This window comes from Adiantum capillus-veneris, chromosome 18 (assembly GCF_014529385.1).
Source record: "Adiantum capillus-veneris isolate H3 chromosome 18, ASM1452938v2, whole genome shotgun sequence".
In the NCBI taxonomy this organism is placed as follows: domain Eukaryota; kingdom Viridiplantae; phylum Streptophyta; class Polypodiopsida; order Polypodiales; family Pteridaceae; genus Adiantum; species Adiantum capillus-veneris.
In genome coordinates this window covers 4,522,396-4,666,574 of record NC_140948.1, presented here as the reverse complement: position 1 = coordinate 4,666,574, position 144,179 = coordinate 4,522,396, and the positions used below count along the sequence as shown (strand labels likewise).

The 144,179-nt window shown below is 42.7% G+C and overlaps 2 protein-coding genes across 4 annotated transcripts; both read right to left on the bottom strand.

The window, feature by feature from the left end:
* Window positions 1–57,361: 57,361 nt before the first annotated feature.
* Window positions 57,362–106,245, bottom strand: LOC147435164 (ferrochelatase-2, chloroplastic-like). 3 transcript variants are annotated; one of them, XM_086488270.1, is made up of 11 exons: window positions 106,006–106,245; window positions 105,790–105,921; window positions 105,400–105,694; window positions 105,169–105,312; window positions 60,249–60,350; window positions 59,599–59,702; window positions 59,376–59,502; window positions 58,591–58,743; window positions 58,410–58,510; window positions 58,047–58,248; window positions 57,362–57,962 (listed from the first exon to the last, which is right to left on the bottom strand). In XM_086488270.1, the coding sequence occupies exons 2-11, from the start codon at window positions 105,873–105,875 to the stop codon at window positions 57,738–57,740; spliced, it is 1,539 nt and encodes a 512-aa protein (XP_086344396.1). In that variant the 5' UTR covers window positions 105,876–105,921; window positions 106,006–106,245; the 3' UTR covers window positions 57,362–57,737. The 3 variants fall into 3 exon arrangements, with proteins under 3 accessions (XP_086344396.1, XP_086344398.1, XP_086344399.1); XM_086488272.1 differs by having other exon boundaries at window positions 105,790–105,876; XM_086488273.1 differs by lacking the exons at window positions 59,376–59,502; window positions 59,599–59,702.
* Window positions 60,380–63,632, bottom strand: LOC147435165 (uncharacterized). Its single transcript, XM_086488787.1, has 4 exons — window positions 62,977–63,632; window positions 62,476–62,821; window positions 62,213–62,374; window positions 60,380–62,102 (listed from the first exon to the last, which is right to left on the bottom strand). The coding sequence occupies exons 1-4, from the start codon at window positions 63,630–63,632 to the stop codon at window positions 61,680–61,682; spliced, it is 1,587 nt and encodes a 528-aa protein (XP_086344913.1). The 3' UTR covers window positions 60,380–61,679.
* Window positions 106,246–144,179: the final 37,934 nt, after the last annotated feature.

Here is a 144,179-nt window from a genome sequence, read left to right as displayed (position 1 = left end):
AATGTAGCATTTGTAGAGCATGTAGAGAGTAGAAGAAGATCACTCACTCTCTCACACAAAACTCACAACACACTTAGCTGAGCTCAAAAGTTGATTAATTCAAAAATTTGTCATTAGGGTTACAAAAATTGGCTTTTATACCTCACCCTTGGAGGTTCTAACTTCTCAAAATCATCTCCTACTTTCTCCCATGGGTGTGGCTAATTTGTATACTTAGTATATTACAATTTGGAAATTTAATCGAGTCCCAAAAAATAATCGCGTTGAGTTTGACGGAGTAAATAATACAAAAATTGGGCTCTTCTTGTGTTAAGTGGTTAACACCCCCCCCCCCCCTCCGCGTCCATGTTATCCTTGACATGACGGGTCTTTGTCTTTTTGGCTCTTGTGTCCAGTTGATGTAGCAGACTTTGAGGCATTGGTGTCAATGGAACCCTTGAGGCTTTAATAGCTTTAAGTATGACTCATACATTATGTTGCCCAAGGTGACCATTGAGGCTCAAGATCCCGCTGTCATAAGTGAAGAAGCCGGTGTAGAAGGCTTCCTCAAAGGCTTGCATATGATAGCTTGGTAGGAACATTAGCCTTTGGTAAGACACCTATAGAACCTACAGGGCTCGGGGGGCGCACTATGTAATCATGTTAAAGTATAACGTGAGTTCAATAGGAGGGGTTTTAAAAATCATAAATTTTAGGGAATTTAACAGAGATACATTTAAATAAGGAGTTTTCATATTCAATCCTGGAAAATATTCCTAAAATAAGGGGTCATTTTATTCATTTTGAAATGTTAAAAGAGGAATTTTTTAAATACCCCACGAACGCACGTTATATAGGGGTTATTGAATGGTGAACACTCGAGCTCCAGGGATGGCTGCTTTGACAAGTCATATGTCGCTCGTCGATAGTAATGTGGAATTCGTTGCTTTTGATGGGGAAAACACTTCAAGGCAAGCCAGGAGGGTCTTGCATATCTTCCAAATCATCATGCACGTTAAGTTCGGAGAGCTAGTGAAAGTCTTAATGGTGTCGTTTAGGGTTTTCAACATATAAGAAACACCTATTCTCTCTCCTTCATTAGGTGGTGGCATTGATGGGTAATTGAGCCAGGTAGGGTTTTTCTTTGGTAGCCTAGCATGATTTCCCCAGGTGGGTATGCGAGGTACCAGGAAAAATAAAGTGTCATCTACCAGGAAAAATAAAGTGTCATCCCATATGTTCTTTGGGGCTTCCACCAAGTATTGACAAAATATTGAGTACTTGAGGATCCACCCTTTTCTCCATTTTGGTTGGCAGTCCACTATTTTCTTGGTAACCTTTCGGTCCTTTATATCCCCTTCATATACTGGCTCTATTGCTTCTGCTTCCACTCTCTTCTTTATTGCCATAACTTCATATTTTAGGAGAGGGTAGGGGAGGGATGGCTGCATCCACTCTTCCCTAAGTACATATGTGGCAAGACCTTGGTTTCCCACGGAGTGAATCATTCTCCTTTCTTATTCCAAGACCACCTTATGGTCTTCTTCTGTGGCTTGCTCAATTAAAGTTTGGATGCGCGCCTCCTCTTCTACCGTCAATGGTTGTTCTCCTTCTCCTTGTGTGTGTAACTATTCTTTTAGGTTCTATAAGTTTTTTGCTCCTTCGAGGATCTCCATGGGCTCAATTTGTGCGTTGATGCCCAGATTTTAGGCCCTTGCTTTGTCTCTTGTTCTCTTGTCTCTTCTTTTTCTTGTTGGAGCCGCAACAATTGTTGCTGTGCATTGCTATCCCTTCTTGTGGCCTCCTCTGCTTGATCAACTAACAGCTCTTGCAGATGCTCTAGTTGGAGTTGGAGCTTTTTGTTTTCTTTTTGTAGGTCTTATTTACAAGCCATCAATCTCTCTTCCGTGGCGGCTAGGGAACCTTTTGCCATGTGTAGTCTTTGACATTGTTCTACTCGTAATTTCCTTGGAAGTCCTACAACTTGTGCCTCCAAGGCTTGTATTGCCTCGCTGTCTGCTCTTGCAAGTTTTCTCGTGCAACCTTTGGGGTTGCTCTAAGCCTTTGGATTAACACATCTTGGAGCTCTAATTTGGCATTTAGCTCCATTACCTCATCTTTGGCTTCCTCCATCTCATCCTCCATCTTTTCCTTCCCTTCATGCAAACTCCTCACTTTGCCTAAGACTTCTGCCATCTGCAGGGTATGAGTGTCTCATTTTCTCTCAGTATCTTTTATTGTTTTAATGCGAGTTTCATGCTCTCTTTCTACCATCTCAGCTCTTTGACTTGTTCTCTGTGCAACCTGGTCCCTGATTTTTTCTTCATATCTCTCTTTGTCTTTTGCATCCCATGGTGGAATAGATGTGCCATATAGAGCCTCAGACGCATCCTCACCCAGATTCAAAGGAGGTATTTATAGGTGCATCATTGTGCTCTTTCTTTTTCTTTTGGTGTCAACTCAACCTCTACTTTCTTCTTTTGTAAGTCCTTCTATTGAGATGCCACGGGTTGAGGGCTTGGAGGTAGAGAGGTAGCTTCTGGGGAAGGTTTAGGTGGTGAGGTATTTGCTCCTTAATCACTATTTTCATCTTCCTTCTCTCACAATTGTTGCATATGATGTCTAGGTTGTCAGAATGAATTTTTCTTAATATCCTAGGTGTCCCTTGATGCATACAGCATGCACAAGTGCTTACAACAAAGTTTGGATTTCAGAAGTGCACCTTACCACCACTTTTTATCAAGAAGTTTCCTGGAAAGAGTAAAACTCCCTCAATACTTAGTTCATATGCCCAAATGAGATGAAACTTGATGTATGCCCTCTATATAATATGTAGACTAGGGGTGTCGAGTAAAATGCCCATTTTTGTTGCTTGATCTACTCTTGAGACATCATACATGTATGATGTCTATTGGGGAGATATGGTCCAAAACTCAAGCATAGGTTTTCCAAGTCTTCCGCACTACCCACAAGGAACTCTTATAAAATTTTAATGCAAAAATGTGCATTGAACCATAAGTTTCCTATTTTTTTTGTTTCCACACTCGGATTTTGTCTTTTGAGGATCAAATGTTTGGTCAAAACCTTAGTCCCAAGGTGTAATTAGGGTATAACACCCCTTTAGAACACTCTGGTGTAATCTGTTTTGTCAAATTTAATCTACTACTAGGCCCTAAGACATCATACGCGTATGATGTCTGTAGATGAAAAATTGTAGATTTCTCATCCAGATCTCTTGCATATGTGTCCTTTTATGCCCAACCTCACTCAACCATGCATAAATGTCTACTGAAGCTTGTTTATTACAAGTAATTTTTAGAGATTACTTATGCAAGAAAGATTACAAGAAAATAACATCAATGATGGATAGCTCTAGATCACAATCACATGTCCTATCTACAACTACTCCTACTCATCATGTGGGGTTTTGCAATCGTGAGTAGAAGCACACTTTACTGCCACACACGGAGTAGTAAGAACTTTCACTCCACCACAACCAATCAAACACCAACAATCACAACTATACCAAACTAACTAAAATCTCTACCGCGAAAGACCCAGGTGAGACACACGCTCCTTAGAACCTCTTTAAAACCTCGAGAGTCCTACCTAGAGTAAAATAAAAAGGCTCCAACAAACCAAAGGAACTTTCACCTCGTAGGACTAGTCAAAGGTCACCTACCTAGGGCTCTCGTCCCCGACAACAATGCCAATGTTGTCGAACAGATTCGCTGCTCGTAGTTGCTAGCAAAGTGAGAACTAGTCTAACAAACAAGATGTCAACCAAGGATGGAGTTAGACATGTAGATGCATGGAAACAAATAGATGGTTTTCAATCACCTACTCCACTTTCTATTGACCATCACTAACAAGGAAAACCAACTCAAAGCACAATATGTATGCATGCACGTATCTACAACGGCTACACTCTCTAAACGAAGAAATAATGTTATTGAATCGTTGCAAAACTCAAGGGGTGATCTCTACACACCTAAAGTACACTACCCTAAAGTTTCTAACCCTATCTATAAACATTTGGTGCAAAAATCGCGTATGAAGATATACTAAAAATTACAAGTCACCGATTCTAGACATATGTAGGCCTAAAGTGTAGTTCTACTCACCTGAACACAATGAAATATAGGAATATCTATTTGGATGCACGATTAGAGAGAAAACTCACTCACTCTCTCAAACAAAACTCACGACACACTTAGTTGAGCTCAAAAATTGATTAATTCAAAAAGTTGTCATTAGGGTTACAAAAATTGGCTTTAATACCTCAGGCTTGGAGGTTCTATCTTCTCAACATCATCTCCTACTTTCTCCCATGGGTTTGACTAACCCGCGTATTTAGTATATTACAATCTGGAAATTCAATCGAGTCCCAAAAATAATTACATTGAGTTTGACAGAGTAAATAATACAAAAATTGGGCTTTTCTTGTGTTCAATGGTTAATAGGGTGATCTTGTTGGAGATCTTGGAAAAGACTCTCTCCACAACAACAAAATAAGATCAAAATAGACAATTATTCAACCAAAAGTCTTCACTCTGGTATTCTCTGTGACATGTACTCCTATAATACTATGACATGTAACCTGTTCACTTGAAATCCTGCAATTTGTAACTAGTTTACCTGTAAGCATAAAAATGTTAAACATTGCGTATCTCCACAACAAGAAAACCAAAAATTGCAAGAAGTGTTGTACTTTAAGTTTGCAGTAAAAGATGATATAGCTTGTATAGAACTTGCCCGGCCCAGATGAGATCAAAATGAGCTCAAATCAAAATTATGAACTCATCAAGTTTTACTTTCTCAAAGTCTATGTCACCTTATTTGCATATACCAAACCACAGAACAATAAGAGAAGATATTCGTAGCCGGTGAGGAAACCCTTGCTTTGATACCAATTGATGAGAGAGAGAGAGAGAGAGAGAGAGAGGATCATAGAGCATGGAGAAGAACATGAGCATGACACAATGTGTGGAATCATTGTCACAGTATGTGATTAGGGTTTCAGAGGCCTTATTAGTGAGACTACCAAGAGTGAATGGTGTTTGGTCACCCACATACTTAGGGCTGGTGCATTGGGCTTTACCACTTTAATAAAACAATGGTTTTTGGCCTCATCCTATTCACTTGTTGCAAAGAAATTGGATGCATCCATGTATCGAGTATGGGTCACACCGATAAGCATAGTCATCAAGTACAACAAGACTATGATTGGTTTACTTTCCTTGAGAGTCTAGTCCTCCCTTACGACATGACTAATCCCGTTGTCACCCAAGACGATGTTGCATGGTTTCTGTCACAAATACCCAAATTGTGTAAATAGTATCAATATGTGTGTGTATGTGTCAATATGGGTGTGCTTATGAGTAGCCCCAAGTAGGTTCTTGCATAGTCACATGTACATGCATAGGAAGTTGATTGCCATGATGATGGATATCTCATTTACTCATTCAATTACATTTTCAAACCCTACACATGTGTTTAGGCCATGCACTTTAAAACAATGAGCCATTTCATTCCAAGTTATGAATAAATTACCTGTAGCTATACATTTTATTTCTCTGATTTTGGTCATTGAGAGCCCCATCTCACATGTTTCTTGCATGGTTTGCTGTAAAACAATCTCATTTATGCATACCTTGCCATGATAGCTCCGGCTTGGTGGTGTTTTTGTGTATGATGGTGAGAAAATCAGCTCTTGGTGTAAGCAAATATTTGATTGGTTGTCTTTTGAGGATTTAATCAAGTCTTAGAGTGTATTTATTAGAGCTATAGTCTATGAGGTGCTATAGTTTTACGACAATGCTTAGTATGTGGTAGCTTGCTAGGTTTGTACTATGGGGGACAAGCGATGGGATTTCAAGTGGTTTTAACATGTGTGATGAGATTTGTGTTATTTGGCATATTCTATGGTTGAAGAGAAAGATGCATTGTCTTTGTTAGCACTAGTCATTGTGTGTTATAAAGTCATGCATGGACAAGTTCTTCCTTCTTGTTGTCGTGCTCTTTTGTGTGGTTGTCAACCTATTGGAGTGAAAGGTTTTGGTGTTGTGGGCTATGTGAAGGTGGTTGATCTACTTTCCGGTGCCAATGTTGAAGTGTGAGAGATATTGGGCAACATTGCTATAGAGGTTCCCTAGATTTTGTCTAATTTCCAACAGTGTTTTGGTGCCCCTACCGAGGAGTATTGGCTGAATTATCTACAGTCTTGGTGGTTTTTACATAGAAGTGTAGCCATGGTTAAGCTCAATAATGTCTTGTTGGGGATGAACAATGTGATGAAAAAGTCAAAGCAAAGTAGCATCGCAGGCTTGTACATGCATTACATGAGGTTTTTCCTCTAAAGTAGGAGTCAAAGGTCCTTGAGGATTTGATTTTTCATGCAAAGAAAGAGAAATTTTATTTATTCCAAGATGCTTGGGCATTGAGATTGATTGCATTGACTTATTGCGTGTGAGGAGCATTGTTGATTTCTTGAAGCAAGACAAATGTCTAAAGATGTAAACTAGTTTTGTGCTTTTTCATGGGCTTCATGAGAGGTCCTCTGTCACCAACAATGGTTGTAGCACTGATGTTGAGGTTGAGTCAGATGTTGAAAATGATTTTTTATCTCCTAAGGATGTATTTCAATGAGTAGTTCTATGCAAGAAGTATTTGAAAGAGAAAACCTTGGAGTGCATGCATGAAAAAAAGGGCAATGACATGGCTGAGTGTGGTTTCTTCTTTAGATGCTTGTAAAGATGAGGTATTTTCCTAGTTCTGGGTATGTGGATTGAATTCTTTGGTTTCTCTCACATGTGATGTAAATGAGGCGCGTGTTGAAATAATGGTTGACATTTTCTCTCCTCCATCATATGGGTCGATATGGTAACCAAACAACTTATGAAAGTGTGGACCCATTTGAGATGATGAGGTTGATGTTGACAATGTGGGTGGTGGTATTAACCTGCATGTTATTTATGCTCTTGATTGCCATGTAGTGAAGGTGGTATTGATGAGTTCTTTATGGATTTTGATAGTGATTCCAATTTGGGTTTTTTTGATCCCCAAGTGGAGATGGATGAAATGATGCAAGTCTATGTGTGCCATGCATTCCCAGGGGTAGAAAAGCTTAGAGAAACATCACATGCATGTGTGGCTATTTACAAAGAGCGGGACTTACATAGCCATGATGGCATGGGATAAAATGGATTTGATTTCTTGGTTGGCCAAATTCAGGAAAATCATGGATGCATTGGAATGGTCATTTGAAATGACCAATTGGCCTACTCCCTTTCTTTATGGGGTTTGATATCTATTAGATGCATCATGCTACATAGTATTTTCTTTTTTGAAGGAAATATTCATCTCAAATGGTTCTGCATGGAGAATTCCAAACCCATATGCTCCATTGAATCTCAAGGAAAACATGTCCATGCATGACCCATCACCTCATGTTGATCAAGGATCTTACTCCAATGTGGTGGACTTCCTTGTGTGGCTCACTAATTACCCCCACCTAGACATAGTTATATAAATCTCCTAATGGATTCAAAAAAAATAAAAGGATTTCCTAATATCTCTTAAAAAAATAAAAGGCTTTCCTAATGGCTCTAATGGCTTGAAAATGCTAGAGGAAATAAAATCAAGAAGTAAAACACACGTATAAGGTGCATTTGACTATCTCTATTTATATCCACACAAAAAGTTTTTTGACTTTCCACCTTCATGGTCTTTTCATTTCCTAAACTCACCCTTCACTTATGCACTCATCGCAAGGATTTTTAGTTTTCCAAGATTGGGGAGACCTAATGGTTGCAAAAAAATATTATTCACCACTTAGTCTATCTAGATGGACACAAAAAGTCTTTTGACTTCCATGGGTCTTCTCATTTCTCAAACTCACCCTCACTTATTCACTTAACTTATTCACTTAAGATGTTTTGAAAGGCTTTTTACTTCCATGGGTCTTCTCATTTCTCAAACTCACCCTCACTTATTCACTTAAGATGTTTTGAAAGGCTTTTTAATTTTGTGAGATTGGGAGATCTAATCCCACCCAAACATTTGCTATGCAATTTGTACATTTAATTCTTACTTCACCAAACTTTTCCAATGACATATGTTTTTAGTGCGGCGTACTTCACAGTAGATAGCTGGCACTTTGAATCATGGCATCTTCAGTGAGATGAGGATATTTTATGGCCATGGAAACAAGTGCACACTTATACAAGGATGGTGCAATTTGGACTAGGTTAATAACCTTGATACTAGAATACCTACTATGGGAGTAGGGTTTACCCTTGGCTTAGCTAGGGCCAATACCTTGAAGCAACAACCACCAATTTGATCACTGTTGTGCTTTCTTTGACCGTATGTAGAGTACTAGGCATCTTGATATGCTTCTTGTGAGGCCATTTGGCTATAGAGATTAGTTGTGGAGCTTATGTTTTCTTAATTAGCATCTACATTTTTCTAGTGAAATAACCAAAATTGCATTGTATTCAGTGTTTCACGCTTGGATGGATCCTATTGAGCTTAGTATTGCTACATCCAAGAGTGGGTGCTAATTGTAGGAGGAGACCTTTCACTTGAGTACTATTTGACCAAGGAAAATGCCATTGACATTTTAACAAAGTCAATTTCTCAGTAGATTTTGGTTTCTCACCTTTAGCTCCTCTTTGTGTGTTCAACATCAAGTGCCGAGAGGGGTGCTAGCAGGGACACTACTTCCACATGGATAGTACATGGCTACAACTTGCGCACGTGCACACACACACACACACTTGCCCATGCTAATGACCCTGGCCACATTTTGATGCCCATCACTACATATACACACACTCATAGTGATAGCTTACAATATGCCCATGTATCATCAACAATCAAACTAGTGTTGTATTGTGTGAGCGGTCAAGTGCTATTTTGGGCATCTCTCTCTCTCTCTCTCTCTCTCTCTCTCTCTCTCTCTCTCTCTCTCTCTCTCTCTCTCTCTCTCTCTGCACCTAAGTCAAGGAGTTGAAGAACGAGAACAACAAACTCAAAACATGGCTTGCCAATGTGGAGGCATGCCTCCAATCGCTCAAATCTAAGAAACTAGTAGAGATTGACCACCTCCTAGTGAAGGCCAAAGACGTAGAGCACACATTTACCCAAAATGTGGCCTCACTAGCCACCCAAATCCAAGAGATTAATGTTGCCACTGAGAAGCACAAGTGCAAAACAACCCCAAAGACCGTACACATCGAACTCATCACGGGGAGTGAACAGGGGGCACCACCTAGCTTTGAGCGGCTAGGACGCAGAAAATAGCGATTGAATTAAACACTAACACATCACAAAGTAGAGAGAGAGAGAGAGAGAGAGAGAGTAGACGTAGATGATGAAAACCCCTCGAGATATGAGTGCAAACTTGATTCAAGGTGGTATTTACGGAAACCTTCGTTTTTGTAAATACCACCTTGAATCAAGTTTGGCCTCACATAAAGAGAGAGAGAGAGAGAGAGAGAGAGAGAGAGAGAGAGTGTGTAGACGTAGATGATGAAAACCCCTTGGGATGTGAGGGCAAACTTGATTCAAGGTGGTATTTACAGAAACTCCTCGGGATGTGAGGGAAACCTTGATTCAAGGTGGTATTTACAAAAAACCTTTGTTTCGGCGAGATGGAGACCGTGGAGAGAGAGAGAGAGAGAGAGAGAGAGAGATCCTATAGTGTGTTCTCTAAGGAAAATTCACTTATGTGGAGGTCTTAATCCTGTGCTAGCGACCCTTGGAGTCAATGTGTGTGCATGGCTTCCCTCTCAAGCATTGACCCCAGATAGTGACCTCTCAGTGCTCTTTTATAGGTGCACACTGCATTAGTTTAACATAAATTGATTAGGTTTAGGGAACTAAGCTGGAGAGATAAAGCAAGCAGCCGAGTCTTGGATGTTTGACTGGTGCTTTGTTTTGGGAGTAATTAGAAAATGATACACTCCTAGGTGGGCCTTTGTGACCATCACCTAGAGAGAGGTGGAATATACAAATGATTTTTATAAGGTTTGGCTTGAAAATGGAAAATAGATTACCCTAGGAATGTTTACTGAGGAAGTGTGCGTGGACAAGATGCCGATGAATCATAGGTTTTACTGGTGCTTCGGTGTAACGCACTTGTCAACTTTGAGTGTCTTTCTTTGAATCGATGTTGGTGCATATGGTGTATGTGCTCATGTGCGTAGTGTATGTATGTGGGTGTATATGTACATGCTTATGAGTGTGTGTGTGTGTGTATGGAAAGAGAGAGAGACAACTTATTTTCTAAACGAGAGAGAGAGAGAGAGAGATGGAGTGCGAGAGGTAGAGAGAGAGCTGAGGGCAAGAGTGTGTGTGTGTGTATGTGTGTAGGTAAGTGTGTATGTGCTTATCAATGTGTGTGTGTGTGTGTGTGTGTGTGTGTGTTTATGGTAAGAGAGAGAGAGGGCTAAATTTCTACAGAACGAGAGAGAGAGAGAGAGAGAGAGAGAGAGAGAAAGAGATCATGGATTTTGAACGAGGGTGAGAGAGAGCAAGAGTATGGAGTTGTGAGAGGGTGAGTGTGTGTGTGTGGGTGTATGTAGGTGTTTGTGTGTGTGTGTGTGTGTGTAGAGAGAGATATTTTGTGCTACTTGCTGCCGACACACACACACACACACACACACAGAGAGATCATGGATCCAAGCAAGAGAGAGAGTTGTCCTCTTTTGATAATGGAGAGGAGAGAGTGACGGCCCCCCCTTTGTGAGCGCTAAGACAAGGGGGGGGGGTGGTAACAGCAGCTGCAACAACAACAAAAAGTGTTTTTTTGGTATTATAAGGCTCCTTGATTGGGGTTGGTTGCCACGGCAATTATTTTCAAAAGCATGCCATCATTAGCCCTCTACTTCTGGCTAGAGGCATTCATGCCTCTAGATCTGCTTCTGATTCTCTAGCAGCGAAGTTGGAGGGTTCTCCCTCCTCTAGAATAACTACCCCATGAACTCCGGATCAAACCTTAAGAAGTACCTTTTTAGCCTCCATCCATTGACTTTGGTCTTTTGAATTTGACCATCTGCCTCCATCAATTTGTAGCTACCATTGGCGTATTTCCTTTTGATGATGAATGGCCCTTCCCATCTGGGCTGAAACTTCTTATCTTTCCTAGTGTCGAATCTGTTGTCGTATCTCAATACTAACATGTCTTTCTTCAGACCCTTTTCCTTAAGCCCTTGATGATTGTGAGTTAGCGTCATTCTACTTGCATCGGATAGTAGTTGATTGCATTTTCCCTGTCTAATTGAATCCTTTCTAGATCTAAGATGTGGTTACGGAGATGGGCAATTGGGCACTGTAAGTGACTAGCCATGACTTGCAAGCTGGCTATCTGTACCTTGATGGGTAGAATGACCTCTTTTCCATATACCAGATGGAAAGGGGTGAAACCTAGTGATGTTTGGAATGTCGTGTGGTAAGACCAAAGAGTGTCCATGAGATGCTTATCCCAGTCACTTGTGTGGTTATTCACATGCTTTGTGATGATCTTACAGATCATGCCGTTTACCTTTTCTACTAGACCATTGCACTATAGATAGTATGGAGTGGAGTGTGAGCGTGTGATACCCAGCTTCTTCATCAGCTCTCCCACCAATTGCCTCTGAAATCTGGCCCTCTATCAAATATTATCTCCAGAGGTGTACCAAAGCGGCAACATATGTGCTCAAATATGAACTTCGCCACTTCTTGGGTTGTAATGCATGTGATGGCCATTGCTTCCGCCCATTGGGTCTGTTAGGAAATAAGACGTAGCTAAATAGATAATTGAGTAGATTACTTAATGGAGAGAGATAGATTTATATACACGAGATTATAGAGTAGAGAGAGAGAGAGAGTACACACGATATACGTGGTTCACCCAATGTGGGCTACGTCCATGGGAAAGCAGCCACTCAATGGCTTTAGTACTTCAAAACAAGAAGTAGTTTACAAAGGGATTATACCCTTAATGGAGCTCCCGCCTTGCTTCACTCTCACCACCTCACACTCACCTTGTTGCATCAACTTCACACTATGAAATGTGTGTAGAAATGGCCTCCTTTTATAGGCCAAAAGGGCTGCCCTCTCTTATGAGAGACAGCCATGTGTAGCCGCCCTTGTACGAATAATTCCAAATCGGACCCTCCAATCCGCCCATGTGTGGCCGCCCTTGAGAAGACAAGTCCGCTTTTGAATTCGGCCACCGGCCATTGGATTCGGCCACCGGCCACCGGCCATTGACTTTCGACCACCGGCCACTGGCCATTGACTTCCGACCACCGGCCATCGGCCATTGACTACGAGCCACCGGCCAACCGACCGGTTGTTTTCCGACCACTTTCCGGCCGCCGTCCGGCCATAATATTCCGGCGAAAAAGAATATTCCGACGAAATTGCCCCTGATTCTCGTCCGTGAAAATTTTGGTTTCCGGTGACTGATTTTCCTTCACGCACGATAGCTTCTCCTCATAATGGGGGCCTTACAAATGTGCGCTTTTACCACAGAAAATTACAAGGGTAAATCAAGTTCCATACTTAACAGGGTCATGTAGTCTACACCAACTAGAATGTATAATTTACCCAATTGGGCCCTTGGTAAAGGACCAATTGCATCTATTTTCCACTTCTCAAATGGACCATATGAGATAATAGAAATCTGTGGCTCATACATTAGTGTTCGATCACTAGATACTTGGCAATCTCTGCACGTTTTACACCAATGATGCACATCCCTATTCAGAATAGGCCAAGAGATCCTGCCTGTAGAATCTTCCTACTAGTAATATCTAGAGAAAAGTGGCCACCGCAAACACCATCATGGCAACTTGAGATCACCTCCGTGATTTCACTAGAGATTGACACTCGCCTGAGGATTTGGTCTTTGCCCTTGCAATACAAGGTGCTTTTATAAGGCAGTATCTTGTTGCCTTTCGGACAAGCCATTGTTTCTAGCCCTTGGTATACCCTTCAGGACATTCTCCTATATCTAAGAAGCTAATGATATCAGGCATGGCATCGCTACCCTGAAAGAGGGGTAGCTTCAGGTTGATTGCTCCTATGGGGACATCTTGTATTCTTTCCTTGGCTAGAGCATCTGCTTCTTGATTTTCTACCCTAGGGACATAAAATAGCTGCACCACTTCAAAAAAATTTAAAAGTTCCTTAACTTGGCGTAATTGACCAAGCAAAACCTGATTCTTACAAACCCAAGTGCCATTTATCTACTGAATCAAGAGCATGGAATTGCCAAACACATTTAAGCGTTGAACCCCTTGCACAACACATTGTTCTAATCCAAGAATTAGAGCCGCGTACTCTGCTTCATTGTTGGAGTGGGAGTGTAGCAGCTGCCCAATAGAGAATACCTTTTCCTTTTGCTCATAGAAAATGACGATGCTAGTTGCAGCCTCGTCCACTGCTCTTTTGTAAGCTCCATCAAATAAAAGAGAGTGAGCTCCTTCTAGCTTAGGAACTTCTACCATTGGTGTCACTCCTTTGCCTCCTATGTTGACCTTTATCTTCTTCTTATAGTGAAAATGAGTAAGAATACCTGCTAGACTAGCTTTGGTGGAGTTTTCCACTTGCATAGTGTAATCGAACTCTTGTAATCTAACAAGCCACTTGGAGATTCTAGATGAGACATCCATGTGTTGCATCACATACGGAAGGAAAGACTTCTTCCACTGTTATAATTACAAAGGGTCTAGGCAATAGATAAGAGTGGAACTTTGTAGTGGCAAACATCAATGCAAGCACCATGTGCTCTACCATGGTGAATCCTTTTTCTGATGGGGTCATGACACGAATAGATAAGTAGATAGGATGCATGAAAGAGGTTTGGGAGTCCTTCTGCATTAGTACGGCCCCAAGTGTATCACTTCCTACATTGGGGTTAACATAAAATGGCTTGTCTCATCTAGGGGGTGCAATGGTGGGAAGTGAAGCCAGAATCTGTTTCACTTTGCTAAATTGTTGCTCATTTTCTTCACTCCATAGGAAGACATCTCTATGGGTGACTTGTTGTAAAGGGAGAATCATTTGAGAGATCAAGTAAATGAACCTGCTCAAATACCTTCCCTTCTAAAGGAAAGAGACCAATTGCTTAGCTATTGTGGTTGATGATAAAGACACTAAAGCTTGAACCTTGCTTGGGTCAGCCTCAATTCCTTTGGCTGAAATTACATGGCCGAGAAGTCTGACGTTGCTTTCACAATGTGACACTTATCTACATTAAGTTGGCCACCCAAGGCTTGCAGCCTAGCCAGAACACCATAAACCTTGCTCAAATGGAGAGAGTGAGAGATATAGATGTAGAAATCATCTACAAAAACCCGTATTGACTTACCAAAGTATGGGTGGAAAACAAAAGTTACATAACATTGGAATGTGGCCGGAGCGTTGGTGAGGCCAAAAGGCATCACTCAGTAAGCAAAACATCCCCATGGTGTTATGAAGGTTGTCTTTTTTTGGTCTTGATAGGCTCGGGGAACTGCCATGCATGGATTCACCACCCAACCTCCCTTATATAACCCGTGGCTACAGAATCCCCTGTTCCACATTGGCAGTCGGCCATCTACTGGCCCGGGTCTGTGACCTCCCTCGAGTATGCCCTTGGCATGACATTACTCTCCCCCCTGGAGAAGTGTTTTCGTCCTCAAAAAGAAAAGTGGGAAACTTCTTCTTAAGAACACTAATGTTTTTCCAAGTGGCGCCTTCTTCATGTCGATCTTTCCACTTGATTAAAGCTTGGCTATGTACATGATGACGCATACATAAATCATGATAGTCAAGAATTTTCTAAGGTTCATGCGGTGGGGTAGGAGGTTCAACGAAATCTACCAGAATCTGTTGGTCAATGACATTGTTGTCCCCATGTAATCGTTTATGTGAACGACTTACATGAAACACCGGATGGACATGAGAGTGTGTCGATAACAAGAGTTTGTAGGCACGATCACCAACTCGCTTGAGTATCTTGAAAGGCCCAGTCTTTCGACTTTCCGAATACTCTAGCACATGCAAAAAACCTTCTTCCCTTCCTCAAAGGTAACATGCCGATGTTTCTCATCAGCATACTTCTTATACCAATTATGTGCTTGTCGGACGTTCTAATGAGCGTGTTTCAGCATATCCATATGGTCTTCCAGAAAGTCCTTAACCTGTTGGAGTTTTTCGGTAGCCAACCCCACCGTGATGGGTGACCTAGATTGAAAACCATACATGAACATGAAAGGACTATATCTAGTCGTGACATGCTTAGCTCTATTTTAAGCAAACTCAAGAAGAGGTAGATACTCTTCCCAGTTTTTTTGTTTCTTGCTAACATATGCGCATAGCATATCTTCTAGACCTTTGTTAACAGGTTCAGTTTGACCATCCGTTTCTGGATGATGTGTTGTATTGAGGTTAAGTTGTGTGCCCAAGCGTTTAAACACAGCCCTCCAAAAATGATTGTTAAACTTGGGATCACGATCACTCACAATGCTACTTGGCAAACCATACAGCTTGTATAGATTCACAAATAATTTAGCTAATTTTGGAGTCTTTATGGTCAATTTGGTTGGAATAAACTTGCAGAGTTTAGTCAGCTGGCGGTCTATGACCACCCATACTGAGTCATGACCGCGTATAGTGGTTCGTAAACCCACAATAAAATCCATAGAGATACTTTCCCATTTCCCGTTGGGAATCTCAAAAGGATGTAAGAGTCCTCCCGCCTTCAGGCGCTTTGCTTTGTTGACTTGACATTTTTGGCAATGCAAGACATAGTTTTGAACAAAGCCAGTAAACCTAGCCAGTAAAACTATTTTCATACAAGAGCATAAGTCTTTTTAATACCCGAGTGCCCTGCACTTGGACTATCATGACATTCATAAAGAACTTGGTGCCAAATGTCTCTGTCCGTCAGTACACAAACTCTCCCCTTGAGGAGTAGTTACCCATTATCGATGGAAAAATTCTTCCATTGCTATAGTTCATCACCCGATGGAGGAGAACTGTGTGTGTGGAGGTTAACAATGCACTACCAGCATTGGACTGAGAAGGATCCCTCACTTTGCACATGGCTCCACACTTTGGAGTATGCATCATCATGCTCATATTTTCCCTGCAGAGAATCCAGAAATTCACTGCTAAGTTCTGTGAACAAAAGGGAATTGATCTTAGACATACGACTAAGAGCATGAGCCACCACATTGTATCGTCCTTTATAATACTGGAGCTTTGCGTCATACTCCTGAAGGATCTCAGTCCACCTGGCCTTTCGACCATTCAAGTATGTCTGTTGTGTAAACCATTTTATGCTTTCATGGTCAAACACAATCGCAAACTGAGCTCCATACAAATAATGTCGCCATGTCTTTAAGACAAACACTATTGCGTAGATTTCACATTAATAAGCATAATCATTTTTTTGTGCGGAATCAAGCTTCTTACTTTCAAATGAAATTGGCCTCCCCTCTTGTAGAAGAACCATCACACTTGGATTCTTTCGCATATAATTTATTCGTTCATAACAATTCAAACACCTGCCTCAGATGTTGCAAGTGCTCTTCCTCAAAACACTATATACGAGAATGTCATCGAGAAAAACGATAACAAATTTGCCCAAGTACGTTCTCAAGACCATTAGGAAATAAATAAACCCTCTAGGGACCCTTTGGGATTAAGGTTAATTAGAGGCCAGCCAATAGGAAGAGGGTGTTAAAAACACTCTATACCCTAAAAAAAGTAGGGCGACAAGGTAGCCTTACACCTCTTAATGGCCTCTTACCTAGTGAGAAGGTAAGATAGGTGGCTAGGGGAAAGGGATAGAGTGGGGGGGGACGGGGGAGGGGGACCACTTTGACCTCTTTTCCCTCACTTTTTGGCCCAGATTTAAAAATACAATAAAAAATTCAAATTTTCCAGAAATTTTAAATTTCAAGTTTTCCCTCCTTAGAAGGTCCCCAAACTTATTTCATGGTCAAAAAAGTATTTTTGACCTCCAAAAGTAAAAAACGTGCACTAAAAAATCCAAACAATTGAATTTTTCCAAAAAAGTTCAAAACGTCATTTTCCACCCTCCAAAGCCTTTCCAAACCTATTCTATAGCTAAAAAGTGATTTTCTCTCTCTACAAACTCTTTTCTAAGCTCTCCATTGCTGCAACAACCACATGCACCCCCTATAGTCCAGCACTATCTCTCTGCTAACTTTCTTCCACTTCCATTGTAGCACCAAGCAAGCTCTCACCCCATCTCTTCCCCTTGCCCACCACATAGTTTCACACCAAGCTAGCTCCTCTTCCTTCTCTCACCTCCATTACACCATGAAACAAGATTCTACTCTTTCTACTTTTATTCACTCACACTATATGAAAACCTCTATTCCGAAAGATGGCAAAAGTATGAGCTCACATGACTTGCATACCACAACAATAGAAGGTGTGAATAGTGTGTGGGCATTGCAAGGGTTCAACTCCAACATAAAGATAGAATGGTGAGAAAACTACCCTTGTAGCTTACATTTAGAGCTTAACATCATCTCCATCTTTAAGTTTATCATGCTGGAGAGGATAAACCTCTTTATGGCTTTCAATCTTTAGGCTTCACACCTCATAACACTAGGTGGTGCTATTTTGTTGATGGATGTGGTGTGCAATCTATAGTTGTGTAGCATGTGATTGAGTCTCACAATGCAAGTAAGGTGCAAGTAAGTTGTGTTATCTATGGAGAGTCATCAAAGATTTTTCTTATAATTTATTCTTTGTATATTTGTCATTAGATTATTAGAATGATATCATTTTGTACTTTATAACTTTGTACTCACATAATCTGTTGTTTACTTACAGAGTCAACTTCTTTTCAGAGGACATGAGCAAGCAACCATGTGCAGAGATGAAAATCACTCTATTTTTGTTCCGTGAGGAACCTTTCACTACAATGTTTAAGAATTTTGATAAGAATAGTAGAATTTTTGTATAATCTTGAACCAATAGGTACCCTCTAGGAGCTCTTAGAAAAGTCATCATATAGTACTATTATCTTCCCTAGTGTCATAGACACACAAATACTCAAGTGTATATGAATCTCTAGATGAGGAAGACAAATACTTGTAAGAGAAGCTTAACAACAACAACATTGTCTCCGTTTGTAATTATTTTCATGAGGCTGAATTCCTCTATAAATGCAATATAAATATGTTTTTTTGTTAGATGGTGTCGCATTGAGTGAGAGTATTTAATTTAGATTATAGAAACATGTGTAGATAAGGTCTATAACGGGGTACTTTTAATCCATTCTGCTGAACACACATGTATAGGAAAATTTAACATAGTGAATGTTCCAGACCTTCGAACACAGAGAAAAAGGGGCGGGGCGGGGGGGGGGGTTGCGTTGATTACATCAAACACTACACCTCTATCTCATTGCCATGCATTAAAAAAAGCCCCTATTTGTCATTATAAGGCCCCAGGTGGGGAGCTCTTACTCTCTGTACATCTAACTTACATCCTTATCTCATGCTCATACACAATAATTTTGTAAATTTTTGCCATGTAAAGGCCCCTAGGGCCCTCACCAAGAGTGGCCACAAGGGCACTCAAAATGCCCATCCAAAAGTCTCGGATGGGCATTTCGCGTGTCCTTGTGGCTACTTTTTTTAAAATTTTAATTTTAGTGTTGAAATTTTAGGCTGTGATGCAAAAAAATCAGACCTTGTTCGGATTCTCCAAAAATCAACATGCAAGTTGGAAATTTCTAAAAAAATGATGTAAAACAGACATTTCTTACTTTTTCCTTAATCTACGAGCTCTAACAAGCATTAAAACCATGGAATCTGAAAATACTCAAAGAACCAATGTTTTTTATTGTGTTAAGGAGTGTATTTCCTACATACAAAACTTTTCCAAAATCTCGCCCTAACACCTTCAAAAGTGGCTTCCAAGGAGTTCCCTCGATCAAATTTTTGCCATGTAAAGGCCCCCAGGGCCCTCACCAAGAGTGGCGACAAGGGCGCGCAAAATGCCCATCCAAAAGTCTCGGATGGGCATTTTGTGCGTCCTTGTGGCCACTTTCTTTTTTATATTATTATTATAATTTTAGTATGAAGTTTTAGCCTCTGATGCAAAAAAATCATATCTTACTCGGATTCTCCAAAAATCAACGTGCAAGTGGGCAATTTCTTAAAAAAATGATATAAAACAGACATTTCTTACTTTTTTCTTAATCTACGGGCTCCAACGAGCATTAAAACCAAGGAATCTGAAAATACTCAAAGAACCAATGTTTTTTTGTGTGTTAAGGATTGTATTTCCTACATACAAAACTTTTCTAAAATCTCGCCCTAACACCTTCAAAAGTGGCTTCCAAAGAGTGCCCTCAGTCAAAATTTGAAACTGAAGGAAAACAATCAAAATGAACTCCTAAACTGTGTACAAACTTTAAAATAACCAAAAATTCCTTCAAAAAAAAGTTATTGCTAAAAATTTGAAAATAGGTTTCCCTTGGACTCCCCACAACGATAGAAATCAAAGGGTTCAAGAAGAGGTGTGGCATCGAGGTTTATTCCGTCAAGATCTCTTGTACTTTATCATGTCTTCTCATGTACAATCTTACCAAACAAAAACAAATTTACACTTTAAATGACTACAAATCTTATTTACCTTACCAAACAATCTAAAATAGGGTAGACCTGGAGTGCTCTTACACATCAACAAACAAAAAACTCCAAATTTTTCTCATTAACTTTGATAAACATAAATTTATGAATAACTTCCAAGGGATAGTGCGGTCATATTTCTTACATCCATTCCATGACATGGTATGATCCTGGGGTGATCTATCACATAAAAATATCTTTGGTGGGGGTGCCCTCATGTTAGGAAAGGGTGTGTTGCTGATGAAAAGATATTGTATTGTCCTACTAGGGATCTCTCCATGTTAGCATATTGATTTTTGGTGTAATGGGAGCCACATTGCTTGAGGAGAGCTTTGTGCCATCGTAAAAGCTTTGTGTTATTCCATTTCCTTGAGCCATTCTTGCAAACAACGCCACTCAACTAGCATAGCAAGAGGTCACCTTGTATCATGACGCGTTAGGGACATGTTCTTCAAACAAAAACATGTATGAATTCAACATTTGCAAGCTGCATAATAAAGACACTTGTTAAGTATATGTTGTACAAATTTGAAAGTATTTCCATCCAATAATCCTAAAATATACATTAGGATGAGATTACCCACTTCTAATAAGCATGGATTTGAAGCACCTACGTGCAAGATGTAACAAAGAAGGTTGTTTTAGAGAAAAAGTGGTGACACTTGACCTCTCTAACCTGTAGCCTTTCACTATTTGTGCACAAAAGCAGCCTTAGGATGAGATTACCCACTTCTAATATACATTAGGATGAGATCACCCACTTCTAATAAGCATGGATTTGAAGCACCTACCTGCAAGATGTAACAAAGGAAGTTGTTTTAGAGAAAAAGTGGTGACACTTGACCTCTCTAACCTGCAGCCTTTCACTATTTGTGCACAAAAGCAGCCTTTGTGCCAAGCACTACAAAACAAGTAGAGGCAACACCTTAGACTTCAAAGTCTATGATAAGAAGAACACAACCAAAAGTAGGAAGTATATTGTTACCTTGCACCAAGGCGTATTTCTTTCAAATATGTGATGGTATTGGTAAGCTTCATAATATACACATTCTTTCTGGCAATTTTTGTTGGAGAGTTTCAACCTCCCTCTTTGAAGAAGCAATACTTTCTTAATGCCACTCTTTTGAGATGAAGAGCTTGACATTTGTGCATCCACGAATGCAAAGATGCACCTACACCCATACACAACCAATTGCAATAGCCTAACAAGCCTACTTCTTCCCTCCCAAGATATTGAAAAACTATCAACATTCGTCTCATCGACGGTACGACGTTTCTGAGACGACCTCTGCTCACCCTCACGTGCTGACTTTGGTGCAAACGTCACCGACAAGCAAATATGTACGCTTTTGTTGTGTGGAGTACATGGTGGTGGAGGCATGTGATGTCCATGAGCACCATGGTAGGTGTTGTGTGAGGAAGCAAAAGGATGAAAAGAGAGAGGAGGGAGGGAGAAGGTAGAACATGGGAGGAGAGAAGGGGGCAAGGGGGGAGAGGGAGAGAGGGGAGGAGGAGGAGGAGAGAAGGGGGCAGGGAGGGAGAGAAGAGGGAGAGAGAAGGGAGGAGGAGGAGGAGAGAACAAAGGGTTTTTTGTTTGGCGGGGGGGGGGGGGATTTTTTTTTAGAAAGTGGACTTTCAGTGTTTGTATGTATAAAAAAAGGTCAAAAAATGATTTTTTCATATGTATCTATATTGGGGAGGAGTTTTAAGTAAAAAATAAGTAAAAATAACTTTTTTGAAAAAAAGTCAAACTTTGGCTCTTAGTGACCCACGTTTTTGCTGATGTGGCCACACCCTTTTATTCCCTTCATTTTCAAAAAGCTAGAGAGAGAAAGTGATCTCTTAAGTACACATCCTACATGTATCTAAAAAAAAAGCTAGAAAAGTCTACTCAAAACTAGCTTCTTGAATGCCCTTGTTCCCTTAACCCTTCACAACATTAGCCTTAATAACTAAAAATTAGGATTCCTTACAAGGCCCATGCAAAGTCCATATTTCTCCTAATGTACTATCCATGAGTGTCATAAATGTTGCGGGCGCATTGGGTAACCCAAAATGCATAACCAAAAACTCGTAATGTCCAAACCTTGTTCAGAATGCAGTTTTGGGTATATCAGCAAATCAAATATGTACTTGGTGAGAACTCGAACGTAAGTCTATCTTCATAAAAATACGAGCATGATTGAGCTTGTCGAACAACTCATCCACGCATGGTAATGGATACTTGTTCTTAACATTGATCGCATTTAATCCACGGTAGTCTATGCACACATGCATACTACCATCCTTTTTCTTTACTGATAGGAAAGGAGAAGCCCATGGTGAAGAACTCGATTGAATAAACTCTCTGCTAAGATAGTCAGCAAGCTGATGTTCCACCTCAACAGCTTCAGAATAATTCATTTTGTTTTAGTGATTGGTTTACTACCTGCAACCACATCGATGCCATGTTGCACAAATTGTGTCGACGGTAACCCTGATGGCAAATCACTAGGAAAAACATCGTGAAATTCCTTTAATAAATTTCTTAACTCACTAGCAACCTTTGCTTGTTGATAAGTAACCATTGCTGGAAGAGATGGGAGAGAAGCATGCGGCGTTGAGGAATGTTCAACAGACTCAACATTGGAAAGAAAATGACAAAATGAGTAACACAAGAAACTTCTTCTATTTCATTATCAGAAATGAGCTTCATAATCTCTACTGTACATATCAGTGGTGAGGAAGGCACATCCTTCTCTCCTAACAACAACACATGTGCGCCATGGGATTCAAACGTCAGGTTGTTGTGCTTGTAGCTACACTTCAGTGATGGTCCTAGGCTATGCAACCATTCTCTACCGAGCACACATGTGCCCTCTCCATATTCATAACCTGGAAATCCAAGGATGTGGAATAGCCTTCTATTTCCAATGGTGCATCTCTGACTTGAGTATCCCATACTCCAGCATCATAACCATTCATCATTGCTACCTTGTAGCAGTTGGAACTCGGAGTTTGGGGCAATTTGAGTTTTTTCACTCATCCATAGTTAATGAAATTGTGAGTAGCACCATCATCTACCAAGATACACACCTAGTGCCCTTGAAGAGATACATACATACGCACTAACTCATGTGGACAAAAGGTCTGTTGCCACATGGAAACTGTGATACAACATTCATGCACCACCTCGGTTTGTGTTACCTCCACCGTGGAGAAGCGTGAGGAAGACTCAAGAGGTAGTAGCTGCATCGTGTGTACTGCTTTCTCCTTGCCGGGAGAGTAGCAGATTTCCCCTTGGGACAATCCTTTTTTCCATGGACGCTTCCCAAGCATTGAAAGCATAACTTCTCTTTTTTAGCCTTCTCCAATTCCTCAGGAGAGAGAGGACCGCAAGACCCCTTGGATTTTTTAGTTGCTTCAGAATTGGCTACTAGAAATTTCCTTTTATTGTACCCATATTATGTGCGTGTATTACCATGTGCATTAGTAGGCACGTGATTATTATGTGATTTCTTTTCATCTGGATCATCATGAATGTGTGCTTTCACTATGGCCTCCTCAAGTGTTTTAGGGTCCTGAGTCTCGATTTGCTTCTTAAGCTTTGGCATCGACCACAGGTAAACCCGCGTACTTGTTGAAAGGTGTCTAGCCCTTCCAGCTTGAGGATAACATTTTGATAGTGAGAGATATATTCAAGCAATGATGGATGTTGGCGCATGGACACATGTCCCAAGCCGTCCAATTTCTATCTGCCTCATTCGTGGGCAAAAACTCTTTTCTAAACATAGCCTCAAAGGCTTCCCAACTCTGTGGTGTGATATTCTTATCCTTGAGAGACATCCACCATTTGTAGGCCTTGCCTTCTAGAGTTAGACTTGTCTGTAGTGCTCTGACTACATCCGGAGTATGCCATAAGAAGGCGTGAATTCCATCCCACTTGCTGAGAAAGATATTCACTGCATCCTTATTGCGATCTTGGTCCTCTCCCTTAAAAATTGGTGGCTTGATGTTTTTCAACAACTCGTCCACCTCATTTGTAATGAGAGAGTGTAGACAATCTGGAGATGGACCTTGTCCATGACTAGAAGGGCCTTGCCCATGATAGGCAATGTGCTCATGCATGTGTGTGTCAACAGGGCCCCTTGGCCTGTTGCTGCATAAATTGTATCACTAAAGTGGATAATTTACTGACATTTTCATTAGGGAAGTAAAATTCGTTTCCATTACTAAGATGCGTGCTTGAAGTGCTCAAAAGTCTTGGATATCAAGCAATTCATAAGAGTCATCTCCTCCCGTAGTGTTGCGGGCACCCTCCGCGAGAGTATCCAGCCACGAGCCATCATGGGGAGGATCAAGTGTATTATGATCGAATCTAAGGTCATGTTGATATTTGAATCCATGGCAATTGTGTGTAGTGTGTGAGAGAGAAAGAAGAATACCTATTCCAAAAACAACCTCATAGCCATAGTATGCACCACTATGTCGGTAGGTGACCGGGCTAATGATACCTAAAACCATATGGTTGTCGCTCGAAAGTTACAAATCCGGGAGATTAAGCTTGTTGTGCAATCATCACATTTGATTTTCAATTCAAATGTGCTCCATCGATCTTTCTTGTAAACAAGATTGACGTTCAATTCGGAAATATTATCGTCGAAAATTCTACAACTTCAACGACTGGCGGCTTGTGGAAAGATGTGCCAAGCTGCGGCACCGTGCCGAGGTCGGGTGCTAAGCTTGCTTGGCTGCTGGGGTCGGGTGCTAGGTTTACTATCGTGGACACCTTCCCTAAGGAGAGGTTAATTTTCTTGAATTTTCCCTAAAGCCAAGGGCCTTTGGGCATCGGGTGTGAACGAAACGACAAGACACAGTAGCGATGGTGCAGCGCTCAGTCGATGGACAAAGATGCACACCATGTGCAGGGTATTGCTCCTCGGCTTGAGTGCCTGTCTTGAGTTTGCTTTCTCGTGGCCTCGCGCACCAGTCGATCTCCACAGTGCAGAGTCTTGGGTTGATTGACCCGCCACTTCCCTTCGTCTCAAGGGCCCTACACACGGGTCCCTCCTTCTTTGTCCTCACCTAGCAAGAGGAGAACTCCACGGTCCTTGCATGCACATACAAAAAAAAACGCAAACGACCACACCCTTCTTGGCTAACTTTAGCTATGATACGAATGATAGGCCCAGGGAATTGCCATGGCTGGGTTCACCACCCAACCTCCCTTATATAACCCCTGGCTACCGAATCCCCTGTTTCACAATGACAGTCGGCCATCTACTAGCTAGGGTCCGTGACCCTCCCTAGGTACGCCGTTGGCATGACAACTCTTCTTCTGCAATGCTAATCTGGAAGTAGCTTGAGTAGCCATCACATACTATGTAGCACTCATTGACCTGCTACCTCGTTGAGAATATCGTCTTGGAATGGGAGGGGAAAATGATCCTTGTTTGTTGCTGCATTGAGAGGTTTGTAGTCTACACAAACCCTCCACTTACAGTTCTTCTTTGGCGTGATCACCACTGGAGAGACCCCCTCTGAGTCTTCGTCTGGGTAAATGAAACCTGCATATAGAAAATTTCTTACCTCTTTGAGAAATGCCTCTTGTTGAACTGCCCCAAGCCTTCTGAGCTTTTGCACTACAGGCTTACTTCCTTCCTTGAGTCTTATGCGGTGCTGCACCACTGTGATGCCTGTGATCTTTTCATAACCATCAATGAAAAGTGTGGTGAAGTCACCCAGCATAGAGATGGACTCTTCTCTCTCTTCACTAGCTAACTCACAAGAGAGCATTCGATGTAACTTACTTGTATCCACCAAGGGTTGCATACCTGATGGTCCCTCTTGGTTATTCAATGGTGCTTCAGACTATGTCAATATTTTTGGATCTCTAAGGAGTCCGGATGACTCCCATCACTTCAATGCTATTGTCGGTCTCTTCAGTTGTTGTCGTCTCTTCTCTCGAGGTGGTCAAAGAGTCACTCGTGAATTCATCTTTTGATGCCTCCAAGATCATGTCGTGCTGCTTACTAGTCTTCATGTCGTAGAATATGGGCTTTCCCTTAGCATCCTTCATTTAGATCATTCCGGTACTCCAGCCTTGCTTAGCCTCCATAGCCATGAGCCATGGTCTTCCAAGAATGATAGGGTAGCCCTCCCCTTTGTGCAGCATGACAAAAATGCCTACCTCCACTTCTGTGTTGAATGCCTTCACCTTGACTGCATTCACAATGCCTATGCACTTCACTTTGGCGTTATTTGCCATTTTAGCTCGGTAGGGTCCCAGCCTACTTACCTCTAGGCCTAGATGGTGCATCATTTTCTCACTCATGATGCATATCTATGCCCCACCTGTAAAGAATGAGGATGCAAGAGAGATACACAAGACAAGCACAAAGCACACAGAGATGGAAAGCTTCTTCTTCTTCTTCACAGAAAAGAGAGTACAAAATGACTAAGTGCTAAAGCTGAAAAGTAGCACATATGTACATGCGGTCACTAAGTGTGAACTCGCTAGAAGCGTACTAGGCTGGCACTATAAGTGTAGTCCAGCTGTAGAATCACTCGCAGAGATCCTCCGTGTCGGTCACCTAACGTGCCAGTGAGTAAATGCCGTGAGCGGCCAAGACCCGTAGTGGATGCCAGCTCAAGGTGTTGAGCTCGACATCTCAACACTCCCCCTCGAGCTCTGCATGTCGCAGAGTCCAAGCATAGTCCGAAAACATCGAAGCTTCTCAGCTCCGAGGGCCTTGGTAAAGATATCCGCTATCTGCTCCTCTGTGCTGACATAGACCAAGTCGATGTCGCCCGCCAACACTCGCTCTCGAACGTAGTGGTAATGGACCTCTATGTGTTTGGTCCTGGCATGGAACACTGGGTTCCTAGCCAACTGCATGCTGCTGAGGTTGTCACAATGGATGAAAATCTCCTAGTCCACTTGCACTCCCAAGTCCTCAAGTAATGTGCGTAGCCAAGCTACCTCGCACGCCGCAACTGCTGCACCTCTGTACTCGGCCTCTGTGCTCAATAAAGCAACCGTAGGCTGCTTTTTGCTGCTCCAAGTAACAGCAGCACTCCCAAAAGAGAACATGAAGCCACTCATAGATCTCCTATCAACAATGCTACCTGCCCAATCTGCATCTGTATACCCATACAATGCTAATGGTGCATCTGCTGCATAGAACAATGCGTAGTCAAGAGTCCCTTGCACATACCAAAGTGTGCGTTGTACTCCATCCAAATGTGGCTTCCTCGGAAGCTACATGAACTGACTCTCCAAGCCTACTGTGTAGCTCAAGTCTGGCCTCATGATAGTCAAGTAGATTAGACTACCCACAATCTTCCTGTACATGTTGACATCCTCAACAACATCATCCTTCTCTACACTCAGCTTTGCATTCACATCCAAGGGAATAGAAATTGGCTTACAATCAGCCATACCATACTTTGACAACATGTCCAAAGCATATTGTCTCTGTGATAGCCATACACCCTCTGGAGTCCTGATCACCTCAATGCCAAGAAAGTAGCGCAACTCGCCTAAATCTTTCATTTCAAACTCCTGTTTGAGAAGACCCTTCACATGGTCAATCTCCATAGCATTGTCACCAACAATAATAAGGTCATCTACATATATGGTAATGACCACAATCCCCACATCACTCTCACGTACATAGAGTGAATGATCAGCATGAGCTCTCCTAAAACCAATACTGACAAGATACTTGGCAATCCTGTTATACCATGCTCTAGAGCCCTGCTTCAAACCATACAAAGCTTTGAGAAGTCTGCATACATAATCTGGGTAACCTGGATCGACATAACCAGGTGGCTGATCCATATACACTTCCTCTTGCAACTCACCATTCAAGAAGGCATTCTTTACATCCATTTGATGCATAATCCATCCTCTAGATGCAGCCACTGCTATGACGGCTCTCACACTCGTCATCTTTGCCACTGAAGCAAAGGTCTCCTCATAGTCTATGCCATACGTCTGTGCATAACCCTTTGCGACCAGCCTTGCCTTGTGACGCTCAATGTTACCATCAGCCTTATGCTTGGTTTTATACACCCATTTACAGCCAATAGCTTTCTTGCCACTTGGCAATGGCACCAACTCCCATGTGTCGTTTGCTTCCAATGCAGCCATCTCTTCATTCATTGCATCATCCCAATGCACATTTCCAACTGCATCCTCAAAACATGTGGGCTCCACATCCTGTATCACCTTAGCCATGTAGGCTTGGTGATGCGCTAGATACCCATCATAAGTCAATTTCTGAACTGGATTTCTGACTCGGTTAGATCTGCGCGGTCCTGGGTCACTCCTTTGCCCTCTAGCATCTTCTTGTACTTTCCTTACACCAGGTGTCCTGACAGCCGGAATTCCAAATTCCTCATCAAGACTTTGTTCAGAACCATCTGAATCCATGTCTACATGTGAAAAACTTGATGATGCATCAGCCATAAGATCAACCTTTTCCTTTCCTTTTCATAATACATTCCTTGTACCTGTTGGTGGAGTAACTTGCGTACGTAGTCTTGGTGGAGTAACTTGCCACGAGAAGAGGACTCTTGTGGTCCACTCAAAACCTGTGACTATGGCCTCACATTTTGTACAACCACATCATCTTTTACATCAGCCCCAATAGTGCCATGTGCATTACTGTACCAGCTGCTCATCTCATCAAAGACTACATCTCTGCTCACTCGTAATTCTTGTGTAGTAGGATTGTAGCACCTGCACCCCTTTTGTTCAAGGGAATATCCCACAAGAATACATTTCTCTGCTTTAGGATCCAATTTTCTACACAACTCATCTGGTACATGCACGTAAGCTATGCAGCCAAACACTTTCAAGTGTGCCAAATCAGGCTTTGTACCTATAAACTTTTCCTCAGGTGTTACATCATGCACCGCAGCTATAGGTATCCTGTTCATAATGTACACAGCTGTATTTACGGCTTCAGCCCAGAAATGATGAGGCATGTTCTTCTCATTCATCAATGCACGTGCAACCTCTGCAATGTGCCTGTTTTTCCTTTCTGCGACCCCATTCTGTTGTGGAGTATATCTGCATGTAAACTGCCTGCATATACCATGCATTCGCAGAAAATCTAAAAAATCATTGGAGAAGTACTCTCCCCCTCCATCTGACCTCAATGTCTTGATTTGCATATCTGTCTCCTTCTCAATCATGACTTTGAAGTCTTGAAATTGACCAAACACTTCACTTTTGTTACGCATGAAGTAGACCCATACTTTCCTTGTATGGTCATCAATGAAAGAGACATAATACCTGCAACCATGTATACTTGCAGTATCGGTTGGACCCCAAACATCTGTGTGCACCACCTCAAGTGGCTTTTTACATACATTGCGCTCATGTGGAAATGAGCCCTTTGACTGTTTTCCAAACTGGCATGCTGCACACACTTTATGCATACCATCCACCTTGAATTTGGGCAAACCTTTTACAATCTGTTTTGATTGCATGCTGCGCAATCTCTGCTCATTGACATGGCCAATACGTTTGTGCCAAATGTCAACATCAGCCACAACACATGTGCCCTGTGCAAATAATGTAGCTTTTACCTCAGGCATGTCTACATTCAACGTAAACATTCTGCCCACACATTTTCCCTCTGTGATCAGCTTACAGCCATTCTGGAAATCTTCTACATAACAGCCATTTGGATTGAAGCGAACCTGCAAACCCTGCTCAACCATTTTTCCAACAGAAACAAGATTCTTTGTAATGTTTGGGACATGAAGTACATCTGCTAAGTACTTTGATTTCCCACTCTTTGTATTTAGAGGTATGTCCCCTACATGAGCAATGGGGTGAGTTGTGTCATCTCCTGTCTGCACATAGCCTGACACATCTGGTTTGCGCATATCTCTAAACCACTCTCCACGAGACGTCATGTGATTAGAGGCACCTGAATCCACATACCAAACATCATCTTGGGTGGAATTCTCTGCAGTCATTGTATTCATTACATGCTGCATAACAAACATGCGCTCGTTTTTGCTGTCATCTGCATCTCTGCTAGTAGATTCATAGTTGCCCTATTCTCTCTTTCCACTTGCTTTTCCCTTTGGACAGTCACGTGACATGTGACCTCTTTCACCACAATTCCAACATTCTCTGCTATTTGGAGTATGTTGCTGTCTGCTTGATCCTGCACCACGACCTCTTTGACTCCCCCTGCCTTGAGACTGGTTTCCCCTGCCACCTGTATTGTTTTGATTTGATTGACCTTCCAGAAATTGGCCCCTACAACCCCTTAGGCCTCGACCACTACCTCTACCTCTACCTTTATTGGAGTTAGAATAGAAGGCCTATTCAGAATTATTTCTGCCATGAGAAGAAGATGTGTCAAGGTTCTTCTCCTCCAGAATAAGCATAGAAATCAAATCTTGGAACACGGGGATGTCGTCTCTTGTATTCATGGAAGACCTGAAATGTACATACTCATCTCCTAGACCATCCAAGCATGCACGGACAATGTCATCATCTTCCACTGAGACTTTAATAGATCCAAGAGCCTCAATGATACTTTTGATCTTCAAGGCATAATCATTGATTGAGATGTTGTTCCTCTTAACCTAATTTATCTCCGACTTTAGTTGAAGCTTCCTGGCCTTGGTGTTCACCTCGAACACTCTGCCTAAGTTTCTCCATGCAATGGCGGGGGTTTCAGCATCCTGTAGATATCCCATCATGCCATCTGTGATGCTCATAGAAAGCCAATACATCACTTTGCTCTGGCCTTGTTGCCAGTCCCTCAAAGCTTTCCTTTGTTCTGCTGTAGCATTTGCCTCGGGAATCTCTGGTTCCTTTTCATTGTCTCCTTCTACATAGTCCCAATAACCTTTTCCTTTTAGGAAATTTGTTATTCTGAACTTCCATGCAGGGTAGTTATTTTTCTCAAGCTTCTCAGTAACAATCTGACTGAAATCGTCAGACATCTTGAAGCACTAAGACAAAATAGCTGCAATCTGCAAAAACCTGCAAATCTGTTGAACCTGCTATCGTGGTACCTGTAACGCTTTCTACACTCAACGAGTGTCAACAATCAAGCGTACAAAACAACCACTGTACTTGTACAGTAAATCTCTGTATACTGCACTTTGGAGACCTGTTAAGAAACTTGTGCGAAAAACCCCTAAAAAAATTTCATTGTGCGAGGCGCCTTCGGCATCTGGTCGTGGATTGCAAACGAAGGGATTGTGATGCTCTTGCTCTCTTAGCCTCTCTTGCCTGCACCAGGCTCTGATACCATGTAAAGAATGAGGATGCAAGAGAGATACACAAGACAAGCACAAAGCACACAGAGATGGAAAGCTTCTTCTTCTTCTTCACAGAAAAGAGAGTACAAAATGACTAAGTGCTAAAGCTGAAAAGTAGCACATATGTACATGCGGTCACTAAGTGTGAACTCGCTAGAAGCGTACTAGGCTGGCACTATAAGTGTAGTCCAGCTGTAGAATCACTGGCAGAGATCCTCCGTGTCGGTCACCTAACGCGCCAGTGAGTAAATGCCGTGAGCGGCCAAGACCCGTAGTGGATGCCAGCTCAAGGTGTAGAGCTCGACATCTCAACACCACCATCTATGTAGATGTTTGAGATATGTTGTCCCTTTATGTGGGCATCCATGATGGCTAGGATGTCATCTAGATTCCTCTCAGAGATAGCCCTAGTTATCCTTGGTCTTGACTTTCTAGTACTTACCATCTTCGTCGATTGTCTCCTCATCCTTGGTGCAAGATGGAATAATTGGGGCCAGGTTATTTTTGGACCCTGCATCAAAACATCTTTAACTAGGTCATATGGTTTAGCATACTTGCCCAACAAAAAATCAACGATGTCGATCTTCCACTGAGGCTTCAACGCATGCTTGATAGACTCTCCTTTTCCTTTTATCTTTTCCTCCCTTTGAGAGGCCTCTTTGCGCGTGGCACGCTTCACTCCCATGGCATTCACTTCTTCTACTTTTCCTTTTCCTTTGTCCTTCTCTTTGACACACTCTTCTACCTTCGCTTTTCCCTTAGCTTCAAGACTGATGATACTCACTGCTTGGTTTCCAGCAGGTCGTGGAGGTAGCGGTGGAATGAGAGGTTGCGATGGTGGTGGTGGTTGTACGGGCGGTCGAAGAATTTGGACCGGTGGAATCGGCTCTGGTTGCCTGGGTGGTGGTGGCCTCACCAATCGGTGGAGAAATATGATTCTACCTTACGCCTCTATTGAAGTTCTGCCTTCTTGATGAGGACAGTAGTACATGCCATGACCATCCTCTCCACAGTTGTAACAATGGTAGTCCTAATTTTGTCTTTGCTACCCTCTTCGTTGCTCTAGATTTTTGGCAGGTGCATGCACTTGCTGCACCAGATGTACTGAAAGATTCTCTAACTAGTTCATGATTCGGTTGAGTAGGTCTTGTAGCCGGTTCCTATGGTTGATTCCTCTGGACGACTGTTGCATGTGCGATTAGGTGTGGTCGGTCCCTACCCGGTTCCTCTTCCTCAGTAGTTTTGGCTTGTAGATGCGATTTCTTATCTTTAAGGCGGGCTACTTCAAATGCTACTTCATAAGTAGCAGGAAACCTTCCCTTCACCTTATCTTTAAGAATTGGCCATAAACCAGCCACAAACTGGTCTTTCTAGGAAATCTGGTGCCCCTTTTCCCTCTCTCAGCGATGCAACTCATCATCCCCATAGATCCACGAACTTCGATTTGTATGCTGCATATTCAGCCATACTTCTTTGCTTCAACTCCATCAGCAATTGCCACAATATCTTCAATGTGGTGCCTTCTCCAAAGCGCCTTATAAATGTTGCTCTTAGCAGGTCCCACCTCTCCTTGGTGGCTTGTACCAAGGCATTGTACCATGATCTTGCTTCCAGAGACAACACATGCTATTTCAAGACTATCTAGGAAATCCAAAGCATTTTTCCCCACCTTACCAATGAAGGGGAAAAGAACGCTTGCCATTGCAAAACACAATTTTTTCAAACTTTTTATTTTTCTTAAACACAAGTGACTTAGCGGCTTATAGCGGCTTTCTTACAAGGTTGGGTGGATAGATCAAAACAAGATGAAAATTGAAACATTAAAGGAGTGATGGTAATCCAACACGGGGAGGATAATGGGGTTTGGGGAGCTAAGGATATCTCCTAGCACCTCAGCACCAAATAAGAACACAATTTTCTACCAATAGAAGATCTTCCTATCTACATATATATGTACGTGTATGTGTTGCAGAAACCTAAATGGAAAAGCGGTTGGTCCATTTTCCATGATGCACAGTGTAGAGTACTCACTTATACCCTTACCATGCCGGTGTTGACATGTCGGCACATCCATAGGAGCTCATCGCCCTTCATAGGCTCCACCTTCATTGCTCAGCACGTATGGAGTGATGGCAACATGTTTGACCACTCGTAGCCTTTTAGCTAGCAGTAGTTGCAGGTAGTTACCATAATCGGCTTATTGCATGAATTCCACACCATTTAATTGTAGCTCATCTCCGGCCCACTAGGTTTCATCTGTAGTAGACAGTTTCTTCAGGATGAGTTGTACGGGGAGAGGAGGAAGGCCCTCTACCCGCCCCCCAAAACAACGAGGACAGTAGCCAAACCACTCCTCTCTAGGGCATGGGAACCTCCTTATCACCCCCGCTTCGGGGTTGTCAAAGTGAACTGGGAGCACTCACATGCGCGTCGCAAATTGATAGGCGATCGTCCACCGCTTTATGTGGATGACCTTATTTTTGGCAGCCTAGGCACAATTCTACTTTTTAGAGCTGAACTCGAAGCACTCGCATGGCCAAGTGTTTCTTCTTCCATGGGGGTCATGTGATTTAGGATTGGCCTAGCCCTCCTTTTCTTTGGCACGAGTAGCCCCTTTGGGCCACTTAGGAGTAGAGGATACACTTTTATTTTCAGATTCCTCCGGGAAAAGAGGCTTCACATAGAGGATTTCTGCTTCTCCTTTACTTCTGTTGATGTCACTCATTGATGGAGTGCAATGGGTGACGGCAATGAGAGAAGCTTGCTACCCTCCCTCTGGTGGCTCCTGATTTACTGTTAGAATGAGAGCTGCAAGATGGAGAACTTACTTCCTGGATGTTGACAACGGTGTATTTCAGCAGCAGCAGTTTGATGAAGGCTATTAGTGCTTCTTCAATTTCTTCCTCCTCCGTTCTCCAATTGGAGAATTCCCGCATCCACTCGTCCATGGTCAACGACGTGCATCATTTTTAGCGTTGTAAACCGAAGGATTCTGAGAAGCCGTCCTCCATGGGGGAACCAAATGACAAGCACAAGTGCAAAACGGACCCCAACAGTCTCTACACCCAGACCGTGCACACCATACTCGTCATGAGGACTGAACAGGGGGCACCACCTAGCTTTGAGCGGTCTCTACGCTAGGACCGTGCACACCAAACTCTTCAGGGGAGTGAACACGGGGCACCACCTAGCTTTGAGCGGCTACGACACGGACAAGAGCGATTTAAATGAACACTAACACAGCATACCGCAGAGATAGATAGATAGATAGATAGATAGATAGATATATAGATAGAGAGAGAGAGAGAGAGAGAGCCTAAAGTGCATTCTCTAGGGAAAATTCACGTGTGTAGAGGTCTTACTTGTGTGCGTAGCAACCCTCTTGGAGGTAGTGTGTGTGCATGGCTTCTCTCTCAAGTGCTAACCCCCAATAGTGACCTCTTAGTGATCTTTTGTAGGTGTAGGCTGCATTAGTTTAGCATAAACTGATTAGGTTTAGGGCCCTAAGCTGGAGAGACAAAGCACGCAGCCGGGTCCCGGATGGTTGATTGGTGCTTGGTTTTGGGAGGAATTAGAGCGATTTAAATGAACACTAACACAGCATACCGCAGAGATAGATAGATAGATAGATAGATAGATATATAGATAGAGAGAGAGAGAGAGAGAGAGAGAGAGAGCCTAAAGTGCATTCTCTAGGGAAAATTCACGTGTGTAGAGGTCTTACTTGTGTGCGTAGCGACCCTCTTGGAGGTAGTGTGTGTGCATGGCTTCTCTCTCAAGTGCTAACCCCCGATAGTGACCTCTTAGTGATCTTTTGTAGGTGTAGGCTGCATTAGTTTAGCATAAACTGATTAGGTTTAGGGCCCTAAGCTGGAGAGACAAAGCACGCAGCCGGGTCCCGGATGGTTGATTGGTGCTTGGTTTTGGGAGGAATTAGAAAATGATACTCTCCTAGGTGGACCTTTGTGACCATCACCTAGAGAGAGGTGGAATATCAAAATGATTTTTACAAGATTTGGCTTGAAAACAAAAAATGGATTACCCTACGGATGTTTATTGAGGAAGTGCATCGTGGGGATGAGATGTCGACGTATCGCAGGTTTTACTGTTGCATTGGCATAGTGCACTCGTCAACTTCAATGCTGGCTGGGGCATGCCTTCAGTCTCTTTCTTTGAATCATTGTCACGGTCGCGTGATTTTTGTCCATTTGTTGATGCGTCGGCGTCTATTTTTGTTGCTTTTTCAATTTTCGTGCGTGCCGTATGTGTGCGTTGTTAGTGCCTATGGTGTATGTGCTCATGCGTGTAGTGTATGTATGTGGGTGTATATGTACATGCTCGTGAGTGTGTGTGTGTGTATGGAAAGAGAGAGAGACAATTTATTTTTTTGAACGACAGAGAGAGATGGAGTGTGAGAGGTAGAGAGAGAGCTGAGGGCGAGTGTGTGTGTGTGTGTGTGTGTGTGTGTGTGTGTGTGTGTGTGTGTGTGTGTGTGTTTATGGTAAGAGAGAGAGTAGGCTGAATTTTTACAGAAAGAGAGAGAGAGAGAGAGAGAGAGAGAGAGAGAGAGAGATCATGGATTTTGAACGAGTGTGAGAGAGAGCAAGAGTATGGAGTTGTGAGAGGGTGAGTGTGTGTTTGGGGGTGTATGTAGGTGTTTGTGAGTGTGTGTGTGTGGGGAGAGAGAGAGAGAGAGAGAGAGAGAGAGAGAGAGATATTGTGCTACTTTTTGCCGACACAGGAAGAGAAAGAGAGAGATCGCGAGATGGAGAGAGGAGAGTGTGGTGTGTGTGTGTGTGTGCGTGTGTGTGTGTGTGTGAAGAGATAGAAAGAGAGTTGCGCTTCAATAATGGATGAGAGAGAGAGAGAGCTGTCCTCTTCTTTTGATAATGGACGAGAGAGAGAGAGAGTGAGAGTGAGAGAGTGGCGGCCCCCTTTGTGAGCGCTGAGACAGGGGGGGGGGGGTGGCGGCAGCTACAGCAACAACAAAAAACGTTTTTTAAAATTCTTTTTTTGTATTATAAGGCTCCCAGATTGGGTTGGTTCCAACGGCCACTGTTTTCAAAAGCCGGCCATCAACACCATCCCCTCCAAAGTGGGGGTGTGCTTGCAAGAGTGGTGCCACCGTGAAGTTCTTGCATCAACCATATGCATGGCTGCCTTGCCCCCACTTGGTGGGAGGAGAGAGAAAATCTTCTCGTTACCCTAACCAAGCTCAATGAGACTATCCAACATGTCAAGTACATTCCCACGTACCATCAATTTTGTGGATCACAATCCTCGCACAAATCAAGGGAGCCTTGTTTTCAATTAGCTCAAAGAGGACATCATGACACTCTAAGCAAAAGTTTTAAAATCTACGAGTGTTAGTGGGTCGTTGTGATGGACGTCTGTAGCATAGCTATTTGACCCTAACATAATGTCAATACTCAGAGAAGTGACTCGGATAGGGCACAAAGACCCTTTGAGGTTGTCAATCTCAAAAAGTGAACCTAACAAGCAAATGCACCAACTCAACAAGAAAACCACAACTCAATGATCAATGAAATCTACCTATGTCCTTTCTCATCGCTCTAGGTCATCACGCCATTCTGGCACTCAAACGGATTCAAAATGCATTGAAACTTTAGGAGGAGGTCTAACACACCTAGGAACACTATCCTACCAAGTCTAGTTGCAATTCGACAAGGTACAAAAATCTCGATCCATCATGAAAAAGGTCCTGAAATTGCGACATAGCATACCAAAAATGTCACCCTATGGTCTAGGACTAGGAAAACTCTCCTATGCACAAAATGTCAAATAACAGTGATTTAAGCACTCAAATTTGATGATTAGGCTCACTAACGTGTAGTCACAAACCTCAACAAAAATGACAATGCTTACACTTGAATGAAAGAGCAAAGAGAGAGGAACACAATGCAAGTTTTAGAATTGAGAATGGATTACCAAATCATTAGAAAAGTTGATTACAAGTTAGAGCAACTTAGTAGCTTGAGTGTACATTTTGGAGAGCTCTTTCTTCTTCAAAAGATAAGCCTCCTCTCACATTGAAGTTATTGTCCTTTATACCCGGCTTTCTAAAAGGCCAATGGCCGACTCACATAGACTTTTACAAATGTCATGAAAGAATTACATCTCAGGGAATCTACCTATTACTCTGGAATCAAGATTTACATAGAGTATCACTAGAGTAGCTTGGAAAAATAATAGAGTACAAATGTGGTGTCCGACTCTGTGTCTCATGTCGTCTTATACATGTGTTGGACTTTAATTGTCGATGCAATTTTACATTTTGTTGCTCATTCTTCTTTTTGGTGCCACCTTTGGCTGTGAAGATTTCTTTTGATGTGTTTGCCTTTGTCATTGACTTGCAATACTTCACTAGATTCAGCATTGCTGAGCTTCCTATGTTTTGTTGTTGAGAGGTCTCTTGCTTTGAATGTAAGATTTTCTCTTGATAACTATGTTGGGATCTGCAGTTGTAGCTCCAAGTCATTGAAGATTGATTTGGGTAGCCATTTCCTTATTGCTTTGGTATATGCTCTTATTGGAGTCACAGTTGGACTTGAAGTACCTGTCATGCAAGGTGAGTACTTGGGAGAAACAAAAGAAGAGTGCCTAATGCAAAGTGCCAATTATGGGACACTCTATATCCATATGAGAAATTTGTCAAAGAAAAGCGTGTAGTGCTAAAGAGGGAGTTGATGGGTGATTCAAGGAACAAATCTAGCACATGTGACACCAAAGGACGTCTCAGTAAGCTTCTATGTTTTCAAGAAGGGTTTTTGATGTAGAAGCTTCTCCACTCATACCTCACTATGCTGAGTGTGTGAGTGTCTTTTTGGACTTCCTCCTTCACTTGTCTAAATGTAATATACATAGAATTTGACTCTTATGCTCACCTATACCAGCATGAGTGACACAATGTAAATATGCTCACATCTTATAGCTTGAGCAGTACCTAGACTAGCTAAGTCGCTTAGACCATAGAGAATATTACTTGAAGCTTCGGAAACAATGCTAGATAGGGGGAAAGAGGAACACACTCGACACACAAAAAACACGGAGAATATAGCCCAGGATAATCATTGCACCCCTAACCACTAGAATTCACCTTCTCAATAATCTTGTAGGAAAACCATCATTTTCACACAACTAAACATGTACACATTTGTTGTGATATCACAAACACCCTCAATCACCCTATGCAACCCGATTCACTACCTTCACCGCACACAGTCTCCCTCAGTTCCTTTGTGCACAACATACCATCGGAGGCGCATGACTGCCAACACACATCGAGAACACACACACACACACACAAATAGAGAAGAAAAGGGGGGAAGGGAAAGTCGACTATAGCTACACAGAAATGATGTTTTCATATCATCTATACAACACCATATACCGTGGGCTCCAAGCCAGAACACCCTTAGTGAGAAAAAAAACAATCAATATGCAGCCCTCCGGCTCCATGTCAACACCATAGCCGTACCTCCTATCTCGATGCTCTCTGGCCGAGCAAAAATATTGCCCCAAAGCTTTTTTCTCTCCCACTACCAAAAAGCTCTCCTTCAAACTCTCCTCTCTCCTTCAAAATGAGGAGCCCCATGGAAAAAGATGGGTACCCCCTTGGCGTGTGTGGCCACCCCTTCTATTTTCATCTCACACTTTGCATGTGATCCAATGCTTCCTATTTTTGGCAACCTTTTTCCCCAAGCCATTGCATGTGCACACCCTCTTAGGTCCAAGGCCTCAAGCCTCACAGTCATGGGGCCATCACTGTGGGCACCCCCTCTTATTAAAAACGTTGGGCACCATTATGGCACGCAGGAGCACCCATCGGATGGACTAAAATGTCATCGTCTACAACATACGAGAGTGCAATGCCCATGGCATCGGCAGACGCCAACAGATGCCCCCGCAGCGCCGCCCATAGTGTCTGCCATAGATCCCAAGCTCCCAAGATCCTCATTCCTTTGATGCTCCAAGTGGTGCTTCCCTTTGGCCCATGCACCCTCAATCACCAACGTGCGCTACCCCACGTGGATTCAACCCTACCATGTAGCACTCCTCTAAGCATTGAACCTCAAAGGTGCCAAAAACCCTTCAACACTTCAAATAATTTTCTTGAAATAATCTTTTTTTTTTCAAACTTTAGTGCATTGTCATTTTTTGCTCCCAAACCAGATCCACCTTCTATAAAGCCACCATCAAAGCTTGCATTCTCAACTCTAATCCCTGGGGATCCCACCACTTTTGGACTTTGCCAAGTTTGCAAAGCAACAACCCCAAAATTGCAAAAAACACCCGGCTTTGCACCACCATCATTTGATACCAACTTCAACTCTCTGTCCGGGCACTCATCTGACAAACAATCACTCTTTGCTCACTCCTCATACTAAGCACTAGCTCTCCAAACCTTTCTAGCTCTACAAACCTTTTTGGGCTTCAAAAACTTCCATATGGCGGCACGTCGATCGAGGTGGTCAACTGAGCACATAACTAGTCCCCCCCCCCCCCCCCCCCCCCCTTGGAAACTTTGATGGCTCGTATCTTTCACATCCGAGCTCCAATTGATGATATGAAAAGAAAATTGGGCTCCATAAATCAAGCACTATCCACTAAAATTGGCTCAGCCTACATGGCATTACGTGTCCTGTCCATCCCAGTTTTGCAAACGCCTCCAACTTCAAATTGCCATATCTTGCAATCTATAGCTCCGTTTGATGAGCTGTTTGAACCAACTGACTCAACACTTCAAGCTCTATGTATCCAAGCCAAAATCTATCACTTTGAACATCCTTGACTTGCTATCCTATCTGGCCCTTTATGGAGCCCTTTTGGTCTTAAAAAACACATCATGCATACATATCAGCTACTACTTGCCTGACCAGGCTCTTATACCTGCTCCATCTCTTTGCCATGCCCCTGCTAGCCCACATATACCTGCTTCTGCCATCTTCTATGGTTAACCTCCAGCTTTGGCTGCACCAACGCTTCGCTCATTTGGTGGCTTAGCTGCCACACTTTGACTATTATGCCATGTATTTTTAATGGAGACTTGGATGTATCTGTTCACAGCTAGAAACCAAATTCCATAAGTCTTGGCACACACTCAAAAATTAAGCACAAAAGTTCAAATTTGGCTCAATTGCCAATGCATTTAGGCTTACACCTAATGATTGCACACACTTTTTATGAACGTTTCACAATCAAAAATCATTTTGGTGCCCCAATTGACCATCAATCATTGAAAATCAAGTGGCCTTGGATGGGCACACACACTCAATCTTTGCCTAATTTTTTGGCAACTAGGCTTATCCAACGGTTGAGTTAGCCTAGCTTACACATCAATTACATGATTGCATACTCATATACCATCAATTCCATCACTTTATATATATGCACACATTCAAGATTAGATGTACACACACTTGGATTTTTTGATAGTTTTTTTCCTTCTTTGGTGCATTACACACACAATGATTTTATGCACACACGTGAAATTCTTGATGAGAATTAAGCATTATTTTGATACACAGAAAGTTTATTAGTCAAAATTTGACTATCAATTTCATTCCAAGTGAATCGAATTAGGTGCAAAGTGTAGGTCAATTGAGTTACACACCTAATTTTAGCAAATAATTAGCAACATTGAACCACATCAATCAATCAAGAATTGACATGAGCAAGTGAGTGCACTTACATTGTAATCACACTCCAAGCTATTCCTTTGCTCCACGCGAAGACGCATCATTGCACACACAAGTGTGTGCACCATCAAATTGGCTCCAAAATTGACCATTTGTAGGCCAAAAATCAAACACTCAAATCATCAAATTAGGCATAAATTAGCACAATTAACTTGATTAGAGTGATGATTCCACCTCTTACAAGGGGATTTAACATACATTACACTTCAATTGTTAGTAATTAGGTTAGCAAAGTTAGTCAAAATTAGTAGAAATTAGCATGAAATTAGTACAATTAGCATGGAAATGAAGCAAAACTAGCAAGGGTTAGTATGAAATTAGTGAAATTGGGGGTGGAATTGAGGGTTTGGGGTATTCATAACTCAACAATTAGCTTCAATTTCTTACATAAACATCATCAAATCAAACTAAAATTGAATTACACACACTCAAAAACCGAGAAATTAGTAATGAAATTACTCTATTCTAAAACATCCTACACTCACTAGCTTAGGTTATTGATCTCCGGCAAGGGTGTCAAATGTTGGGTGGCGTTGTAGCACGACCTAATCGCAACCCACACAAAATTATCAAATCCGTGGATCGGCAACCCGGCTAGGGCATGGAAGCATGAGCATCGGATGAATAGAAATAGAGGGAGTCAAGAGATCACCTCTCCAATGCAAGTAGAGATTAGCCATGGCAAGACTAAGTCTAAACCTAATCTAATCACTAATCAATCAACTCCTACACACATCAAGCCCACCGAAGTCCGACTTACCATAGACTAGAAACCCCAAGCACACTAATGATAATCACGCACTAATTACATTGGTGTTGGCCTCTCCAATCATTATATATCAATCACGGCACTTCAACAATAGCTACACCACACGAGGTGAATGGTGCTAGAGTTTCATAAAACCTATCTACACACAAGCAAACAATAGGGCACATACACTAATTACAAGATTAAGGCCCAACTTAATCAACCTAATTAGTGATGCTAAATATCACAAATGAAATGCTTATAGAAGAATAGGAGTGGTTAATAGCAAGATGTATATACCTCTCTCAAATCTAGAATAATGAGAGTGTAATACTACTTTATGACATTAAAAAATGTAGAGAATAAGTAGACTAATGAGAAAATAAGAATTAGATTAATCAAGGAGAGCTTACTCTAATTACAATGGATTAGCACTAGCCTCTTAAGCGTGGACATTAAGTCAAGGCTAGGCCACTGAGTGAACACTCAAGAGAGAGGGAGCCAAAAGTGGATCCTCAAGAGTGGATACTCAAGAATGAAGCCTCCTTACATAAAGGCTTCCTTTTAAAGGATTTCACCACAATCCCTTCTACTATGGGTTTAAGCTTAAGCCCTCTAACAAGCATATACAACTTTGAAACTCCAAGTGAGCCCAAGACTTATACAAAGTGTGGTGGAAATATTATGCACAACCATAGCATATCTTCCGCTTGATGCATATTCGGTGTAGCTTGTGTTAGCCGTTGCTAACAATGATGTCTCATCTTAGTGTAGAAGTACAGTGGTCATTTAAAGTGTATGTTCCATGAAATGAAAAGACCCTAGTATGTCAAGGACAAACATTTTCTTTAAGCAAAAAAAATTCCAAGAAAGGATAGAGTCCTCATCTGCATCCATCCAAACAAGACAACAAGCATGTTAGCCTTGAATACATTTTACATGTGTCAACAGACTATATCAGTTGTTATCCATGTCCAACTTACAATTTTTTTAACTTTAAAAAAATGTTCAAAGTGTATATGTATTTCAGTTTTGTAAAGTACAAGGTGTGTGTTGAGGAGTATAAAAACCCAATGTATTTCCGTCGTAAAAACGTCACAAGTGCACACAACCTCTTGTAGTGAAAAGAGGCAACAAAGTGTCATAAATGTCCTGTGAGCTTAGATTATTGTCTCAAGTACATGACAACAAGGACTGAGCAGAATCTTCCACAAACACTACATCCCGTGAAACCAGAATACGCTTTGTTTGCGGATGATCCAATCTGTAACCTTTGATTTCAGCACTATAACCAACAAAAATACATTTGACAGTCTTCTCGTCCAATTTTCTGCTTTGTTTTGCCGTTATCACCAGGATTGCCAGACAATGTGCTGCCAACAAAAGCATTGGGAACAAAAATTTGACCACTCACAGCAGAACCATAAGAAGTGGTTGCATTGTTGTTACCATCCTTTCTTTGAGAAGCAATAAAAGCCTGTTCAACTGCACGCTGTCTAGTCCTGTTTTTTTTTTTTAAGTGACTTTTGCAACAACAATGTGCACAATGCATCAAACTTGACAGCTTCAGGGTTTCCTTGGGTCATAAGTCTCCAAGTACTAGCAGAAGTCTGATAAAAATCTGGTAAGGCATCAAGAATAGTATGCACAAGGGAACTGTCTGAAATGACTTCACCTACAGAAATAAGTTGCTCATTGATATCCTTGACACTAGCAAGGAAAGTGTCCATATCATCTTCCTCGTGCATAATCTTCGACTCCAGCTCTTTACGTAGCAAAGCAATTTTAGCCTCATTGCAACTTGCATAAAGACCAGTCAAAATATCCCAAGCCTGTTTTGCAGATTTCGTTGAACGAATGTGAGGAACAATGGTGCGCTTCACAAACAACGCAATCAATGCATGATCCTACGTATCCTTTACATCCCAACGAGATTTTTCTGTCGTAGGCAAAACAACTCTAATAGCAGCAATCCTTGTAGTAAGACCTGCCGCATCCTCAACATCGCGTGCATCCTCAAAACCAGGATGTACATCAATGCCCTGCACAATATTCCGAACGCCCTTTGACACAAGAACATGTTGCATCATGTAAGCCCACATAGGGTAATTGTCCCCATCCAACCTGTCCTCAGCAGCAAACATCTTGAACACATCTGTCGTGTTGTCAACCATGGTAAATGTTGTACCTGATGTGAAAAATACCCGAAAAGAGGAGAAACAAAGCGGGAACAACATGTGCTATATAGCTTAAACCCTAGAAGACTATAAGGCACCTGTTATGCAAAAAACAGTACTGACCGAAATTTTGCACAAAATGATGAAATAGCATGTGTAGTACTGCCGGTAGTGGAAACGGAGGCCGAAATGAGCCCGAATCAGAAATCTGAGCAGACTGAGCTCTATGAGCCCGCCCAAAATTTATATCGACATGCGGGCGCTTGCCAAAGATCACTGAAATTGGAGAAAGTGAGCAAGCGTGTGCTAGAGCAGCTGGCGAGTAAGCCTGGGAGGATGCAACCTGCTTTGATATCACTTGTTGGAATTAGGGTTGCAGGAAAACACACACAGCTTGGAGAAGATGAAGGAAGCTCAAGGCACACAATAGAGAGCGTTTTACTTAGTGTGCAATAAAAAAAGATAGATAGCCCTAGAGTGATGGGCGTATATACAATGCACGGGGAAAAAAACTCCTAAAGAGGGAAAAAATGCCCCGGCGGTCCTAGTGTGTTAAAACACATCACTACCACATGTATATGGTAACAGAAAAGCAGGTCACTTACGGAAATGGCATGATGTATGGTCAAAATTCAAGCTTTGCTGCATTCTTTTTGGCTTGAGGCCATCATGTGTGCCACTTATGTACTTAACAGGTGTCCTACAAAAGCTTTCCAGTCTATTACTCCATATGAAGCATGGCATGATAGAAAGCCATCTATTGAGCACATGCATGTTTTTGGTTGTTTGGCATATGCTTTGGTGCCACAAACACAGCGTAAAAAATTGGATGATAATGCTGTCAAATGCACTTTTGTTGGTTATTGTGCTGAAAGCAAAGGTTATAGGTTGTATCATCCGCAAACAAAGTGTATTTTGGTTTCACGAGATGTAGCGTTTGTGGAAGATTTTGTTCAACCCTTTCTCTCATGTACTAAAGACAGTAATATAAGCTCACAAGAGATTTATGACGCTTTGTTGTCTCTTTTCAGTGGTGGAAGTTCAAATGTAAATTCCAATGAGGCAAATGTACAACCTATGGGGGTTTTTGAAAATGTTACAGATCAGCCTATTACTGATGCAGATGTACATGATGTACTTGATGAGGAAAGGGCTGAAAATGAGCAGGCTAGAGTTATGCCAAATTGGCTGGTGCATACATTGCGTGACAGTAAAAATTGGATGCACCTTTGTCTATCGTACTCGTTCAAGCTCTAGCCATGCATCTTATGCATCAGATTGTTATGCTTTGGGGTTTTCAAAAATGTTACAGATCAGCCTATTACTGATGCAGATGTACATGATGTACTTGATGAGGAAAGGGCTGAAAATGAGCAGGCTAGAGGTATGCCAAAATGGTTGGTGCATACATTGCGCGACAATAAATTGGATGCACCTTTGTCTAGTCGTACTCGTTCAAGCTCTGGCCATACATCTTATGCATCACATTTTTATGCTTTGGCTGTGTCTAGCTTACATGATATTGAGGAACCTCTATCTTTTGATAAAGCACAGAATTCAGAAAATTGAATGGCTGCCATGCAATCCGAATATGATGCACTTACAGAAAACGACACATGGACTTTATGTGATTTGCCTCTTAGCAAAAACGCCATTGGTACGAAGTGGGTTTACAAGTTGAAATGCAAGCCTGATGGTGAGATCGATCGCGATAAGGCTCGACTTGTTGCAAAGGGTTATGCACAACAAAAAGGCATAGATTATGAAGATACTTTTTCTCCCACTTGTCGTATGACTACTGTGTGTTTTCTATGTGCATTGGCATCTCATTTTGGTTGGGATGTACATCAATCATACATGGTTACTGCTTTCTTGAATGGTGACATATTTAAGGAAGTTTACGTAGCCTCGCGATTTTGTCGTGAAAGGACAAGAGGACAAAGTGTGCAGATGTAAGAATTCTTTGTATGGGTTGAAGCAATCTCCTTGTGCTTGGTATGAAAAAGCTGGCACTCATTTGGTCAAACGAGGCTTCTGCAACAATCCAACAAAAAACACATTGCATGTAAAGCTTGAGGGTGATGTACTTCTCATTGTGGTTCTTTATATAGATGATTTGTTGATCACTAGACCAAATGAGAGATACATTTATAAATTTAAGGCTGATTTGAATGTTACTTTTAAAATGAAATATTTGGGGTTGTTGCATTATTACTTGGGTATATAGTTTAAGCAGTGTGATGGTGGTATTGCCTTGTGTCAGAAAAGTTACATAGAGACATTGCCATGTAAATTTGGACTTGAGGATTGCAAACCTATTGCGACTCCCATGGAAGCAGGTTTGAAATTGAGTCTTCATGACACTGGTGATCCTGCTAATGTCACTCTTTACCAAACTGTTGCTGGATGCCTCATTTAAGTATGCACCATGAGGCCGGATATTCAGTTTTCAGTCTCACAGGTCAGCAGATTTATGCATAGCCTAGGGTCTAATCATTGGCAGACTGTCAAGAGTATTTTTTTCTACCTTAGTGCCACTTTACATCTTGGCTTGTTTTATCCCAAGGGGGAATCATTGCCGCTAGAGTTACATGCTTTTTCGAACTCGGATTGGGTTGTTTGTTTTGATACATGAGTGTCCACAAGTGGTTTTTGTTTCATGCTTGGCAGTTCATGTATATTATGGTTGAGCAAGAAGCAACCTACTGTGGCCCCTTCTAGTTGTGAGGCTGAGTACATGGTAGTCTTCACAGCTACGGCTGAGTGTGTATGGCTCAGATGCCTTATCGCTGATTTGGTTGTTGGACAAGACACTGCCAACACTATCTACACTCACAGTCAAAGCGTATTGGCAGTTGTGAGGAACCCAGTTTTTCATGCTCTCACAAATCACATTTAGGTGCATTACCACTATGTCAGGGAAAGGCTCTCATCAGGAGAGATCAGATTGGCTTATGTGCCAACACAGGACAACCTTACAGATCTTTTCACAAAGGCATTGTCTCGTGAGAAGCTCGAAGCTTTCCGCAAACCTTTGGGCTTACTCTTCTTTGTGGATTGATCATGTCCTCAGGGCTAGCACTTCCCTTTACTCATGTGCCAGCTCTTGTTCACCGCATCACTCCAGGGGGGATTTGTTACCCTATACATGTGGTAGTGATGTGTGTGAACACATTAGGACCGCCGAGGTATTTTTTCCCTCTTTAGGAGGCTTTTTCCCCCGTCGCTATATATATGTCCATCACTCTAGAGAAATCTATCTTTCCATTTCACACCAAGTATACACTCTTTGTTGTGTGCCTTGAGCTTCCTTCGTTTTCTCCAAGCTGTGTGCGTTTCTCTGCAACCCTAATTCCAGCACTCATACGATAAGGTGGTTTACTCACCGGTTTAGTGCCTACTAAGACATCTATGCCATGATGCACATTACGTGTAGGGGGTAAACCCGGTGGTAAATCACTTGAGAATACATCACTGTACTCTTTAAGTAAGTGAGTCAGCTTTTGTCATGCAAAAGGAGAAAGTAAACTAGAGTTATGCTAGGATGGAGAATCTTATAATTCCTATAATGTTTGTTTTACAACAGTTGCACGTTGCTCAATAGAATTAAAATTGAGAGCACTTTGCTCCTTAGATTTTTTAACACTTTTCTTATCATTAGAATTCATTGCACTTTGCATACCATTACTAGAATTCACAGCACTTTGCTCTTGAGAATTCACAAGACTTGGAGACAAGCAATAACACAAAAAGACTTTATCTATTAAATCTGCTTTCTGTAAAATAAAAAGCTCGGTTGTACATATAAGACGTGTAGATGGTATATTTTTCTCACCAAGCAAAAGCACATGTTTACCATCTACCATAAAGGATAAGGAGTTGTGTTCATAATTAGTGTGCAATGTGTTTCCTAAACCATGCAGCCACTCCCGTCCTAAAACTACATCAGCACGGTCCATGTTCATAACTTGAAATTCAAGGGTCATCGTATGATCTTGAACATTAAGCTCAACCCCTTGAACTACCGTGTCCATACTTCTTTATCATTGCCAGACATCTGGTCGACCACATACTTGTGAGAGCAGGGAGTCTGTGTAAGCTTAAATTTCTTAACTAGCTTATAGTTCAGGAAGTTATGAGTTGCACCATCATCCACTAAAATACGAACACATTGTTCGTTAATAGTGCAATGCATGCGAATCAAATCATGAGAACCAAAGGTGGGCTGCCACATTGAAGCAGGCACACAACACTTGTGCTTTTCTTCCATATAAAGAACCTCTACAGCACAATATTTAGAAGATGAATCTAATGTGAGGCGTTGCACCGTGTGCATGGCCTTTTCTTTGCCTTGCAAAAGAGGACAATCCTTCTTGTTATGTTGGTCCGAAAGACATCTGAAACACAAATTGTGTTTCTTTGCATACTCAAAATCAGCAATGCTGAGAGACCCACGTGGAGTATCTTGTGATTGCTTAGGCTTCTTAGCCTCTTGTGGGCGTGGAGAGGTAGATTGTCTCTTCTTCCTCTTGGAACGTGTGGGAGATCTACCTCGCCATTGGCTCTTAGCCACATTGCTCTTAGCAAAATTACTCTTAGAGTAGGGAACATTTCCCTTCCTCTCTTGGTCATCATAATATCTTTGGGCATGACTGATGGCTTCTTCCAAATTTTTTGGATGTTGGGTCTTGACGTGAAGACGATAGTCTTTGTCAAGACCCCTATTAAAGCCCCGTATCTTTTGGAATTCATCTAGACCTTATGATTTCTCGATACTTCAAAAGGTACTGTGTGAGAGAGAGACCATACATACGGCATGCATCATATGCTAACCAATTCTTATCTTCTTCATTGGATTCCAATAACTCTTAGGAGAAAGAAGCTTGAAACGTAGCCCAAGACGGAGGACGAGCATCTATTGGAAATGTCATCCACCACTTATAGGCCTTGCCTGCATCCTTGTTGCGATCACGCTCTTCCCTGTGAAACTCAGGAATGGTGATATTCTTAAGCAATGCATTGCTACCTTCTGTATCTTCTGAAGCACTTGTCTTTTGCACTTATTGCTTCGTTTCCTTGAACCGTGCCACTCATGGCTCCTTGAGCCGTCTGTGAATTCATAAATTTCACAAGTAGCTCAGTAAGATTTATAACATTTGCATTGAGTGCGGAGAGGTTGCGTTCAAGTACGCTTTGGCGATTTTCCAAAGTCTTGAAAGCAGCCATATCTACAAAACCATGATCTCCTAGATCATCATCGTTATGCATATTAGTATCAGTAGCACCCGTAGTGCCCTGATTTTGATCTACTTGCTCAAAGTCAAAAGTGTGTGCAGGTAGGATATCCTCACTGGCCATGGTAAACACACACTAATATAAAGAGAGAAAAAAAAACATCAATTTATACCTTGTGAAGCTTGAAGTCTTTGTGTTTTTTATGCTCGACAATTTGCGTTGCATTCGACTCTCGCCTTACGAAAGTTGTAGCGCTTCACGTGTCATTCGTCGTAAGAACACCTTTGTTGATTCTTCACAAAAACTCGTTGTTTTTGTGAAGGTTTTTGTTCACTTTGAATCTACCTCCTTAAAGAAAAAATAAATTTTTTAAGGAAAATTTGTCTTCCTCCAAGAAGTGAAAAGGAAGGGTGAAACTACCTCCTTGAAGTTTGAAACTTCCCCTTTCCTTCTAGCTTTCTTGTCAACACAAGTATGCTATATTTCCTTGTTATACACAAGAAGTCTCAATAGCTTGATGGTAAAGTGTTGGCCTCTTACTCCATGGGGTGGGTGGGTTCAACCCTCGTTCATGCAAGGGTTAAGTCGGCCTTCCTACACTTGCAACCAACGGCGGCAACGAAGCCTCGATGCCATAAAGTTGTCGATCCAATTTGCCTTGGTCGCCTGTCTTGGTCATGTGCTGTGGGGAACGTAGGTCGGGTGGTTGCGGCCGGCCTTCGTTATCTGTCTTCGCACGTTGCGCACAGAAAATTGTGCTTGTCTTCTTTTTGCTGTGCAGAGGAGACGTCGTTGTCTCGGGATCGTGGGAGGGAAGTAGCACGTCGCATGCACATGCAACCGCTTTTCCCCTCTCCCTAAAATAGCTCAGATACCAATGAAAGGGTGGTGATAATGCGTGTGCTAGTCCCCACCTAACCGTGCTATCTTATAGCCTCCCCCTAACGTACACACTGTCTGGCCATGCCAGTGGCCTTGCCCGTAGGACCCATGTCCTTACATGAATAGATATTAACACACATATCATTATGATCGAAAGGCCACCACCCCTTCTGATCCAAGTGTCCTAATACCATTTATAAGCCCAAAGATATTTTGTATCTATATCTCAGCCATATAACACCATAAACTTTTTGCAAGGTTGGCATGCTCTTTCTTGATGTAGCAAAACCAATTAAACAACTCTTCTAAATCAACCAAGTGTACAGGTATCCCACTTACCGCCTCTGTCCAAAAGACCATCATGAAAACCATAGTAGCCTAAATTTCATCATTAGACACTGCCCTAAGACAAACGATACATGTCTTTGTTTGGTTTAGGAATCAAGCTCAGCTAAGCATATCAAGCCAAAAACAAATCACCCAGACTAGATTAAATAAGAGGTATCAAAATCTCAAAAAAAAAAAGATTGTAGCCAGAAACGTATTGTTGCCATGCCTAATTTGAAAAAAATCATAAAAACCTGTAATATGATCGAAATCCTAGTGAGCGGTACAATAACCCAAAGACGGCATCATTATTACGCTAGCAGCGTATCCCAATATCAAATGCAACAACAGCCATCCATAGCAAGAGAATGACACATACAGTACGCAAATTCCCCCACTAAGAAAACCCAAACTACATGTGACTAGCGCCTTTTGGGTAGGGAGTATCCAATGATGCCTATACAATAATTTAAGCTTGCAAATAACAAGGGTCTAACCCACCAACTCTTCCCTTACCAACTCAGGCAGCATGGTTTTTAAACCAAGCCAAATTCTATGTCGTAACCAGTTATCATACCGAGCCAATATCTGTCAAAAAAAAAGCCTATTTCAAAGTTTTTAAGATAGTAATTCTGCAAGATCCTCGAAAGCCAACCAGAGGTGTTTTAACCCTCCTAAATATTCAAACCCATTGCATGGTGTACAACACATTATAAAAAAGTCGTCTAATAGAGTAAAAAGCAAGAGAGAACCAAATATTGTGAGTTGAACGGGATGGTCTCTTGCACATGGCCAATAAAACACCATACCAAACAACCCAACCACAATCACAATTGCACAGATAATAGATGGGTTCTTGCAAACCAAGGTATATAAGCATCCACCATATAAAACCAGTCAGTGTAGTGTAATGAAAAAAACAGAACCCAACTCAATGTATTCATCATATCACCACCCAAGCGAGAGCAGGTCCTATGCTTGAAATAAAAAATGAGAAGTTTTCGATAAGTCACCGACTTGAGAAGTATCCCCATGCTCCACCAATTCGATAGCTATACATCAGACACTCGAGCAAAGGAAGCCCTCAAAAAAACTCCCTTTCACATACACACACAATACGCAAAGGACAAGGCTAAGTGAGGGGCATAGAGCATCGCTCACCTCATTTAAATATTGGAGCACCTTCGATGAATGCACTCAGTAGCGCTAGCAAGGAGAATCCCTTCCACGTTCATTCATCAACACGTCAGAATATCGAGGCTTCGATACAGACAACAGTTGCCATGGTAACCTCAGTGGGAGAGAGAAGGAGCCGTATACTCAATCAGTGCACATGCATAGCAGAGAGAGCTTCTCGAGAGCGAGGCAGGGAGTGGGGCGTGAAGTGTGCACACATGCCAGTAGGTAATAATGTATCACATAAATGAGCTAGGCGTTCCATTTGGGGGAAACATTTTTACTCGTAGATTTTACCAAAGGAGGCTAAGTACTGAGTGAAGGGCCCCATCATATGGGGATTTAGGATTTAAGCTCTTCTAGTGAATGTGTTTATCCCACTAAGGTTAAGCACATGCCCTTTAAGGGGAGAATTTTAGATTTAGTCCGAAGGGTCCTGGATTGCAATGCATACAGAGTAATTGCCCATTCCAAGTCTTTTTTTTTGGTGGAAAAGATCCCCGATTCAGGTAGTGAGACTTAGTTTGTAAGCTAATCTTGGTCCGGTGTAGAGCTACAATTGTACGAGTACCTAAAAATGTGTGCGTGCGTGAGTGCATGCGCGAGAGAGAGAGAGAGAGAGAGAGAAAGAGAGAGAGAGAGAGAGCGAGCTTTCACCTACAAGAGAGGGAGCGTGGGAGACGAGTACACCTTCTCGTTGCTACTAGAAAAAACAAGAGATTGATGATGACTCCAAAGTACGGGCCTTCTATAACAAGCGCCTATTATAGGGGCCTGTGATAAGCAAGGTTTTCCCTATGAAGCAAGGAGACGTTCTCATCCTTGCAGGCCGTGCTTGAATCTTAATGGACCAAGGTACTTCCTATTTCCGAGGGTATGGAAGGAGAAAGGGTGAACGCATGCGCAATTAGTCTAAGAGAGGGTGCATTGCGAGCCTTGATCTATCTGTTCTGAACCTTGCAAGGGGAGCAACATCTACCTGGTCTTACTGACACCAAGAAGCCTGGGATGAGGGGTCTAAAGAGGGCTAGCAAGATCAGAAAGCTTTTCAATTTGTCAAAGTTAATCAACCAATTAATTATAATTTATGTAATTTAGATCACAATTATAATTAGCATCCATGAGATGAGCTTCACTACAGAAGCCTGTGTAGTTTAGATTATAGCTGTAAATATAACTTGTTTTGGCTACCAATATTGTCGCAATTAAATCTACAAAAGAATGTCAATTGATATGCCTTGTAAGCAGTTACCAAGTCCATACAGGACCTGAGCTCAGTATATTTCTTCGGTGGGTCGTTGATCAATATGTGCTCTCGGTCGTAGATCATGAGGTGATGCCTCAACTGATCAACACTAGTAGTAGTTGTACTGGCCGCACAGTAGCACAGCAAGAACATGCACTCGCAAACAACATCTTAATGTTGCTGGCATGCGTTCTTCTTTGACACATCATGTCTGATCAAAGGTGAGTTGATCAGAAGGAGCAATGATAAGCGAGATTAGGAGAGGAGCAGAGGTTAATTATGGAGTGCATACACACAGGCATGCATGCATGCAAAACAAGGGTCAGTCGATGGAAGGCAGGCACTTGTCAAGGGCTTGCAAGTGCTATTTCCAGCATAGGCAAGAATGGAAAGAGCAGTGTTCAATGGGTAAGGTCAAGACGGGCTTCGGCTGAGGAAGCAGTTGGTGGTTTTATGTGTGGGATCATGTAGAGACTGTCAAGCTATGGCATTGGGGAGGAAATCGATGGGCAAGGATGGGAGTTCCAACTTCAATGAGCAGGCAAGGGAGGCGTCATCAATCCCTTGAAACTTCAAAGTGAAGCTAGCCAAGGAGGTAAATGCAGATGAGAAATCATGAGCAGGGTGCGCGATGGGCATTGGGGTCAAGTGAATCCATGCTCGCCCTCACTACTCGAGTCTTGTTGTTGTTGTTGTTGCTGCCCTTTACATCTATGCGACCACATGACTACCCATACTATTGTGTGACCTACTTCCAATGGTATCATCGTCTTCTCCTCTTGCCGCTCGGTACAAGCTCCACATTTCCCAATTTTTCAACAAAAAAAAGAGACCCTACAATTTTAGAAATTACCTTTAAATTTTGAAAATGAAGGTGAGAAGACCATTTACAAAATCCAGGGAATCTAGTGGAAAAAACCGTCACATATAGCGTCCAGTGAGTTGACCTCTAATTTTTTCAGGTGATGGTTTTTCAAGTTCAAAAAAGTTGGCTTACCCTAACTCAAGTGAGCTAGAGATGACTTTAACCCAAAATGTGGTTAAATGGCTCCTCAATACCCAGATTTGCACAAAATTGGCTCTATGCCTCTCCTGATTAGCAGATGGAGTCTTAATTTCACTCTTAAGCTGCCAAACTAAGGCTTGTGAAACTTAACCAAGCTTGTTCAAAATGAGCTCAGAATCTAGCCCAGATATTATAATTTTAGCTCGTTCAAAATGCACATTGGACCACAAAGAGATGTTTCCTAGTTTTCATCGGTTTTCAACCATTCTTATGGGTTTTGAAGAGGTTTTCATTTAAGTACGACGAGTTACAGTGGTTCGAGAAGATGGGTGAGAGCTCTCCCCAAAAGTTTTATTTATTTATTTATGCTTGAGAGGTTTAACTTGCACTGATAGGATTTGACGCCCATCTGCCTTCTTAAGGCATTTTGCCGGTCGTATGAAGGCCAAATTTTTTTTGAGTCTGTCATTGGAAGGGCTTGTTCAAAAATTATCCTTCTATAGAGAAGGGTGAAAAAATAGAATACATGTCAATGGAAGGGCTAATTAAAAAACATTTTATATATATTAATGCTCATTTACAATATCTATATGTATATTGGTTATACTCATTGACAGAATATAGTATCTTGCCTTGTAAATTATGCGAAATTTTCTCATTGGAAGGGCAAACTGAAAATAGACCCTTCTATAGGGAAGGGTGCATTTTTCTACAACCCATCTTTTGAAAGAATAGGTTGCCCTTCAAATCCTAACACAAGGTTTAAGTACATTGAGATTAGCATGAGTCTTGTTATGGTCATTTGTACAACGATCAACAACTAGTTATGGCCAACAACTATTTATACAACTATTTAACATAGCTCAGGAGTCTAAAAGGCGATGTACAAGAGTCCAGCATAGTTATCGGCTAGTTGAAAAATTCTCTACTAATCAGCAATCAGCAAAAGTCCAGCAAGCATAATGTTCTCCTGCAAATCAATTATCTTATTTACAAAAATATCCTGCAGAAATTTCACCAAAACCTCGTTTGTTTTGCTGACAATTTTTCAAAAAAAAAAACCAATATACATTCATCATATGACCTGTGAATGTTAAACCTACAATCTATTTTCTAACCATACATCAAATATTAGACGTAACCTTTTGTTTGAAAAATGCATCCGTTACAGTAGGCACCTAAAAAACATATTCCTTCAATGTACTATATATGTTGTATATCTCCCTTTATCATGTACTCAAAGCTACCTACCTGTGAGGTTAGAGTCCTGGCTATAGTTTGCCGATGAATGTGCTGTAGAGATAAAATGTTCGCCTAGATTTGTCGATGTTATGCTAGGAGAGCTTTCCAGTATCGACTCAATACAACACGTGCTACAAGTGCTGGCTCAAGATACGATGTAGGCCTTCACTTTGTGTTTCAATGTGTCTGCCTCCTGACTCCTGATGGGGATATTCAACACCAGAAAACAGTAGAGCAGTAGAGTAGACAATCCCGACTCTTGTGGAAGTACACCCGAAAACAGCGAAAGTGCTGCAGCAGCATGCTTACAGATTTCTTGTAATCAGTGTCCTTTTGAAGACGCTAGCTAGTATTATTATTACAGCACCATCATGACTATTACCTCTCCAAATCTGTGTTGGATATACAAATGGGTGTCCCTCATATACGGCTTCAGGAAATGTGTTATCGAGCTACATGATCACTTGCTACAAGTGCCGCCTCAAGATTTGTCGATGTTATGATGAGCTACTCAATGTAATATAGTGTACCGAAGGGCAGTACATCACAATGAGCTCATTATAACACCAAAGGCTCTTAACGGTTAGCCCATCTTTAATGATTTCAAGATACCAAGTATGCTATCATATTGGAACACGTGAGAATACATGCATTTCCATTAAAGACCACCAGCACAAATTAGTAACAAATATACACCCAAAAATACGATGGATTTTATTGGTATATCTTGAAAACCAAAGGAGTAGCAATTTGGGTGTGCATGAAGGAAACCAAAGTGTGCACAAAAACATTGTTTGGGTCAAAGTATCCAAGGAGGTATGCCAATCATGACCTTATATACTTCCCAACAAAGCGACACTGTTGGTAGCCATCGTATTCACGCATACAAGATTTTTCTGCATCACACGATGTGTATCACAAGTCAAAGTGTTAGTACTTGTATGCAAAGACGTATATGAGTGTGTGCATGTGGATATCATGTGCATCCATATCTATTTTTGTTAATATTGCATGCATACGATTGTCAAAATCATGCCAGTATTCAGGGTCAACCAATGTGTGTGTGTGTGTGTGTGTGTGTGTGTGCCTGCGGCAGGCGTGTTGACATGCAACATTGGGGTGCCTTTAGTTTTTCTCAGAAAATAAAATAAGAAAATTTAGAAGCCTAAATAAATAAATAATAAATGTACACTCTTTCTTCCTCTCCCTCTCTGTTAGGTGCATCCTCCATCTCCCTCTCTCTCTCTCTTTGTCGCCATGAAAAGGACACACTCTCCACTTCTCTCTCTATTTCCACATTCTCTCCCATCTTTCTTTCTCTCCTCTGTGCATCACACTTTTGAATCTTACGGATCAGGTCCTTAGTGGGACGTCTTTGTTTTAACAAAGTTGTTTTAACAAAGGTAGAGAAATCAAAAAGGAGAACCCGTGTTCCCCTAGCCCATATGATAGGTTGGCCAATCTTATCCGGCCGGGAAGACTCACCTAAAGAGTCGGGTTACCTCCACCTACAGGGGTCGGATGTGTGTTGTAATTTCAAATTTGTAGGTAATTCTTCAAAAAATGAAAAAAAAACAAAAGGAGAACCCAAACTCACCGTACATGCTTTCTCTTATAAGCTCAATGAATGTACTTTACCGCCACTCCAGGGGTCAACAGTGTCGCAAAAATATAAAGGCATACAATACTTCAAAATTTAATATGGATGAATTTGACAAAAACAGACTCAGACGGCATGGCATTCTGGCTCATTGAAAGCACGTCGCTGTTGTGTCCTTGCTGTATGAGCCTTATGACAGCACCACAAATGAATGTCCGAAGAAGAATGCTGAGTTGGAACGTGTCTTGAATTAAAAAACCATTCTGAATTCTGAATTGTGACTATCCTCTATGCTCTTCCTTCCTCTATGGTGACTATTAGAGTCGAAAGTGAAGTAGAAATCGTCAAATTCCACGTTCCACCCTACATACATGCTCTTCCTTCCTCTATGGTGACTATTAGAGTCGAAAGTGAAGTAGAAATCGTCAAATTCCACGTTCCACCCTCCTCTGAGGTTGCAGATGTATAAAGTGGAATGGCCACGCAAGCTGAACAAGTACCCAAAGCAAGGTCTCTCTTGCATAGCGAAACTCTTGCTCTTTTTCAACCAGTGGATGAAGAAATTACAGCAGCTCCTGCATAGTAAAACCTTTGGATTTGTCAACACATCTGTAGAGCAAATCCAGAAGATTCTTCTCTTAGAAAACTATCGTGAGACAACCTGCCATGAGCTCACCATAAGGAGTTTTCTTTGTTACCTGAGTAGGTATACTGTAGATTGAAAGGGCCAGGCAAATATCTGTATGCGCCGAAAACTCTCTTACACACTCCACTCCTCCATCGTGCTTTTTCTAAGCAGCCTTCACTGAAAGCTCTCTTCCACACTCCCAACACTCCTTCATCGTGCTTTTTCTCAGCAGCCTTCACTCTATTTTATTGCAACACAGAAATGACCTTCGAACTCACAATTCATTATCAGGCTTGTGTTTCTGCCTTTAAAAACAATTTGAACTTTTCAGTTCCAAGATGCTCACATCTCAAGAGAAACAACAAGAGAATGCAAAGAACGTAGCAAGCTTCTTAAAAAACTCAGCCTGTTGAAGCAGTAGAGCAGACATTCCCGACTCTTGTGGAAGTACACCAGAAAACAGCGAAGCTGCTGCAGCAGCATGCTTACAAATTTCATTTAATCAGTGTCCTTTGGAAGACGATAGCTAGAATCCTATACAATTCTCTCAATATTATTACAGCACCATCATGATTAGTACCTCGCCAAAATCTGTGCTGGATATACAAATGGGTGTCACTCGTATACGGCTTCAGGAAATGTGTTATCGAGCTAGATGATCCACGTTACAAAAATCCCTGCCTTGTAGACCCTCACAGGGTATTACAAATACTTTTATACACATTTCCTGTGAATATACTAGAGCTGTTTGATCTGCTCAAGCTTTGCTCGCAGTGAGCAGTTTCCCTTCAATAGATTGATACAAGAGATTGACAGCAAATACCTGAGCCCAATTTAGTGAAAAAGAGGCAGAATGCCCATCTGGTGAAGAATCCCCTGTCCAGTGCTGACCTCCAGCAACAACAACGCGAGGACAGCCAGCATCGCTGCTCTGCCATTCCAAGTCTCTGCACTCTTTGTCCAACCCCATTCCCAGACAGGAACGGGAGGTGGTAACTCTCTTCGCTGAGTGTCGTATGTGGCTAGCAGCTCTCCCACACTACCCAAGGGTATCAAAGACTGTGGGGGCAACAGCAATAAGAACAGACCATTTAACCACCATCATGCAAACCCTCTCCACCTTTTCAAGGCCAGCAAGCATACCTGTCGTGCTTCGAGGTTAGAAACAGCCATCGCTCCTACATATGGTAAAGCTTCAATCACCGCATCTGCCAGGTCTCTTATGAAAGTTTCTTCGCACCCCAATGCAGGTACACGGCCCCAATTTCTTATTCCAGATTCCAACGCAAGCTCACGGTATTCAACATCAATTTCTTCTAATGTCTCAATGTGCTCACTGACAAAGCTGCAAAACGGTCAAAAGTGACTTCTTCATGAACCTTTATACAACACTCATACAACTAAGCCTATCCTCCAAAGCATGGATGATAGCACAAACAAACTCAGTATTCAAAAGCAAGACAGACAGACTGAGAAGGTGAGCTGCTGTTGACACAAACACCGAACCTGATGGGAACAGCTAGCAGATTTTTGACACCTCTTCTTCCCAGTTCTCTTATGGTGTCATCAGTGTAAGGCTTCAGCCACTCTACTGGTCCAACTCTACTCTGTAACAATCCAAAAAACACTCTGCATAAAAGACCCCAGAGCACAATTTGGAGCTTGATAAAAAATATATGTGCCCTACTTGATAGGCGAGGGTGTGATCATTCGGTATCCCCCTTAGCCTAAGCTCAGTCATTATCAACCGTACACAATGTTCCATCTCATCCTTGTAAGGATCACCGGCCTCCTCAACATACGCCCGTGGTACACCATGGGCTGAGAAGAAAATCATGACCTGGTTGAACAAAGAAAACAAAATGCTCGATTCTAATGCTTCATTTAGAGTTAACAACACCACAAATAGCTATGTCTATTCAAGACGTCAAGAAGCATCTTCAACTTTAATTCCATAAGCAAAACGTATGAGTTCGTGAAGGCCCCTGCCTCCTTCACTATAGCGTAAGCTAATGACACATCATCATGTCCAAGGAAGAAATGATTCTCATAGTATGTAATAAATGCCCCTTGCCACATCTCTTAATCACACCTAAATCTAGTAATTATGTGCTAGGAGAATCATGGACACTGCAGGTATTTGGAGAATTATGCAAACTGAATTCCATCTAAACTAGGAGAACTATGGACACTACACTGTCATCAAAGATATAAGTTCTGCAAACTTCTTGAAAGCTTGAAACGCAAATAACATAAGAATAATCAAACATTCAATGTAAAACCGGCGGAGCAAAACAAAGGAGAAGCATTCACACTATAGCACTACTTTATACTATCATCACATAGATAAGGGCTGCTACCTTCCTTCTCAAGCAAAAAGAAAGCTTAAAATAAGAGTAACAGAATGGCGTGATTAAAAATCCGATGTGAAATCAGTGGCGTAAACCCATTGGCATGCAAACATTAACATACCTCTCGAGGTTTTTGGAAAGTCTCTAGCTCTGATTGTATTAAGGTAGCCATAGACTTCACATATCCTTCTCTTTGATACCAAGATGGTATAACAGTATGATGCATGTTCACAAGATATTCATCCTCCCTGGGTATAATTAAGAAGGGCATGCTTAAGAGAACAGATTCAGGCATACCAACAAAAATTTTAAAACCTACTTTCAAGATCTAAAAGTAAAATCACCTGAAAATCTCTTCCAAAAGTCTAAGACTTGAACCGCTTGTTGAAATAGAAAACTGGGGATAAAGGGGTAAGACCACAAGCTTTGAAATTCGATCTTTTTTTATCTGGAAAATTTAGATATAGCATTATAAGCCAAGCTTGCCTGTTTTTGTTCCATGAAAACAACAAACAGCTATGCCTTGCAATTTTCCTGAGGTTTAATGAAAGATTTTGGAGAAAAGAGAGCAAGCAGGGAAAGAGCTGGAGATTCTTGCAGATCAAAACCTGCAAAGGCCCCTCCCCGACTACAACAAAGGCTACCAAAGGGGAAAAAATAGCAGTTGCATTGATTAAAAAGTGAGTAAAACTTTATTTCGACAGTGACTGAGGCTTAGGTGGAAAGCTAGATAACGCTGCAGTTTCAAGAGACATAGTTCTTGGAGTTTGGATGTCAAAAGCTCATACTTCCCCTAGTCTGGCCATGAAGGGTGAGTGGATGGTTAAGAGGGGTCACGATAGGGCATAGAGATTAAAGATTCGAGTAAACCAACAAGATCTCATCGAGTAGCACATGGGAGACATCTACACAATCTTAAGAAGAAATAGTATATACTCATTGGTAACCATGTGAACAACATTAGAGAGAGCTGTGAACAGCAAAAGCACAGTACCTTCCGAATCGCTTCTTCGGTAAAAGGATGCCAATACCTCATACCAACATAAACCTTTGCTGGCATGTTCTTTTCTTCCAAAGCCGTCCTCAATGCATTGGCCTGCATAAAGCGCATTAATATATAAAACCACAAGACTAAACACAAACAGTATGCCCTTAATCTCAAAGCAGACAGTAGCTATCTGTCAAATCTCCACAAATCTAATGATAGTAATGCACACAACGTAAAAAATACGACCTGAAACCCCCTTCACGATAGTGTGAGGCACAGTATACCTAAATCACATTAGCATGCACTTTCATGAACATGTGAAAATACGAGGTATGGGACACTCCGTCACAGGATGAAGACATGACCTCGCCACTGATGTGGCAAAACCAGCAACAACGACATGGCACAATGGTGTGGTTGAGCTGACGAATTGAACATTGCCAATGAGGACTTGGTATTACCACGCAGAACAGCAATGTCACAACTCAAAAAAGAACCGTATCCCTTGTCTAGAAGTTCATAGTTTCCTCTTTATAACTAAGATGGCTAAAATAGTGCATTTTAGGACAGCCACCAATGAGTAGTCACACGTTATGGTGGGCCCACGCAGTGTGCTTAATTAACACTAGTTTGGTACCAAAACACGACACTTTTACTGTTCTTTTTTTAGCAAATTTAGATTAAATGCTACGTGCATCACACAATGTATTTAAGAAAACTCTCTTGATATGCTAAAATATTTTAGCTAGAGGGTCTGTTAGCTAGAGGGTCTGTTAGCTAAAGGGTCTGTTAAAAATATAACCTTGCATCTTAGAAGCTATCATGATCAAGAACTATACTCATCTGGTGGACCCCCGTAAGACTGCGACTGATAAAATGAAAAAATTGACTTTATAAACTAAAGAAAAAATGAAGAGACCTCGTAGAAAATTTTACATGACTTTTCCACACTTGTGCTATAGATAATTGCAAGTTTCATGTGCAAGGTTGATGTGTACGTACTGTACGTTCTGTATATGTACGTACTGTACGTTGTTCCGTACAGGAAAAATTTTTATGTACGTAAAAATACGTACCATTGGTAAAAAATAGGACATTCAACACTTTTCTACATTTAAGAGACCTCAAACATTCAAGAACCAAAAAAAACCACTTTGCATGTACTAATTTCAAAACACACATCAGATACATCATACTTGACACAAATTATAAATCCGAGCATTGAGCCGCAAGCGGCAATACTAAAAGCACATTGTACCATATGGCATACTGCGAGAAAAGATGGATCATGGTCCACATACAAAACTGTGTCAACCAAAAAAGGCTCATACTAGAGCATACAAGTAACAAATGTCTGATGTCAAGACTCAAAAGTAACAAAGACTAAGCAATAACAAACTGTCTGGAATCTAGACTCAGGACTCTACTCTCTGAATCTCAAAACTCCTCATCAGATGAGGATGATGACTCTGCTGAAGAGAGCAAGTCCCCATCTGTCAAGACGTTGCCCTCTTCATCATACTCTGGCTCTGCCATCATACTCTGCTGTCCTGGATCATCATCCTCCGTAGGCTGAATGAGAGAAACAGCCTCATTTGCCCGTCTCCGAGGAGTACGGACAGGAAGCTTTCCTCGACGAATGGTCTCTCGTCGTACAATCTCTGGATCTGCATCTCGCCCGACTAACGGAAGACTGAGAACTCGTGCACGTGACCTCGTCACACGTCGATCCACACTCTCCAGCTCTCTGTGTAGCATGCGAATAATCTCCTCCTGCTCGTTCCTCACAAGCTGCTGCTGATGCTGCTCAATCTCCTCTACACTCTCCTCCGATACCAAGTAAAATTTTGATGGATCTGCCTGTTAAATAACAAAATACAATTCGTATTATTAACAACGTAGAAAGTAGTAATTACGAATATTCGCGTATACAAACGCGTTATACTAGCCCAAAGTTTCAACTTTCAAACCTGCTTGGGTGTCCCCAAAGCGTGGTAATCTCGCACAAGCTTCATATTTGCTCGGCAATAGACCAATCTCTCTAGTTGTGCAGTGCTCAGTCGATTGCGGATCTTCGTGTGAATAAGCGAATAAGCGCTCCAATTGCGCTCGCATGCACCAGCAGAGCAATCCTGCATGTGACATGTGTCAATGGTGACAAATTACAATGGACACGGTCATAGACAATGGACAATGAACCATGTACGCAAAATGTAACGATAGAAAACTTTACCTGTGAGAGGAGACGTAAAGCGATACGAGTGAGCTTCGGAAGACCTTGTCTTCCATAACTCTGCCACCATGTAAGAGAGAATTTCGTTGCCTCTGGCCTCAACACCACAGCTCTATTAAATGATGGCCCTAAATTATTCTCATAGCTAGCAATCTCTGCATTAATGTCCAGCTGATCATCTTCCTCGAACATTTTACCAATGTACTCATCCTTGCCTTTTAGCAGACTCCTCTCATTAAAGAGTTCTGGCTTCTTGTAGAAAGGATGAAGCAATGCAGCCATCGCATGAATGGGCCTACTCATAAATGTCCATCGCTTATCTACAATAGCCAAGATCTCTTCTCGGCTGTAACTCAACAATGAACATTAGTTAATAGGCTAAATTTTGAGTCTTGACACTATGGAATCAACAAGGTGCAATACATTATAGTATTACACTATATAGATTAATCATTAATCATTACGGAAACAAGTACAATGTACATAGTAGAAAGTACATACCGATCCAGCGCCAATGATCTACAGCCTCTGATGTGTGTCTTCATCTCATGGAAGAGATGATAGACTAGGCCCATGGTGGAGCCCTCCATGTCTGTGACGCGTAGCAACACATAAACTGGTTGCAATGCTGCGATCAAACCCTGCACCTCCATCCAGAAGGACTCATCAAGCACCCGCCGCTGTATGTATCTAGTGGACTCCTCCTGCGCGTGACACATATCTCTCCACTTCGGGTCCACTACTGCCTGTAGAAGTGGATCCCTCAATGCATAGAGTCTCTGCAACACAAGATACATATATGCAAATCTGGTCTTTGAGGGCCGCACCATGTCAAGTGTATTGTGACTCCTAAAGATAGCCAATGCTTGGTGCTTTTTGCCGAAAAACGTAGTCATTTTTGTGGCATCAGAAACAATAGGCGACACCCATGTTAACTTCCCCATGTCCTCCATCAACAAGTCAAGACAATGAGCTGCACATGGAGTCCAGACAATGTTGTTAAACTCGGCCTCAATCATCTCACCCATAGCCTTGCAATTGGAGGCATTGTCAGTAACAACCTGCACCACATTCTCTAGGCCAACCTCAAGTATAGCCTGCCGGATGTGCTTATAGATAAACTCACCTGTAATCCGCTCTCCAGCCTTTCCTTGCATCAATACGCACGCAAGAAGTATGTGCAAGGCAAGAACGACACAAGAATATTAATGATGTGTCGCCCTACTGAATGTCAATCCAGCCATCTGAAAATGATGGTGCTACCCTCAAACGTTCCCCAACCTGCTTCACTGGTACCTATGCCTTATCTATCAATGCTTTCTGTTCATCAAAGCTTAGTTAGTCCGACTTCTTACTGTATTCCTGATCTCGACCAAGATTCTGTGTGTCCAACCTGGGCTTGGCTCTGACCATCTCTTCCAACTCAGTCTCAAGTGAAAAAATTGAAAGGAGTGTTGCACTCAATGAGGAGTGAGTGCGAGCAATCTCCATTTCAGCCACTTTCTGGCGCTCCTTTACCCAGAAAGAAGGCCAATCGAGAAGGCAAGGTAGTCTGACTCTGCCTGTGCTGCATCTCTTTTTTCATTTCATCCCTCCACATCGACAAGCATGGTACGAGCCCTCTTTCTACTGCCAGAGAGCGGTGTCCATCCTGAACCTGTGAAGAGGAACACCCCAAGTCTCCCACAAGAGCATCATGGAGTGCATCCTGTGTCTGATCTGACTACAATTTCACCTTTTCCGCTGCCAGTGACATTCCTCGAAAACATTCAGCAATAACTTATCCTTAATGTCTTGGTACTTCTTGCACCCTCCACAGTTATTGGTTGTGCCATGCTTGTCAAGTGTAACCTGGCGAGAAATGGTATGGTGAGCTGAAAGTTACAAATACTTGATTGCCATGTCGCGTACCAGTCCCAGCTTGCCCTGGCGTGTTGATGATGCGGATGACATTGGTGTGCTCCTTCCAATACGGGTTTGCATGGCTTAGGCATGTTGGCTCCTATGATTTCTGTCTGCAAATTGCAACGTGCGCAATACATATGAAGAAAATAAGCATGAAGGTCTCGCGTGACGCGGAGGAGAGAGAGAATAGGGGGGAGAGAGCGTGAGAGGAATGAGAGAGAGAGGGTTGCTCAGTCTTTACCTCTGCGTGTGCAACTTGATCCTGCGTTGCTCTGCGTTTCTGCCCTCTGTTTTTCGCTCTCTGGAATCATGTGTTTTTCGCTCTCTGTAATCTGTAATCTTTGGGACTTTAATATTAGCCAAACATCAAATGGCCAGGCCCATCATATAGGCGCCCTAAAAAAATACACTCGTCGGCAAGCGAATTCCCGAAAACCAGGAAAAAAAAAATACTCACGTACAGATCGATCCGTACGCGTACGGATCCGTACAGTACGGCCGTACGGTACGGATCGGATCCGTACGTACGTTTATATCAACCTTGTTCATGTGCAAAAAACATTACTTGAGAGTATATCAAATAATGTAAAGTTCTACGTGTTTGAGATGGCCATTTCAAACATATCATTGTATAGAAAAAAAAATGTCTTTGATGTATTTGTGAGTTTTTAGAAAGTGATACGTTGTTTACCCTCTCCATTGAGGAGTCAAGGTGGCAAGAAAAAGTGCTTTGGTAAGCAACAATTATTGGATCATTTCACATATTCAAAACTGCGCATGAGCAAACATTGATATTTTGATTCTTGAGACATAATCATTTCACATATTCAAAACTGCGCATGAGAAAACATTTTAATTGTTGAGACATAAGCATTCAAAACCTCAAATAACTTCAAAATATCCATGTAGATCAACTAAAGTACGTGGTACGGACACAATTGGGACATCTAAAACCTTGGTTTCAAAGTTTTTGTGGAGGACTCGAGATTTTTAAGAGTTTTTGCACAAAAAGAAATTCAAGATAGAGTTCAAGCAATGAGATTTAATTGAGTTAGGGAACCGAAAAAATTTGTAGTTTCTTGGTTTCAACATATAAAGTCATTTGTAGCCCCAATTCCATGAGAGGACCTTCGGAAGGCCAAAATTAAACTCTTAGTCAGCACGTGCTGTGTCACAAACTGGTGACGTGGCAGAGCCACCCGGACACAAACCCTAATAAGTTGTCCCAACTTATGGCCAAGGGACGAGGGGACTCCGGGAACAATAAAAAAATAAAAGAAAAGCGCTGATAGGCTGGTTGTACGGATCACCGCAATTTACGTTAGCCGACGTGGCAGGCCGTCGGATCGCCGCGATTTACAGACAACAGTATGGACGCTCCGCGTTTTGCGTTGCCAGATTTTGGAGATTGCTGCTTTTGAGTTTGAGAAGCTTTTGGGGCTCTGCTTTTAACATCCCTTGTAAACTGTTTAAAAGAACGCCTTAGGGGCTCACTTCTCAGAGCATCTGAATGCAGAGACCGAGAGTAAGCACCTGCGGGCTCGGTTGTACTTTCACACACATTAATATAAAAATAAATATCGAAAGGGGCGCCATCCTTTGGGGCCAATACCTCTTGGCACGGAACTAGGCTGGGCCTTGTCGTCTCTCTTTTGTTCTGTCAGTTAATTTGAAGTGAATCTCTACTGCGTCGCAGCAGAATCTTGACTAGGGGTGTCCAATTTGTTACAGTGGTATCAGAGCACGACCGATTTCTCTTCTACCGGGAAATCCGATCCTTTATTTCGCAACACTTATGGATTCAAAAGAATCATTCGACTTCTTCTACATCTGCTGATATAGGAGGAGGTCATGCAGAAGATATTGAAACGACTTAATAGAGGTAGAGTACGAGCCACCTCGGCCTACTCAGTACGAACTTCAAGAGATTGAACGTCGACAACAGGTTGACGAGTGCACAAAGCAAATGATTAAATTTGCGAAAGACCCGCAGTTTGCAAAATTTTTGTCTCAACAATCCATGGTTGAAGTGCACACTCAGTGGCAGAAAGCCACCAAACCACCAATCAAACTGGCAATCAAGAAACCTCCTTCTCCGAGGATGTTTACATAACAAGAACTTCAAGAGGTGGTTCACACTCAGATCAGTCAACTTTTGGACACGAAAAATCAATCCAAAAAGCAATTGAAAAAACGCAAGAAGAAGACTGACTACCCTGGTTATTTGGGCCGTCAATCTTCTTTTGCATCTGCAAGAAAGCCGAAGAAGCGTGCATGATTTGAAAAACTACCCACTTCTTCTGACAATTCTTCTAGCTCTTCGGACTTGAGCGAGGAGGATAGAAAGGGTAAAAAGCGAAGCAAAAAGCAAAGCTTCGGAAAGGGCAAGAAAAAGGCAAACCCAGATTCTGCCCAGTTTCTGACAGCCCTACAGAGGAGTCATCCTCTGACAGTTCGGTCTCCGATGACCATATGTTTTATGCAAAGAAGCACTTCTATAGAGCCAACCAATATGATTTCCTCGAAGACCAGAGCAAGAAAGTAAAAGAATTTAAAGAAGGTGGACAATCGATAAAATTTGAATCCTTTTCTGGATTCCGAGATGCTCCGAGGGCTTTGGCCTTCATCCAGCAGTTTGACATAGCCTTCTCCGAAGGGCATTACTCAGAGCACTCCAAGATTAGGAAGGCTGCATCTTTTCTCAAAGGAAATGCTCGAATATGGTGGTCCACCCTCCTTATGAGGAAAGAAGCTATAGTCAAGTGGTTGAAATTCAAAAGGCTCTTTATTTCTTCTTGGCTGATACCAGAGTAAGAACAGGATATACGAACTGCTTCGAACCAACTTCGGATGACCAAGGGAGATTCTTTGGACGCTTATTGTGAGAGGTTTTGAGACTTTTTTCTACCAACCTCTTCATTTAAGAAGGTCACATTTAAGGAACAGATTGAGCGGTTTTGTTGCGGACTCCCTACAGAGATCCGAGACTACAGCCTTGAACAAAAGTCAAATTCTATCCAAGAACTAATGGGTCATGCGAAACGGGGTTTCTCGATACATTCGGAGAATTTGACTTACCCCACTGATGAGATCTTGACTCAGAGAACCAGACAGACCTCCAACAATGAAAGTAGAAAGAAAAAGAGTTCCCAAGAAAAGAAGGATACACGACCCCGACTGACTCTTCGAGAAAGGCTAACTATATCACACAGGGGAAGTGTTTTGGTTGCGGGGAACAAGGGCACATCTTAGCAAAGTGCCCCAATAAGGCACCGCAAGGACAGATTGAAGACAGGCCAGAGAGTTCGAGAGCAGCAGAGGAACGTGGCAGAAAAGGCAAGATGAAAGCAGGATTGGTACCAGATTGCATGGGTACTGACTTAAGCCTGATAGATGAAAGTACAGAACTTTGCCGAGCTTGGGGCAAAGTGAAAGATCAAGAAGTCCTGATTTTCGTCGATGGAGGAGCCAAGACCAACTTCATTTCACCTGAATTGGCGGCACGGCTCAAGATTACACCCGACATGATGGAACCACCAGTAGAGGCAGTTCTAGTGGCGCCCGGATGGGACATAGCCATTACATCTGTCATTGGCAAACTTCAGTTGCATTGTCAGGGGTATTTAGGGCCCGAGGACTTCTACATCATGCCTTTGGAAGGGTGTGATATCCTCCTAGGAGTCCCTTGGTACCATAAGAACAACACCGTGGTCGACTATCGGGCAAAGAAAGCAACCTTGACGAATGATAAGGGCCGAAAAATTGTACTTGATGCCAAACTGAAGGGCGACTTCGTTCCTATTGTATCGCCTTCGGCCATTTCCAAATTAATGAAATCTAGTCTCTCTACTTGAAAGGGTTAAATGATGAACACAGAACGAACATGTCTGAGCTTGACAAAGAACGCCAAGATTTTCTCCACACACATGCTGATTGTTTCTCTGAGGACCTGCCAAGCGAGTTGCCCCCATCTCGTCCTGAGGATCACACTATTGATCTGATTCCTGGAAGCACACCACCGAACAGGCCATCTTACTGTGTTAGCCAGGTCCAGAATGAAGAGATCATGAACCAAGTGAAAGACCTTCTAGAAAAAGGTCTTATCCAGCCGAGTACTTCACCCTCCTGCTCTCCGGTGTTGTTGGTATTAAAGAAAAACCAATCTTGGAGAATGTACATTGATTACAGAGCTCTCAATAAAATCACTATCAAAAACAGAGTTTTGATTCCAAGGATCGATGATATTCTTGACCGACTTCAGGGATCCTCTTGTTTCAGCAGGATTGATTTGAAAAGCAGATATCATCAGATCAAAATCGCTCGGAGGGATGTCTACAAGACAGCCTTTCGGACGCTTCGGTTTATATGAATTTTTGGTGATGCCTTTTGGCCTTACCAATGCTCCAGTGACTTTCAACCGAATGATCGATAGGATTTTTCGAGCGTATCGATTTTTTTGTCGGCACTTTCTTTGATGGCATTGTAGTCTTCTCCAAGGATGAAGCAGAACATCGTCACCATCTGCTACAGGTCTTTCAGGCATTGCATGATCACAAGTTAGTTATCAATGCCAAAAAGAGTGAATTTTTTTTGCAGGAGTACAGATGGACCCGACCAAGATTGAGACTATACGTGATTGGCCAGATTTGAAGAATCTTCATGAAGTTAGAAGCTTCTTGGGCTTGTGTTCTTACTACCGACGGTTCATTTGAAATTTTGCAGATGTAGCTTCTTCTTTGCACATATTGACACAGAAAGAAGTCCCTTTCTCGTAGGGACCGGCGGAGGTGACTCCCTTTCAGACACTTAACGAAAAACTGACTACTGGACCAATGTTGACTTTGCCGGATTTACAAAAGTGTATATTGTGATGCTTGTGGTCGAAGTCTGGGAGCGGTCTTAATGCAACAAGGCCATGTCATTGCCTATGAAAGCCGATTGTTTTCAAGGCAAGAATCGACAGCACAGATTTATGAGAAAGAGCTTTTGGCAGTGATCCATGCTCTTTGTAACAGACTTGGACACTCCAAGTCAAGAATCAACCGCGACAGCACCAAATAACCACTTCAAAACAATTCACAGATCACAATAGATTTGCACTGGCCCGGCGGAGTTCCGTGCCTAGAGATATTGGCCCCAAAGACTGGCGCCCCTTTCGGTATTTCTTTTCGTATTAATCAATCATCGAAGTACAAGAGAGTGGTTAGGGTTTGACTCTCAGACTCTGCGTCCAGATGCTCTGAGAAGTGAAGCCCTCACCACTTATTTAAAGATACAAGGGATGCCCAAAAGCAGAGCCCCAAAAGCTTTTAAAATAAAAAGCATCAGTTCTCTCTCTTTCTTAGTGAGTCTTTTCTCTTTTTTTTTTATTAAAAAAAAAAAAGAAAATTCGCGTCGCTCATCATTTTTTTTTAAAAAAAATTAATTTTTTTATTTTTTTTTAGCCTCCGCGTATTCCGAAAATTAGGGTTTCTGACAGATATTAGGGTTTGCAGGAATTTTAGGGTTTTTGGCAGAAATTAGGGTTTCTGTTGTCCGCCACGTCATCACTTTGTGACATACCCCCCTCTTGAAAGCATACCCCCCTCTTTGAAGCATTGTAATCGACCGTGATTACGCCTGCAAAACCGACAAAAGCCATAAACCGTCTTAGCAGACACTGACTGTTAGTACCTACGTACTAGGAGCACACATCTAGCACATGTACAAAATCGACAGTCACATCACACGACATCACAGGACATCACTAGACATCACAGGACATCACATGACATTCAACATTCATTCGGATCTTAGACCATGATTTATCGGCAATGTAGCTAGCAATCACATCTAGGTCCAATCGGGACCTCATCGATGTCCGATTGACTAACCCCTATTGCAACCATGTCTATTCGAGATCAATCAGACCAAAATGTTGCAGTCATTTCGTCTATCAGTTCGTACACTCACAAGAAGTCAAGAACAAATCAATATCATTATCAGGAATTCCATTTCATAAAGTCATCCAGCAGAATACTGTCAGCTCTCAGTATCCCTGAAGCTCAAAGAGACATCAGTGACTTTAGTATCAAAATCGAGGCATCTGTTGACAAAGGAGCGGAGTAACTCCCCTCTTGTGCATCCCACTGCACCAGATCTTTGGCCAAGCTGAATTTCAGGGTTCCGTTTGGAGTAGACTATGCTAAACCAAAACATCAAGGTAAAGTTTCACAAGCCGAGGAGTATCTGCTAGGTCCTCCTCCTCCATCCACTTCGCATCAAATGCAGGAAAGTTCTTGAGCTAAACCAAGAACCACCTTCGGACTTTACCTTTCTTCGTATCATTATGTGCCAAAATCTGTTCAGGAACAAGGATCTCCTCGTTTTCTTTTACTTCGGGTTGCTCATCAGGCTCCCCATCATCAGGCACATCACCCTTAACAGGTTTCAAGAGACTCACATACAATGCATTATGAATCCTCCAAGTATCTAGCGGTTTCAATCGGAAGGAGACATCATTTATCTTGTCAGTGATCTGGAAAGGTCCGTAGTATCGCTTACTAAGCTTTGGAAAAAGCCTCTCCTTTCCCTTTTTCTTTCTTAGGCGTGCCTTCTCAAAAGTAAGAGCACCCAATCATCCTCCTTCAATTTCAAGTCGCGACGATGGCGATCCGCTCCCTTTTTCTGTCATTCTTGAGACTCTGCAAAGTCTCGCGAACCTTGGCAAAAGCCGTATCCAAATCTCGCGAATATTCATCCGCTTCAAATATCTAATCTTTCGTGCTTAGGAAGGATGGAACCTTCGCAGCACTTTCAACAATCTCACATGGCGTCTTCCTCGTCGGAGAGTGTATCGTGTTATTGTAGGCAAATTCCACCAAAGGTAAGTTCTTTTCCCATTGAGTCCTCTGATCCGAGATACAAGACTTCAATAAATCTAAAATCACTGAATTGGCAATCTCAAGTTGCCCGTCAGTCTGCAAGTGGAACGATGACAAGAACTGCAACTGCGTGCCAATGTTCTCCCAAATTGCCTTCCAAAACAAACTCATAAATGTGGGGTCTGAAACCGGCCCGTAGGGCGGTAGGCGTTGGCTTTCATCCGAAATTCTTTACTTTATACACACACACAGAGCACTTTGCAAAGAGAACCTGCGACGGGAGTTAACACTTCAACTCACACACGGCTCGGAAGCTAGAATGCTCCGAGCAGACGCCGACAACCTGTAGGCCCCAAAATTGGCGCCCCTTTCGGTATTTCTTTATTCTTTAGGAGGGTAAATTACAAGGTAAGGTCCTGGGAATCCTTCACGTGTATCCACCTAGATACCATTTGATTTGGCCAAATTTCGGCAGCATAACAGCCCCAAAACTTGCACGAAACCAATTCCCCTGCTGGAACTCGCTTGCACTGTCGTATACCCTCTGATTCCTATCCAAAAACAGTAAATTCAGCACGCTGTATTTACTGGTTTTTGCCCTGTTTTCAGCCCCAAACAGTCCCCTAACTGTCCTTTGCCAGTGGGGCACGATTCCCAATGATCCTGGCGTCCGTATGGCTGAAAAACAGTCAAATTACAGCGCATACACAGCGCTGATTTTGCACCTATACGGTGAGGTTATGACCCTCACCAGTGCCTGCTTTGGAGCAGCAATTAGCTACCCCTGTTCCTGCTCAAGGAGGCTCTTGCCTCAGCACAAAAGCATGAACCCACACAACTGTACATCAGTCAAATGAGTAGCCCTCTTGTGGGGGGGGCATCACATAACTGCACGTAGGGGAGAAAGAGAGCAGTATGTAGCGTGCGGGGCATCACTCCCGTCACCATACTGTGCATAGAGGGCAAGGTAAGCATTCCATAGCTTCTGTACCTGTTGCAATCCGCCTGTGGCTGAAAATGGCGCCCCCTTTGTTGATATGCAGCTCGTTTTTTGCCTCCCAGAGTGGCAGAATCGCTCACAAGCTGACACGTCGCCCAGTTTCCGAGTTTGGGCTTTCCCTGCTAAAAATATCTCAACTGGTGCGTCAGTTGACTTCGCGGCAGAGTTGTAAAGTGTTCCCCTAGTCATACCGAAGGTAATGACGCGAACACATTTCGTGGCCCAAAATAGCAGTTCCCTAAATTTTAGGAGATGCTTCCGTTGGGCTCCCACTGGTCTTCTGACCATCTATCCTCATTGGGACCGCATCCAAAAATGCAATGTGGCCCAACTGTCGGATACTTTTTGTTGGAAGTCCCACCTTGACTTTACGCCTTAATTGAGTTCACTTCCTAGTATCCACCAACTTGCTAAGTGCGACGGGGGGACCTATATGATCTTGCTCTGAGCCTAGACATCCTCTTACCATACGAATTCCAGTGCCGACCACTTCCCGTCTGCGGGTGAATCTACCGTTCACATTGGCCATACAATGTCCGACCGTTTGCTACTTCAAGAAGAGGGTCTTAAACAAATAAAATAAACCCCATTGGAAAGAAACCAACAACCAAGGTTAGCAGTTGCCACATCTCTGTGACATGGTTAATAACTGCCACGTCCTCGTGACATACCCCCCTCTTGAAATCGCAAACGTCCTCGATTGCATACCATAAATACACGCCACTGATGATCTTGTGCTATTAACACTCTTTTATCATCGCATGTATCCGCAAGAAAGGTCGTAACATACATAGATACAAATGACTTAATGAGGCCTTCATACTTTTGCCATTTCCATCTATGGCACTGAATTCATATGTACATTTGATGTACTAGCTCTATCATTACCCCTCCTTTGCACACGTTGGGTTGGGGCATAAGTAGGCTGTAACCCAAAGGCTTCAAGGTAAAGCTGCAATACATTTGGTGACTCTGACAGTTCATGCTCTTCCATCCACTTTGCATCCATAGGCGGATAGTTCTTGAACTTCACCAAATAGCGTCTTGCAACTTGTCCTTTAACTTTTCTGTCCTTATGTGCCAAAACTTGCTCAGGTACCAGGATCTCATCAAGTTCCTCAACTTCTGGCTGATCCTCAACTGGCATATCTTCTGGCACATCACCCACGAAGGGTCTTATAGGACTCACGTGAAACGCATTATGAATCTTCCACGCATCAGGCAATTTCAGCCTGTAAGCCACATCGCTGATCTTGTCAAGCACTTGAAAAGGCCCATAGTAACGCATGCTGAGCTTAGGAAACAGCCGTTCCTTACCCTTCATCTTCTTTAACCTTGCCTTTTCGAACCTTAAAAGAACCCAATCACCAGGTGATAGTAGCAATTCACGACGGTGACGATCAGCAGCCTTTTTCTGTTTTGCCTGTGTCTTCTCCAAGGCAACTTTAATCTTCTTATACATCTCATCCAAGTTCTCGACATATCGATCTGCCTCAAAGATCTTGTCCTTTGTATGCAAAATGGGAGGAACCTTTTTGCCGCCTTCAACAATTTCAAAAGGTGCTTTGCCAGTAGACGAATGCACTGTATTATTGTACGCATACTCAAGCATAGGCAAATACTGTTCCCACTTGCCCTTATTATCTGACACATAGCATTTCAGCAGATCTAAGACAGTAGAATTGGCCTCTTCTGACTGTCCATCAGTTTGTGGATGAAACGAAGACGAGAACTTGAGCGTAGTACCCATGTTCTCAAACAATCCTCTCCGGAACAAACTGGTCATGCGAGGATCACGATCACTGATAATCGATTGTGGCATACCATGATACTTAAACACATTGTACATGAACAAGCGTGCCATCTGATCAGATTTTATCTTCTTCCTAACAGGGATAAAATGGGCCTGCTTGCTGAACCTGCAGATAATGGTCCATATACCATCATTCCCTGTTGGTGTCCTTGGAAGATCAAAGATAAAGTCCATAGCAATGCTTTCCCATGGCTTATCCGGAATCGGCAGTGGTTGTAACAACCCTGGTACTTTTTGCCTGTCAAACTTGACCTTTTGGCAAACTATGCATGCTCGCACAAAGGCATCCACATCTCTCCTCAAGGTAGGCCAATAGAAGAACGTCTGTACCGCTTTAACTATTGCATCAATGCCACGATGCCCTGCATACGGTGGGACATGACTCTCTTCCATGACCTTATGTCGCAGTGGCCTAGTGACACAAAGTCTGCCATGCATCATCATAAAACCATCTCTGAGGAGGTAGTGCTCGTGATGTTGCCCCTCTTGTAACTGTTCAAAGATCCTTGCAAAATCTTCATCAGCAGTATACTCTTCCTTCATGTCATCTAACTCATGATGATAAGGAATTGACACAGCTGAAATTTGTGGCTTTCTTGATAACGCATCAGCCACAACATTCTTCTTGCCTTCCACATGCATAATCTGGAAGTGGAACATGGAAAGAATGTTTGCCCATCGCATATGCTTTTCGGATAACTTTGACTGTGTCAAGAAGTATCGCAAGGTCTGATGATCTGTTTGGACAACAAAATCAGCACCTAAGAGGTAGTGCTTCCAGCTAGAAAGCGCATGAATAACGGCCAAGAGTTCTTTCTCATAGACTTGCATAGTCCTCTCTGGCCCTTGCAAAATTCGGCTTTCATATGCTACTACCCGTCCATCTTGCATTAGCACTGCTCCGATGCTACTGCCACACGCGTCACACTGGACCACAAATGACTTCCTGAGATCTGGCAAAACAATAACTGGATCTGAAGTCAACTTTTCCTTTAAGAGACTAAAAGCTGAAATCTCTTTTTGGGTCCATCTGAAAGTGACCTCTTTCTTTTGCGATGCGTGAAGAGGCGATGCTATCTCTGCAAAATTTCTGATAAACCTTCTATAGTAGGAACACAATCCCAAGAAGCTTCTGACATCGTGCACAGTCTTCAAGTCTGGCCATGTCTTGATAGCTTCGACCTTTGCGGGATCCATTCTTACACCATCCTTTGAGACTATGTGGCCCAGAAAGTGGATCTCTTCAAGGAAGAATTCACTTTTCTTAGGATTGACAAGCAACCTGTGACTGCGCAGCTCTTCGAACACAATGGTCAAGTGACGCCTATGCTCCTCTTCATTCTTCGAATACACAATCATGTCATCGAAGAATGTTCCAACAAACTGTTGATGCGAGCGGAACATCCGGTCCATCATTCTGTTGAACGTGGCTGGAGCATTTGTTAGCCCAAACGGCATCACTAGAAACTCATAAAGACCAAATGTCGTTCTAAACGCAGTCTTGTGCACATCCTCTGGGCTTATACGAATCTGATGGTACCCACTCTTCAGGTCTATCCTGCTGAAAATTGCAGCACCCTCTAAACGATCGAGAATATCATCAATGCGAGGAATAGGAAACCTATTCTTGATGGTATTCTTATTCAACGCACGGTAATCAATACACATGCGCCATGAGCCATCCTTCTTCTGCACTAGGAGCACTGGGGAGCAAAAGGGTGAAGAACTAGGCTGAATCAGCCCCTTCTCTAATAACTCCTCAACCTGGCCCATAATCTCTTTCTGCTGCGCCGCACTAACCCTGTAGGGAGGTCTATTTGGTGGGCTACACCCTGGCACCAAATCTATCCGATGGTCCTCAGGTCTCTCTGGCGGCAATTGCGACGGTAATGAATCAGAAAAACAGTCACTAAACTTTTGCAAAAATGCTGACCTTTCTTTATCTAACACAGATAAATTTGACTGATCACTATCTGAGACATCACGTGCAAAAATCAAGTACACAGAAAGATGATTCTTTATTACAGAAGTGATAGCAGAAGCAGATACAATAGGGACTGACTCTCCTTTAAGCTTTACATCCAAGATGTGAGTTTTGCCCCTATGCTGTACAATGATCTTTTTGTTGTAGGCATCCAAGACTCCATGCACTCGGAACATCCACGGGATCCCCAACAAGGCGTCGCAACCTTCCAGCGGCATGATGTAAAACTCTTCAGTGTCCACATACGACTGAATATGCAGACGCAGTTTTCCAATGATGGGAGTAACACACTCTGAGTGGCCAGGACATGCCAACCCTGCCTCTGCGGTGTACCCCATCTCTTCAGCTTTGATGCCGAGCTTCATAGCTAACTCTGGTGAGATAAAGTTGGCTTTGGCACCTGGATCAAAGAAGATGAGTGCCGTCTGATCCCTAACTTTACCCCATGCCCTGCATAACTCACTGGCATCTGTGCTGAGCCTGTCACCCACCATGTCTGGCACTAAACCTGCCGTGGGTTTTGGCTTCTTGCCTTTCTGGTCTTCTTTATCCTCTGAGTCAACTGGCCTTTTCCTTTGTGGACAATTGATAGAAAAGTGACCAAGCTGCTCGCATATAAAGCATTTGTTCTCAGCCATTAGGACCTTCTTTTCCTCGAGCGACTTGCGCACAAAAGGCTTCCTTTTCTGTTTCTTTGCCTGCGCTCCAGAAGTCCCAGCTGAATCCTTGTCTTTGGTGGCCTGTTCAGACCCCTGTGACGCATCAGGAGCCGTCTTCACAAAGGGCTTCTTCGCTGAATTTTTCTTTTGCTGCCCTCCTTTATCACTGCTCGGAAATCCACTGTCCTCTCCTTTCAACAGGGCAAGACCAGTGTTCGCAACTTCCATAAGCTGAGTAAGGGTAGCCACTCTATTCTTTGTACAGTAATCGCGAAGCCCTTTAGGCAACCCACAACAATACTTCTCTATCTGCTCTGTCAGTGGCACAAATCTGTAGGAGGTCACTGAGAGTAATGCTTTACAAAACCTCCTATTGTACTCCAGCAAGCTCTTGCACGAAGCTGCTGTAAGCTGGTGCCAATCTGTCAGGACATCGGCTTCAAATTCATTTGATAGCCAAGCAGATGCAAACATTTGCTTGAAGTAAACCCAAGTGGCGGGTGCCTGTCCTTGCATTAACAATGTCGTCCACCATGTAAGCGCATTGTCCTTTAAGAAAGTGGCAGCTTTCTTGACCTTCGAGGCCTCTGTAAAATTCCCTCCCGCATAAGCTGTATCAAACTGCTGGAGGAAAGTGCCTTTGTCTTATCCTCGAAACCACTGAAGGTACTGAACTTTACCGCTGCACCACCTTCTTTGTAAGCCTTCGGCTTCTCTAGTGCCCCCAAGTTGTCATACGGGATGGTCTGCAACATGGGCACTGTACTAGGCATGATCGGCACGTGTTGGCCATTCACATTTTGCGTCAGAGGTGCGATATCTGGCTGCTGTCCAGAAAAACCAGCCATGCCAAAATGACCCTGTGGCACCCCAAACTGGCCCTGGTTGCCGTGGAAACCTTGCTGCATGCCGATAGTACCATACATGGGGTTTGGTATGATGCCTTGCATACCCCCGAACACTGTTCCTGGCATGTACGGCTGACTTCCAGACGCATAACCAGCCATACTTTGGAACATTGATCCACCCCCGAAATACCCAGGATGTACCGTGGGTGGTGGAAAAACTGAGTGCATAGCCTGGTATCCAGCTCCCTATCCATTCAAAACAGCATGCTGGCTCTGAAAGGTGGCGGGCTGAACTGGCATAACCTGTGGAATAGGCGTTCTAGCCACCTGTTCAAGCACGGGAGGAACCTGCTTTGGAGCCCCCGACTCCGCAACATGCGAGTGTTCCCTTTCCTCCTGCGCCTCATGAAGTACCTTGGCTTGAGCTTCAACAAGCTCCGTACGCGGCGTAGGTTGTCTATTTTGCTGTTGCACTGGTGGCGCTTGTAAGAATTCCATAAACCTCGGATTCTGCACCAGCTGCGAAAAGACATTCACCGCGGCAACTAACTGAGTCTTAAACGCATCATCCTCAAGTTGCCCTGTCATAAAGCCCTGTACTACTGGAGGGACATTCATGTTGACAAGAGGTACAGACTGACGTGGCCGTGAGCTCTCGCCAATCTCAAAAACCATAGGAATCTCTTGCCTGTCTTGTGGAGAGGAACCCTCTTCCATAATTCCCTTCCCCTTGTCGGCCATAGTGTAATCCCCGCGTTCTTGCACTGTGTGTCTTTACCCTGAACAATCCAGGCTCACTCTTTGAGGAAAAAGTGATTGATATCCCGGCAATGGAACCATGAAACCGGCCCGTAGGGCGGTAGGCGTTGGCTTTCACCCGAAATTCTTTACTTTATACACACACACAGAGCACTTTGCAAAGAGAACCTGCGACGGGAGTTAACACTTCAACTCACACACGGCTCGGAAGCTAGAATGCTCCGAGCAGACACCGACAACCTGTAGGCCCCAAAATTGGCGCCCCTTTCGGTATTTCTTTATTCTTTAGGAGGGTAAATTACAAGGTAAGGTCTTGGGAATCCTTCACGTGTATCCACCTAGATACCATTTGATTTGGCCAAATTTCGGCAGCATAACAACCCCAAAACTTGCGCGAAACCAATTCCCCTGCTGGAACTCGCTTGCACTGTCGTATACCCTCTGATTCCTATCCAAAAACAGTAAATTCAGCACGCTGTATTTACTGGTTTTTGCCCTGTTTTCAGCCCCAAACAGTCCCCTAACTGTCCTTTGCCAGTGGGGCACGATTCCCAATGATCCTGGCGTCCGTATGGCTGAAAAACAGTCAAATTACAGCGCATACACAACGCTGATTTTGCACCTATACGGTGAGGTTATGACCCTCACCAGTGCCTGCTTTGGAGCAGCAATTAGCTACCCTTGTTCCTGCTCAAGGAGGCTCTTGCCTCAACACAAAAGCATGAACCCACACAACTGTACATCAATCAAATGAGTAGCCCTCTTGTGGGGCATCACATAACTGCACGTAGGGGAGAAAGAGAGCAGTATGTAGCGTGCGGGGCATCACTCCCGTCACCATACTGTGCATAGAGGGCAAGGTAAGCATTCCATAGCTTCTGTACCTGTTGCAATCCGCCTGTGGCTGAAAATGGCGCCCCCTTTGTTGATATGCAGCTCGTTTTTGCCTCCCAGAGTGGCAGAATCGCTCACAAGCTGACACGTCGCCCAGTTTCCGAGTTTGGGCTTTCCCTGCTAAAAATATCTCAACTGGTGCGTCAGTTGACTTCGCGGCAGAGTTGTAAAGTGTTCCCCTAGTCATACCGAAGGTAATGACGCGAACACATTTCGTGGCCCAAAATAGCAGTTCCCTAAATTTTAGGAGATGCTTCCGTTGGGCTCCCACTGGTCTTCTGACCATCTATCCTCATTGGGACCGCATCCAAAAATGCAATGTGGCCCAACTGTCGGATACTTTTTGTTGGAAGTCCCACCTTGACTTTACGCCTTAATTGAGTTCACTTCCTAGTATCCACCAACTTGCTAAGTGCGACGGGGGGACCTATATGATCTTGCTCTGAGCCTAGACATCCTCTTACCATACGAATTCCAGTGCCGACCACTTCCCGTCTGCGGGTGAATCTACCGTTCACATTGGCCATACAATGTCCGACCGTTTGCTACTTCAAGAAGAGGGTCTTAAACAAATAAAATAAACCCCATTGGAAAGAAACCAACAACCAAGGTTAGCAGTTGCCACATCTCTGTGACATGGTTAATAACTGCCACGTCCTCGTGACAGGGTCTCTGTCGGAGCAATCATCTAGACGTGCCATGTAATCGGAAAATCATCGTGATCATTCTGTGTTCTCGGGAGATCAAAAAAATGAAATCCATTTCAATATTTTCCCAGGGGCGAGTGGGTATGGGTAAAGGCTGTAACAATCCCTGTGCCTTATGCCTGTCAAACTTGACCTTCTGGCATACCAAGCAACTGCGCACAAACTCTTCCACATCCTTCTTGAGTCTCCGCCAAAAGAAATATCTCTCTACCCCTTTCATGGTGGTAGCAATGCCGCGGTGACCCGTAAAAGGTGGACAATGGCATTCAGTCATAACCTTTTCCCTCAACGGCTGTGTAACGCACAACATAGTCTTTTTCATCAAGTAGCCTTCCCGAAGGGAGTATCCAGCTATTGTCTCCCCATCCCATATCCGTGTGAAAAATATCTGCAAAATCTATATCTGTGGCATACCGATCGACCATATCCTCGAAGCTCCTACGATGTATCTCGAAGCCCCTAAACACAGTCCCAAGAAGCTTCTAACTTCATGGACATTCCTCAAATCGGGCCAATCACGGATAGTCTCTCTCTTGGCCGGGTCCATTTGCACTCCTGCTGCTGACACAATGTGTCCCAAAAAGTGTCTCTGGTAGGAAAATTCACTTTTCTTTGCATTAATCACTAACGTGTGATCTCGTAATGCCTGAAAGACTTGAAGCAGATGATCTCTGTGTTCTGCCTCATTCTTGGAGAAAACAATGATGTCGTCAAAGAAAGTGCCAACAAATAGCCTGTACTTTCAAAAAATCTTGTCCATCATCCGGTTAAATGTCGCAGGAGCATTGGTTAAGCCAAAAGGCATCACCAAAAACTCAAATAACCCTAAAGTCGTCCGAATAGTTGTCTTGTATACATCTCCTGGCGCTATCCTGATCTGAAGATATCCACTCTTCAAGTCAATCCTGCTAAAGCACGAGGATCCCTGTAACCTGTCGAGTATATCAACGAGCCTAGGAATCGGAAATCTGTTCTTGATAGTGATTTCGTTGAGAGTGCTATAATCGATGCACATTCTCCAAGATCCGTCTTTCTTCAAAACCAACAACACTGGAGAGCAATATGGTGAAGTACTAGGCTGGACAAGACCCTTTTCCAAGAGGTCTTTCATTGGGTTCATAATCTTTTCATTCTGTACTCGGCTCACGCGATAAGGTGGCCGATTCGGTTGCGTGCTTCCAAGTATCAGATCAATGGTTTGATCTTCATGCCGTCTGAAAAGCAATTGGCATGAGTGTGGAGAAAAATCTTGGCGTTCTTTTGATCAGATCAAAACATATTCAACCTTTATCCAGCGTTCAGTTCTCTCCCAAAAGAATGAGTAAGAAACTGAAGTTCATCAAGTACAATCTCTAAGCCCTTCATTTAATAAAGTCGCTCTCTCGGCCCGTAGTCAACCACGGCGTAGTTCTTGTGGTACCAAGGGATCCCAAGTAGAACGTCACTCGCGTGCCCTGAACACCCCTGTCATTGCAAACAAAGTTTGCCAATGCTCGGTGTAATGGCAACATCCCATCAGGGTGCCAGTCGAACTACCTCCGCCTGTGGCGTCAGTCTGTTGGGCGTAATTTCCAAATCGAGCCGCCAATTCCAAGTGAAAAGAAGTTGGCCTTGGCTCCTTCAAAAGAGCTTCCTGATCTTTCACTTTGCCCCAAAAGCGGCAAAGTTTGTACTTTCATTCATTAGATTCAGTGCAGGTCCCACGCCATGTGGTACCAGTTCTGCTTTTCTATCTGCCTTTTCTGCCACATTCCTCAGCTGCTCTCGAACGCTCAGGCCTGTCGTCGTCTTTATCATTCTGTTCTTTCCGTGCCTTTTTAGGGCACTTCGCGGAGATATGTCCCTGTTCCCCGCATCCAAAGCACTTCCCCTCTCTATTGAAGCGAGCTCTCTCCTCAGGAGTAAGGTTGGGTCGTGCATCATTTTTCTCTCGGTTGCTCTTTTTCTCTCTACTTTCATTCCCAGAAGTCTGTTCGGCTCGTTGTGTCATGGCCTCATCTGTGGGGTAGGTCAGACTGCCAGAGTGAATGGCAAAGCCCCGCTTCGCATGACTCATCAACTCCTGAATAGAAGCTGACTTCTGTTCCAAGCAGTGATCTCGAATATCTGTAGGTAGACCCAAGGTAAATCGCTCAATCTGTTCTCTAAACGAGATCTTCTTGAATGAAGAGGCGGGTAGAAAAGAGCTCCAGAATCTTTCACAATAAGAATTCACTGTATCGCTCTTGGTCATCCGGAGATGGTTCCAAGCAGCTCGTATATCTCGCTCAAACTCTTGACTCAACCAAGAAGAAATAAAAATCCTCTTGAATTTCAGCCATGTAACTGGCACAATCTTGCTTAATAGAAGCGTGGACCACCAAGTACGAGCATTCTCCTTAAACTAAGAGGCAGCTCTCCAAATCTTGGAGTGCTCTGAATAGCGTCCTCCCGCGAAAGCGATGTCAAACTGCTGTATAAAAGACAAAGCCTTCGAAGCATCTGAGTATCCTGAAAAGTATCAAACTTGATCGAGTGGCCACCTTCCTTAAAACTCTCGGACTTTCTTGCTTTTATCTTCAAGAAAGTCATACTAGTTGGCTTTGTAAAAATTCTTCTTGTTCGCATAAAACTTTCCGTCATCGGAATCTGAGCTGTCTGTAGACGAGTCCTTAGTAGAACTGTCAGTCTCTAGGCGAGATGTAGCCTTCTTTGCCTTTTTCTTGCCCTTTCTGAAGCTTTGTTTCTTGCTTCGCTTTTAAGAGCTAGAAGAACTGTCAGAAGAAGAAGAAGAAGAAGAACTGGGTACTCCTTCAAATCGAACACGCTTCTTCTGTTTCTTTGCCTTGTCAAAAGTCGATTGACGACCCAAATATCCCGGGAAGTCAACGCTTTTCTTCTGCTTTTTTTTTGCAGTGCTTTTTGGCTTTCTTTTGCGCATCAAAAAGTTGACCAATCCGTGCATAAACCACGTTCTCCAGTTCCTTCTCCATATATTTTCTTGGAGGCAGAAGGTTTCTTGAGAGCGGGTTTCGGGAGTGGTGTTGTGGTTCTTTGCCACTCCATCTGTACCTCTTCCAAAGAGGTCTGGTTCATATATTTTGCCATCTTCGGGTCCTTGGCAAAATTGAGCATCATCTTTGTTGCATCGCCGATCAACTGGTGACGCTCCATCTCTCGCCGCTCCGCCTAAGTAGGCCAAGGCGGGCCATACTCTCTGCCGGAATCTTCGTTGTGATCCCTGCTCGCATCTTGAGATGCAGAGGGAGTCGATTGATCATTGCCTGAAGCCATAGGTGCCGCGGAAAAAAAATTCGGGGATCGGATTTCCCGTAGAAGAGAAATCGGCCGTGCTCTGATACCACTGTAACAGACTTGGACACTCCAAGTCAAGAATCAACCGCGACAGCACCAAATAACCACTTCAAAACAATTCACAGATCACAATAGATTTGCACTGGCCCGGTGGAGTTCCGTGCCTAGAGATATTGGCCCCAAAGACTGGCGCCCCTTTCGGTATTTCTTTTTGTATTAATCAATCATCGAAGTACAAGAGAGTGGTTAGGGTTTCACTCTCAGACTCTGCGTCCAGATACTTTGAGAAGTGAAGCCCTCACCACTTATTTAAAGATACAAGGGATGCCCAAAAGCAGAGCCCCAAAAGCTTTTAAAATAAAAAGCATCAGTTCTCTCTCTTTCTTAGAGAGTCTTTTCTCTTTTTTTATTAAAAAAAAAAAAACAAGATTCGCGTCGCTCATCATTTTCAAAAAAAAAAAATAGCCCCTACGATTTCCGGAAATTAGGGTTTCTGGCAGAAATTAGGGTTTGCAGGAATTTTAGGGTTTCTGTTGTCCGCCATGTCATCACTTTGTGACACTCTTGCTCACTGGCGACGTTACAACTCGGAGCCGATTTCACGGTCTTCACTGATCATCAAAGTTTACACTTTGTCACAGAAGCAGCTTTCGGAAAAGCAGATGCGATGGGCTAACATCTTGTCACAGTTTCACTTCCAGATCGTCCATGTTCAAGGGCAGAAAAACTTGGCGGCAGATGCATTGTCTCGGAAGTCCCTAGTCTTGGCTATTTCTGCGATTCATCGTAGAAGCTTCGAGGGTTTGGGAGGCATAATTGAGGGCAATTACAATTCTTTCAAGAGGGGGGTATGTCACAAACTGGTGACGTGGCAGAGCCCCCCGAACACACACCCTAACAAGTTGTTATGGCCAAGGGACGAGGGGACCTTGGAAATAATAAAAAAATAAAAGAAAAGCATTGGCGGGCTGGCAATACGGATCGCCACAATTTATGCTCGCTGACGTGGCATACCGTACGGATCGCCGCGATTTACGGACAGCAGTACAAATGCTTCGCGTTTTGCGTTGCCAACTTTTGGAGATTATTGCTTTTGAGTTGAGAAGCTTTTGGGGCTCTGCTTTTAGTATCCCTTATAAAGTGTTTAAAAGAAGCCTTAAGGACTCACTTCTCAGAGCATCTGGACGCTAAGACTGAGAGTGAGCACCCGCGGGCTCAGTTGTACTTTGCACATAGCTTAATATAAAAATAAACACCGAAAGGGGCACCGGTCTTTGGGGCCAATACCTCTTGGCACGGAACTACACCAAGCCGTGTCGTCTCTCTTTTGTTCTGTCAATTAATTTGAAGTGAATCTTTGCTGTGTCACGATAGAATCTTGACTTAATGTGTCCAAGTTTGTTACATGCTCAAGTATGAAATTATGTCTATAACTTGCAAGTGTCTTGGAAACTAGTTCTTGAAGGGCATTCCATTGTTTTGCAACACTAAGTATTAACACTGATTTTACAAACCTAAAAAAGGTCATCTTTACAAAAAGAGCAAAGAATTTTATGATTATTTTTGACAAAAAATTTACAACTTAGAACTTACCATAATTCTCTCCATAGGGCTTGTATTTTGACATGGAGAAAAATCCAATGTTTTCTTTCCCTTATAACCAACCTATGGTAAAAGCAAGGTGTAAAAAAACTCTTTCTAGCTTGACACGTAAGTTACCAAAACTTTGGTAGGAAAACAGGACACTTTAGTGTCTCAAGACACTTAAGTGCCCAATTACAAACGACTAATCACACCCCTTCGCCCTACGGTTGCGACTTTTTCTCCGATGGTTGCAGCTCTTCGTCGAAAGGATGTGTCTTTACGTCTAAAGTCGCGTCTCTTCACCATGAGACGTGTCTCTTCATCTCCTATACAAGGAGCCTATTGTACTCGATTTTAAAGCATTCATTCAATTAATCAAACATACATTCAGTCTCTTGAGTCTCAATTTGATCTTAAGTATGAAGTTTTAAGTCTTATTTATAGGATTAGCATCACTAATCCCCACAGTGGTATCAAGAGCAAAATTTTTCTCGGGCCCCTGGACTTGGCGTTTGAAACCGGCCCGTAGGGCGGTAGGCGTTGGCTTTCACCCGAAATTCTTTACTTTAGACTTACACACAGAGCACTTTACAAAGAGAACCTGCGACAGGAATTAACACTTGAATACACACACGGCTCGGCAGCTAGAATGCTCCGAGCAGACGCCGACAACCTGTAGGCCCCAAAATTGGCGCCCTTTCGGTATTTCTTTATTCTTTAGGAGGGTAAATTACAAGGTAAAGTCCTGGGAATCCTTCACGTGTATCCACCTAGATACCATTTGATTTGGCCAAATTTCGGCAGCATAACAGCCCCAAAACTTGCACGAAACCAATTCCCCTGCTGGAACTCGCTTGCACTGTCGTATACCCTCTGATTCATGTCCAAAAACAGTAAATTCAGCATGCTGTATTTACTGGTTTTTGCCCTGTTTTCAGCCCCAAACAGTCCCCTAACTGTCCTCTGCCAGTGGGGCACGATTCCCAATGATCCTGGCGTCCGTACGGCTGAAAAACAGTGAATTTACAGCGCATACACAGCGCTGATTTTGCACCTGTACGGTGAGGTTATGACCCTCACCAGTGCCTGCTTTGGAGCAGCAGTTAGCTACCCCTGTTCCTGCTCAAGGAGGCTCTTGCCTCAGCACAAAAGCATGAACCCACACAACTGTACATCAGTCAAATGAGTAGCCCTCTTGTGGGGCATCACATAACTGCACGTAGGGGAGAGAGAGAGCAGTGTGTAGTGTGCAGGGCATCACTCCTAGCACCACACTGTACATGAGAGGGAAAGAAAGCACTCCATAGCTCTTAACCTGTGACAGGTTGCAAATGAGGCCTCTCCCAGCTTAAAAATCAGCGCCCATTTTTCTGCAAGAGGAAAGTGCATGAAAATTCGACACTTGGCGCATTTACAAGCATTTGCCCGTTTCGGGTTCGCCGCTTAAAAATATCCTGACCGGTTGCCCAGTTGACTTCACGGCAGAGTTATAAAATGTTCCCCTAGTCATACCGGAGGTAATGACGTGAACACATTTCACGGCCCAAAATAGCAGTTCCCTAAATTTTAGGAGATGCTTCCGTTGGGCTCCCACTAGTCTTCTGACCATCTATCCTCATTGGGACCGCATCCAAAAATGCAATGTGGCCCAACTGTTGGATACTTTTTGTTGGTAGTCCCACCTTGACTTTACGCCTTAATTGAGTTCACTTCCTAGTATCCACCAACTTGCTAAGTGCGACGGGGGAACCTATATGATCTTGCTCTGAGCCTAGACATCCTCTTACCATACGAATTCCAATGCCGCACACTTCCCGTCTGCGGGTGAATCTATCGTTCACATTGGCCATACAATGTCCGACCGTTTGCTACTTCAAAAAGAGGGTCTCAAAACAAATAAAATAAACCCCATTGGAAAGAAACCAACAACCAAGGTTAGCAGTTGCCACATCTCTGTGACATGGTTAATAACTGCCACGTCCTCGTGACAGCATCTACCTACGCTCGTCGTTGCCTACCCTACCCGCAACCCTCACCTCCTGTGTTGTATGGCAGCAGCGGAAAGATGGTGCACTTCGACTACGCGTATGAGGTAACTAATTTAATTCTACGCATATAAAAGCAACATAAACAGAAAGGGACAGCCATGAGTGTGTGCAATGGACCCGGCAAAATTATGTACCCGTTCGCTTCTCCGTGCTCGCACCCTTTCTAACGAAAGGTCATCACGATCGGCCACTTCTCCTACGAATGGTCACACCCATTGGGCAACAAATTCGTTGGCGTCCAATCCCTTGGGCAGCAAACTTCTCTGGCGCCGAATCCCTTCCCAAGCAGCAGCATTGAGCAATGTTTGACGTTTTATTTGCTGGGTGATTACGCGCACGGCGGATTTGTCTTCTTTTGCGCTGGCAATGCTTACTTTGGCTGAAAGTTACGATAAGAGTTTTTAACGCTCGCTGCACCTTGTAATAGCCTATATTTTTTTTGAAGTTGCCCACCGGCCCCAAAATTGGGTAGCCGGCCAAAGGGGGTGACTTGGCATTAATTAACCCAAAAGAGAACTTAATAAAATGAAAGCCAGCAAAATCTCTCTACGTACCATCCTTCCAAAGGATTTCTCCAACGCTGGCATTGTTGCGCACATTTCCCCTTGAGGCGAGTCATGCGTATCGGCCTTGCCCTCCTCATGGATGATGACACCTATGATGTGCCAATTCCGTACTTGTCGTACATAGACACTGCCTGAAGAAATCCTTCCAGAGAATCCTCTTTTGCCTCTGCCGGCTCCTGAACCAGAACATTTTTCCGCCCGCGAGCTAATAATCATAGCACATCCTCCAGAACCCATTCCAACCAGAGTTTCCGCTCTAGGAGCACCCATCCTAGAACCATTTCGAGAACCTGCTCCTGCACCTACTCGAGTTTCCTCTAAGGCGTAACCATGCCGCCATCACACCATGGAGAAGGTCAATCTGAGGATGCCCTTGCTCTTATCAAGGAACAAATGGCAACACTTTCCACAAGCGTCACCTCAATCAACACTCGCCTAGAGCAAATGCAAACGCAAAACTCATCACGGACTAATCATACTGCTTCTCGGACTACACATGTTGCTTCGATACCTTCTTCCGAAGCTTCTGTGGACAAACAAAACGAACCAGATCCAACAGATGAGGTAGACAATCGTGAACTTCAATTACTTTATAAAAAATTCAATGCTGCACAGAAGAAGAAATTGGATGTTAAACTGCCTAAGCCCTATAATGGTCGCAGTAACAAGTGCATGCTAGACCAATGGCTATTCAAAATGGAGGTCTACTTGTCCAACACGGATTTGATAGAAAGCAAATAAGTAGCACTTGCTAGTTCTCTGCTCAAGGACTCAGCATTTCTGTGGTGGCAACAACGGGTTGCTGATGGGAAACACACACCTTCTTGGGACAAATTTCAGCATGCTATTCGCAAGGTGTTCGAACCTACCAATGCGGATTTTCATGCCCGGTCCTCTCTTCGCCGCCTGAGCCAGATTGGTTCCTTGGCCACATATATCACAGAGTTTCAGAGACTAACTCTGTAGATAGAGAATCTCAGCCTCTGATAAACTACACAGTTCATTGACCGGCTTGAACCAACCCTGAAGGAGGATGTACACAAATACAACCCTATCACCTTAGATGCTGCAATTGTCTATGTGGAACGTCTTGGCGATAATCGACGCCCTGCATGGAATTTTCTCCCTGGTGATCGATCTTCACATAGCGCTCGCTTTTCACAGCGCGATCGTAGAGAACGCTATAGCCAAAGTCAGCAGCATCAATCTCAGTGCCTAATTCAACTTCAAGATTCTACTCTCAAGATCGGCAATATCAAAGAAGATCTTTTTCAAATACTCCACTTGATCGTGGTAAAGGACGTGATTTTTCTCAAGATCGGCATTCCAATAGTCAGCAAGGCTCTTCGTCAAATGTTTCTTCGACTTCATATACAATTTGTGGTAGTGACCATAGATGGTATCAATGTCCAAAGAGACCAAATCCGTCTAATTTGAAAAAAAATTCCAACACGGAAACATTATCGAATTTTGAACAACCAGCCTTTGCTGAAGATAAAGCAAAATTTGTGGTCAATACAACTCATGTCTCGGCGGATACGACCATTCTTGTGAAGCATGCTCAATGTGATTCTTCAGTTTTTTGGAGCTTCTTTCAAAGCAAGTTTTGAGCCTTCTTGTAACTCTCAATGGTCGCTCCATCAATGTTTTGGTGGCCAGCGGATATTCTAATAACTTCGTCAGCACCCAGATAGTTCAACAGCTTGGTTTGCCAACTCAGAAGACATCTCACTTATATGATGTGGAGTTAGCAGATAGATCAATTTTAACTTGTGATGAGACAGTTGCAGTTCAATGTTCAAAATTATGCAGATCAATTGGATCTCGAAGTCATGCCTCTATCTTATTACGACATGATTCTTTGTCAACATTGGTTATTCCAATATGATCCAACAATTAGCTTTCGAGGACATACTATCAGTTTGTTCAAAGATGGACATGATCTGGTTTTACACAGGCTTTATCATGCGGAACGAGTGATTGGAGCCTCACGTGTACAAGTCAAACAACATGATACAGTGGATTATGAAATGAATATGATCTCCGATGCAGTTAAAAATTATGTTTGATTAAATTTTGAATTCATTAACTTCTGCTGAAACAATTGATGAAGACAAAGATGATTTCGAGCAAGAAATTTTTTTAAGTGATACTTCGTTAACAGATAAAGATAAGGACATAGTTGCAGATTCTGAGTCAGAAGATGATGATTATGCTTTCTTTGATTCTTTGTTGGATGATGATATGCCAATCGCAAGTCAAGAAGTGACAGTTTTTAGAGACAATTCTGAAGAATTTTGGGATTCATTGTTGGAAAATGATTGCAATCTCAATCCAAAATCCTCTCCAGTGATTAGTAAAGTTGAAGTTACCCCCTTCACCGAATGCCTTGAGAAGATTTCCTCTTCACCAAATATTTCACAGTTATTGGAGGATTTTGAACCAGAAGTCTTACATCACATGAAGGATTTTGAAGATCAATCCCTTGTTCCAGTCAACCTAATTAAACCAGATTCTTCTAAAAAGTCTTTGAACGATGCAATGACATGGGATTTAGCAGTGAAAGCAAAAATCTCTAGCAAGAAGCAAAGGTTCAAGACAAAGGTTTCAAATAACTCAAAGACTTGAGATTTTCGAAGATTCAATACTTTTCCAGAGTTCTATCAACATCAGAAGTCATTCCTATAACCGAGGCTATCATTTTAAATGGGAGAGAATGTCACGATTGTGACTATTGTACAGTATTACATCTACTCCTAGTTGCAAATACCCAAAGTGCCATGCCAAAGAGGACTCGTACGCTTGGATTGTCACGACCTTTCGCTCAAGAGACATGCCTCTTTGCCAAAAGCCACACTCCTTCGACGACTGGTCACACCGCTTCGCTCTACGGCTACGACTCTTCGTCCAATGGTTGCATCTCTTCGCCGAGTAGATGTGTCTTTACGTGTAAAGTCGCATCTCTTCACCATGAGACGTGTCTTTTCATTTGTGTCTCTTCGTCTCCTATATAAGGAGCCTATTGTACTCAGTTTTAAAGCATTCATTCAATCATTCAAACACACATTCAGTCTCTTGAGTCTCAATTTGATCTTAAAAATGAAGTTTTAAGTCTTAATTATAAGATTAGCACCACTAATCCTCACAGTCATACAAGCACTTGAACCCAAGGTATTCCCACGTCCGTTCTAGATCTCAGACTCGATAGAACTCGGGAGCCTCTTGTTATGTGTCACAAAGTGATGACGTGGCATGACCACCCAGATACCTCTGGCAGATGAAAAGTCATTTTTATAAGTTGTCCAAATGATGGGTCCCTTTCGACAGGGCACAAGGGACCCTAGAGGTATTGGGCCCAAAGTCTGGCACCCCTTTCGGTATTTCTTTACCATTAATCATTACAAAGTACAACTACCGAGGTACCTCTGCTCTCAGACTCTGCGTCCAGATGCTTTGCAAAGTGAGGCCTCAGAGATTCTTATAAGCACTACAAGGGATGCCCAAAAGCAGAGTCCCAAAAGCAATCACATGAAAAGCTTCAACTCAAAAGCATCTAACCCAAAAAGCTGCCAGCGTAATTTTCGGAAATCCGTACAGCTCAAAACGCGAAAATCTGTACTGCTATCAGGTCAGCACCTGTCAGTGCAATTTTCGGAGGTTTCCATATAGTTGTCCGCGTCAAAAGTCCGCCTGCCCATTAATTCCTAGTGTCCCTTGGACCCTGTCGAAAGGAACCCATCAGGAAGTGCATGCGCAGTGGCAGAAAACCACAACACCACCCCCAAAACCCGCTCTCAAGAAACCTTCTACTCACAAGAAATATTCAAAAAAGGAATTAGAAGAGGTGGTTGATGCACGGATTGCTCAACTTTTTGACGCGCAAAACAAAGCTAAAAAGCATGGCAAAAAGCAGAAGAAAGGCACTCACTTCCCGCGTTATTTGGGTCGTCAGTCGACATTTGAAAAGGCAAAGAAACAGAAGAAGCATGTTCGATTTGAAGAAGTACCCAGTTCTTCTTCTTCTCACAATTCTTCTAGCTCATCTGACTCGAGCGAAGCGGACTGCAAAGGCAAAAACCGAAGCAAGAAACAACGCTTCGGAAAGGGCAAGAAAAAGGCAAAGAAGTCTAAATCTCGCCCAGTGAGTGACAGTTCTACAGAGGACTCGTCTACAGACAATTCAGACTCTGACGACAACAACTTTTTTGCAAAGAAGAAGAATTTTTATAAAGCCAACCAATATGACTTTCTGGAAGATAAAAGCAAGAAGGTCTGAGAGTTTAAGGTAGGTGGACACTCAATTAAATTTGACACATTTTCGGGATATAGAGATGCTTCGAAGGTTTTGTCTTTTGTATAGCAGTTTGACATCGCTTTCGCAGGAGGACGCTACTTAGAGCACTCTAAGATTCGGAGAGCTGCCTCTTACTTTAAGGGGGATGCTCGAACTTGGTGGTCCACGCTTCTTTTAAACAAGACTGCGCGAGTTAAAGGCTGAAATTTAAGGAGATTTTTATTTCTTCTTGGCTTACTCAAGAGTATAAACGCGATATACGAGCTGCTTGGAACCATCTTCAGATGACCAAGAAAGATACAGTAGACGCATATTGCGAGAGATTTTGGAGCTCTTTTTTACCCGCCTCTTCATTCAAGAAAACCTCATTTAGAGAACAGATTGAGCGGTTTATCTTGGGTCTACCTACAGAGATCCGAGTTCACTGCTTGGAACAGAAGTCAGCTTCTATTCAGGAGTTGATGAGTCGTGCAAAACGGGGTTTTGCCATTCACTCTGGCAATCTGACCTACCCCACCCATGAGGTTATGACACAACGAGCCGAACAGACTTCAGCAAATGGAACTAGAAAGAGAAAGAGCAAACCAAGAAAAGAAGGATCCACGACCCAAGCTTACTCCTCAAGAGAGAGCTCGCTTCATCACGAAGGGGAAGTGCTCCGGATGCGGGAACCTGGACATATCTCCGCGAAGTGCCCTAAAAAGACACAAAAAGAAAAGAATAACAAGGACAACGAAAGGCCTGAGAGTTCGAGAGCAGCTGAGGAACGTGGAAGAAAAGGCAAGACGAAAACAGGACTAGTTCCAGATTGTGTGGGTACAGATCCCAACGCAATGCGGCCTGTACAACGTAGAGGGCGATACTATTTCAATTACCTGTTAACTTTACACAGAGCACTAAGAAGGGAAGAGAACACAGTTGCGTCCAGCAGCTAGAATGTCACTGTGCACACGAGACCGACACCCTGTAGGCCCCAAAGACTGGCGCCCCTTTCGGTATTTCTTTATTCAAATTAAGGTAGACGATCCGACCACTTAGCACAAGCTTTCACAAAGCTGTCCAAACCTGGCGAGGGCTAAAAACGGAGGTTTTCGACCTGATTTTGGCAGCATAACGGAGCAAAAACCCCTGTAGGTCAAAAGCACCTGGCTAGGACGGATTCCCTCGCTCTCTCGAAGCTTTCTGGTGAGCTGTCACAGAAATTCAGCGGGCTGTAATTCCCTGTTTTTCACTGCCGGGTGCCCAAAAGCCTGTACACGCATCCCAAGGCTCTCACGAAGCTCCCCCGGGGTTCCCTTGCAGTTTAGGTGCGAAACCCTAAACCTGCAGAAAAACACAGCAGGCTGTAATTCGCTGTTTCGGATCGTTTTTAGCGGAGCGAACACATCTACGCATGTCCCAAGGGCTCCCCAACGCAATGGGACAATTCCCCTGTGAATCGGACGAATTTTCACACGAGAAAACTCTCCAAACTCGCAATCTTTCTCGATGGAACTGTGCATACCTGTGGGGGATTAGCAATTAGCTAATCCGGTTCCTGTTCACAAGGCTCTTGCCTTGGCAAACGCGCATAAACTCCCAGAACTGTACATGTTCATCTGAGTAGCCCAACTAGTGGGGCATTACCATATGTGCCAAAGGGGAGAGAGAGATGCACGAGAGCAAATCATCGCGCTACATGAGACATAGGAGAAGGCAAGCTTTCCATTAAAGTTGTAGACCTGCACCCACTACTAACACACACTGTAGGTCACTTCATGCAAAAATCAGCCTCCTCTCTCAAATTGGGCGCCCCCTCTTGCTGATGGAAGTGGAAAATCCACCTAGAACCGACCTGTGTCCAGTTTTCCCCTTTTGAGTTAATTCCCTAGTTCCCACTGACTGATAAATTTATAAGTGACTTTTCGAGTGGCCCAGACTTCATTTGGCGCACACAGGCTTCCATACTCATCAGAATTCAGTGCTAACTGGCCCGACAAGTCCCAGACTGACCGACCCAGACTCCCGCTGTGAGAAACCTATTCGGCTGCAGCCGTTCCACACTGGCCATGCAATGTCCACTTGCACCTTTTCAAGGGTTCCGGGGAAAACAAGTAAAAATAAAATAAATAAAAATATCTAGTACTTATTTACGGAAGGCAACAGGAAAAATACACCTCCTGGTGACACACCCCACCCTTGAAATACTGAAAGCGACCTTGCTTGCATGCCAATAATACATGCGGTATCTGTTGATATCACACATATTCTATGATGGGAATCCAAGATATACATGCTTCTGGAAATGTAGCGTTGGACGATTAAACAATCCCACCAACCTGGCTACGACACATATATCAAGCATAGAAGCCTTCTAGTGTACTCTGAAGCACAAACTTCTCTAGCTAAATTCTGTATGGAAAGAGTAGATACAATTGATTAACTACTCTCTTGAGCATCATGAACCGTGCTCTTGCCTTGCTCCAGAAAAGGCTACATCAAGTCACTGTGGGTTCCATCTGAAAGGCTTCAAGATACAATTGCAATAGCTGAGGTGAATCAACCAATTCAGACTCTTCCATCCATTTGGCATCCAATGATGGATAGTGCTTGAACTTCACCAAATAGCGTCTTGCAACCTTTCTTTCTTTCTGTGCCAATATTTGTTCAGGATCAAGGATTTCATCCAATTCTTCCACTTCGGGTTGTTCCTCATCAAGCATATTCTCTGGCACATGACCAACAAAGGGCCTTGGAAGGCTGACATGAAAAGCATTATGTATTTTCCAGCCTTCTGGTAGCTTTAACCTGTAAGCTACATCGCTGATCTTTTATGAAATCTTAAAAGGACCATGATATCACATACTGAGCTTAGGAAACAAGCGTTCCTTGCCTTTCCTTTTCCTTAACCTGGCCTTTTCAAAGCGCAAAAGCACCCAATCACCAAGTGAAAATACAAGTTCACGACGGTGACGATCAGCAGCTTTCTTTTGTTTAGCCTAAGTCTTCTCAAGAGCAATCTTTATCTTCCTGTATGTTTCATCCATATCTTGCACATACTTATCTGCCTCAAAAATCTTGTCCTTAGTCTGCAAAATGGGTGGGACTTTCTTCCCTCCTTCCACTATCTCAAATGGTGCCTTACCTGTTGACGTATGCACAGTGTTATTGTAAGCATATTCAACCAATAGAAGATGGTGTTCCCAAGTTGCCTTGTGCTCTGACACATAACATTTGAGCAGGTCCAAGACAGTAGAATTTGCCTCTTCTGACTGTCCATCAATTTGCAAATGAAACGAAAAAGAGAACTTTAGCGTAGTGCCCATGTTCTCAAACAATGCCTTCCAGAAAAGACTCGTCATACGTGGATCCCTGTCACTGACAATTGACTGAGGCATCCCGTGGTATTTAAAGATATTGCTCATGAATATCTTGACCATGTGTTCTGGCTTTATCTTCTTCCTCACAGGAATGAAATGGGCCTGTTTACTGAACTTACAAATGATAGTCCAAATCCCATCATTGCCTGTTTGTGTTCTTGGAAGATCAAAGATAAAGTCCATTGCTATGCTTTCCCATGGCCTATCTGGGATCGGCAATGGCTGCAACAATCCCGGTTGCTTTTGTCTGTCAAATTTGACTTTTTGGCATACTAAGCATGATCTTACAAATGTGTCAACATCTTGACGCAAAGCTGGCCAATAGAAGAATGCCTCAAACCCTTTCACTGTCGCATCAATTCCAAGATGCCCAGCATAAGGTGGAGCGTGACTTTCCATCAAAATCTTTGGCCGTAACTGTTTAGTAACGCATAACTTTCCATGCATTATGAGAAAGTCATTCTTAAGCATATAGTGCTCATGATGTTGCCCATCAACAAGCCGGTCATAGATCCTTGCAAAATCTGAATCTTCAGCATATTGTGTCTTCATTTTGTCTAGTTCACAATGGTACGGAATTGACACTGCTGAAATTTGGGGCTTTCGTGACAACGCATCAAACCACCACGTTCTTTTCCCTTGCACATGCACAATCTGAAAATGGAACATTGACAAGATGTTTGCCCATCGCATGTGCTTCTCAGACAACTTCGTCTGTGTGAGAAAATATCGCAAGGTTTGATGATCCGTTTGGACAACAAAATCAGCCCCTAGCAGATAGTGTTTCCAACTAGTGAGAGCATGCATTACTGCCAGCAATTCTTACTCATAGACTTGCAAGTTTCTTTCAGTCTTCAAAAGAATTCTGCTCTCATATGCGACTACTCAGCCATTCTGCATTAGAACTGCACCGAGACTATGGCCACACACATCACACTGAACCACAAAAGGTTTTGAAAGATCTCGCAAAATGATTACCGGATCTGAAGTGAGCTTCTCTTTCAAGTGTTTGAACGCTAAAATTTCCTTGGCTGTCCACTTGAAAGTAACTCCTTTTCCTTGTAGTGCATGGAGTGGAGAAGCAATCTCAGCAAAATTTCGGATGAACCTCCTGTAGTAGGAACATAAGCCTAGAAAGCTTCGGATGTCATGTACGGACTTCAAGTCTGGCCATGATCTTATTGCTTCCACTTTAGCGCGATCCATGCGTACCCCATTCTTTGAAACAATGTGCCCAAGGAAGTGAATCTCTTGCAAAAAGAATTCACTCTTCTTCGCATTAATGAGTAGCTTGTTCTTACATAACTCATTGAAAACTGCAGCCAAGTGATCCCTATGCTCCCCTTCAAACTTCGAATAGACAATCATGTCATCAAAGAAGGTACCCACGAAGTTTCTATGTGGTCTCAAAATTATGTCCATCATTCTATTAAATGTGGTAGGAGCATTTGTGAGACCATATGGCATGACAAGAAACTCATAGAGACCAAATGTTGTCCTGAACGCAGTCTTATGGACATCTTCTGGCCTAATGCGTATCTGATGATACCCACTCTTTAGGTCTATTCTTGTAAACAATGACGCTCCCTCAAGCCGATCAAGAATGTAATCTATCCTCGGTATGGGGAACCTGTTCTTGATGGTATTCTTATTCAAGGCGCGATAGTCAATGCACATACGCCATGAACCATCCTTCTTCTGCACTAAAAGTACAGGCGAACAAAAAGGGGATGAACAAGGCTGAATCAGCCCCTTCTCTAAAAGCTCCTTGACCTGACTCATAATCTTTTTCTGCTGGGCTGCACTAACCCTGTATGGTGGTCTATTCGGTGGACTAGAACCTGGCACAAGATGTATGGTATGATCCTCAGGTCTCTCAGGAGGTACCTCCCCTGGCAAAGAGTCCGAAAAACAATCATTGAAACCACTCAAAAAAGTTGACCTGTCTTTATCTAAGGTAGACCAATTAGATACAACTTGAGGTACTTCTTTTGCAAGGATCAAGTACGCAGAAAGATGATTCTTTATTACATATGAAATAGTAGAAGCAGAAACAACTGGAACAGACTCGCCTTTAAGCTTTACATCAAGGACATGAGTCTTTCCTCTATGTACAAGGGTAATCTTTTTGTTGTAAGTATCCACCATAGCATGCAACCTGTAATATCATGGGATACCCAGTAACACGTGACAGCCCTCAAGTGGCATAATATGAAATTCTTCCGCATCCACATAGCTCTGAATGTGCAGACGAAGCTTCCCCAAAATGGGAGTAACGGGCTCTGAATGACCTGGGCATGCCAAACCTGCTTCCCCTGTCATACCCATCTCCTCTGCACGAATGCCCAACTTTGATGCCAATTCTAGTGATATGAAATTTGCACGGGCTCCAGGATCAAAGAAAACCAGCACTGTGTTGTCTCTAACTTTGCCCCAAGCTCTGCACAACTCCATCGCATCTGTGTTTGGCTAGTCTCCAACCAAATCTGGAACAAGTCCTGCACTTGGCTTTGGCTTCTTCCCTTTATGGTCCGACTTGTCCTCCTTATCCTGTGACTTCTTCTAAGAGCATTCATTTGCAAAATGTCCTTCCTATTCACAAATATAGCATTTCTTGGCCTCCCTAGGAGCTTTCCTTTCTTCAAAAGTTTTGCCAGAAAAATGCCTTTTTTGCTCTTGTCCTCGTCCCGAAGAAGATTTAAACTGCTTCTTGGACGTATCACCTTCTTCAGTGGAGGGCTTCTTTGCGGAAGGCTCAGAAGGCTTTGCTGCAACATTGCCCTTGGCTGAAAACTGTTTGCCCTGGGCCCCTTTCTTGTGGCTATTAAATCCATCGGAATCTCCCTTCGACAAATTGTTGGCCACTCTTGCATTCTCTATCAACTGAAACATATTCATGACAGTAGTCTTTATGCAATAGTCCCTGATTTTCTTGGGCAATCCACAACATTACTTCTCAATCTGTTCTCACAATGGCACAAACCTATAAGAGGTGACTGGCAACAGTGCGGCCCAAAACTGTTTATTGTATTCTTCCAGATTCGCACACTGTTTAGCATTCAACTCGTGCCATTCTGTCATCACATCCACTTCGAAAGTGTTTGTCAGCCATGCAGGAGCAAAAAGCTGTTTGAATTGGACCCACGTTGTTGGGGCTTGACCCTGGTTCAACAATGCGGTCCACCATTGAAGCGCATTCCCTTTCAAAAAAGTGGCAGCCTTGCGTATCTTTGAGGATTCCGTGAAGTATCCTCCAGCATAAGCTGCATCGAACTGCTGTATGAAGGTCAAAGCCTTCAATTGGTCCTCAGTTCCTCTAAAAGTTTCAAGCTTCACTCCCTGTCCACCTTCCTTGTAATCCTTAAGCTGACTCAAAGGAGCCACATTATCATAAACAGATGCTTGTAACAGTGGTGCTCCATGATTGTTCATTCCAACACTCGCATCAACTGTTTTACCTGTGGTATCTGCATTTGGTACGTATGGCTGCTAAAACCAGCCATACCAAATTGTGTTCCGGGCACTCGAAACTGCCCATAGGCACCCTGAAAACCTGGTTGGACACCCATGTTCGCGTACATAGGGTTACCCATGCCTGTTTGCATTGTCCCGAACACATTCCCTGGCATATAACCTGTGGAAGGTCCAGCCATAGCTTGAAACACTGAACCACCTCCAAAATAACCAGGATAAGTATTAGGTAATGGAAGGGTCTGACGCATAGCGTGTTCATTCCTCCCTTGACCATTCACAAACGGTTCCTCTCCACCTAAAGCAAGTTGCTTTGGATCATTGGACACCGCTAGTTGCTCAACCACATGGGCTTTCCCTCGAGCATCATGAGTCCTCTGCGCATTGAAAATCTCCTTTTCCTGCAACGGCTCAGTCATGCCCTGTGTAGGAGGCTGAAAACCCTGTGTCGGAACATGTAAGAACTCCTGCATCCTTGGGTTGTTAGCCAACTGCTGAAACATGTCCATGCAACAACGCAGTTGAGTTCTAAACAACCTGTCCTCTTCTTGAAGATATACCTAGATGAATCCAAGATAAGCCCAGATTCACCCTTAAAGGAAAGTGCAAGGTATAGACCCATGGTAGTCACCCACAAGACAATATAACCATCAACCTGTCCTCTTCTTGAAGAGTTGAAGGAATTTTCTTTGTGCCATGTGAGGAAGATCCCTCTTCAGGTACCTCAACAGGCAACTTCTCAGCAAGAACCCTTCATTGATGGCGTTTTTCCTCCAAGCAAGGACTCAAATCCCCTAGCGTTTTTCATCAAGCATCCTCGCCAGGCATCCTTAGCCCCTAGCGTTTTTCATTAGCAAGTTTCACCGCAGAAGACCTCCGTTTTCAAGAACCCCCAAGTTGCCCATTTTGCATGGCGATTTTCAGCAAATAAGCCAACAGCAGATTTCAGCCTTGACCACCATAAAGACCACCAGTTTTCAGCCATCAGAGATCAGCAACCATCAGCGTTTTTGGTCCCGGTGAAGTTCACCAATAGCAGCAAATCAGCCGCAGAATTCAGCCATTAGCGTTTTTGGACAGCAATACATAAGTGTCAGATTTCAGCCCTTAGATCGGTCTCGCCATCCCCGTCGTCGTCATCGATCTACCCTAGACTTGCATCAGTCACATGCATTCAGTTTGTACAAGTCTATGCAATCAATAGTAGACCACTCTCGCCGACGAGAGTGGGGCCTTCGGAGGAGGGTTTTACAACGTCTTGGTGTCGTATTTCTCTTCTCTCTCTATCTCTCAGTCTCATACACTTGCACGCACATTGTCCATTCACTTGTTTGTGATCATTGCACTCTCTCATTAAGAACGGAAGGCTCTACCTTCCATAAGAACGAAAAGGGACCTTGAGCACAGTTTGGAGCACTCATCTTGAGCAAAGTTCAAACATTCATTCCACTGCACCTTACACATTTGGGCGAAGGGTTGTGACCGTTCGAGAACAGGAGTCCTTCTGAGTTGGTCACACTTCGCATCTGCGTCTGTAATGAATCAAGAAGAGTGTAGCAAGTCACAATCGTGACATGCTTGGTATTGCTGAGGTACTGAAGGGTATTGCGATAGATGCTGAGGGGTATTGTCACAACTGATAGCGTGGTATGCCCAACTAATAAGTTGTGCCAACTTATGGACAACTGTCGAGGGGCCAAAGGGACTAGGCAGTAAAAACTGCGTAGAAGACTGCTCACGTGGCAGTTGTACTAACGCCGCAACTCGCGTTGACAGTTGACGTGGCTGTACGGATTTCCGCAGGCACTGACTGCTTTTGGCTGCCACCTTTTGGGATTGAGTTGCTTTTGAGTTTCATGCTTTTAGGGCTCTGCTTTTAGCACCCTTGTAAAGTTTATAAGTGACCCAAGGGGACTCACTTCTCGGAGCACCTGGACACAGAGTCTGAGAGCGAGCACCCTTGGGAGTTGTACTTCGCTCAAAGATTAATATAAAAGAAATACCGAAAGGGGCGCCAGTCTTTGGGGCCAATCTCTCTTGGCACCGGACTATGCCGAGCCGTGTCGACTCTTGAATTGTGAATTGTTTTGAAGTGAATCTCTGCTGTGTCACGACAGAATCTAGACTTGGGATGCCCAAGTTTGTTACAGTGGTATCAAAGCGCAGCCGATTTCTCTTCTACCGGGAAATCCAATCCCTTTTCTCGCGACATCTATGGATTCCGAAAAGAATCAATCAACCTCTTTTGCAACCGCTGAGGCGAGAGGAGGCAATACGACAAATTCAAGCGACTTAGCAAAAGATGAGTATGGGCCACCTCGTAAGGCCACAATCACTGCACAAGATGTAGCACGATTGTTCATTAAGCATTGGTACCCCCTCTGTGGTTTGCCAAAGTCAATCAATTTCAGATAGGGATGTTAAGTTCACGTCAAATTTTGGCAAGCTCTCTTTGAAAATTTTGGCACAAAGTTAAATTTTTCATTCGCTTTTCATCCACAGTCAGATGGTCAAACAGAAATTTACAATCAGTTGGCTTTTGATGTTTTGAAGTTATATGTGCATGATCAACAGTCTCAAGCAATTTTGAATGACTCTTATTTCTCTGCCATTGGTAGAACTCCGTACGAGGCATCTTTTGGCCGTCCGTTCTAGTCACTTTTGACTCGCTCGGTCAATCAATTGCCTGATGCCAATGCTGAAAGCTGAAAGTCAATTGTTGGATGAGATTTCTGAGAGTGTAAAGCTTTGGCTAAGCAAGGCTCAGGAGTCTTACTCACAACAGGCTAACAAGCATCGTCATGAGGTTACTATGAAGGAAGGGGATTGGGTCTATTTGAGAATCATGAAGCAACGTCTTAAGCAAGTCGAAAAGAAATGTCCTAAGTTGTCTTTTAGAATGTAAGGTCCATTTCCTGTCATTAAAAAGATCAATGAGGCTTCCATGAAATTACAAATGCCTAACTCATGGTCAATGCACAACGTTTTCCATGTTTCTTGGTTGAAAGTGTTTCAGGGTACACCTCCAAAGGACATTTCCGAAGAAGAAGAACCAGAGATCATCGATGAAGCCGAAGTCATGGAGCCGGAGCAAGTGTTGTTGCATCGGTTTCGCCATGGCTCAAAGAAGCAAGTTAGATAGTATTTTTTGAAGTTCAAGGATCGAAGAACCCACGAAGTAGTGTGGGTTGATGAAGAACTTTTCAAAGATTATCCAGAGTTGTTGGCAGCCTACAAGGAAGCCATGCAGCTCGGTACCAGTACCTCACTTTAAAAAGGAGGGGATGTCACGTGCACATCTAACTCTGTGCGCATGTGGACAAGCTATCAGTTCTAGGATAGTAGGGTTCACATTAGCCTAGGAAGTGTTCTGGCACCTCTGTGAGCCTGTGCACAAGCCATGCATGTCCAGGCACATATCCTAACCCAAATTTCCATGGCATTTTTGGGGCAGTTCAGTTGCAGGCATTTTTATTATTCATTTATTATTTATGCCAATTCCCAAGGTCGTGGAACTGTAGGGAGGACTGCTCGACCCAACCAGTCTGACCTATATAAGCAAAAGGGGGGACGCTCATTCCCAGCAGAAGAGATAGAAGAAGCTCAGGCTTGGAGTGTTCTCTCCTCAGCAAGACAACAGAAGACCTAGCGTTTTCAGCCAATAGGACAGCTAGTGTTTTTTGGATTCTTCCAGAGCATCTAGCATTTTCAATTGCAGATCAGCCCCAACGTTTCTCCTTCAGATCTACCTAGCGTTTGCAGTTTTCCATCGCCAGATTCATTCAGATCAGGTAGCGTTTTCAGTTTCAACCCTTAGCCATTGCAGACTAACTCCTTGGCTTCGCAGATTTCACCTACCCACAGTAGATCCTCGCCGTACGGTCGGATTAGACATCGTTTTCAGATTCAGCCCGCTGTCCGCAGATTTCAGCATCTGCGTTTTCAGCGCATCGTTGTCGCGTCGTCACCATCGCCGTCCTTGCCGGCACAGTGTCGGTTTTCAGCAGCGTTTTCAGAAATTCAGCAGATCAGACCTAGCGTTTTCAGTTTTCAGCATGCCCTCGTCGTCGTCGTCATTGTCGTCGACATCGTCGGCAAATCCATTGCATCTAGACCATTGTACCAGATTTGTGCAATCTATAGCATAGACCTCTCTCGCCATAGAGAGCGGGGCCCTTGGAGGAGGGTTTGAGAACCGTCTGCTGTCGTATTCCTCTCTCTCTCTCTCTCTCTCTCTCTCTCATTCTGAACACATTCTGAACACCTTCATTCACAATAGCATTCACTTTGTTTGCGCTTGCACTCTCTCTAAGAACGAAAGGTCCTCCCTTCCGTAAGTAAAAAGAACCTTCCGACGTTCGTAAGTAAAAGGAACCCTTGAGCACAATTCGGAGCACTCATCTTGAGCAATATCAACATTCACTTTTGCTGCATCTTACACTATGTCTACGACCGGTATGATTTCAAAAAAGGACACGATTGAAGCTCAAATACCACTATAACAGGAGGGCACCACGTGCTAACAGAAAAAGGAGACCGAGTAGACTTCAGACGCTTCAAAACAACTCAACTGAAAGAGAAACACGGCACACAAGAAAGGGAGTGGCGGAGTTCCACCCCAAGAGAGCACAAGCCCCAAACCCTGGTGCCCCTTTCGGTATTTACACATGTGGCTCTACTCTGCATCTGCACGCGGTAATATGCCAGAGAGAGCCCCCACACTTCATATTTAAAGGCCCTTGGTGCTCCAAAGCAGTTTACATGAAAAGCAAATAGTCTAAAAGCATAGAGTCTTCCAAAGCTAGCGCCTATGGTGGTTGTCCGTACAGCAGCGCCACGTCAACAGTCTTGTAAAACGCGGAACACCTGTACTGCAAGCCACGTCAGCAGTCCCCTAAAACACGAAAATCCAAACTGCAGGCCGAGACAACATGTCAACACAATTGGCGGGGGTCTATACAGTTGCCGCGTCAGCATGCCACTTCGCGAGGTCTTCAATGTCTTTTTTTTAGGTCCTATTGGGCGGGGTCTCATAAGTTGTTGGTGGTTAGGGTTTTAATCCTAGGCCACTCGGCAAGAATCAAAGCATTGATGAAAACTTGGTCTTCTTCTGCTTCTGCTAGAGTTTAGGCCTCTCGGCCAGAATCAACAAGTTGGCTGGGTTATGCTCGGGGAGCCCTATTCCGCTTGGTCTTCCGTGGCTTGACATGTTAGCAGTTTGTGACACTTTTCATCTCCCCGGTGACCCACAGTCATAGGGGTGGTCTCTCTCGAATTCTCCGTGAGAACCCATGTGTGTTGCAAACAGAATCGGATCCTACAAAAAAGAAGAATCGTTTTGTGCTCTCATACCACTCTTACAGGCTTGATCACTCCAATTGAGAATCAATAGCAACACACGAACAGAAACTACAAAATCACTAAACTTAAAGACAGAAGGAGAGTCGACATGGGCGGGCAAAGTTCCGAGCCAAGACACACTTGCCCCAAAGACTAGCGCTCCTTTCGATATTTCTTTATTATCACTTCGCAAAGTACAACTCCCAAGGGTCCGCCAACTCTTCGAGACTTTGGATCCAGATGCTCCCAAGAAGAGTGGCCATTTAAACTTACAAGGGATGCCCAAAAGCAGAGCCCCAAAAGCATCAGGTTCAAAAGCATCTGCTCTCCAAAAGCCCACGCAAAACTGCCAAAAACCAGCCAGCGTGATATACAGACATTCGTAAAGTTGTGCCATGTCAACAGTCAGTGCAAATCACGGAATTCCGTACAACATTAGCACATCAACAGTCAGCGCGATTTTTGGAATTTCAGTCCAGAGATCAAGCTTTTGATTAATTGGGTTTAGGCCCCTTGGCCGGTCTTCCATAAGTTGGGTGGGGTTAGGGTTTTTACTAAAACCCTAACCCCTTCGATTTAGGCCCCTTGGCCTCACTTTCTGGTTTCAGTTCTTCTTGTCCACCCGGCCATCTCTCCTGCGGTTGGGTGTGCCACGTTACCACTTTGTGACTTGCTGCCAACCCTAGTCTCCAAAGGCAGAGCAACATGAGGTAGGGTATTACGAGTCCACACAATGGCGCTTACTTGCAAAGCCAACCACCCAAATAAGCCCGCAAGCAATAATAGTGATTTCAAATACTGGTATCTTCTATCAAAGAACCATCAATAGTGACCACAAGCAGGAGCCACCATGAACAGCATATAACCATGTCGTGCCCTAAGAGGATAACCATCAGCAGCCAAGGAACCCACTAGCCCCAATAAACCTCAGGCTGCCATAGCTGTCTCCAGTCGGCAGGATAGCAACATCAATCTCCTCAGTGCGAATGAACACCCATGCAGGGCTATAAACAGCAGAGTGTGAACAACGAGAGAAGCAAGGGACCAAAAAGAAGGATTTAGGAAGAAAAAGAGGGGGGTCTGAGAGAGAGAGAGAGAGAGAGAGAGATCCAACAAGCTCAAGAATGCATAAGACGAGAGGAGGGAAGGTGCCCTCATGTACTCTAGATCCGTTCAATGGTTCCATTGACAGCTCACAGATGATGTAACCAACAAGACATTGCTGGAACAGACATTATCATGCAAGAGTCCGAGGACAGTTCACTCCAACAATCTGTCAACGTACCAACCAACCAAAAAACTCACCTGTTCTTCTGTTATCCTGCGCAGGGGTGAGCCCCCACCAATTGAGGCATATCCCTCCATGCTTTTAGGTGCTCTCATCATGGAAATGAACTTGGCCAGAGGTTGCTGCAGAAATCTAAGAAGGCGCGGCAGCCGAATTATATCCTGCATGTAGCAAGGATGCCTAAACATAATATAATAAGCATTACATGACAAAAAGGATGACTAAGAGCACAGTTTTAATCGACTTACAGGGTCTGCAAACAGATTATAAAGAAATGGCTGCACGTCTTCGAGCGTCTCTGGTCCTCCCAAATTGAGTAAAAGAACCCCTACATTCTCTTTCTTGTAATTCAAAGACTCGACAACACCTTCTGATTCTTTTGCAAGCGTACAACATAGAAATTCCTGTACTTTAGTGGAACCCCTCGAAATTGTGCCATTGCGTGTGACTCGCAACCTAAGCACCTTAGTGGACTGCAAGCTGCTCCTAGTAGTTTTTTGACAAACGAAGCCTTTAAATGACAGCTTACATACATGGGTATACCTGTGACATCAAAAGGGGTGAGCCTTACGATAAAGACAAACAGCTTAATATATGCCAGGTGGTGCATGGCTCCAACTTCCCATGCCCTGCGATACCTGTATGAAGATGGACATCTCTGTGCATAGTTTTCTCCTTGATATGTGCTTGAAACATAGCTTGCCCGACCGACGTCTATTTGCATTCTGGTAAATCTCCTCAATTCAGCAACTTCCGATCAGAGAGAAACTCTAAGGAAAAGGAAAAAAATTACAATAAACCACATTCACTCGATTAGAAGCCCTTTTGGGGCACAAAGGTGCAAGCCGCCATACCAGATAAAATAAAAGGAGCTGCCACACGCAGCGAGAAAAATGGAAGACTTCGGCCGATCGCAACGTGAGACGGACATAGTTAATCCTCTGCAGGGCACCAGATGCCCGACTCGCAACCAAGCGCACAATGCACACGTTTCTCTCTCTCTGATCGACGCGACCAGGAAATTGGGCTAAGAGGAGAGTGTAAGCCCTACAATTTTGCTTGGCCTGTGTTGCGTCGTCGATAATCACTTGGCTCTAAATTCACTAGCATTGAAGAAACTGTTCATCAATAGGTTGATGTTATAGTTGTTGCTATTCAAGGTTAACAACAATCTTAGCCTATCCCCTTCATCGTGCTTCCAAAAATGGGCAGGAGGCCCTTACACACGCACGCTGCCCGCCAAATCGATAAGGGTAGTTGTGAATGTCTTGTCGCTATAGCTTATTGGTTGGAGAAAACGCTATCAGCGGACAAGCCAATGACTAAATTACTAGACACGCTCTTTCCACTTGACTGTCGAGTATCTTCCCCAAGAGATCCATGCAGAAGTGGGGACCATTATTGTCCAAACCTCTGAGAAATGTCCCACTCTACACCAATTGGCTTGGTTGGTTGGCTACAAGTAGCCAATTTACCAACTTCATAATTTTGGCAACATGGGCATTCAGTGACCTTCCACGTCACTTTTAAATGGTTAAGAGAATTCACAATGCGTGTTGTAGTTGTTTGATAGTGAGAGTTGTGAGATCCTTCTTAAGCATTATGCAAGTTTGTTACATCATGTATTGAGTGACCCAAGCTTGCTACACATCCACCATAGTGGTTGTAAATATCCTTTTCATTTGCAAGTCGTTGGTTGGCATCACCAACTGGATTTGCATATGGGTTATTCAAGTAATTTGTTTCTTCACACATAATGCAATGATCATCAGGATTTTGATGGGGGCAACAACATACTTCATGTACTTCAAGCTTGTCATTCTAACGAGGAATGAGGGTCGATGGAATTGGTGGTGAAGTGGTATTTGGGGGCGTGGTTGCGAAAGACCCAGATAGGAGGCATTTTGATAATGGACGTACATGTTGGGGTCAACAAGGAGGCGGCTCCTTGAACTATAATTGTTGGAACGACACGCAACATATGTGGGTACAAATTGGGTGTAGGGGATGTGTTGATTGGTGTGCCGAGAGGAGGCGTAGATCATGTGTCATAGTCAATGACCCCTTATCAAACAAGTGGACCGGGAAGGAGATAGTGGGGATCAAGGCCAAGAGGAGAACGACAAAGATGGGCTAGAATGTATTAAGTGGATAAAAAAGATTTTGCATTGATTGAGAACATACTGAAGGGCCGAGTGAGGAGGAGGAGGAGTAAATAGAGGGAGGATGCGAGCAGGTGACACACTAGCAACTTCGGTAGGCTCTTCGGAATAGGTATCTGATTTAGCCATGGTCGGTGTGGGGTGTTCTTCTTCAAGCACTCCTCTAGTTCAGGTACTGTTTCCAAATCACCTTCCTCTTATTTGGGAGTCGATTACAGTCCTGAGCTGCCCATATGCACTCTTGCCGTCAAGCGCACTTGAACATGAAGCTTTACATGAGCTCTCGTAGCCTAGAACCATGCAGGGTTGCCATGAAAACACCATCATGGTCATCAAAATTGTTTTGCGGTGTGGACAACATGGTGCAATGGTCCATTGCTCAATGTGCCGTGACAGTGAAATAGTGATTTGCACTTCTCTCACATTCAAATGAGATGACAATGGAAAAAACAAGAGAGACCATACAAGACACGGCATAATATGTTATAGAAACTTAGTATCACAAATGAGATACTCAATACAAGAAACCCTTAGGGGTGAAGTGCATGGGTACGGTGATGCGTTGGTTCAAGTGACCGGCGGCTACCAGTTAACGAGCAAACCTGCTAAAAGTTTTCTAGTGGTTGGCATAAAATTCAAAAAGTGTGAAATTTGGATCAACCCCCAAAATATAAGACAAGTAGCTATAAATTGGAGCTTCCATCCCACTCGCACGTACGCTTGATATTTCATATAAGCTGCTTGAGAGAACACTTGCATCAAGACACCAATGTAGTGGATCAAGGCATTTAAGTTGACTTAATTGAAGCCCATAGTTTACTCTATGAGCGTAATTCCATGCATTACAGATATCATGTTCATTATCAATGATTAGTTAAGTGAAAAGAATGACCTAAAGAAGGTGCTAGGGAAACACTAGTGTGCTTAAGAAAAAGTACCCTGCATCTATTTTATAGGACAAAACTCTTCCTTAATGAGAACGAGATGTTGAATACAACAAACCCCTAGGGGCGAACTAACTCAAGCAGAAGCAGACAACGCATTATAAAGCCATCGAGCATAAGCAACAACTTTTGCACTCACCTTCAGTAACAAGAGATTATATACATATACATAAATAAATAAATAAACAAACTTAATAGACTTTATTTGATTAGGTAATGTAGACCAACGAGGTTAGATATGTAAAACTGGTTACAAACTTAGCACGAAATATGGCGCTTAGGTGCACGGTGTGAGGTGGGAGACACTTGGCCATCGTCTCTTGGCTTCGCAAAAAAGGGACCGCCAAAATCTTGGGTGACACCTAGTGGAGTAGCTTCAGACACCAATTAGAAAGTTGCTTGGCCCAATGCAACAACAGTTGTACCAATGTACTTGAGTGGGCACGCCTTGTGGCTCGACAATATTTTGGCACAATTGGCCGAAAGGCTCAGAGAGGAGTGGGCAGTGAAGTCATTGGTGGTGTAGCTAAAAGCAATGTGAATCGTGTGTTTCAACCTAGTGCTTGGTGTGCCCACTGTCATAGAGAAGGTCATATGGTTGTAGAGTAGATTTCCAAGAATGGGATCTTTGGTGTGGCATCTGCAAAACCAATACCCACAATAGAAACAATCATGTTTTTAATGATTTGACATGTTGACAGATGTCAGTGATAAAAGCAATTAGTCCTAAACTAGTGCCTCCACATGTACCATAATTTGTGTCAGCTCAAATGCCAATGCGTCAATATATCGCTACACCACTCGTACAATTGTATGTACCTCTTGATCGTACTTGGCCATACTCACATATTCACAATCAGACATGTGGTCCCTAATATACACATCAACATCATGTTTAGCCCATTTTTGCCAATGTCAAGGCAGTTATACCAAGTCAACTAGTCAAGCCTACACTTTAGAATAATCAAATTGGTGGTTGAGGTAACAAGTTTTTCATAGGATTCGATAGAGACCAAGGAAACCATAATGGTGGTCAAAGAAATGGAGGGTGTGCTGCCAACATTAGGATGTTACCATTGTAGCGATCTTAATCATCGAGCTAATGATTGTCCTCTGGTAAGGGAGGACAAAGTGGGCCAACAAGCTGCAATTCATCAGGTACCAAATAATGGCAATAGCCCATTGGCCGATGTGGACATCGTTATTGTTGTTGAATTGCATGATTTGGGACCTTCACCGATTCAGTAGCCTACAATGTTGCATTTACTCTAAGTGTGGCTTCACTAGTTAATGTATATAGTATTATGGAGCCTAGTTAGGAAGGGTTAACTCGATGGAGCAACAAATATCCAAGGAGAAAGTTTCATAAATAGTTAAAAAGTTGCAAGTAGCTACAGAGGCAACAATCATGGAAGAACAAAAAGCATCCCTGTTGACCCAGACATGGTAATAGAGACAAGTCAAAAACACTTTGCGTACCAAGCTCAACATTACCTATGGAGGAAATAAGCTGGCAAGTCGATAGAGATGCTTCACAAAAGATGCACGCATAGACACACAAAGCATAGATTGGGCATTTCTTCTCCGGCATCAAAGAAAGAGAATCGGGGATTGCATTTTCGATGCACACACACATAGGGATTCATGTTTGGCTTCAGATTTGACATCGAACATCCCATCGGTGTTATTTTGGCTTCTCAATGATCGGTCTTCACCCTAATATTATATTGTGTCTGCCATGATATGTATGCTTGTTTGGCCAAAGCCTCACATGTGTCCCCATATTTATCTGTTTAAAAAACTTAGTAAGGGATTAGCACTATGCGACATCACTTCCTTGCTGACTGGTATCAGAGTCAGATCGGCGACACCACCTCACTCCCCAAACGTGCAACTCTCTATAGATGAGATATTGATCCCCTCAAAGGCTCAAGAAGAGCTTAGGATAAGGCTTTGTGTGATTCTGCAGAGAAAATGCTTACTCCCACTGGAACACAATAGAGCTGCCTTGTGCTACAAAATGCTTCTTCAATTCCAAAATGCTATGATGCCTTGCATTTTTCACTTGCATTAATCCCCCACACTCTAGTGCTAACCAAGCTGCCCTCTCTTGTGAGTTGATTGGGGTCGAGCCTTGAGCTCCCCCTCTCCCTTCTATCGTGCAGCGCTAGTTGAAATGGCACAAGTTGCATTCATTCTTTGGATATATATTTTTTAGCAAAAGATAAGAAGAGTTAGCATTTAGGTTTTCAAGGCTTTTAAAGGCATACATCTTGTTCATATTTGTTGGCCTCCCAAGTTGGGCTTATCCCCAACATGATAGCAATTATTTATGACGAGCAAGTGCATGAGATCACAATTAACATGAAAGGAATAGTTATTCCTGATGTATTGTTGGTGGAGGGTCCACCGATGTCAACATATTGTTTGAGGCACTTTGTCACAAACTAGGAATCACAAAAGTTGACCTAGCACCATTTGCAGTAAAGACGGCACACAAACAAGAGTGAAAACAAGGTTTAGAACATTGACGTTCAAATAACATGTTTGCTATACAAAATTCCCACGATTCTACTCATATTGGAGGACATTAGCAAAGCATACTCGCTCTTGCTTGGGAGGTCAAGTGTAAACCAAAACAAAATTGGGTAGAAAACATTATTTCTTGCAAAAAGTAATGAAGAAAATCAAGGTAAATTCACATGCTTGTTTTGATGACATGGCAACACCTGAGTCGAAGCAACAACCAATTTTTTGGAAACTCATAAAATTTGCGGCAATTAGCGGAAAGTTCTGGAGTCTCCAAAGTTCTTTTTCTTTGTAACGTCTTGATTAAGTATTTTATTTTGAATTAAAAGGGGTCGATGGACTTCCAATTTGTAACTATTTTGAGTCATTTGTAAGCCCTAATCACAAGACATTAATCTTTCTCAATCCCTAGGTATATAAAAGAGTTTTAAACACCTTTTCAAGGTTAATTTCTAACAAGAAGCAACATGTTGTGACAAAGATCTTATCCACTAATGTCAAACAAGGACTTCTTTGCATCATTTGCATGTTGGTAATCTCATATGCTTACTCCACTTTGATTGCTTACGTTGTGTGATTTATGCTCATTGTTGAGATGCTTTTTGCATACTAAATCTATTGTTTAATTGGACACATTGAAATATTTTGCATAGATTTTGATCGGAGAAGGGCTAGAGGGGTAATGTTATGCTGTTAAGTGCCTTCTGGACTATTTTTGGACACTAGAAACAATGGATTGTCATTTTTTTTGTAGAATGATATTTCTATAGGTTGAACGTCTAGTCTATGGGTAGTATAACTCTCCCCTTTCATTTCATTGTATTCTAAGTTCATTTGCTTATAAAAACGCCCAATTATGCAAATAGGATGCGTAGTGAGATTGTGCCTCTTGATTCTAAATTGATGATTTTGATTCTTAGCTCATTGTTCAATGCAGATAGACCATTGCATCATGCTTGGTACGTTGATGTAGTCTATGTGTCCCAATTGTGTCGGCTTCCTTTGCAATGACATCAGATATATTAGAGCTCAATCCATTATGTTGCAACATTTTTTGCGATGACCCAAGGAGTTAAAGAGCAAAGAAGTTGTCTAATCTAGATATCTTTGATCCAAGGAAATCATCAAGTTGAGACATGAAGTAAACACTACACATAGCTCAGAGGTAGTTAAATTTGATAAACTGTAGATTGGGTTTAAAAAATTTATGATATGGGGAACCCTTATATTGTATATGGTTAGCATTACAATTGTAATAGATGGGCGTGTGATGGTTAATTAGTGTTTCTATTTTAATTTTAATCTAACGATGAATTGATCTTTGTGAGGATTGGAAACACGGGAAATTGAGGAGAAGAAGTCGAGAAATAAAACCAACAAAGCCTCAACCATTTATTTTAGCACAAGTTTTTATAGATATTTTCTCAATAAGCCTATACACCTCAGTTTGTACATAGGTGGTGAGAACCAACCCCACTACGGTTCATGCAATAAGTGGTGACAACCACAAACAAACTCAAGAATAAATATGGGCATCTAATTTTTGGTACCACTTTGGTTTATTAATAATATCAAATACCCAAGTCTAAAGAGTGTGATGCAGAGAGTTTGGGGGCTAGGATTTTAAGCTATTGATTTGCAAGATTCTCTCTATCTCTCTTTTATGCTATGCTCTATATTGTAATCTTATCACCATCTTGCTCTTACAAGCTTTCACCATCCTTACTATTTGTGTATAGATTGAGTTGTCGTTGTCTACTTGTGTGTATATACTTAAAAAGGGAGAGATGGTGAGAGGTATGATAGGTGTCTATATTAAGAGCTTGAGAATTTTGGCAACCGTTCTCCCAGAACTCCAACAATGGTATTAGAGCCTTGGTTCAAGTAAATCGGCAATGGGAATTTTAAATCATGACAAGCAAACTTTAATTTTGAGGTTCGGAGTCAACAAATTAAATTTGCTTATCACTAATTGGATCGACAATTGACAAATCTCTCTTCAAATTGCACTTATCGACAATAAAAATTTGGTATGGCAATTATTCAATTCAAATTTGCTAAATTTTGTTGAATTTATAAAGGAGAAGAAGAAAATATCGAGAAAATTTGGAGAATCGATCATAAATTCTAAGATATGTGGCTTAAGAAGGGAAGCTTTGGGTCAAATAAACAAGCATGGTCTTATTGCATTTCAAGGAGGGCCAATTGAGCTTAACTCAAGAAGAAAAGAGGAGAATCAATATTGAAGTCGATTGTTGTGATCGATTTCAAGAGACTTGAAATATTTGATTGATAGTGCGATCCCAAATAGGCTTAAAGATCTATCCGGCAAGTCTCAAATTCATGACCTCTATTCATGAGGGACGTGGGATAGCCAATCTACCACACTTGTGATTCTTCTTTAACAAGCCTTTTGACTCATTTTCTGTGTTGCACCTTTTTACAAAAGAAGGTGGCCATAAATCCTTGGATTTAAAAAAAGATATTGATCATTCAATGCCAACAGCCCAAAGTGCCATAAAGGAAGCCTTACCTTTCACATCCTTTTCACTAAGACAGTGAGGCCATTAACTTTTTGCATGGCTCATGGCCCATCTGCCTTGAACCCAAAAGTCCTCAAAAGTGATGGATTATGGTGGGTGATCAAAAGTAGCATTTATCCTTATTGCATAATTAGAAGACTAAGAATGCTAATCACACTTTTAAATAATCAATATATACAAGAGCATAGCATAGGCACACAAGCACTATTAGATTATTGGAATGAAGCTCAATTTATAACCTAGAGCTAGGCATTTTTGTACACATAAATGATGTTATCAATGGGATTGCCAAGTAGATTGCACATTTGGACTTTACAAAAGATATATCAAATGGTCTATCACATGTTACAAGGTTGATTAGACATCCTCTTGTAAGAGGGTGCCACACATATTAGATACTCAAAACCTGCACCCTAACATCCCTCCCCTTGTAGGTTTCTTCGCACTAAAGCACTCACACTATCTCCCTCAAAACACACTAGGGGTAAGGTACACAAAATCTTTCCTAGCACAAAGTATATCGATGCACAATCCTTCCCTAGAACACAATTAGGTAGAGGGAACACAAAACCTCCCCTTCACACACTATGGTTGAGAAGCACACTCCTCCACGCTACACAAAGAGGGTCACACACAAACTGAGGCTACAAAAAACCATAGTGAGGTGGCCTTACCACCCTGGCACCTGTTGACCTCAAGGATAGTGTGTGAACCTCTTACAAATTCTTTTTTTGACAAATATGTGACAAAGTCTTTGTGGATAGACACAATTTATGATCTTGCACCACCGTTGTTTTTTGTGATGCAATCAAGAGTGTCACCATTCCCATTAACAACCTTAGCATACCAAATAATATTTAGTGCAAGGAAAATTTGCTTGAAAATCCATCGTACTGAAACTTGATTATGTGGATCTAACACATAGAGATTATGGGTTTGCCAGGTTGAGGGCAAAAATTGGATTTCAATGAGAATGTGACCTCTAAAATTTTTATGGAAAGAGTTTGTAAGGATTATGTGCGTGAGGCAATATTACCTACTAGTAGATTTTCTCATGTATGGCAGACTAGGAGCATGAAAGACTGTGGAAAGTGCATGCATAGGTGCCTTTTTTGGATTTAGTGATGAGGGAAGAGGGGCGCATGAGCTCCAAGTGGCCATGATTTGCAAGTTTGGATAGGTGGCTTGAACAACAAGCATTGTAGCCTCCATGTGGTCGAGCTTAGTTGACAATCAGTGGATGCCTTTGTAGCACAAAAGCGAGACCTAGAAAGTAGCACCTTAGCACATGGGGAAACAACTACTAGGTGATGAGGTAGGGTGTGAGATCAAGATGCAACTTGAAAGCCTGATATTCATCAAGACTCAAAGGCATGTCCATGCAAGTGGATGTTGAGGGCGCGCATGCAAGCACGTGTGCACCTGGTTAAGGGCATCACTAGAGATGTCTGCCCGTGGACTCGACCCTTTTCATCACTTTAATTAGCTGGAGAAGTTAAATCCGTCAACAAGCCCTTATCTCCTCTTTAAAAAGGCTCTTTGTCTTTGCTCAAGAGGTGGATCCCACAGATGTGCATGCGTGCACACACACACCTAACTTTGGAAAGAAAATTAGAGACACAAATCACCTCCAAAATCAAGGTTAAGAGTGCATTTGAAAGCTCTTCTTGAAAGCAATCCACACATACACAACTTACAAGGATTGAAGTGGTTTTTAGCAATGAAGCACACTCCTTGAAATTGATGCAAAGATACAATGAAGCACACCCCTTAAAAAGCAATCCACACACAACGTACAAGGATTGAAATGGTTTTTAGCAATGAAGCACACTCCTTTAAATTGACGCAAAGATACAATGAAGCAAACCCCTTAAAAAGCAATCCACACACAACGTACAAGGATTGAAATGGTACACTCCTTTAAATTGATGCAAAGATACACTAAAAGTGCAAAATCAAAACACAATTAGGACACACTTGACACACAAAGACTAATTTCATAAAAGAGTTATCTAATAAAGCATTACCATAAGAGTTAAAGTAGTGGCTCAAGATTCTAAATCAAGAACATGCTCAATCCCCAAGGGAAATCACCCTTGACTATTGGCATTACACTAGAGAGAAGAAAGCAATTGACTAGCCATTAAGTGTGGGTAATCACACTTAATCTAGCATAGAAATTAGGATCTATTTGGACTAGGAAATGCTAGTCCTTGTGAGGCATTGACATCAATTGATGGATTATGGTCGATAATTTGAATTATCATTCATGATAATTTCATAATTAGGAGAGTAAGAATGCTAATCAAGCACACAATGATTATTGGATTATTGGAATGAGTAGAAACAAACTCAATTTATAGCTTAGAGCTAGGCATTTTTGCATACATAAGTGATGATGTAATTGGGATTGCCGAGTAAGCAACACACTAGGACTCCACATAAGATCTATCACATCGTCTTGTCATATGTCACAAGGTTGACTAGATATCCACTTGTAAGAGGGTGCTCACGCATATTAGGTGCTACAAAACTTGTACCCTAACAAAATGTAAAGGCCTTCAATAGTCAAAGCACTTAAGCCTTTCAAAAGAAAGAAAAAACATTAAACCTCTATTCCCACACTTAACCCATTTGAATGTGGAGTCTTCAAAGCTTCATGTGGAGAGTACGTGCGTGGATGCATGCATGCTCGGTGTGTTGTGTGAGGAAAGACAACATAGAGAGTCTTGCTAGAGCTCTCAATGAGGGTTGGAATGCCTCACTACTCCTTATTGATCTATATTACCAATGAATAGAGATAAGGTTAGTACGGTCAGTAAGAGGAGTGTCTGGCAAGTTGGCCTAAACCCTTAAAATCTCCCACCTGAAGGCCAATGTGGCCCAAGTGGCTATATGTGTAAGTATGTACATCCGTACAACTATGAAGCATTCAAGTGGCTTCACCCTACACACATCATCTCCATGCAATGTGCAAACCACTATGAGGGTAGGCTCTTTGTGAGAGCATTTGTAGCGTTAGTCATCTTGACCATTGGATTAAAAATCTCATCACAATCCATGCCTTTCTTTTGCTTGAAACCTTTGGTAACCAATCTAGCCTTGTACTTAGGCTCGGGATCCTCTGCCGTGTACTTCTTGTACACCCATTTGCAAGGCAAGGCTTGTTTTCCCTCTAGCAGTTCCCAAGTCTCATTTGCCAATCGAGTTACTCAGATTGCATTGCCTTCTCCCACTTCATGCTATCTTCCATCTCAATAGCCTCTTGGTAGTAGGTAGGAGCTTTGTAGTTAGTGAACAGTAAATAGTCTAATCATGGCTAAAATCACTCAAGGGCATGAGAGACATGTGTAGATCTTTTCACTACATGACTGTTAGACTCTACTCTCTTAGGAGCATCACTAGCTCTCTCTAGAGCACTACTAGTGGCAGGCACATCACTAGTAGACTAAGTTGTTTGCATAAATAGACTTGAGGCTACGTCCTAAAATCTTACTCTAGGATGTCAACCTCTTTCATGGGTTTTCTTTGCATCCTTGATTCATTAAAAATCACTTGTGAGGTGCAAACAACTCTTCAAGATTTTGGGTGCCAGAGACGATAACAAATCTCTACATTTGCACCATAGCCAATGAAAATGCATTTATGCGACTTGAGGTCAAGATTATTTCTAAGATCATAGGCACATGTGAGAATGTCTCACACCCAAACACACGTAATCTATCATAATTAGGCTTCTTACCTACCCATATCTCTGTGGGATCTTGTAGTTCAACGGTGTATTAAGCGACCTCTTGATTATATGCACTGTTGTCTTAAAGGCATCTTCCCAAAAGTCTTGAGGTAAATTTGGCATATATAGCATGGAAGTGACCCTCTATTGAATAGTCCTATTTATGCACTCAGCAACTCCATTTTGAGCAGGTGCGTATGTCATAGTAAACTATCTCCTTATGCCTCTTTTGTTAGAAGTCATTGAACTAAGTGAAGACGTACTCCCCCTCGTTGTTACTGCACAAAGCCTTCAACTTCTCACTTGACTGGTTCTCAGCCATAGCTAGGAACTTTTGAAGGAAGCTAATAAAGACTTCATCTTTCCTGTTCAATAGGTAGAACCACACCTTTTGAGTAGAGTCATCTATTGTAATGGGAATGGCCTATGAACTTTCAGAGTAGCGGAATTAGGAAATTAGATACAACACTTTTGTGAGATTACTTTGTGAGCATAACGGGTGAACTTATTTGATGGTAACAACATAAATATGGTACTTAGTTAACTTGGCATGAACAATACTTTTGCAAGAGAGAGAGAGTTTAGAGAATATGACAATAGTTGAGGAACGGATTCATACGGAGCCCGCTCCCCCCTCAATAGCATTTGTATTATAGTTCTCCCATCAAGAGAGACTTGGTACAATAATACAATTTTGGTCCTTGTGACCTAGGTGATGCAATGAAGATGGAATCTTCATGCATCACAAACATAACATAAACTTTGTAGAAGCATTAACTATCCCAAGCCTCAGTCCCAAGGCCTCAAACACCTTCGAAGGTGGAGAGAGCTAGCGGGGAATGACGATAGGGAAGAGGAAGAAGAAACATTCCATAGGAGAAAGAAATAGTTCCTCACTTATCATCACTCTTCTTGCTAGCATACATAATAGCATCGTAATGAAGATGGAGAAGATGGCAAGCTTAAGCATTGAAGCATGGCTCTTGGTTGGATTTTCATTCCATAGCCAAGAGTGTTGGTGTAGGCTCTCACTTCTCACAAGCTTGGAGAAGGAGGTGGAGTTCCTCAACTTTCACCAAGTGAGAATGAATCCACAAAATGAGTGTGTGTGTGTGTGTGTGTGTGTGTGTGTGTGTGTGTGTGTGTGTGTGGTGTATATCCCCCCAACACCCCCCTTGCTTGCTTGGGGCGAGTTGTAACTTTTACACATGTTTCGAGCTTATTGGACCCCTCTCCCCCCTACCCAATCACATGTAACATGCATTCAAGTACATGGGTAGTCTTTGGACAAGTGTCCTCCTTACCCCTTAGAGAGAGAGAGCCTGAAAATATATAGATATTCGTTGGATGGAACTAGAAGCTCATTGGACCCTTCTTTAGCCCAACCAATAGCATTCAAGCACACCATGTGGTTAAGCATAAGGAGAGTCTGACATGTGTCCCATGTTCCCTTTAGGTGAGTGGAAGGTTAAGTCAAAGATTCCCCCAACTTTGGGACTTTCATGCATAGGAAGCTTCTCAAGCACCTTCCTCATTAAGTTTGTAGGGTCTCTTTTTGACTCAAGCACCTTACCCCCCATGCACGGGAAGCTTCTCAAGCACCTTCTTCATTAAGTATGACAAGCACCTCAAGTACCTTAGTCATCAAGCACGACAAGCACATCAAGCACCTTATTCATCAAGCACCTCAAGTACCTTAGTCATCAAGCACGACAAGCACATCAAGCACCTTAGTCATCAAGCACGACAAGCACCTTAGTCATCAAGCACGCACCTTAGTCATCAAGCACGACAAGCACCTCAAGCTTAGGTCGGGTTCCCACCTCAAGCTCAACCCTAGCTTGGCTAAGGTCAAAGGACTTTTAACACTAACTATTGGAGGTCTTTAATGAAGCTAACCCTAAGGTCTTTTAGAGCTCCATTAATTGCACGTTGCTCTTTGATAGACTACCTCCTTTTGGACCCGTATTGAGATGTAACCATCTCTCCTCTTGGTCCCCCTGTTGAGATAAGTCTAGAAGCACTTATTGCACATTGCTCTTTGGTAGACCATCTCCTTTTGGACCCGTATTGAGATGCAACTATCGCTCCTTTTAGTCCCCTGTTGAGATAGGTCTAGAAGCACATGTCTCAATTCTAACTCTTGTTCCTATTTATTCTCCCACATTAAATGATCAATTTAATATGAGAAAATCATTTGGGTAAGCTAGATATTAGATTTTATGACATTACCTCTCTCTTGAAATCATAGTCGTCCTTGACTATGAGGTAGAGAAGATAAAGCCTAGTCATTAGTCCATGTTTCCTAGCGGGTAGAGCATCCCTTTTTACCCTACGACATCATTCCAAGATGGATGACTAATCCATTTGGTGCTTGGGAGATGTAGCTGCCGCAAGCATGTCTGCTCTTTAGTCCATATCATACTTCCGAAGTAGAGTGACAAGCTCTACTTGGTGTTTGGGAGACGTCATCACCACAAACATGATTCTAAGCATGCATACTATTATAATTTGTGCACAATAAAAAGAGAACCAGTCTTATAAGACAAAAACATTTTTCATTTAAAATGCATTTTCATATGCTTACTCTAGTGCAGCATTGTAAGCATTGACAAGGTTAATATCATCCTTAAGCTAGGTTCCTTGCATCCATTTAGCATCTTTAAAAGGATAATTCTTTAACTTAAGAGATATCGTCAGATAATCTTACCATTTCTTAATACCTTGTATTCATGTCATAGGATGGACTTAGATTGAAGTACTTCTTCTTGATCTTTGATTCTTGGAGGGTCTGCAACTATTGCTTCTTTTGATGGCTCTCCTTTGTAAGGCTTATGTAGGTTCTCATGGAAAACGTTGTGCATGAGCCAATGGTTGGGCAACTTCAATTGATAAGCCATCTCATTGACTGGCTTAAGAATTTTAAGGACCGTAGTATCTTTTTGCTAGTTTAGCATCATACTCTTGGTGGTCCGTAGGACTCTTGCCCCTAGTATGCTCAGATGAGCCTTGAGAAACTTTAGCAAGACCCAATCATTTTCCTTAAAGGCTAAGGCTACTCTGTGCTTATTAGCATGATCCCTTTTTGCCTTTCCTGTGAGATGGTTATAACCCCTTTGATCTTTGTAAAAGATTCTTGTAGGTCTTGGCTATATTCATCAGCAGTAGCGAAGATCTTCCCATGTACTTTAAGTAGTAAGGGACTTTTGGATCTTCCTTCTTTAACCTCAAAAGGTACTTTCCCCATAGAAGTATGTAGAATATCATTGTACGCATACTCTATAAGAGGTAGGTACTTCTATCATTGAGAACATTGATCTACTTCCATGACACAGGCTTTTAGTAGATCAAGAATTGTTAGATTAGTTATTTCACTTTGGTCATCCGTTTGTGGATGATAGGCCGAAAGAGAAATTTAATCTACTTCCTAGATTCTCAAAGAGACCCTTCTAGAAATTACTGGTCATTCTAGGATCTTTGTTCGACACTATGGGTGTTGGAAAGCCATGGTACTTGAAAATTTGAGATCTGAAGTGGGTTGCCATTTGATGTGCCTTAATAGTCTTTTTGACAGGCATAGAGTGTGTTTTCTTGTTAAGCTTGTCGACTGAAACAATCCAAGTTGCTTCCCTCGATCAAATTTCAACTTTTGGTATACCACACATTTTGAAACATACTCTTGTATGTTTACTTTCATGGTAGACCAACATAAATACATTTCTACTCCTTGAAGAGTAGATTATGGATTCCCTCTTTGCCCCGCATAAGGAGAAGTATGGGATTCATACATGACTTTCTTATTGTATGGGTGAGTAACACATAGCCTATTGCCGTTTAGAAGATAACCATCCTTCAAGGTGAATGGTTCTTTTTTCTTCCCTATTGCAAAGTCTGTAATTATGTACTTAAAGTTTCAGTCTCAGTAGCATACTCATCTGTCATAAAAGATAGATCATTGTGAGTTGCTATAGACACCACATATACCCTTGGTCGTTGTGAAAGTGCATAGACCACTTGATTGTGCTTGTTAGCAATGTGAGCAATATGAAATTTAAATCGAAAAAAGAAAATTTTTCCACCTCATTTATTTGTCAGAGATCTTGGTTTGCGTCATGAAGTTAAAGAGGCTTTGTGATCCATTTGTAGGATGAATGGAGTCCCCAAGAGATAGTGTTTCCATGTGTTTAGGGCATATAGAATAGCTAGTAGCTCTTTTTCGTATTTGCCCAATACTCACTTATCGAAGTTGAGTCTTTGACTCTCATATGTTATGGCATGTCCTTCTTGAAGCAAAATAGCTCCAAGGCAATCACCACAAGAATCACATTGGACCTCAAATGGTTTTGAGAATCTAGTAGTGTGAACACACGTTGAGAGATAAGATTCTCCTTAAGCTTCTTCAAAATCTTCTTGCACTTTTGCAGTCCATGAATACTTAACGTTCTTTTTTGTTAAGTCGTGTAATGGGCTTGCTATTAGAGAGATTTTTTTTAATGAAGCATCTATAGTATGCACACATACCTATGAAGCTTCGTACCTCCTGTAGATTCCTTGGATTAGGCCATCCTTTTATTATCTCTAATTTTGTTGCATCCATATGGGTACCATCTTTAGAGATAATGTGACCTACATATTGAATCTCTTGTAGGAAAAAATCACTTTTCTTTTGATTAATGAAAAGCTTATTCTCTCTCACAACTTGAAAGATTACCTGGAGGTGTCGCTTGTAGTCCTCAAGAGAATTTGAATGGCCTAAAGAATTTTGTCCATCATGAGTTTGAATGTGTCTGGAGCATTTGTCAGGCCAAAACTTGTAAATTACCAGATAGACCTACCCGCGGCACGAGAAATCTATTTTTGATAGTGATCTTATTTAGTGCTCTATAGTCGACACACATGTGATATGTGTCGTCTTTCTTTTGCACTAAAAGCAACGGTGAACAAAAATGGGAGGAGCTAGACCTCACCATCCCTTTTTCCACCAATTCATGCACTTGCCTCATGATCTCCTCTTGTTGAGCTTGTGAAACTCGATAAGGAGGCTTGTTAGGCAGTGAGCTTCTTGGTAGGAGCTCAATTGCATGGTCATCATCTCTCATTTTAGAGGTAGCTCACTAAGTATATCATCAATGAAACATCTTGGGATCCATTTAGGAAATTAGGCAACTCTAATTCCTCTTGATTCCCATTAATGCAAGGATATGGTGTTCTCCAACTCATTAGCATCTATGTACATGCTCTCTTCCCTATAGGTGAAGTAGATTCTCCTTTCAGGGAACTTCATGTTGGAAGCCATGCGGTTAAACCATGGTGCCCCAACGATAACATTCTCATGTTTGAGAGGGGATATGAACAAATATTTTTTGTCCACATAGCTTTGGACATGAAGCCTTGATTTTCCAATTAAGGAAGTAACTGAGACATCTTATCCCTTGATAGCTCCATTGGCTTTCAATGCATCTCCCATCTCGTGGGCTTGTATGCCTAGCTTAGTGGTCAACTCCGTGGATATGAAGTGGTTAGTTGAACCAGGGTCAAACAAAATAAAGGCATCATGCTCTTGCATCTTTTCCCAAGCATAGGAAAGGAGAAATCCTTGGCAATGAGCATCCTCTTTGGAGCTTCAAACATAGAGGCTCTAGGAGTCTCATTGTAGGCAATTCTTTTGGGGCAAGGTCGATAACCATGGCCTTGCTCCCCACACTTAAAACATTTGTGGTCCTTACAAAAAGCTTCAAGCTCTTCAGGATAGAGTTTATTTTTACCTTTGTAAACTCCTTTCTCCTTGGACCGATTGTTGTTGTTGGAATGGCCTTGGGAAGAATTTTGGGCATTAATTTTTCCCTTTGCATCACTTTTGTCTTTATTTTCCATGGGCTTGACATTCCTTGTTGGAAATTGATGCGTGAAGCAACCATGATGTGGTGGATTACTTTGGTAATAGAACTAAGCCGTTGAGAGTTGACATACTCGGCCATCTCTTTTGGTAATCCCGCATAGAATTGTTGCTTTTGCTCGGCGAAGTCTATCTTTTGAACGACAATAGCCTTGAGAAAATAAATCCCAAAACTTGTCCACATATTTGTGGATAGACTCGTGAGAGAGAAGCCTCAAACTCCGCCATTTGGTGAGTACTTTGTCCTTTGCATCGCTTGCAAGGAATCGCTTCATGATGGAAACTCGTAGAGTTTTTCATGTATTTGGGGCTTCGTCGCTGCCACAAAGGCTAGCCCACCATTGACGAGTCGACTTTTGGAAGTGCATAGCTACATGGTGTAGCTTGGAGGACTCCATGAAGCCCTCGTCTCCAAAGGCCACATCAAATTGTTGGATGAAGGCCAATACTTTGTCAGTAGCACCAAAGGTGCCATCATAGGTGAGAAACGAGATACTCTTTTCTCCCTCTTTGAACTTCTTGAGCTTTTGTGACCTTCACCATGTAGAGTAAGATTTGCGATGTCCTCCCCTGTTGTATTCTCTAGGAGAATAACTACTACTTTTGTCAGAAGAGGAGGAAGGCGAAGAAGAAGGAGAAGAGGGTGACCTCTTTCTTGCCCTTTTCTTCCTTTGTTTCCACTCTTCCCTTTTGGAGTGATGAGGAGAAGGACTATGGGTTAACCGTTTTCTCTTGGGAGGAGTTGGCGATCGTTTAGTCCGCCTTCTTTGCGGAGCCAAATCTTCGGAGGAATTTAGGGATTCATTACTTTCTTGATCTGTGGATTCCTCCTCTCGTATGGGAGAGAGTCTTCTTTTGGGGGTCTCATCAAGAGGCCTCCTAAGCTCTTTCTCCTCTTGGAGAGGAAAGTAAATCCCATAAGCACGAAGTTGTTGAGTAACTTCGGCTTTCAAAGTGGGGTTTCCCATAGCTTGTTGCAACCTAGTGACAAGATAATTAACAAACATGGGGGCATCATCATTAGCACCTTCATGTGCAAAATCAAAGTTATCAATGTCTACTCTCTTGGTTATTGTCAGCCAGGTTAATTAAACTTATATGTTTACTTAGTGTATGCTTTGGCAATTCAAAACCTTAGTTGCTAATCCTCTTAGCCTTTGAAAATAGGCACTTAAGTATCTACACCCACGGCTCGAATTGGTTAATTATAGAGAGTAGTGGAGTGAGTCTAACATAGCGAAGTTGCTGAGGGACAGCTCCTTTCGGACTTCTTATGGCTCAATAATGATAAATCTGTAGGCCAGTCTAAAAAGACTCCATTATTAAGACCAAAGCTCCCGAGGTGTGCACCATATCCCACATAGTGGGCTCAACAAAACTGATAATAGATCCCAGTCCCACTTACCCTAATATAATTAACAGAAATAACCATTAATAGGCTACTTAAGGACCTCTCTTCTTAAGCAAGAAAAGAGAAACCAATGCTCTGATACCAATGTAATGGGAATGGCCTATGAACTTTCAGAGTAGCGGAATTAGGAAATTAGATACAACACTTTTGTGAGATTACTTTGTGAGCATAACGGGTGAACTTATTTGATGGTAACAACATAAATATGGTACTTAGTTAACTTGGCATGAACAATACTTTTGCAAGAGAGAGAGAGTTTAGAGAATATGACAATAGTTGAGGAACGGATTCATACGGAGCTGCTCCCCCCTCCAATAGGCATTTGTATTATAGTTTCTCCCATCAAGAGAGACTTGGTACAATAATACAATTTTTGGTCCTTGTGACCTAGGTGATGCAATGAAGATGGAAATCTTCATGCATCACAAACATAACATAAACTTTGTAGAAAGCATTAACTATCCCAAGCCTTAGTCCCAAGGCCTCAAACACCTTCGAAGGTGGAGAGAGCTAGCGGGGAATGACGATAGGGAAGAGGAAGAAGAAAAATTCCATAGGAGAAAGAAATAGTTCCTCACTTATCATCACTCTTCTTGCTAGCATACATAATAGCATCGTAATGAAGATGGAGAAGATGGCAAGCTTAAGCATTGAAGCATGGCTCTTGGTTAGATTTTCATTCCATAGTCAAGAGTGTTGGTGTAGGCCTCACTTCTCACAAGCTTGGAGAAGGAAATGGAGTTCCTCAACTTTCACCAAGTGAGAATGAATCCACAAAATGAGTGAGTGTGTGTGTGTGTGTGTGTGTGTGGTGTATATCCCCCCAACACCCCCCTTGCTTGCTTGGGGTGAGTTGTAACTTTTACACATGTTTCAAGATTATTGGACCCCTCTCCCCCCTAGCCAATCACATGCAACATGCATTCAAGTACATGGGTAGTCTTTGGACAAGTGTCCTCCTTACCCCTTAGAGAGAGAGAGCCTGAAAATATATAGATATTCGTTGGATGGAACTAGAAGCTCATTGGACCCCTCTTTAGACCAACCCACACCATGTGGTTAAGCATAAGGAGAGTCTGACATGTGTCCCATGTGCCCTTTAGGTGAGTGGAAGGTTAAGTCAAAGATTCCCCCAACTTTGGGACTTTCATGCATAGGAAGCTTCTCAAGCACCTTCCTCATTAAGTTTGTAGGGTCTCTTTTTGACTCAAGCACCTTACCCCCCATGCACGGGAAGCTTCTCAAGCACCTTCCTCATTAAGTATGACAAGCACCTCAAGTACCTTAGTCATCAAGCATGACAAGCACCTCAAGCACCTTAGTCATCAAGCACGACAAGCACCTCAAGCTTAGGTCGGGTTCCCACCTCAAGCTCAGTCCTAGCTTGCCTAAGGTCAAAGGAATTTTAACACTAATTATTGGAGGTCTTTAATGAAGCTAACCCTAAGGTCTTTTAAGCTCCATTAGTTGCACGTTTCTTTTTGATAGACTACCTTCTTTTGGACCCGTATTGAGATGTAACCATCTCTCCTCTTGGTCCCCTGCAAAGATAAGTTTAGAAGCACTTATTGCACATTTCTCTTTGGTAGACCATCTCCTTTTGGACCCGTATTGAGATGCAACCATCTCTCCTTTTGGTCCTTTGTTGAGATAGGTCTAGAAGCACATATCTCAATTCCAACCCTTGTTCCTGTTTATTCTCCCACAGTAAATGATCAGTTTAATATGAGAAAATCATTTGGGTAAGCTAGATATTAGATTTTATGACATCTATGAAAGTCAAAAAATATATTGTCCCCCTCTAAAGACTTATGCACATAGGCCACATAGATTATGAACTAAATCTAGAGGGATTTTTAACTTTCAATCTAATGGAAAAGTGGTAAGCCTAGTCTGTTTCTTGTATATGCAATGCTGACACAAACTAAAACTAGAATAGTTTACCATAGGGATATAGCCAAAAACCCTATAACTGCTTCATTCCTTTCTGGCTCATATGACCAAGCCGGCTATGCCACAACTCAGTAGACGGTAGCTCGGTTACATAGATAGAGTTTTCTTTCACATATCTAGAGACATAGAAGGAATATAATGAGCCAAAATTTTGGTCTTTAAGCATGACCAAGTTACCTTTTTTGGTAATTCAAGAGCCATTTCCAAACACTGTAGTGTATCTGAGATCATCAAGCTGTCCCATTGAAACCAAGCTCTTAGTTAGCTTTGGCACATGTCTAACACCTTACATCATGAACTTAGTACCATTACACATATGAAACTTCACATCTCCAATGCCACATATCTCAAGCTAATGAGACCTAGCTTAATTGAATCGATTGTAGAAGCCTAACTAGAGATGTGACAATGGTAGCATTCAATGTCCTTATGTCACGTCCATGGCTTTTCCTAGGTGCATTCTCCCAATCCTGAGAACAACCGCAATTGTGACTATGACCTCTCTACCTTTGATTGTTCCTTTGGCTACTTCCACTTACCATATATGCATCACCATGCCCACTAATGTCAAAAGATTGACATTGAATCTCTTTCGTTAGCAAAGCACTGGTAACATCACTAAAAATAAGCTTGCCCTTAGGGACGGAGTTACTATTGGCAATGCTAAAAGTATCCCATGATGCGTAGGCAAAGAACATAGCAAGAAAATGGCTTTCATTTCATCATTAAAATTAAGCCCCTTTGATTGAATAAACACACTGTTACACTCATTCACGTGTGAACTGACATGCTACATTCTTTCATGTTAAGACACATAAGCTTTTTCATCAGAAACACTTTGTTTGATGCACTCTTACCATCCCATGCTGAGCATAAATACTCTCGTAGTTCTTTAGTATTGGTCTTGTCCATAATCGTGAAGAATATAGACTCATCAAGATGCAACATAATAGTTGCCATGGCACGATCATCAATGTAAAAACCCTCTTTGTGCTCTTTCAATGGGACTGCAAGTCCTTTGTTGACTAGCATATAAAGCATTCTCTGCTTCCATATAGTGAAATTTGTGCCATCAAATTTCTTAATGTAGTACTCTTCTTTCTCGAAAGATCTAGCCATACTGACAAAGAGCTAATTGCAAAAAGTAATGCTAAGAACTTAAGGAAACCATTTTGTGAAAATTTTAGCAGAGTCTCCTCTGTTAAAGAAAAAAAATTCAACTAGAAACTCAGCAAAAATCATTGCAATGTCAATGCAAAAGAGTGCTGTAAGAAAATAGGAGGACTCGAAGGAAAAATCCGGCAGTCTCCTCTTTACAAAGATCAAAGTCTCAAGCGAATTCAACAAAAACAATGCATTAACCAACAATGAGTGCTAACTAGGCATAGATTGTGGGCATAAATTGACATATATTGCTCAAAGAAATTATCAAAGACTGCCAACTTGGCATCAAAACACCTACACCCATCTATAGATATGCTTTGGCGATGCCATGAATGGGGAGCTCCAACAACCTAATCCACCTCACAGTGGGTAACTTATCCCTAGTGGTCGGCTTGAAAAAACCTCATGCAATGACCTTCACAAAAGGCTATGCAGACACAATTAGCAACAATCTTAGAAATGACTCTTTTGGACCGAGTCTCATAAACAATTGGACTATCAATATAAGCCAAAATTGGCTCCACAACTAGGTACAATGGCAATATCCGCAACATAATGTACATCCAAAACATGAAATTGTCACTGAAAAATTGTAGGGCATGCCCTCAAATAGACGCCAATGAGATGCAAGAAAAATTTTGAACTCAAGTGAGCTCCTTGCAAGGAGTAGAACATTCTCAATAGAGCACAAGCACTCTCAAGTGCTAGTCACACATAAATTATATGCATCCAAACTCCCAAAGAGAAGTAATCATTGGTCAAAAATCTTCCAATTAACATGAAATATATCACTGAAAAAACCTATGAATTGTAGCCAACTAGGCTAGGCAATATCAAACCACAGATGCCATGCATATGGTAATTGGCACATGTCGAGCGTAATAAAAACACTCGTAATGGGAAGCCTGCCAGGAAAACCTATAAAATCTATAGTTGTGTAGACCTACAAGCCCAAGGAATTAATGAAAAGCAGGTAACCTATGAGCCATCAATGGCTAATCATCACACAACCAAACCATAATAGACATACATCACAAAAATTGTGCAAAACATGGCAATAAGGAGCCGAGTGTAGTAACTGCCAAACCTAGTTTGTCTGTCGTAAAAATTGTTGTGTCAATGCCGAATTCAGTGCCGATGTTGATGCCAAGAAAAATCATTGGATGTTGATGCTAGTTTTTGTCATCAGATGAAAACACCTCGCCGATATCTAAGGCCATTATGCAAAACGCCAAGAAAGCCGATGCGCTCTCTCTCATACTCTATGCCAATGTCATTGAGCTCAAAGATTCTTTAACGATGCCACAATCCAAAGAGATGACATCGCTCCTTTGATGGCAATGAGCTGTGTGTGTGTGTGTGTGTGTATTTTTGAAAGCAAAACGTCGATGTGTGTGCGTGTTTTGAAAACACAATGCCGATGTGTGTGTGCATAGAGGATACTGATGTTGTACACATTGTTGCAAAAAATATGATCAACATTAGGTGGAATGGACACCAACATTGCATCCAAAGCATGCCAGACCCCCCAAATGACTTCGGAGTTGCATAGATCTATCCGTATGAGGAAATTATGGCCAACAATATGTTTTTTTGGCCAAAAAATGCACCTGCAAAAACTTGTTTCTACTTATCTTCCACATTGTGGATTGAACAACCACAACAAAATGGTTCAAAATCTTAGAAAATTAGCTCTTTAATGAGCTAAACACAAGATAAAGATCTCAACTCCACAATCCCATACATGACTGCGAATTTCCTGCTTCAAATCCTATGCTAAGCACAAATCAATGCACTCCAATGTGTGTGCAATCAAAGGACAACACTCTGGATGAATACTCTTCTTCATAAGCACTTAAGAATGGCTGCAAATCAGCTTCAAATAGTGTGCGAGGCACTCACGACGATGAAGCTCTCTCACCGGCAACCAATTGGCTCTGATACCACTTGTGAAGAGGGCATGCGGCATGCTCTGCAAGGAAGGAGAATGTTGGAGAGGGGAAATGAGAACACATCCAAAAGCACACACAAATTGCCTCTCTATAGCCCAAGATACTCACAACACCCCGCTCCTCTTAGAAACACCTTCGGAATGACCCAATTTCCACAACATGCACCTTTCGCTGCACACAAAACAAGCATATACACACCTCAATGAATCAACACCTGCACAATATTCATACTATTTCAATCATACACATCGCTAGCACACAACACACCTCTCCCTCTGCACCACAAAACATAGCCCAATGTAGATGTAGTAGGTGGGAAAAGTTCCTTAGGAATTATCGGCAGTAACTTCCAGAAGTATTCGATGGGCAATAACTACAATAGTTACTATAGTTACTCTACACAATCCTATAATAGGACCCATTACACATTCTATGGGTTGGTTGTCATGTACTCTTGTTAGCCTTTGTACTTATCTATGAAGTTCTTGTATTGATCCTGGATACCTTTTGGGCTTGGATCCGTTTGTACTTTAATGCTTAGCTTGTACTTTCTGTGTTATGCATACTAATCTGAATATACATTATTAGTTCCAGTGTTCCAGTCTTCAGTCTTTATAGTTCAGTACTCTTTCCAGTTCAATAGTGAAGGAGTACGAGCGGAAGTGCGACGCGAGAGAGAGTGCGAGAGGAAGAGCATGACGATATGGTGAACTCGCTCTACTGTAATGTGTAGAGCATAGTGAGTTCTTATTAGGTTTTTACAAAAGAATATGTGTACATACCTAGCGGCCCGCCCACTTACCTGGGCGACCACATTGGGCTTTATACCCCAACAACCTCCCACTTAAAGTCCAATGTGGTACTTTAAGTGTGAGAGAAGCTACTATACAAGCTAATATACAAGAGATGTAGAGAAGTGATGTACCACCCTACACCTAACTGCTTGCGAAAATGCGCAAAGCTCTCTGAGGGAAGTACTTTTGTAAGTAGATCAGCAGGATTTTTTGTGGTGTGAACTTTGACAAGCTGAAGTTGCTTATCCTCGAGCATTTCCCTGATGAAATGATACTTCACATCCACATGCTTTGTCTTTAAGTGATAAACTGGATTGCGACCCAATTGTATAGCACTTTGACTATCACAATATAACACAGGCATCTCTTCTTTGATTCCCAAATCTGTTACTAGTCGATTAAGCCAAATTGATTCTTTGCATGCCTCTGATGCTGCAACATATTCAGCCTCTGTAGTAGACTGAGTAACACAATCTTGTAATCTAGAACGCCACGATACTGCTTCACCAGCCAATGTAAAGACATACCCTGACGTAGAACTTCGGTTGTCTAAGTCACCTGCATAATCTGAGTTTGTAAAACCCTTTACAATTAGCTGCTGACTCCCATAGCATATACACATACTCTTTGTAGCTTTCAGGTATCTCAATATTCCTTTCACTGCCTCCCAATGTTTCTTGCCTGGGTTTGACATGTATCGACTTACTACTCCCACTGCAAACGCAATGTCTGGGCGAGTAGCAATCATTGCATACATCAAACTACCCACTGCAGACGCATATGGAATCTTATCCATTTCAGCCTATTCTACCTCAGAAACTGGACAATATTGTTTGCTAAGTTTCACATATGGTGGCAATGGAACACTCAATGCCTTTCCCTTCTCCATATTGAAACGTTGCAAAACCTTGTCAATATACTCTGTTTGAGATAACCAAATCAACTTCTTTGATCTGTCTCTCTCAATGCGCATACCAAGTATATGACTTGCCTCACCCATGTCTTTCATGTCAAACGATTTTTCCATCTTTGACTTCAAAGCTGAAATTTCTTCCAAGTGCTTGCCAGCAATCAACATGTCATCCACATACAAAATAAGGATCAGCCAACTGCCATCCTTAGACTTCTTTGTATATAGACAGTGATCGAACTCACTACGTTTGTAGCCTTGAGAAAGCATAAACTTGTGGAATTTATGGTACCATGCCCTCGGTGATTGTTTTAAGCCATAAAGACTCTTTAACAACTGGCATACCCAATCTTCCTTGCCTTTCTCAACAAACCCTTCTGGCTGCTGCATGTAAATTTCCACATCTAAATCACCATGCAAGAACGCTGTCTTGACATCCATTTGGTGCAACACCAAATCTAATATGGCAACCAATGCAAGAAAGGACCTCAATGTAGTCATCTTGACCACCGGAGAGAAGACTTCATCAAAGTCAATGCCTTGTTCTTGCTTAAAGCCCTTGGCAACAAGCCTTGCTTTGTACTTTGGCTGACTATCATGAGCGGTGATCTTATACCTGTAAACCCATTTACAGGGTAGAGCCTTTTTGCCCCGTGGTAATTTAACTAGCTTCCATGTCTGGTTTTTATGCAGAGCTGTCATCTCTGACTGCATGGCCAATTGCCAATTCCCGGAGTCCTTCATTTGCACTGCTTCCTTGTAACATGAAGGCTCATTGCAATCAGTCAACATCACATAGTTCATAGATGGAACAAACCTATCAGGAGGTCGCATGACACGTCCAGATCTACGCACAATAGGTGGCTCAGGCTCAGCCACAACCTGTGGTTCCACTCTATCCTGTCCTTGCTCCTCTTGAGCCCTGACATTTTGTCTTGCACGTGCAGGTCCATCTTCTTGGAAGACAACTCTTCTAATCTCCTCAACCCTTTCTGGTTTAGAATGATATTTGGATTCGTTAAAGTGAACATCATTGCTGCGGACAACCTTTCTGGATTCGGGATCCCAAAGTCTGTACCCCATCTCACCAGAATTACCATAGCCTAGAAAGATGCACTTTCTACTCTTTGGCTCAAGTTTGTTCCTAAATTCCTTTGGAACGTGAGTATATGCCTCACAACCAAAGACTCTGAGATGCTTGTATGAGGGAATTTTGCCTGACCATACCATCTCTGGCACTGAATCCTTCTGCAAAACCTTGCTAGGAGATCTATTTACAAGATGAACAGCTGTTGATACAGCTTCAGCCCAAAACCCATTTGGCAGTTGTGCATTAGACAACATACTTCTGACCTTCTCTTGTATGGTCCTATTCATCCTCTCAGCAACACCATTTTGAGGAGGATTGTAAGGAGCAGTAAGTTCACGTTTTATACCTTTTGACTCACAAAAGTCCTGAAAGGCCTTTGAAACATACTCTCCACCATTGTCAGTGCGTAAGCATTTAAGCTTCTTGCCACTCTGATTCTCCACAAGTGTCACAAACGTTTTGAAAACACTAAACGCTTCATCCTTGTGCTTGAGAAAGTAAACCCATACTTTCCTCGAGTAATCATCTATAAATGTCATAAAGTAAGAAGCTCCCCCTAGAGATAGGTTAGGCATAGGTCCACACAAATCACAATGAACAAGTGCCAACTGTGTATCTCTTCTACTGCTTCTATGCTTATGTGGCTGTTGTGTTTGCTTACCATACAGACAATGTTCACAGAATTCAAAATCATTAAATGAAAAGCCAGGCAAATAACCAGAACGAGACAAGATTTCCATTCCCTTCTTGGACATATGTCCTAACCGGCTATGCCACAAAGAAACGTTCGGCTGCTTGGTTACATTGACTACATTTTTAGAGACATTTGATACATAAATCATGTAAAGTCCTCCAGACTTTACTCCATGTGCTACTGTCATAGAACCCTTGGATATCTTCCACATGTTCTGTCCAAAAGTGGTGACGTAGCCAACATCATCAAGTAAACCTGTGCTGATCAAGCTCTTTGTAATTGCGGGAACATGTCTCACATTCTTCAGCGTGAAAGAAGAGCCATTCTGAAACTTCAATTGAACATCTCCAACACCTAAGATCTCACATGTCTGCCCATTGCCTAGCCGAACATGATCTTTAGTGGTCACATAAGAAGTTTTCCACTCCTTGTTTGGAGACACATGAAGTGATGCCCCTGAGTCTATAATCCAGTCACTCAGTGCATTTCCATCAGATGTTGTAAGAAGAGCTGAGTCCATTGTATTCTTCAAGAAGTAGATGTCTCCTGACACTAGACTGTCATCCTCTGCAACAGTGTTTGTCACATTTATTTCTTGAATCTTCACTGAGGACTTGTTCTTCTCACCATGGTCTTCAGCTTTCTCTTTGCCTTTTTCTGCTTTCCATTCTCTGCAGTCTCTTTTCATGTGACCCTTCTTGCCACAATGGTAGCATTCTATGTCACTCTTGCCTTTAGCATTGCGGGACTTGCTACGAGACTGATTTCTCTTTCCACCTTTGTACTTTTCTTTGGTCCTTCCCCTGACAACTAAGGCTGTTCCTTTGCCTTTGTCCATTGTCTTTCTATTGGTTTCTTCAGTAAGCAGACTTCCTTCTACACTTGCTATGTTCAAACCATCTGGAGGTGCAGAATTACTCAAAGCTGTGCGAAAAGTGTCCCAACTTTCCGGCAATGTGATCAACAGGAACATAGCTCTAACAGGTTCATCAAACTTGACACCTTGAGCTGACAACTGACTATAGATTGTGTTGAATTCATTCAGATGATTGGACATAGCTGTCCCTTCTTTCATCTTCAAGTCAACAAGCTTCTTAAGCCAGTATACCTGCGAAGCTGCACTCTGCTTCTCATAAAGATCACTCAGCTTTAACCATGCTTGATAAGCCGACATCTCGTCTGCTACATTGAAGTAAACGCTTTTTGCCAAAGTCAGCATAATGGTAGAAAGTGCCAATTCATCCATTTCGCTCCATTCATCTTCGTCCATATCTTCTGGTTTTATCCCTTTGAGCTTTATAGGTTTTATCTGCTTCTTTTGTACCAACACGTGCCAAATATGCTTCTTCCACAATGGGAAATTGGTTCCATCTAGCTTCTTGATATTGTAAAGAGCAGTGTCTTGTGATCCAGCCATAGCTACGCTTCACAGTAGTTTACTTTCCTGGGGAAAATTCGGCAGAGTTTCCCCTGTAAACTGACCTCTGAACCAATATCAACCTGTCAAATGAACCAAGAAAGCTTCAGATTCTGCTAAAATTTTGGCAGAGTCTCCTTTGTAAAATGGCTCTGGTGTACTAAAAACAGCTCAAAAAACAGCTCAAAAAACACTGTCTCTCTGACACTGTAAGCTGCAGGTAAACCTGTCTTGCACCTGTACTGTCTCTTACTGTCCTGTCACTATCCGGTAAGCATAGACTGCGACAATGCCTCAACGGCAGTAAAGCAAAGATGCAATCCCAACTGTCTAACTCACAGTCAATACATCCTAGCTGCCTATCTAAGGGTGCTCGAGGGATCGCTCCAAGACCTGTATCACTGAAAGGATCTCAACATTCGAGAATCCCCCAGCTCAATAAAACCTCACTTGACCTTCAACAAAGGCTGCAGTAAATCTGACAGTACATAGACTTCCCACAAAGTCATACATCCACAAATTTCCCACTGTATGCTGTAACCGCTGCGGCGGTTGTTTGCTGCGTGACTCACAGCCAGCAAACCCTCAACAGACATACATCATCTCTGACAATACATCCCATGTGGAAGTACCTGCAATGTCAGGATGAAATCTGGAATATCAAGCAGCAACACAAGCTACCTGATGAACTAGTGGATGTCGCCTACAGTCTGTGTGTAGATGCGCCTGTGTCGTATGTGACACGCCTCCAAGAACTGTGAGCCGTCCTTCGATGTGTAGACAGCCACAAATCAACACTCTGGGAGTGTCGATATCCTCAGCACCTGTAGTCGTAGGCCGAAAAACCCCAAATTTGCAGAGTCGGATATGCACTCGTTGAGACCACGTAGTCAAAAATGGCCTGCGCAGACCTTTGTCGAAGCCGAACGGTGGCCGAGATGACCGCAGAATTTGGGGCCGTGTCTTTGCCTGTCGAATTTCACTCCAATCTGAGCTGGTGACTCTAGCCTCCTGCAGTGCTGCCCCGAGCCTCGATCTGAGCTCTGATACCAGTTGAAGGAGTACGAGCGGAAGTGCTACGCGAGAGAGAGTGCGAGAGGAAGAGCACGACGATATGGTGAACTCGCTCTACTGTAATGTGTAGAGCATAGTGATTTCTTATTAGGTTTTTACAAAAGAATATGTGTACATACCTGGCGGCCCGCCCACTTACCTGGGCGACCACATTGGGCTTAATACCCCAACAAATAGTCTCTACCATTCCTCCAAGTCAGCAAAGGAGCGAGTCAGCTTTACAAGTAGTAAAGTGTAACCGGCTCTGACGTCTGCAGAAAAATCTTTTGAAGGGTAGGATGGTCCTGTAAAAACCGGATAGAGCAACCCTTCCATACCTGGCTCCTGTGCTGAGCCAAACAATTTTGATATAGCCACTATCATGGATGGATGCTTTGCTGCGATTCAGACATCCTAGAATACTATTGTAAACTCCCTTAGGCAAATGATGGAAGCATTAGTGTCCAACACTGAATTAGAAAACCTCAAAGCAGAACTAGCCACAGCTAAAGCCGAGACTTGACAAGCTCAGAGGGAATTCGCTGACCAAGCTCTTTGCCATCGGATTGAGAAAGCCCAAACAACTCAAACCATCAGTGCTCTGGAGACTAAGCTTCTTAGGTTAGAATCTGACAAACGGATGATTTTCGAAGCAAAGGAAAAAGCCCAGACTGATGCTGATTGATTTTAGAACTTGCTAAGCATGAAGCAATCGATTATAAAGAGCTACTCAAAATGCACACTCTGTTCAAGCAGTCTGTACTGGAGAAGTATATTTACCAAAATATTGCAAATATAATCAATCTTGAGGGTCGTGCTACACTGATTCTTAAATATCTTCAAGCATTGATTGACTCCATTCATAGTGATTTGCAGGACAAAGTCACTGATTACAACACAACACTGGTGAATCAGGCCATAATTGATTATATAAATAATCAAAATAATCATGGAGAAGATTTTGACAAAGAGGAGGAGGATGATACAAGGGAAAATCGAGATAAACCTGATGACCATGATGATGATACTCCCCCTTCCCCACCATCAGGCCGAGGAGCTGGAGGGTCAGCTTTGACTGGGGGCAATGACACTGATAAAGGCAATCCTAGTGCTGCTGAAGAACATAATTAGGACTGTTGTCCAGCATCATATTGATCGAACCCAACAAAACACTACACCTAGGGATCAATAGGAACTACATCATCAAACAAAACTAACCAACAAATATAAAGGTAAAGATGTAGTCTACCCTTTTGAGTCTGACACCATTGATCAACATTCTCTACAATTGATTACACCCAATAAAATATTAAGGCATCAAGCAGCACCCATCACAAGGAGGTTTTTGGAAGACAAAACTATTTTCTCTGATTTAGAACGCTTCCAGATGCTCTATGTTGGGACTAGGCAGATGGTCCGGAATTGAAAATCAGCCAGTTTCCATGGTCAAGAAGTTTGTCAGTTATGCCCTCATCCAGCTGTATTCAACTGCTAGACAGAGTCCCTTAATGGACAGTAGCAACATATGATAAAGCTGTTAATCCATTTTTGCAAAGGAATTAAATAGCTGATTTGAAATCCTTGGGTCTAGAACTTGATCTACTGTTAGGCAACCGGCCTACATACAAATGTATGAAAGAGATCAGAACTCAGCTCAAACAAATTCTGATTCAAATTCAGAGTGCAAGGGGAATCTTAGACCAAAGAGTGCAAGCTATGATTAAGGATCAGGCCACCACTAGCCAAGGACCCCACAAGTAGATGTCGGTAGGAGCTTAGGCAAACGTTCTTAGACATGCCTTTCAACTTGTAAGGATTACTAGGAAGATGATGTAGCAAGAGAATCAGGTCATTTTCCTTGAGTTTGTACCTGACTTTCTAGTCCTTTTATATTCTTTATCTGCTAAGGAATCAGAGTTGCCAAAATTTTTCCCAACACTGTATCCTCAGCATCCAGAACCAGTTGACCAGTTCACATATCTCAGCATTATAGATGAGATTTGTGATTGGTATGACAGAGCCACTTTTGACTGGAGAGCTTGGCAACCAAAAGTAGAGACGACACTTCAGAAAGACATTGTACTTGATTTACAAGCTGCCATCTAACACTTCAAGCTTTGCATGGGTCAATGGTGGGTCCAACTCTGAGGACTGACAAAGATCACATCAGTTAACAATGCACTCTTCCAAAATTCCAGAAAAAGACATCACTGCTAAGGAAGCCTTAGGCCCACATTACAGAGAGATGATTGAAATCCTTTTTGAAGCGAGAGTTAAGACTAATCATCCGCTTTCACAAGGATGGATACACACTGCCGCGCATTGTCATAAGGTGGCCAGACCTCATCTCACTAAAGGAAAACAAACCTTGTATGAACCTAACACCAAAACATACAACCCTCTCACGCCCTAGGACACGAGATGAATATAACAAGGAAGGATCAGCTTGAACAAGAGGCCATTTACAGATTCATCTAGAAGGAAAATGCTGGTAACGGTTCTTCTGAGGCACCAAAGAGGAAAGGCAAGAGGAAGCTGGTTCAATGGAAGGATATTGGGTAGTCCACTTCCTGATATGAAAATCTGGAGGCGGATTTTCCAGATACACACATCAAGAATGACCCTATACTTTTGAAAACAAAAGATTCCTTTTGGCTCGTCGATGATAAATTTGGTTTCATACAGTAATTCAAGAAAGAAGGGAAGGATGTAGATGTAGGAGGTGGGAACAGTTCCTTAGGAATTACCAGTGGCAGGAACAACTCCTTAGGAATTCTCGGAGATAACTTCTAGAAGTATCCGACGAGCAGTAACTACAATAGTTATTGTAGTAACTCTACAAAATCCTATAGATAGGACCCATTACACATTCTACAGGTTGGTTGTCATGTGCTATTGTTAGCCCCTGTACTTATCTCCGAAGTTCTTGTATTAATCCTAGGAACCTTTTGGGCTTGGACATTTGTAATTTAATGCTTAGCTTGTACTTTCTGTGTTATGCATATACTGACCTGAATATACATTATCAGTTCCAATGTTCCAGTCTTCTGTCTTTCCAGTTCAGTACTTTTTCTAGTTCAATACTCTATCTTAGTTTAGTTCTCTATTCCAGTCCAGTACTTCAATTCCAGTTGTCTGATTCGATAAGCACCATCTGAATTCCCTGAACTCCCAACTAGATTTGAACTCCAACACTGGAATAGCTACCTAAAGAGACCGGCTCATTCCACCAAGAGATTACACACACACTAACACCAACACGAAAGCGCAGAACCAAAGGAGAAGAGAAAGGGAGGTGGGGAGATTGACAATAATCAGCAATCCGCACTTGATTCTAGAGCTAAAACTTGTGTACAAGGCTTTCTCTATTCTCCGATGCAGCTGTTGTCCCACATCGGCAAAAGGGCCCCCCTTATTGGGATGGATGTTCCTTCTTTAGCAAACTTGTTTTCCTCCGAACACCCATCCAACTTTCCTGCATGCTCGCACATGAACTGCCACTTTTAACCCGCTTGCTTTTCTTATCCCTCCTTGGGGTAAGCCCTCCCATATATAGAGGTGGAGCTTGGTGCCCTTGGAGAGGGGGAATAGGGAACACAACTAGCACACAAAATGTTTGCCTCTCTATAGCCCAGGGATTCCACAACACCCCTAACCTCTCTAATAAAACCTTCAAATTGGCTATTTTGCACTAACAATTCCACCTAAGGATACAGAACAATTGTCCCACACCTTGCAAAAAAACACCTTACAGCACAACAGCACCCACATTGCTCAACTCACCCTTTCCGGCTCACAAGACACCCCAATTCTACCTCTTGGTAACAACATTCAAGCTGCAGGCAAACCCTTTGCAAACACCGGCAAGTACAGAAAGAGCAAGAGAAAAGGAAGGGGATGGGGAGAAGCAACACAAGAAGTAGGGGCAAATGTTTGGTATTATTGCATAAGGAGATAGTACAGTCAAGTATGCAGCTCCAATGGCAAGCTTGCAATACACTGGCTTGAAAAATTCCAATCACTCTCTGGCAAAAAAGCCTTTTGGTCAAAAGACCCCAAAAAAGGAACGTCTACCTCCTTTTATAATGCTTGGCTAAGGCTAAAAACGAAAAAAATAAGGAGCTATCTAGCTCGTACAACCAACAGAAGCTTCTTTTAGAATTTGTTTTCCATTGCCACCACTTGGCGCACTTGGTATTTTGGTATCTGCATGGCACACATATTTTTGTCCATTTTGGCCTTTGTGGCGGGTGGGATAGGCCCCTTGTATCTCCCTTGAACCTCCCGAACCCTTTCTCTTACTTGCTATCCTCTGGCCGTGCGACCCTCCACCTCGAACTCTCTCTCTCTCTTTCTATCTCTTACGGGACTCCTCCCCTCCCCTAATGGAATTTCCTCCTCTCATCACTGCCTTCATTGCGGGACCCCTCCCCTAAGCATGCAATAGCGATGTCGCTATGGGGGGGGGGGGGGGGGGGGGGGGGGCTAACCCTCAAAAAACGTGGCCTCATGGGCACGGTCACTTACGGGTGCCACATCATCACTGTACAAACCGCTCAGAGCCACCAGTCGCCGCCCAGCTACCCCCTTGCGCCGCCAGGGTTGCCCAAAATCGCCGCTGTGCTGCCGCTCGGGCGCGCATCACCACACACAGCGCCCATTACGGGCAACCATCGCCAGGGCATCACGTAGCTCCCCTCACGACTCCACATACCACAATGGGCTTCATGCCCCAGCCCTTATATTCTCCTTTCCAAGTCCAGGTCCTTGCATACGAGATTATGGCCCGCCACGTGGCAGTCCCAGAACAATTCACCTTTTCAAGGTTCCAAGACCCCTTAAAATCTTCAAAAAAACCCATTTTTGCTTCTCAACTTGCAGTGCTTGCCAACTATCATCTGATTATCTGACTCCCAAGCAGTCAAGGCCAATTGAGACCTTGTATCTCCAACTCCAAGCCGCATAACTCTCGTCTCATCCAAAATCTAGGAAGACCTCGAACCGAGGTCGCAAAAAGTGAGAACTTTCATCTGCAATCAACCCCGGACAAGTGCACTCAATCTATTGGCTTCAGTATCTTTTTGTTTCGAACTTTGTTTGACGTGCAGTCAATTCTTGCTAACCTCGTATGATGCATACCCTGCTGTAGAACTTTCTTGAGTCTCAAAAGATGCCAGATGGCACGATTCCCCATGTGGTCAGGTGGGCACCAACCTAGCCCCCGGCAAAACTTCAACTGGCCATAAAATGCAAACCATGGCTTTGATCTATAATCTGAAAAGACGGGTAGGCTCTATAAATAGAGTACTACATGCCTATACCCTAACTTCCCCTTGGACCACCTGTCCCTAGCTGCCCTGTCCGGCAAGAATTTGCAACACACTGAACCTTCAACCTTCACTAACTTGAGCTCCGTAGCTCGGATTGACGAGCTGTTTGGACCTACTCCTTCAGCACTTCAAGCTCTTCATTCTTGGACCCAAAGACTACATCTCGAATCTCCTTCACCTGCTACTCAAATGAGCCCCTTATGGAGCCCTTCCTGGCCTATTAGCCGCATCAGGCATACATTTCTGCTGCTGCTTGTCAGTCCATGATCTTTCTAGCTGCTCCAGCCTTTTGCCCTGCTTCTGCTAACCTGCACATATTTGCCCATGCCATCTTCTATGGTCGACACACTTTGGCTGTACCATCATTGCCCACCCCCTAGTTGAGCATTTATGCTCAACCACATAAGAGCTTTATTACCCTTATAACTGCAAAACCTGGCAAACACTATGAGAAAACCAAAACCATATGTACACAGTTTTATTGCACCCTACTGCCAAACCTTCAAGTGGGTTGCCCCACCCCCTGCATCATATAGCTTCCACCTGGATCAAACACCTGCCTTGGATATCTTCCACCCATTTGTAACTGCTCAACATAGTGCCGTACCGCAGCACCTAGACCATCATGTGTGTAGGCTGGCCCTAGCCTACCTGACACCAAGCACCAACACATGTCTGACCCTCCCTCCCAACCAAATAAAGTGGAGGCCTTGAGCATAGACCCATGTACTTGCTGAACCAGACTTCGTATAGCTGTATTTACCACCATACGCACCAACCATAGCTTACATACCTTTAATGGAAGCAATGTCATTGTCTGGGATTCTCCTTTCTCCACCACTGGACATGTCTGTTGCATCGAAATCTCCTTCGTCTCTGGCATCACAACCTCCTCTTTGGCCATACACTCAATTCCAGCATTATCGAGCCCTTCCCCATCTACCGGCCCTTCAAGGCCAATCAACACCTCTTGCTCTTCAGCTTTAATCTCTTGTTCTTCAAGCATCTCTTCTATCATCGCTGCATCAGGATCTTCTTGGGAAGAGAGAAACTCGGTCTCTATTGTATTCACCTCGACTTCCTCATAGGTATGTCTGCTCCATCCCTCCTGGAAAAATGCTGCACCTGCTGCACCACCATGGCACATTCCACCGCTACTTCCATGAGCACAGCCATTAGCATGGCACCACACACTACCTTCACCTGCATTCCATCATCTGCAGGCCTAGACGTCTCCATTTGGTCTTCATCATGCATCTCGGCTTGCTTTGTTCCCTGTTCTTCTTGCACATGGGCTACTACCATATCATCAAACACATAACAGGGCAACTTTACCTTTATCAACTTAGGTTCCTCAGACTCTGTCTCCCCGTCATAGGATGTGGACTCATCCGGTCTACTCTCCTCGCTTGTCTCCCAGCTATTTGAGCTTGTATCTTCATCGTCATTGGCATCATAAACCGATTCCGTATCTACATCTTCATCCACTGGTGCTCCACAAAAGTTTAACCATCATCCTGACTTTGCTCAATTTCTTCATCAGCTCCTGAACCCTTGGTAGCTGCAATCCCATCGCATTCTACTATCTTTTCATGCAAACTTTCCACAAGAACAGGCTTTACCTCTTCAACCCGCACCGGAACCTCCATATCTGCTAACGCTTTTGCCTCTTTGTTCACCTCAACATGAAGCTTCCCCTTGTTGACAATGTCATCTACCCTTGGCACATGCACTTCACATACTGGAAATCTCCAAGGAACATAGCCAATAGTAAGTCTTACCTCAACAGGCTGGGAATTCTGAGCACTTGGAATCACCTTTGGTTGGACCAAGAGCACTTTGCTACCTCCGCAACAGGCATATAATCTACTAGCTTTAGCATGCCCAACTCCAGCTTCCGCTTTACCTTTCTACTCTTTATCTTTGCAAGATAGACCATATCTTCATAGGTATCTGCACCGTCTTTCACCTTTTCTCTGATCCTCGGATGCAAGCACTCCAACATCTTTGACAGCTTTAAATACAGGCTGCTTTTGACCCCCAGTAGAAACCTCTAATTTCTACCAACCAGCTTCAAACTGCTCAATGAAAATGGAAAAATCCTTACTCACATCTTGGCGTATCTCCTTCAGCCTTGCACCAGCTTCTTTTGGCGTACTCACCTCTCAAAACCGCTCCAAAAATTGACTTTGCAATCTTTGCCAACATCCTCGATCATTGCTCTTTAAACCATCGAACCATATCTTGGTTCGTCCTCGCATCAACAACGGCATCGTCTGCAACCTTTTTGCATCCGTTGATATACGCATCAACATCAGCCATAACTCGAAATCTGCTAACCAATCCTCGGGATCTTCCATGTCCGTAAATATGGGGCCAAAACCTAGATCCACCATCTCTGTCAACTTCAAACTCGACCATCAAACATCTCGACCATCAACCAACCGCTTTGTCAGCTGAAAAACACCACTTTCAACCGCAAATTGGAGCATCCGACAGCTCCTCAGTGGGGGCACTAGAAATGGAGAGGGGGAGTAGGGAACACACCCAGCACACAAAAAATTGCCTCTCTATAGCCCAGGGATTCCACAACAACCCTAACCTCTCTAATAAAACCTTCAAATTGGCTAACTTGCACTAACAATTCCACCTAAGCATACAAAACAATCGTCTCACACTCGCAATAAAACACCTTACAGCACAAAAGCACCCACACTGCTCAACTCACCCTTTCCGGCTCACAAGACACCCCAATTCAGCCCTCTTGGTAACAACCTTCAAGCTGCAGGCAAACCCTCTGCAAACACTGGCAAGTACACAAAGAGCAAGAGAAAAGGAGGGGGACGGGGAGAAGCAACACAAGAAGTAGGGGCATATGTTTGGTATTATTGTATAGGGAGATAGTACAGTCAAGTATGCAACTCCAATGGCAAGCTTGCAATTCATAGGCTTGAAAAACTCGAATCACTCTCTCTGGAAAAAAAGCCTCTTGGTCAAAAGACCCCAAAAAGGGAACGTCTACCTCCTTTTATAATGCTTGGCTAAGGCTAAAAAAGAAAAAAAATAAGGAGCTATCTAGCTTGTACAACCAACTGAAGCTTCTTTTAGAATTTGTTTTGCATTGCCACCACTTGGCACACTTGGTATTTTGGTATCTGCATGCACACATATCTTTCTCCATTTTGGCCTTTGTGGCGGGTGGGATAGGCCCCTTGTATCTCCCCTTGAACCTCTCGAACCCTCTCTTTTGCTTGCTGTCCTCTAGCCGTGCGACCCTCCACTTGGTTTGCCTCTTGAAGCCCTCGAACTCTCTCTCTCTTTCTATCTCTTGCGGGACTGCTCCCCTCCCCTAATGGAATTTCCTCCTCTCATTGCCTTCACTACGGGACCCCTCCCCTAAGTAGGCAATAGCGATGTCGCTATTGGGGGGGCCCTAACCCTCAAAAAACGTGG

What these genes read in the sequence shown, in the direction of transcription:
- LOC147435164 (XM_086488270.1), bottom strand. Translation starts at nt 105,875, where the DNA reads ATGCAAATAGACGTCGGTCGGGCAAGCTATGTTTCAAGCACATATCAA. An exon ending in CTTTTGGAAGAGATTTTCAG is followed by an intron (nt 59,503 to 59,598) that starts GTGATTTTACTT and finishes AATTATACCCAG; the next exon opens with GGAGGATGAATATCTTGTGA. An exon ending in CTAACCTCGAAGCACGACAG is followed by an intron (nt 57,963 to 58,046) that starts GTATGCTTGCTG and finishes TTGCCCCCACAG; the next exon opens with TCTTTGATACCCTTGGGTAG.
- LOC147435165 (XM_086488787.1), bottom strand. Translation starts at nt 63,632, where the DNA reads ATGCAAGGAAAGGCTGGAGAGCGGATTACAGGTGAGTTTATCTATAAG. An exon ending in CTTTACGTCTCCTCTCACAG is followed by an intron (nt 62,375 to 62,475) that starts GTAAAGTTTTCT and finishes TGTCACATGCAG; the next exon opens with GATTGCTCTGCTGGTGCATG. An exon ending in CTTTGGGGACACCCAAGCAG is followed by an intron (nt 62,103 to 62,212) that starts GTTTGAAAGTTG and finishes GTTATTTAACAG; the next exon opens with GCAGATCCATCAAAATTTTA.